This window comes from Zonotrichia leucophrys, chromosome 3, assembly GCF_028769735.1.
Source record: "Zonotrichia leucophrys gambelii isolate GWCS_2022_RI chromosome 3, RI_Zleu_2.0, whole genome shotgun sequence".
Taxonomy (NCBI): domain Eukaryota; kingdom Metazoa; phylum Chordata; class Aves; order Passeriformes; family Passerellidae; genus Zonotrichia; species Zonotrichia leucophrys.
In genome coordinates this window covers 36,638,517-36,760,412 of record NC_088172.1, presented here as the reverse complement: position 1 = coordinate 36,760,412, position 121,896 = coordinate 36,638,517, and the positions used below count along the sequence as shown (strand labels likewise).

At 40.8% G+C, this 121,896-nt stretch overlaps 1 protein-coding gene across 2 annotated transcripts; it reads right to left on the bottom strand.

Annotated features, from left to right (window-relative positions):
* Nucleotides 1–251: 251 nt before the first annotated feature.
* Nucleotides 252–80,545, bottom strand: PTCHD4 (patched domain containing 4). Of its 2 annotated transcripts, none has more exons than XM_064706877.1 (3): nt 79,767–80,545; nt 54,997–55,477; nt 252–1,885 (listed from the first exon to the last, which is right to left on the bottom strand). In XM_064706877.1, exons 1-3 carry the CDS (start codon nt 80,364–80,366, stop codon nt 252–254), a joined length of 2,715 nt encoding a protein of 904 aa, XP_064562947.1. In that variant the 5' UTR covers nt 80,367–80,545. The 2 variants fall into 2 exon arrangements, with proteins under 2 accessions (XP_064562947.1, XP_064562948.1); XM_064706878.1 differs by having other exon boundaries at nt 79,941–80,545.
* Between the last annotated feature and the right edge of the window lie 41,351 nt (nt 80,546–121,896).

Below are 121,896 nucleotides of genomic sequence, written 5' to 3'. Positions count from 1 at the left end.
ACTTAATGGCCAACAGACTCTTCCCTGGTGGAGAATGAGGATTCAAAGGAAACATTTGAGATTATTTCACTTTCATTATTTTTGTTAAAAAAGTTTGCACCTTGAGGTGTCATGAATACCCCTTCTTGATCTTCCTTTGCCTTGTCAGACCTGGCCAGCACAAGCAGCTGAGATCTTTGCTCTATTTTCCCTGCATCTCTGTGCAATGCTTTTTTAAAAAGAGAATATACTATTATATTTTTCTAAGCCTTTCAGACTGCTGTAACATGATCAGGATTCTCCTGAATCTCTATGCATTCGATCTCTTCTCGTTCCTTCCTTTTGGCCCGTTTCTTTTTCTTGTGGTGCTTTTTGGAAGGTGGAAAAAAGGTTAGAAAGACGGGCAAAATAACAAAACAGTGCAGAAGTGTGCAACTGCCGGCAAGCAGCAAGCATTTGAACAGTGTGAAGGTCAAGTTTGAAGGCACAAAGAGGAGGGGGACCAACCCTATAAGAAAGGAAGAAACGTTCTGCAAAATGGCTGTCCCATGCTCTTGGAGGGAGTTCTTTATACACTGAGTTCGGGTGTGCTCAGTAGCTAATACAAATGTATAAAGCAGGGGTGCACAGTGATCTATGGCAAAATTCAAAGTGTAGATAAGGCACAGTATAGAAATGCAATCCATGTCTACATTCCATAAGGTCATCAAGCCAAGGACACCCAGCTCTATTGAGGTGACACTGAGGATTAACCAGAAATTTCCCAGAGGGTGGATAACCAGGAAAAAGGTCAGTATTAACACCAGCAGGATGCCAAAACCAGAAATCAGGACAGGCATAGTTACTGATAAACCATAGTGGTCCATGAAAACAAAAGTAGGGTTGAACACAATGAACTTGATGCTCTGTATAAGAGAAAGGGGCCTCAGCTTCTCCAGCAGTTCCACTGCTTCCCTCTGTGTATTTTCACTAGTCCTGGCCACAAGGTACAGACGAGAAGCAATTATATTGTTCTCATCTCCAGCTTTGGAGAAAATGATGTCATTTTTGAAGTGCTGGAATTCTGGCTTTTTTAAAAAGGAGCTCTGGAGGATGCTGATAAAGTCACTTTTGTTGGTTGCACTGATGTTACCAACTCGAAGGTATTGGTAGTACTGCTCAATCCAGGACACGGTGTTGAACCCCTGGCTGAGTGTTTTTAGATCTTCTTGCACAGTACCATTCCAGTACTCCAGAGGTTCATAGATGTAGAAGCCGATCACGGGGCTGTAGTTGCTGAAATACTTTTGCTGTATGAGGGCATAGGAGACGCTCGGGGACTCACTGGCAAGAAGGTTGATGATGTTGGCTCCATCATTAATCTGTAAGCACCCCATAAAGGAGAAAGAGGCATAGATGAGATACAGTATCACCACAAATGGCTTGACGTAGATGTTGGTAATCCACTCGTTGTAGTGCTCTCGGAGAAAATGCTGGATAAAGTGGTGCTGGTACGGGTTGGTCTCATGGTGGGAAGTGTGCTGATGGCCGTCGTTCATCATGGTCTGGAACCACACAGGTTTCCGGTCCAGGTATTCTGCCGAGGGGATTTTACAGCAGAAGATGCTGTGGTACCGGTTCTGCTCCAGCTGGCCAGCAAAGACCAGGCAGGAGCCAAAGAAAGAGAAGATGTAGAAGTAGTTCAACAGGATGGAGACACACATGTTCTGGCAGAAGACTTTTACAGCTTCGATGTTGGTGAAGGGGCTTGCCCCCATGCCGAAGGCTATGAAGTACAAGGAGCTGGTCATGGTGTAGGAGACCATGACATCTGAGTAGGCGTCTGCTACTCGGTCTTTGAAGGGCAGATTCTCCCTGGTCCGACGCCATCCTGAAAGAAGTTCAAACACTCCTTTGGTTCCATGACCTGAAATGAGAAAACAAAGTTTGTATTTGTGCATAAATATAGGGGGTCCAGTCATCCCCCAGATGTTTCATCCTCCAGCAGTAAAAAAATGTTGTCAGCTAAATTTTGTTATGTTTTCGTCACTGGTTAAACAAATGGAAAACTCTTAAATGTCTGTCTAAAGCTAAAGAACACGTTCACCTGCAGGTGCCTAAATTAACAGTCCTGACATTCTAAGACTCTACATGTTCAGAAAAAAAATGAAGATACTAATTGATTTTAGTGGACATTGAATTACTTTCCAAATGGACTGCAAATACAGGAGAATGTGAAATTTGGTTCGAGTCTGGGGTTCATTTTAAAAATTCCTTTTTTCATCCTATTGCATCTTTCAAGGTTTAAGTGATTCAACTTGAAAAACTTAAAATACAAGTAACATTTTCTTCCAAAGAGTATAAATTAAAGGGATTATTTGAGAAATGAGTGGTTGTGACCAAGAATAGGACACCTTGTTTCTTTGTAAATAATGAAGGAAAAATTATGCTGTAAATACAAATAACCAGAGTAATTTGTATCATGATTCTCTGCCTACTGAGTGAAATTGGAACTCTTAATGATAGCATGCAAATTTGCACACTATGAAAATTGACATGCTGGTGGTGATGATGGAGAGTAGTGTACTGGATAAGTCATTGGTCCACATTCGTTATCTAGAAAATATATGGGTTTATTTTCTGTGATTATATCTGTGTCTCTTTCTGCTATCCAGGGCTCCTCCTGGTGATGAGGAGTTCTCTTACCTCATGCGAGAGAACATTCAGAAAAGTTAGATGTAGTCAGTATTTCATGACAGGTTCTGACTTTGTATTCCATTCATAAGTGTTTTTGGGGTATGATATTTTAATAATCTAAAATTTAATACAGACTTTAATTTTACTCATCATAGTCACAGTCTAGGAAGTCTACAGCTATTAAATTTTGTGACAGAATGATAAAGCTGAAGCTGATCTTATGGAAAATTTTAACAAACAAGTTATATATCATATATACACACTTGTATAATGTATATGTTGAAAAGAATATATACACACATACATATTCTTTTTTCATTTACCATTAGAGAATTTCAACTTGAAGGAAAATAGAAAAGCCAACATTCAAAAAACCCATCCAAAACGGTTTGGCTTTTCAAATAACAATAAATTTGGCTTTCAAATAATAATTAAAACAATTAAAAAAATAATTAAAACCACAAATTTGAATTTGGATTAGAAAGTGAAAAGGTCTCTTCACTTTGGATCTAGCCCTGAGAAAATTCTGGCCAGTGTAAGGAGACACATTATGAGCAGAAAAAGAAGTAGGAGTAGGTTGCAGATGTTTCTGCCTTTGTTTGTGAGCCTTCACTCACTGTAGTAGAAGAATTGCATGAACCAAAGCAGACAGAAAGCAAATTTTCTCAGATCAAACCCAGAAATATGACAACAGAAGATTTGCAAATAACCAAGTGTGTGCAATGAAAGGTCTGTTGAGTTTGTCTTTAGATTTAAATTGTTTGGATACATACAGCTGCTTATGTTGCCCAAAGCAGACTCCTGACAGCCGTTCTAGGCAGGGAAAATTACAGCATAAACTGTCAGGTTCTGTGAATGTTACCTGCTCTACTGCAGATCAGTGTCCCCAGTGAAAGATAAACATACATTGGTACAGAAGTCTTGCAGCTAGCAAAAAGCCTGTGTGGAAATGCTGCTCTCTTATGAGCCAGCATCTCATCTCAGGGGGGACCTTGAATTCCCTGGTAAGTTTAGGGTGAGTTGTTCAAATTCTCAAGGCACAGCTGCCTTGCACACTGTCATTTTTGGGCCATCAAGCAGAAAGGATTGTCTCCTTCAGCTGAATAATTCTGCAGAATCAAGTGACTTGAATGCAATGTTTATATGACTGTAGCAAATGTTTAAGTCTCCTGCAGGTTGTGGACCAGGCTGGTCACCACTTAAGGGCCCATGTCCTGGCATGGCTTCATTTAATGGTACAAAAACCACAGAACCATTGAGGCTGGAAGTGACCTTTAAGATCATCGAGTCCAACCATTAACCCAGCACTGCCAAGCCCTGCACTAAGCCATGGCCCTCAATGACACATCTGCACATCTTCTAAATGCCTTCAGGAACAGTGATTCCACCACTTCCCTGGGCAGTCTGTTCCAATGCTTGACAACCCTTTCAGTGAAGAAAATTTTCCCAGTATTCAACCTAAACCTCCCCTGGAGCAACTCCAGGCCATTTCCCCTGGTTCTATTGGTTATCACTTGAGAGAAGAGACAAACCCCCCACCTGGCTGTCCCCTCCTGTCAGGAGCTGTGCAGAGCCAGAAGGTTCCCCCTGAGCCTCCTTTTCTCCAGGCTGAGCCCCTTTCCCAGCTCCCTCAGCTGCTGCTCCTCAGACCTGTGCTCCAGAGCCTTCCCCAGCTCCTTTCCCTTCCTTGGATGAACTCCAGCACTGGAATGGGTGAAAAAATGCTCTACCAGCTCTATCAACAATTAACAATAATATGGACTTTTCTCTCCTTATTCCAAAATCTCGCTTATCTGCCCTCCTGCAAGTTTGTGTTCGTAGTTGCATTTTTGCCATGTTTTTATTGTTATCAATTTATAAGTGTTAATGTATCACATTCTCAGTGATGAGTACCTGAGTGCATTTAACCTTGGGGTAGCTATACAATAAACAATAGAGAGGGGCTTTATTGTCAAACAGATGTGTGAAGAGCTATGCAAGAGTATGCACTAATGTGTGTAGTCAAACTTGTGATAATGTTTAAAATTAAAACACTCTAATTAAACTCTAGGGTTTTTTTGCAAGTAGAACAAATATTATCTTAAGGAAAAAAAGTACTGATATTTGTAGATTTTTTGAGTATCAAAATTGGCACTGATTTTCTTATGATTCTTATTATACAGAAGTAATTTCATTTATTCCTCTTTTACAAGTATCTTCATTTCTATCACACAAACACAGGTATTGGGGAACACAGAACAGTAATTCCCTTGCTGACACAAGAGAAAATCTTTGCCTGACTGGTTTGCCCATGTCATTAGTCTGATACCAAGTTTTCCAGTCAGCCTCTGTTGCTCTCCCCAGGTAAGCAGGTCTACTCACTTCTCCCAACAAGGATACAAATCCATTTTTCCTGAATGTCTTCTGACAGTTCTCACGGTTCAGACAACATAGTCACTCTATAAAATTCTGTTCCTTCAGCCTCATTCCTAATGCCACAATAACACTGACAGTGGAGTTAAGTTCACTGAGCAGTTCTAGGAAGGTTCAGAGGGTCTTTGGCTCGGGGTCAAAACTGCCAAGTTTCTCTGGTACTAACATGACATGAATGAAGTACAGCAATTTTTTATTTGCTGGACACGCAATGGCCTATGACTACTTTAAAGGAAAGGAGACAAGAAATTTTTAGTCCACTATTTGTGAGGGTAGAAGAACAAGAAAGGGAGGCCACAGAGAAGATGAAAATAAATAATGCATTTTTCTGCCTCAAATTTAAGAGCAAAATATTAATTAAGAGCAGATAAGTTGGAGGAGAATAGGGACAGAAACAAAAAGAGTGAAATGAGAGATTAAAGGCAACTTGGTTGAGTTAAATTCAATCGACCTGGAGAAATGAATCAATTAAAAGTTAAGCCAAAGCAATCTCTGAACAATTAGAAATAATTTCAGGGGATAAATGTAGATGGGATGGTCCAAGAAAAATGGAAAGAAGAAGCAAAGTATCCATCTTCAAAAAGGAGGACTGGAGCACTGTTTTGAAATGGGGCATGTTTTTTTTTTTTACTGAATCATAGAAAGATTTGTCTTGGAAAGGACCTTTAAAATCACCTAGCTCTAGACCTCAGTTGTGGATGGCATTTAAAAAAAAGGTACAAAACAGGCTGAATGTTCTGGAGAATAAAACCAGCAAACAATACCCTGTTATTCGTACATGAAAATCAAAGAGAAACTGATTGAGTTGAAATTTTTCCCCCTCATAGACTGGAATGCTAGTGAGGACTCAACAACATTCAACATAAAAAAAGGTATAATACAGACAACAATCAAATATTTCTCATTTCTACTTGAGAACGAGAAGTCATTGGTATCATTTGGAAAAAAATCCCCCAAAACCATTAAATTAGATATCAGAAAAAACAAAGCTTTCTTGTTTTCTTTAAGCTTCATTAAACTCTGGAACACACAATCTAGGAGGTGATAAAGTCTTCTTCATTGCGAGTCTAAAGGTCAGATTAATAAATGTTAATGTAGGTGCTGGGTACATCCTGTCTGTGCTGGGAGGCAGATTCTGTTCACATTCCTGAGGTCTCTTTCTTTAGTACCATCATACCCATCTCTGCTTAGAATGCTTAGGACTTTTTAAGCATGAAAAACAATGTCTTCAGTGTGTTCTGAACCAAATCATGCCTATTCAGCATTTAGCTGTTCCTTCTGTCACAATCAGTCAGCTTCTTTGGACAGGAGTTTGTCGTGCATTTATCACTCCTCATGGCAGTCTCTGGTACCCCCCCAGTCTGAGGCCATGAGGCTCTGCTGGAAGGAGAGCTGCTGGCTGCTGCCAGCTTTTGTAAACTTTCTAGGAAGGGAGATCAGGATGACTCTGCACTTTTTTTTTTAATCAAGGCATTAGGAAGTTTATTTGCTGCAATTGGAGACACCAGTCAATGTAGTGATAACCTTGGCCTGTACATTATATTTCAAACAAACAAAAAAAGTCTTAGAAGTGCCATAGCACAGATTACTCAGCATTTCTGCACTGAGAAACTCAAGTATTGTACTCAGTTTTCATTAACAGTCACACATATAACTTGTAGTGTATACAAAGGATGAGGAGGCAGCTTTCTTTTAAATCACAGTAGTGGGCAGGAAATATATTTTTACATTATAATTCTTTGCTGTGATCCAATGGAAATAAACTTTACATTATTTTACCTAGGGGGAAAACACCTTTTTTTTTTCTTTCTTTTCCACAGGGGATAGGCAATTAAAGTCCTAGAAAAACTTGTCTAGTTTTATCTAACCAATGCCCCATAATAGCAGGGGCCATGACCATTAGGAGCATATTGAAGTGCAGAATCATTGAATCTTTGAATGACTTGGGTTGAAAAGGACATTAAAGACCATTTAATTCCAAATCTATGCCATGGACAGGGACACCTCCTACTAGACCAGGCTGCTGGCTCTTTGGACTCTCTTATCCAGATTTATTGATTAGAAAATACACCCCATTTTAGAGAGTTTAGGTTCATATCATCACTTTTTTTTATGGAGGAACAACTTTGCATCTCAAAATACTGCAGTGTAGGATGCATTTGTTGTTCTGCTAAATCACTAATAGTAGTATCATTAATATTGGTATCCCCACTTACATTTAAAAACTGAAGCACAGAGATTAAAAAAATTAATCACAGTCACCAAGGACTCTCTGGATCTCAGGGAGGGAAGAAGCAATAGAAAAAAATTATTAAACCACTTCTTTATGAAGAGTCAGTAAATCCTTAGGGATTTTGATGAAGAAGGCAGAGAAAATTTGAACCTTGGTCATACTTTAGGGAGCAGTAGGAAATGCGTACCTTAATCTAGATCCCATTCCATAAAGGTAAATCTCAGAACATTGCATCCAGCTAAGAAGTGGACCCTAACCACAACACTGAGTAAATTCCCAGCCTGATTAAGGAAAAGGAAAAGACAGAGAATATGTTTTCAAACTAATCTAAAATGTAGGTAGGAAAAAAATGGTTTTAATTTTACATCTCTCCAGGTACTTGTAAAGTGATGGTAATTGAGTTGTTCACACAGTTGGGTTGTTGACCATTTCTTCTTTACTTAGTTTTGCCTTGGCTGTTGTGCTGCTTTAGCAGTAACTGGGAGGGTCTGATGAGGCAGCTGAGGAACTAAACTGCTCATGGTTTAGGGGGTAAACTCAGGTTTACCCTTTCTCCAGAATCTCCCACTAGAGGCAAAGTCAGACCTCATCCTGCCAGTAAAATGCCTGGGACGGTTCAGACTTTGGGGATAGAGGGTCTAACTGTGGCAGTGATGCACTGATGAGTAGCATTGTCCAAAGGGAGGAGTCTCCTTGAGCAATAGGAATTTTCAGTATTTACATCTTCTGAATGTCACAGAGCTTACAGCAACTGCAGCAAAAAATGAAGTTCAGTCAAGATCTCCTGCTGAAGTTCCTGCAGAAATTTTGTTTTCACTAAACCTATACTTCTTTATTTCATTTGGTATGTGGCATTTCATGATATTTAAAAGCATTTAAACAGAGAAATTAAATTCCTTCTAGGTCCATTCTCCTGTGAGGTCACTACATGCACAATTTCTTCTCTAACCAGATTGTGTAGAAATGCTGACAGAGGGGTTTTACACCCTGCTGTGCCTTTCTGTCTTGAAGGGTATTCTGGGTAGAATTCTTCTTTTAAGTAACAGATCTCTATCATAATAAATTGTCTCATTTTAAAACTAGGATTTATAGAAAGAATATTTAACCAAGTGCAATAAAACCTCAACCAGAGCCCTCATCCTTAGTGACAGGGACCTCAGGGAAATCTCCAGTGCTGCACAAGAGATTTCATTATTGCTAGATTTTAGCACTTCTGATAAACACAGAAAATGCACTTAAATCCACCACAGATATCAGCAGCAAAGTCAGTTTTATATAATAGATACTTTAATTTCCTTAAAAATATTTCTGCCAGACTATGGCCATTTTGCCATATGCTGGAACTTGTCAATTCTTCCAGCTTCCAAATTTCATGTATCCCCATTACAATATGAACCTCATTTAAAAAGTAGCAGTGCATGATGGGACACTCCTGTTAAATATACAGAGTATTCCTTCATGTGTACTCTGAGTAATTGCATTTATTTCTGCTTGCATGAGCACTTCTGAAAGCTTTTTAAATAATTCTGAGACTTTCCAATGAGACCAAAACATAAAAGCTTTGGTCTCCTGACAGGCATTTTGGGGAAGCCTAGCAGACAGCAACCCCATGATTGTTTGAGGCTGAGGAGCAGTGAGCAGAGAGGCAAACATTTGATTCCGTCTGCAGTTGGCTGTATAATTGCATTTCAGAAAAGATCAGTATCAGCCTAACGCTGCTCCCATGAAATTCTGCCAACTTCTCAGCCACAGCCCAGCTGTAGACACCTGTACAGGAAGGAAATGGTGTAAGGATGTAGCAGTCACACCTGTAGTTTGTCCCTTGCCTTCCAACCACCTAAGATATAAATTAGATTAACACCCTTCTGTTGGAAACACAGATTACAAGTGGTGGTTAATGCTCTTTTAGTCTCCTTTCTGATATGTTCCCTCTTCAGGTAATTCATTCCACAGACCTTGACAGCCCCCTCATTCTACCCTTTCCAATCCAACTTAATAGAAATGTCCTGGACTACACACAGAAGCCCAAACATAAGTATGCAACTATGGGAACTGAGCTAAATCACATGGAGATCATTTACTTACACATCACATCCCTCTGGCACATCCTTGATCTTTCATCAGTTTGTCTCTCATTTTGGAGGCAAACACTGTCATCCCTGTTTACACGGAGACCACCATAGAGGGACCTTGATCTTGATTTAAATTAAGAATAATTAATGCTAACAAGAATTTGGCATCTCTGATTTTGAATCTTATCCAGTTTTGGATCTTTCTTATTCAAAAGACATTTTCAGAGCTTCTCCATAAGCATCCCTGGGTAGATGCCCAGGATGAGCCCTGGAGATAAGCCAAAGAGCTGCTAGTCCAGACACAAACATGTTTCTAACTAAACTGTAATGACACTTTGTATTCAAGGTTGTTGCAGTTCATTTTAAGGTAGAATTTTACAATTTTTCATTCCTAGACTCTTCTTCTTTTTTGAAGGAACAGAAATATTAAATAGCACCCCCTTGCACTGAAATAGAGCTAAACATGGAGAAAGTTTCAATGGATGTGATTAATAGTTGGGAGATTTAACCTCATTAAGGGAGATTTACGCTTGAGCTAATGTATATGGTTTGCAAATTGTACATAAAGTTGGAATCCTGCTTAGTTTTCTGCTGTGCTTAGCAATGAATTAAAATGCTTTTGCTGTTTCTCATTTAAGCCTTTTAATGAACATTGTAAGCAAGAACTGCACATATGGAAACTGCTATTTATTGATGAGAGTTTAAGTGACATATAGAAAACAAGGTAATGAATTTAGATCAAGTCTTAAATGAATTTATTGTGCACTTATTTAGGCTAAAAGCATAGGATGAATTTGTGGCACTGATCGGAACATTTTATCACCTGGATTTGATAATCCAGTAACATCCAAAAGAATAAAGTATCAGTGAGACTCAAGAAAGGAAGATGTTTCAATCAAGTGTAGATTCTGGAATCCAACAAAAATAATCTGCACTTGAATTATTATAGAAACAATGTTTGGTCATTTTCTGCTTTCTGGCAAAGATGGAGCAATAATAGCTTCTTCAAAGAAAAATGCTAAAATAACTGGAGAAGTAAATAGATGTGAAAAAAGATATGTCCAAAAAATAACCTGTGCCTTTGTAAGTTGGAGCAAATGAAGAGAGTGAAGCACTGCTTGAACAGAGTGGGACAAATTCCTGGAGTTTTATCCATGAGGCAAGTGTATAATGTTGTCAGTGGTGGGACCCAGTTGTGAAGGGAGGAAACTTTTACCTTTCAGTGACAAGATCCATTTGTCTGCGCAATCTGAAGTCTCTGAATTGCAAGATCCTGACATAACAAGCAATGAGCAGAAAAAGTTCATTCTTCAACTTTCCCCAGTGAAATTATTCATTGTAACAACCAACATCCCCTTCCTGAAACAGATGGAAAATCACCTGGGAAAAGCTTTGTGGGGATTTATCTCCCTTTGAAAGGGATATAGTCACTCTGATCATGAATATTTTCCATACATCCCCAAAATCTAATTGGGCACCATCTTTTCACTAAGTGCGGAGCTGATGCTGGGGTTAACTTGATTTGAAACTCACTAAAGAGAGTGAGTGCTGCATCTTGGCTGAAGTAGCTCATTTTCAATTGCTACTCCAGGGACAAGTTCCAGCTGAGTAAAGCAGGGCTAGCCTCTACCTTGATAGTTACCAGGTCAAATCCTGCCAAATTCCTGCACTAATGATTCCTACTTGGAAATTACTCTAGCTGCTGACACTGTGGTGCAGAGCACGTCTCTGTTCCTCCCCTGGACACTGAGATTTCCACCTAGACTGCTTATCTTGATGTAGCAGCACACCTTCACTGCAATGAAGAGATCTTCAGACAAAGGGAATGAACCTGTCTGCTGACAGGGTGATATTTTTAACAGTGTTGTTAGTGCAGGATTTGCTGACATTTGTTTACTTCAGAAAAGGGATGGGAAGGCAGAGGGGGAGGTGACATGGGCCTTTTGCTTCTGTTTGCTGGGAGTGAAGGAAATACAGGGACTGACTCAGCAACTTGAAAAATAGGTATTAAATCTCCCCTTCCCTTCCCCAAAAGCCCCATTCCTGCACTGCACAGGAGCATGGGAGAAGGCTGCTCCACTGCCCTTGCCAAGCCTGGGACAGCATTGGGATCACTGCAGCGCCAGGGCTCTGGCTCAGGCTGTCCCACCAGTGGGACTGCTCAGACTGGGAAGCATCCTTACATCCCCATATATCCGCATCCTCACATCCTCACATCTGGCTGCCCCAGATCACAGGCAGCTGCCAAGCAGCTGATGCAGCACCGTGGCTGCTTCCCTGCTGTGTGAAACACAAACTGAGCTGCTCACACAGCAACGCTCTCCCTCTCCCACATTCCCAGTGTGTCCCTATAAATTTAGCCAGGTTGCCAATGGAGGATGTGTAGGTTACATATATATTATTTATCAGACTGCCCTGACAGGCAGTGCTGTAGATGCAAGAATTTATTCAGACAAGCTACCAAATGGTTATAAAGGTGCTCAGCATTCCTCTTCACAGCCAAAAACATTTCCTTGGACCTAAGGGTTTCCTCTCATTAGACAAGGGGTTAAAAGCAAAATGAATCAAAGAGAGAAGAAATGACTTATCTGATGACTGGAATAAAATCATTCTCCTAAAATTTCTTTATGCAGTTTTATTGAAAAATGAAAACTGCAACACACATTGATGCTCCACACATTGTGGAGCCTGCTGCTCCACAGCTTGCAGCTACTCTTGTATCAAATTTGTTCAAAACCCCTGTAACACTAATATGGACCATTCAGCAAGTTAAAAGAACTTGCACACATTCATGGAGGAAAATTGCCCAGAAAGGGTCATTAAAGTCAGAGATAACTTATTTGGACACACAAGTCAATGAGCCAAGAAGCAGCAGGAGCCTTGGGGAGTGTTTTGGGAGAGTATGACTTGATGCTTGATCTGTTGAAATCCCCATTTTTAAAGCACTTGCCATTGGTTGCTATCAGAAATAGGATGCTGTGTTAGACAAACCCTTTGTCTGGAGTCAGTCTGAATGATTTTATGTTCTTTTGTATTCATGGGGCTGACTGCATTACAATCCAAATGCATGAGAAGCATGACTTAAAGTTGTGCAGCTCATCAGGCCCTTAAATCTGGTGTTTAAGTTGTTTACTTTACTAATTTTAGTTTTGTAGCAATACCATTTAGAAACCTAGCTTTGAATTGACACAAATACCTGCCTCTTTCAATGCCTGGTCTCAGGTCCCATTTACCCTTGGCACCTGTGCACAGCAATGATTAAAAATTGATTATTTTGCTGTAGGATGATATAGCAGTGCATGCATTGATTCCCTCATGCGCTATATATATGAATGAATGCCATGACCTCTGTGAGATTGTTGTGGGTATTACACCAATTTTATGGCAGGGAACTTGAGGCAAAAAGAAATCTGGTTTTAATCTATCTAGCTTTAAGCTGTCTAGTTTTGAACCATCAGAAGGATCCAACAGCCAGCACATGGCATTGCTCAGCCTTGCTGTCCTCATGTAGCACAGGATTTTTATTGCTATTTATATGCTTAGAACCTGATATCTATCAATCAATCAATTAATCAATCAATCAATCAATCAATGTATATGTCTTTGGAAATTCATACCTTTGGTGTAGGACCAGGACACAGAAGAAGTAAACCACGTGAACTCATAGACATTTATTAAAATATGTTGCTTTCCCAATTTTTAGATAATTCAACTTCTGCTTTTCCTGTGAGCCCTTGACTCCTTCCCATATTGTTTTTCAGCCTTTCCATGAGTCAGGGCTGTCACCAGTGAAGGACTCCTACTCTACATGGCTCTGATTCATTCCCCAAATTACTGACCAGAGGACTCCATGACAAAATGGAATTAGACCAAAAAGCTCTTTCTCAGTTTTGTAGGGCATGGCCTCACCTTCAAGCTGCTTCTCATAAACTCTGCTGCAATGGTTGTAAATAAAGCACAAGAGGAGCTTTCATTTCATGGCAAAACTCCCATAGCCATCTGATATGCTCAGTGTTGCCATCAAAAACATGAGTGGGTTGGCTTGTGCAGGACTTAAAAAAAAAGCCTCTTCCAGTTAGCAGCATTTAGCAACTCATTAATGTATCTGAAACCTGACCTTTAGCAGTCCATCCCAGAGGGATGATCATTAAGCTTTTCACTTAATTATTATTCTGGCTAAACTCTGAGAATTTAAGGCTATGCTTTAGTCCTGGAACAATATATGAGACACCTTTCTGTTTTGGGGAGAGCTGTTTTTGCTCGGAGTACTAGGAGCAGTGAGTCAGCTGGCCGCCCTCCCTTTTCCCATTATTATTTTGAATATCCATATTTTCAAATGGGAAAAATTTGAACATGAGAATAGTTTGAACACGTGTTCCCCTAGCACATCAAGGAGTCTGAAGAAGTAGTGCTTACATTGATGAATCTTTTGTTGCACATACATCCCTATGGAGGTCATTGGAGATTTCTAATCTGCATCCATTTTAATGAATTATTTCTAGGGTTAATTTTCTGCCACAGAGGCCAGCTGGTGCAATCTAAGCATGTAAACTATGATATGTTACTCCTTTAGCCTTTAGAACAGAGTGACCATGCACAAACCTTAATTTGCACCTGGGAATAATTTGGGAAAGTGCCATGGACAAAGTAAAAGCATGCCAGGGAGCATGCAAAAAATTTAATATTGTATAGAAAGTCCCAGCCCTGGCTCTGTTCTGTTTTCTAGTAAAGGCTGTGGCCAAACGGTGATGCTGTTCTGTCACTGCAAGTGCAAAAAATCACATTGATGTTGAATTTCTGAATTCTGCTGAGGTACCATGTTTATATCTATAAACTTGGGGGGGGGGCATCTATAAACTTAAATTTTAGATTTAACATTGTTATTTCATATGAAATGGTAATGATAAGTATATTTTCATTTGAAATGGGAAGATGAAAGTTTCACATAGCCATGGACATTGCAGAAACACAGTGTGCTCATTCAGTTTATCAGATTTTTATAGCAACAGATTTTTAACAGATTTAACAGATTTTTATAGCAATGGCTTCAGTGGTTGAAAGCACCCTCAGCTGGTTATAGGGCCCGGGGCTGCTTTACTTTATAGGGTGACTGACACAAGGGTGTCCCTACTGCTTTAGGACCAAACCCTCTGCTGTTTTGAGCCCATCACTCCCACTTGCCTTTATTGTGTGCATTCATTAATTTCTCTGACCATTAAAAGTATCATGGCAACAGGAACTGGGGAGATGATCTCTGCCTCTTTCCATCTGATATTTTGCTCCAGTTGTCCTTCCTCTCTAAAAAGTCTGATTACCCCTTGAAGGAAGCTCAACACTCGGAAAGACAAAGGGGGAATGAGGAAACTGCTGGATCAAACTACTTCAAACCCTTACTTTTTAGTGCTTTTGATACATTTTAAAACATTGCATTGTCAGTCATTGCAATGGGAGTAAGGCAGAGATACCCCAAACCCAGACCACAAATCCCATTTAATAGCTTGGTACATGTAACTGAGAGATGTAAAAAATCTGGAAAGAAGCAGCCTCATAAGTCTGCTAACAAAAGAAGGCTTTTCTTGCAAAGCTCAGAAGAAAGAAAATTGTAATCTATGCCAGGAGCAAGGTGCTGGCTGTTCCCAATGAATCACTGATCTTATGGAATGCTTAGTTTTATTAATTTTATGTCAGCAAAGCATTGCGAGAAGAACTTCACTATGTGCTCTCACTACCCTGAATTTACTCAGAAAGCCAAATAACAATAAATATAAAATGAACTATATTTGTAAATCACTGCAATTTAAGTGTGGGAAAGAATGGAAAGTTATGCTTTGTTTTAGAAAGAGATTTTAAGATTGCTTGCCTCCTACAGGAACCTATATATCAGTTTATTTTAGTTGATTGCTTCTGAGAATGTTGCCCATTTATCCTAGTGATGACATAGCAAATTGCTCTTTCCCTTCAGTTTTAAAGAACTAAAAATGATTTTAGATATTGTCATGAGTTATCATTATAAGACTGAGCCAGAAATTTGTACCGTTTCAGTCTATATCTCTCAAGCTGATAAATGGTTCTTATAATGATATTTTCATTCATAAGGTTCCAATTGCACAGTACAGGCTTAAAAGATTGCTAAATACAAACCAGAATACTGTGGCAAAATACAAAAACATTTCAGCAAGGAATAATAAAATTATTTTTCCTAAATCAGTTTTAGCTGTAGTCTGTAAAATATCCCCTGTGTGGAAAGTGGAAGGTGCCCCTGGCTATGGCAGGGGGTTGGAACTAGCTGATCTTTAAGGTCTCTTCCAACCCAAACCATCCTCTGTTTATATGATTTTGAAATGTATTTTTTCAAGAAAAGCAGTAATGAAAACAGAAAATGTTCCCATAAAATGTTCCCACTGAAAAAAATTGCTGCACAATCTGCATGTTTGTAACATAATTTTAGATTTAAAGTTGTTATTTCCTATGAAATGCTAATGATAAGTATATTTTCATTTTAAATAGGAAGATGAAAGCTTCACATAGCCACGGACATGGAGTTCTGCTGTTCTAGCACTAGATCACTGCAGTCCTGTGCTGTTTTCTCAGGCAGAAATGCTGCTGGGTACCTCAGCCTTCTCCTGGCCTGGTGTTACCAGTTTGCCAGCATTTTTTGTCAAGGGGTTATGCCTTATTTGACCTTTTTCTGGCCAACATGTCTGTGGAAGCCCTTCCTGTTAGTCTTTGTGTCACTAGCCAAGCTCAGCTCCAGGTGTCCCTTGGTCTTCCTCATCCCATCCTTACACAACTGAGTGTGTCCTATAATCTTTCCAGGACACCTGGTTCTGCTCCTACTGTCCCACTGCCCATACATTTTCTTCTTGCCTTTTAGTTTGATCCCACTCAGCTATGCTGGTCTCTTGCCTTCCTTCCCTAATTTCTTGCTCCTGGGGATTGCCAGGTCTTGTGCTCTGTGGAAGAAATCCTTAGAGATCCTCTAGCTCTGCTCTGCTCCCTAGGGACAGTTTCCTGTGGGGTTCTATGGATGGGCTTCTTGAAGAGCTGGAAGTTTATTTGCTAAACTTCAGGGGCTTATCTTGTCTCTTTACCTGACCCACATCTCCTCCATCTCTGCTTCCTCCCCTGTGTCTTCTGAACAGCCTTTAGCCACTGATAGCCATGCTCTGGTCATGGGATTCATCCCACCAAGTTTCAGGAATGGCTTCTAGGTCACAGCTTTCTGACAGCATGGTGGCTTCCAATTTCTCCATTTTGTTACTTTTGCTGAATGTAAAGGCATTCATGTAGAGACACTTCAGCTGGGCTTCCTAACACTTCCTAACACTTCCGAACACTTCTGAACACTTCTTAATTCCTTAGAGATATTTCCCTGATATTTTCCTTTTGGCTTCTGTTACCTCAGGAGACTCTGGCTTCTTTCTGTAAGATTTCTGATTTTCTCTAAGTGTTCTTCAGTGTTCTCAGCTTAGAGCAACAACCTGAGGGTCCTGGATAGCACTGAATCCCTCTAATCCTGGTGTACCATCCCACAGCTTCTCATGTGCAGGGCGCATATTATCCCTCTTGTCCTTCAAATCTAGGACAACCTTGGAAATCTTGTCTATCTGGAAATCTACAAGTGTCTGTCTCCTTCCATTGACCCAGAGGAAGCTCAAGGAGATAGAGCTTCAGATGTTGACAACTCATTTATGCAGGTGGGATCAATCCAGGTGTGTGTAAATAAAGTCCACAATTATCTCTGAGGAACTGGCTCCTTTGGTGAGGTAGGGATTTGTACTGGATCCAAGGAAATGGTTGGCAAAGCAGAATTTTCACATCATGAAGTGATCAAGCAGATGGTCACATTTTGGCTGTGGTGTGTTGGGGTCGTCTCCATGGAGTGTTCTGAGACAATATGTGCCCATATAGACAGAAAGATGTTGTGGAATTATTGCTGTTACGAGGTCTCCCTTCTGCATGCCAACAACAGCTACAAGAGATGCCCTTGCACAGTAAAGAGAGCAATATCTGATTAGCAGGGAATAAAACTGTGGCATCAGCAGATCATACAAATGTTATGGTTGCAAACTGCCAAGAAGCCTGCTGTCAATTAATTTTCTCACAAACAGTTCTGCAGAAAATTCTCCTTTGCCTTTATGACTAACAGAACAACGATGATGGCAGATTTTATTACTTCTGGAACAGCAGACTGGGAGGTGCTGTGTCCAGGCAGATTTGTCAGCAGCCCAGATGTAGGCAGGATGGGTTCATATATCTCCTCTGTTTGTTTCTGAGCTCTCAGGTATGAACTAAATAGAACAAGACCCAAAATTCTCATTCTCCTATATTGCCTTTTTTTCTATCTCTTTTTTTTTTTTTTCTTTTAGCATAGTTGGTTGACAGTCCTTTCTCAATTTCTTTTTGCAGATTTGTTTGTTCAGGTGTAATTTTCATCTTCTCCAGGGTCCAATCCCTAGTTGAAGGGTATGACCTGGTGCTTGGTGACTTCCCCTGGTTCTTACAGCTTGTTAGGAAACTTAATCCAGCCTTGCATGTGAATGATCTCACTTCTGTCACCCCTATTTGTCTCCAAGAGGAAAATAATTAATGCCGATTAAGTTAGCCCAGAGCTTGCCTTAAACAGAAGGCAAACTTCTGATGGAAATCACAAGTTTTCATTTAAAGAAAGCAGCACTTTTAAGTTATTGGACCACAAGAATGAAGAATTTATACTAAAAAATGAGGATATAGAAGATACTTAAGTCAAGGTAGCCTATTCTCTCAGGTTACTTAGCCAGGGTCCTTGTTTGCACTTTCACACCACAAACACTATCTCTTGAAAATTAACTTTGGAGAGACTCTAACCTGCACAGGTACAATTTGACTTGAATATTGACTAGGAAAAACAGATAATCAAAATTATATAACTGCAAACCTTTTTATTGTAGCTGTATGCATCAATTTCTATTGCTGGTCTTCATGTCTCCTTCCCACGTACCTCTCTTTTGTATTAAAATTAAAGAATTTCTTTAGCCTTGTTGGTAATTATTCAGCATTAAAAAGAGAGTCTTAGTTCAGAGTAAATATAGAACAATGAAAAATCTTGGTGATTTTTTCTTTATCTTTGTTCTTTCAGGACTGAATTTTTGCCTTTATATCTGACTCTGGAATAACAGAATTGTTGGGGTAGGGAAAGACTTTTCAGATTGTCCAACCATTAAATCAGCACTGCAACGTCTACCATTAAACCATGCCTCTAACACTGCATCCACACATTTCTGTACACTTCTGGGGAGCATGACCCCCTTTGGCAGCCTGTTCCAATGCCTGACAATCCTTTCAGTGAATAGATTTTTCTTAATATCCAATCTAAAATTCCCCTGGTGAAACTTGAAGTTATTTTCTTTTGCCTTATTGCCAACCCCCACTTGGCTCCACCCTCCTGTCTGGGAGTTGTAGAGGGTGAGAAGGTCCCCCCTGAGCCTCCTTTTCCCCAGGCTGAGCCCCTTTCCCAGCTCCCTCAGCTGCTGCTCCTCAGACCTGTGCTCCAGAGCCTTCCTCAGTTCCGTTCCCTTCCCTGGACACGCTCCAGCCCCTCAGTGTCTTTCTTGTCATGAGGAGCCCAGAACTGAACACAGGATTTGAGGTGTGGCCTCACCAGTGCCCAACACAGGGGGCAGTCACTGCCCTGGTCATGCTGGCCATGCCCTCGCTAGTACAAATTACTGTACTGCTCCATAAAGTTTGGTTTGCAGTAAATTTGCAGAGTCCAAATATTTTTTTGCAGAAACACATAACTCTTCCCTTTCATGTTCTTAGGAGTTGGTTTTAAAAGTGCCTTTAAATGTTTAAATCAAGGCAGATGAGCCAAAGTAAGAGAGCAGAGAATGTCTCATTTGAGGACTATGTCACTCATCTGGGACTAAATCCAGTGACATCTCAAATCAATTGCTGATTTAAGGAATATTGCCAGGATAGAATAAAAGTGCCTGGACAGGCACAGCCTCTCCCAGAATGCTTCTGCTGCTTGGTGATGAAGAGACTGTGCTGGACTGTGAACCAAGTGGGCACTAATTCTCTCAGATAGACAGGGAATTAACGCTGGAACTGGATCTAAGCAAGTGTAGGTGCTCTTTCCATTGATCTACTGACAGGAAGGAGATACTTTTCATCATTTGTTATTGTAGAGCTTTCTTTCATTTCCTTTGCTGTTTTCCCCCAAGACTCTAAGAAAGGGATTCAGGCCAAATTGAACATTTTATGTCAAAGCAATTCTTTTTTTTTTTTCTTGTCTTTTTCTGGCAAGAAAGGGATGGAGAGTTGGATGCAAGTTTTTCAAAGTTGAGATGCAGCAACTGCGATGCTCCAACTTGAGCCTGAATTTTACAAATGCATGAAGAACTTCTATAGAAAATCTCTGGGTGATTAAATGTAAGTTGGTAGACTTTTCAAAGAAATATTGAGAGTTTTGAGAAGAACCTAGACATTTCTTTGTAAGAAAACAGCCTCAGTAAACCTTTCCAAATGAATTCTAGGTACTTTAGTACACACACTCCTACTCCAACATCTTACATGCTCATCTTGTTCACTTTCATTTTTCAGTCCATAATTAAGTAAAACAGGAAGGACCCAGCTCAGTGGTCCCTCAGTTTCTACCCCCAGCTGATTTGTCTGCAAGGATGAACATGGTATGTCCTGATATTTGTTCTTTAGTCTTCAAAGGCACTAAGACAAGCTCAGATAGGCACCTGAGCTTCTTCTTTAGACAAAGAAATTATTAATTTGATCTTAAAATAGGTGGGATGGATTCTCTGGGGACACCCACTTCACATCACCAACTGTTGAGGGAGTCTAGAAGTTTAATTTTCAGGCTGATTACTCTAGGTGAGATGACATTTTAGTAACTCTTAACATTAAAGAGGTAATTAAAAATGTATGTAGACATCTGAACCGACGGATAGACATCTAAGTAATTTCTCCTTCTACCTCAAAGACAGTTTTGAAAATTCCACTATGTATGCATGTGTAGACATATTGACATTTGACTATTTTCCCTCAGAAACTTTTGAAAATTTATTACACTCAACTTCATAAATGTCACAGTAACAATTTTCTTGAGAATTTCTTTAAACTAAAACTGCTGAAGAAGCACTGACAGGCTACATGCAGAGAAAGATGAGTGCACCAAGCTAATTTAATATTTAAGCATCTTTTTATCTGCTTTAAAATTTACTGCAAGTCAACCTATAACTTGCTGCAGGTTTCATGTAACAGAATAAGACTAGAAGCCCATACTGAAAAGTCCACCATGATAATTCTGAGGTGGGAAAAAACACTGAATATTGTAGACATTTATCTTATAGTACATTTAACAGAAAAGCACTAAGAGTGAGGCTTTTGGCTTTTACAAATTCTAGTTAATAACTTTCATATTAAATCCTCAGGATTTTGATTCTTCATGAGTCATTTTACTGAATAGTTCTTTTTGCTCTAAATGGGGCTTTCGAATGTTGTGGGGTTTTTCTGTGTAAATCAAGAATTTTTATTTTTTCCTCTGTGCCTCTTTGATATCAGTGTAGTTTAATGATCACAGCATTCTCAATACCAGTCTAGGTATTGGGGAAATCTGGCTGATGACATCAATGATTGACTGCAGCAGTTTTTTACTATTTGAGAGATATTATCCATGATAGACACAGGTGTAGAACTGTCATTCAAAAAGGGGGAATGCCTCAAGGATGTGAGCAATTTCTTATGGTGGCAATACTTCCATCATAAGTTCTGATCTGATTGTCTTGTTTTGTTCTTGCCAAGGTATGGCAATTACTGCAGGTTGTCAATTAAAAATATGACATTTTCCCGGGAAACGTGCCACACATTAAACAGAGGCACTTGACACATGCAAGACATAAAAAAACACATGAAGATGGACTAATGATCTGGCATTCTTTCTTATGGGAAAACGAAAATATATTATATGATATCACATTCTTCATCAGAGAAGGATATCAAATTTATTACATGTGACCTGTTCTTGACAAATTCATATTAACCCTTCCTTATGACTTTATTATCTAGCCAGATTGTTCAACAACCTTCCTCTCTGTCTTTGTGGCTTTCACAGTTAGGCTGGCCAGTCTACAAGTTTCTGGATCCTTCTGATTATGCTGCTATTTAAAGGTAAGTATTATGTTTTCTTAGTCCCATCCTCTGGGGCCTGCCTCCACAAGTTCTAAGGGAATAATTGCTAATGTTTACAAGATTATTTGGGATACTCTCTCAAACCTTTGGAAATTAATTTCAGCAGGCTCTGCTGTTGGAGACATTTTCTTGCTTGGCAACATATGGTTACACAAAATCAGAAGGAACTCCATTCACATGCCCAACAATAGGTGCCCAGGACTGGAGTATTTGAGGTACCCAAACATGACTTTTAGATTTATACTCTTAGAAAATTCATACTCATGGAAAATTGCCCTGAGTCCTGAAAGTGGAATGCATTTGTGGAAAAATGAAATACATTTGATCAACTGAAAAGCTGCGTTTGACTGTGTTTGTTTTTTGTTTGTTTAGTGATGAAATCCAGTGGTGGAAATGCAGATGGTCACTAATACTTTAGATACTTTGATACATGTTTCTTCATGTCCTTTTCTTTTGGCAGCTGAAGGCCAGACAGAATATATCCCAGGGCTTCTTAAACTGCACAAGATATGTGCAATAAACAACTGAATCCCAGCTTTGACCTCTGTTGATACAATGGGAGCCAAGAAAGCCTTACCTTGAATCAAGTTGTTTAAGAAGCTGAATCAAATTCTGTCAATAAGATATATACACATCCAGAGTTCCAGAGTAAAAGTAATTTTTCCCTTTTTTTTTATTTTCAAATGTAATTTCTACTCTAATGCTATTCCTCTATAAAGAAAGCTTATATTTTGCAATAATCCTACTGTATGCTTAAAAATCTTGATGATGTTAGGGAAAGACGGGTGATAACAATCCAAGTCTTGTTTATTTTACCCCAATCTGGATTTTTATCTCCTTGGCACTCTTCTTGAAGTCTATTTTTCCAGATTGATCAAGATATTTAATTCATGTTGTGGTTGGTGACATTCTTATTCCACCTATTCCCAGCGAGGCTGGCCCTGAGTTGTCAGGACACACCCATTGCTAGACTGGACCCTCACCGCTCATCTGCCAATGTGCAATACTGTAGAACTCCAGATTTAACCTCTTCTTGATATAAAAAAGAAACTATAAGTGTAGCTCTGTGTTGTTGTGATTGATTCATGTCTTATATAAAGAGATCAGAAATAAATCATATAGTCATTTTCTGTTCTTCCAGCCTGCTTTGATTTCAGTTTTTTGACAGTGATCACTTTAACGCCCATTTCCCATTGATTGTATCTCCTATATTCATATATTCTTGGGTTATCCAGCACATATTTCCCTTTATCAGCACTAGCTGTCAGTCACTCTCACTATATTATCAGCTTCCTTGTAGCTCCCAACTATCTGCTTATATTTTATTGAAAATGGAGACGAGATAACACAGAGCTGAATCCAACATGCACTGAGGTATTTTTTTGCAACTGTCTCTATTGAAATGTGCTGCAGGTCATTGTAGCCTGGGTTTCCAAAGCTGTGCTGTGCAGTCATTTTCAGAGAGTACCTTTATATCATTGCATTAAAAAATGCCCTGGAATGGACTCCCCAAAACTATTTGCCATATTTCTGATTGGCAGAGAGGTTTCAGCTGGGCCAAGTAACATTCTCATAAATCGTTCCCAGGCATCGTTGAGGATGTATTCTGGGCCAGGAACTGTTCCCAGTAGGAAATTTGGATATGGCCCCTCTCTTTTGAAGGCTAGGAGAATTGAAACATATGGATGTTGTCAGATAATGCCAGCTGGCCTCCAGGATAAAGAATAAACAGTGGCACAGTCTTGCTAACTCCTATGGATGCAGCCATTGCTTCCAGAGATAGAAGATAAATAAAACTAAGAGAATGGGAATACAGCCTACAAATTATTGTTAATTTTTTTTGCTTCCTTGCTACATATAGGTTCTACTTAGGATTGAACTGACACAATTTTCTTCCCTGGAATTTCATGCATTTACAAAACATGTGGAGTGAGGTTATCTAAACACAGATGAACTGTGAACTGTTTAGACACTTTTTATCCACAAAAGAGGAATGCTTTCATTTCAGTGCAGTAAGGCTTCTAAATCAGGACAGATGAATTATGACTCAGCAGTGCATATTTCATCCCATTGACTACAGAGAGAACCTACAATGACCTGCTGAGGGAACCACCTCAGACTGCTGTACTGTATACAGCTCATCCTTTATTTCTTCAGGCTTCTGTGAATTTCAGAATTTCAATTTTGCCTTCTAGTTTTTTTATAGAAAGCTTTTGCTGCTCAGCAAGAGTTAGTTGGCATCATAGTACTGAAACTAAGAGACAAAACCAGAATAAAACAAGCTCAGTATAAATCTGCCGTCTTTCAGGTTTTCTGTGATAATAAATTATTTATGCCATGTAATTATTTTTTAATCTTCATTAAAAAAAAATTCCTTTATCCAGTTACCTTATTTCTTTTCTGTTTTTTCTAGTTTATACCTTTTATAGGAATTGTGATCAATGTACATCTTATCTATTTGCCCTCAGGATCTTCCCACTAACTTTTTACTATCGTAAGGTTTTCATGTTTCAGAGCCTGTGTAACAATTCTAAGGCCTTCCCAAATTATTCTTTTCTGTAGATGAGAACCAAATAGCTGTAACATAAACTTCTCCTTGGAGTAGTAAATTCAACCATGTATTAATAAACAGTCACTCTCAATTCACTCTTTGCCTTTAAACTCTGGAATATTTCTCCCCTATTAGTCAACAGAGACACCCAAGCTATCTCAATTCAATTGCCTGTTCAGACTGTCAGAACAAATAATTAATGCAGTTCAGTGGTCCTGTGCTTTTTCCTCCCTGTAACTGATTGGTAGAGATGTCTTATGAATATAAAAGGCTCCAATTTTTTCCTGAATCTTCTAAGGTACAGAGAAACTTAACCCTCACCTATCAGTGGGTTAAGATATCCAAATACATTTGAAGTTCTGTGTTTTTGTTATGTCCAATGATCTTTCCTTGGCTGAGAATCATTTTCTCTCTGGCTTGAAGGTCTAGAGAAGATGTTTGTTTTATTCATGGGTTTTGCTTTCATGTTGCTGGATGGGCAAGCCATAAACATCTTTGCTAATACACTACCCCTTTGCAGAATTTAAAAAAAGACAAAATGAGTTCTTCTGCATTGAGGCTGCAATATCCTGCAATGAATGGAGTTGCCTGTTATCCTTTAAAATAGAGGGGAGGGATGCAATTCTCCTTTAATACCACATTTTCTCTCTTCTGGTTCATTAATCTGATTTTCTCACCTTTTTCTCCTTCCTTGTCAGTCATGATTCCCTTTCCTTGATTACAAATGGACTCTGTCAATTGTTTCATACAGACATCATGCTCTGGCAATGATGTCCTGTGCAACTCTTGCATGGGGTGCCAGACAACCCCACAGGCCCTCTCCAGTTCCCCATCATCAGGTACTCTTCTGGAGCAGAAGCCCCATGTGGAGTTCTCTCCCTGCCAGGTGAAATTTCCAACTTACACTCATGCATTCCAACAATCAGCTTGGCGTTAAGAATCCTGGAATGTTTTCATTCCCAGGCCTGGCACCAGGCTGAATTGTTTCAAATTGATGAACTGTTTGAATTGTTCAACCATTGGAAACCATTCACAGAAATAAAAGCTTTCTTCTTGGAAGAGCCAACTTGGAGTTTGAGCTTCCTTGTCAGGGCTACCATGACAGACTTGCCATAGCAGAGGGACTCAGGTGCTCTCCATGTGTAGATTTACTACTCAGGAAGAGGAAAATATGCAAAATGAATATTTGACAATGACTAGGGAAAGCAGGAGCTGAAGCAGATAAAGTAGATAAGAAGTTAATATTGGCAGCAGCAGTTGTCAAGTAGGAAATACAAGTGTGGTTGGGTTTTTCGTCGTGTCAGGATTTTTTTTATACAACATTTGAAATTTGTGGAGGCAAGAACTGGATCTTCTGTTCCAGGTGTCTGGAATATCCAAAGGCCCACTGGTTTGTGGCACTATGTGAACATGTTTGGAAATCACTCTTAGCAGTATTAGAAGTCAGCAGGTGCCAGAAGTGATGTTTCTTTAGTCTACTCACTTACGGGTGATGTTCCCCCCTGCTGCCTGCCTCTCTCCACTACTGCAGTTCAGAGAAAATGAACACATTCAGCCTGTTTCCTCAAAAGGCAAGAAGATTCTCCTCCTCTTTCCTCTGGCATCTTGCATGTCACATTGCCTAATTAATGTCCTTACTGCAACTCATTCTTAGGAAGAACAAGTTGTCATCACAACAGAAAGTTCTTGGTTCAAGATGACACTGTCCCAAGGTGAATTTTTTTTCTAAAGTAGAGTATGCCTTATAATAAAAGAAGACTCCATCTTAACTAAAGCGTCTGGAAGTCAAGTTTTCAATCAGTATTCAGCAAAGCATTTCTGTCAGGTCAGCAAACTTTGGCAGAATCTCGTATATATCAAGAAGAACAAAAAAAGTAAATATAAATTGAAAAGTTTAATTCAGAAAACTCAGACTTTGCTTGATTTGTAGCTGTGGAAAAGAGGAGATCAAAGAATGGGTTTTTTTTATCTCCTTTCAGTCTTTCCAAAGATGAGGCAGACATGTGAATTATTTTTCATATTTTCTGCAAGCCTTTACTTTGATCTAAACCTGAATTTCATCTTGGAGACGAATTTACAGCATCTTAGAGTGGTTGTGTGTTTAAGATGAGTTCAAATCATAAAAGGTTGTACATTTACCTGAGGGGTTGGCATCTGAGAGAAGCAGAGGTGACAAAGGGCGTGCTGCCAATACCAAATCCTATATGCCTCTTTGGGGCGTCTCTTGTGCTTTTCCCTTTTCCCACTCTCTTGGATCAGATTGTCTGTATTTGTTTATAAAAGAGGAGACCCCAAAGCTTTTCTCTTTCAGATATAATGCCAGTAAAACACAATGCAAGTTTTAATAAAAATGGATTTGGGAAACACTCAGATTTAATCAACATTTGTTTCACTGTATGATTCTCCTGCAAACCAGATCAAGCTGTATTGGGCAAGAAGATGGAAAATGGAAACTAAAGCAGGATACCATTCACAGCAATTCATTTTTCTTTTTGATGAGGTTATATTCTTGCATGGCGAAGTGTCCTAAATTCAGAAAGAACTCAAATTACCATGAAATACCATTTTTAACAACGGACAATTACCTTTGAAAAGCCATTTGGCAGTAAATATATTTTACTGAAATATTGTCCCAAGACATCTGTCAGGATTAGAGATACATTAGCATAGGTTCTTTATAGCTCAAAGACTATAATATGTGTTTTCTGAAGAGAATCAAACGCGGGGGAAGGAGGAAATTCTCTTCTCTGATGTTAAGCTAAACAAAAATCTAATTTGCAAAAATAGCCAGGAGTATTCAGCTGCAGTGTTGTGGTAGTGGCACCAGCAGTGCCATCAATTTGGAAATGTGAGGGTGTAGAAGAGCCTGAAGCATGAAGAAATATCATCCCACTTTCTTTTCTTACGCAACTTATCTCTGAACTCGTGTAGGTGAACACAGTAGATGTGTTTCCACAAAATCAGCTGCACACCCACAGCAAATCTCATTCAGAATAAAACTGCACAGTATTTCTAAAAGCTGTGCTTAAAAATAACAGCTCTGATTATCAGGGTCAGTGGGAGAAAAAAGGTTATTTTCCATCAGAAAATTCATATTTTGGTTTAAGCTTTTCAAAGGAAACCTTAATTCTTTTATGGTTTCCAGTCTCAGGTAGTTGGAACTTTAAACTAATTTCAGATTGTTTAAGATTTCAGATGTCTAGCAATCAAAATGGGGGTTTTGATTTTTTGTTTGTTTGTCTAAAATCAAGTGTTTGCTGAAAAGCAGAGGAAATTGTTCTCTTTAGTTTTTGTCAAAGCATTACCCTTGGGGGGAAAAGCCTGTGCTGTCATGTAGAAATTCTTTAGCTGGGAATGTCTTGAACAAATTATTTTCTGACCAGTGAGGATTTGAAAGAAAAAAGTGAGGGAACATAAATGCAAATTCCCCAAACTGCCTTGCATAAGTGCTATAATGAAGCCTGACTTCATGTCACACTTTCTCAGCTGGAAATGGAGATGCCTCTACTGCAGTAATGGATCAGTCCATCGCAAAGGTAACATCAGAGGTTTTGGGTCATCTTCCCTATCTTCAGTCAAGAAAAGAGGAAATCTATTTCCAAATTATCACTTCTGCTCTCCCTTTGGGCACTGGAGAAAAAAGGAGACCCTCCAGATTGTGGATATAAGGACACCTTTTTATTGAGAAATATTTGAAAGTGATTTTATAATTATTATGGCTTTGTTACTTCAAAATAATATTCAAAGCCTTAATCATGCTAGACAGTACACAGGGTATAGATTATTTTTTGATATTGTCTTCCCTGTAGTGGGTGATCTTAAAGAGTTTAATCTCTTAAAAGAGTTTTTGTGGAGACTGATGTGTAGGCAAGATCTGAAATCTAAAAGTATCACAAATCTTGTGGTTCAGAGTCTGAGAAAAAAAAATTGACATAGTGTGCATTTTAAGAGAGACCTTTGTAAATGCTTGGATGTGGAACAAAAGTTGAGGCTAACCTCAAGAGGTAACACTTTGGACTAGAAAAGGTATTCCAGCAGAGCTTTGAAATTCCATGCACATTGTTTGCCATGCAGCACCATTTGGGTTGTATGGGATCTTTAAGAGTTGTTTAATCTACCTGCCTGCCGTGAGCAGGGACATCTTCAACTGCATCAAGATGTTCAGAGCCCTGCCCAACCTGACCTTGAATGTTTGCAGGAATGGAGCACCCACCATCTCCCCGTGCAACCAATTCTACTGTTTTACCTCCCTCACTGTGGAAACATCTTCATTATATCTAATCTAAATCTGCCCTCTTTCTGTTCAGAACTATTACTCCTTGTCCAATCATAAGATATCTGCCCCCATATATTTTATAGTCTCTGATTTTCCTCACCATCTTTCATGGTGCTGTTCAGATCTAAGAGTTCAAAACCCAATGCTGAAGTAATTGAAGCTGTCTGAGAGAAAATAAGGAATTTGAATTATATTTATAGTAGAAAAGTTAAAATTGTCTCAATCACAGAGACACAAGTTGAGTCTGCATAATAAACAGAAAGGTTGTTCTAAAATGTCACTAACCAGTTTAAGTTTCCCATTCTGAATGCCTCTGAAGTGTGACATTACTTAAATATATGGCACACCATAAACTGTGAACATTGCTTCAGAGTCTAGGATGGGATTCAAGAAAGAATCCTGGAGGGAAATATTTAAGCATGTGTTTAAGTGATTGGATTTTAATGCATGTTTAAAGCTAAGCATGAACAGAGATGGAGTTATGTCTGTGCTTAAATACTTTTCTGAATTGTCATTTCAATTATACTGTCTTAAACCCAAGTACATCTGCTACAATTTCTTAAATTACTTTGGATTCGCTCCTGTGCAAAAGACCTCCATTGGTTCAGCTTCATTTTATTCAAAGTTGGTCTCCAGTCATAGAAGAAGCTCTATGAAGGATAAGTCTGTCCTGATGGGAATTAGGGAAGTGGTGATTTTCTTCTGCCATATCCCTTAGACAATATAAATACTCTGCCATTTTTAGTAACCTGTAAAAGACTCTTTGACTATGTCTATGGTGGAAACCAGAGGTAAAAACATTGATGAAAAACAACATAGAAGGAGAACAAAAAAGATTTTCAAGCACATTTAAAATGGTTGGGATTTGTTTTGTTTTAAAAACCTCAGAGAATAAAAGCATTTAATATATAGGTTGGCTACTGGAAAAAGTTTTCCTCTGTTTTTAAGAATATTGAATTTATCTTCCTTATGAAATGTTTGCTATGTTCTCAGTTCTTCTTTTGAGCCCATGGGGATTTTTCAACCTTGTTAAAATGTGCCACCTGCCAGAGACATCCGTTATAAAATTACAACAGCATAAATTTATGTGCCTGCTTCATTCTTAGGAGAAACATCAACACCTTGAAGTTAAAAGAAAGTAGCAGGATTTTACAGACCAGCTTTCTTAAATTAGGTTTCCTCAATTAGCACAATACAATCAAATGAGGCAAGTTCTCACTAGCACTAAATAGAGAGAAGATAATTTCCCTTGTGAGGCCAGCTAAGGTTATGTGATTACTCCCATCGCAATTTTCAGCTCAACAAAAGTAAAATTTTTGCCTGGCCCCTCAAAGTATGGAATAATTAAATAAAAATTAAAAAAAAAAAAAGAGAAAAAAAGTTGGATATAAAAATATTACCAGCTACATAAAGGATTGTACCAGTATTGTGCTAGTGTTGTTACTTGACTGTATGGCAGTCAAATAACAGTTGCTTTGCAAGACCACAGGTGTCTTGAGATATTTTTTAGTCCATTGTATTTACACATTATTCCATGAGAGATAAAGAGCACCAGGTCCCTCACATGGTGTTTGAGAACTGAACCCTACAGTTAACTAGAAGTATTCCTATTTAAGCCAGTCAAATAAATAACCCACAGATATTTTTTTCCTTTTGGCAAAAACTGTCAACAAAGAAATAGATTAAAATGATAAATTGTGGAATATTCCTGGGTAGTGGTGAATGATACTGAGTGTAATTATCACAGAATTCTACAGAAAAGCTCAGATGAGACTTTTCTCTCATATTTTAGTCTTGTGGGTTCCAGCTTCATTGCTCAGAGTTGTACACAATTCAAAAGTAGAGGAAAAAGCATTTTAGAGAGACTAAAGAATAAGAAACGACCGACAGTTTGCCAGGAGTGGTAGGGACTCTGTCTCACTGTGAAAGATATCATCTCTTTTCTGCCTATTTTCTCCTAGCCTGATCTGACTGTCTGAAAAATGCCACCAGCAAATCTCAATAGAATAATTTTCATTGAAAAAAGAAGTCACAGTGGAAATAGTTATGAAAATAGCAATCCAGTAGCAAAAAGGAAGGCAGGATCCAGACACTTGTGTGACTAGTGATGTAGTAACAAGGGATGGTTCATGCTGAAAGAGACCAGATCCAACAGGCGATTGTTGTGCTCCATGGTTTCAAAGCAAGGCTCATCCAGTTTAGCACCAGCCCAGAGATGGGGAGGGGACAGTATCTCTACAACCTCTGTATTCAGTTTACAGGCTGCTTCCTGGCTTTACTCCACACCATTTTAGGCAATTAAGAGGCACCTATATTAGTACTTTTTTGCACTGGTTCTTCCTTGTAATCACTGGGAAGAGTGGTTACTGAGATCAGGAACACCTGCTGGGTATCCCGCTTTGCTTTTGGCTTTAGGGAGCCTTGAGCAAGCAGAAATCTCAGATGAGAGTCTGAAAGTAGGAGAGAGCAGGTGGAGCCTCAGGGTGCACCAGAGGAAGGTGTTGAATACATATGATCCATTTCCATCTCATGGAAACCATCCATGAGCTGAAAAAAGAGGCCTGACTTGGAGGCTGTTCCTGCTGAGTTTCTGTCTTCACAGCCCAGTGAAGGTGGAAGTTTCTGTATCATGCTCTGAGGAAAATAGAAAATGAGGCAAAGGTAATGCAATATCAAATATCAGAAGAGTATTTGCATGTGTACTTGGTCACACCAACTTTATCTTCTTTTTTTTCCCATGTGCAGGGATGGAGTACCTAAGAGTTGCCTTTCTGTTTGAGTAAGGACTGTGCAATCATTAGAGGAATGGGGTATAATGCTGTGCAAGTAGGAATGAATGGAAATGACCTCAGAGCAGAAAGAAGAAATGCATTTCCCAGCAATGACAGGGATGTCCTGCAGCCTCAGCCAAGCCCTGCAGTCCAAGGTTTGCAGAGGGGTTGGTTGTACCAACAGGTGCTGGAAGTGGAGAAACATCCAAGCAGTGATGACAACAGTGGGATTCAGGTTTTCAGCATGTGTCTGCTGATTGTCAGTGTTACAGGCTCCGAGGTGGTGAGAAGCATGGAATGTGTTTTCCTCATTGCCATCACCTCCACCTCTATCTCTTCAAGTATCATAGCCTGCTCTTAAATAAACTCTTCCTTTCCCTTTGGCTTAGTGCTTCTTGTCTCTATGCAAGTTCCTTCTCTATTTTGTTTTGCTTTACATTTTTTTCCCCTCTTTGCAAGAGCCAAGTTTCCTTTGGAGTGTCATTTCTGACAAACTCACAGGAACTCAACCTGCTGCCGGGCTTCTCTTTGCTCCCATCCCCTCCTCAAGAGTGTGCTTATTCTTCATGGTCACATTTCTTCCCCCAATATCTGCCTGTTTTCTGTTTTCCTTCTCTTGGACCCAATTCAGTGTCCTTGGGGAATAATAAGATTGCAGTCTATATTTTCAAATGTTTTCACTTATTGTTGGGTATCATCTTGAAAAAAAATCTTTGTCTGTGCTTTTGGAAAGGGCTGTGAATTGAGGGTTCACACCAAATGCAATGGACTTAAGGCAAGAAATGGCACAAAGAAGATGAGAAAATTTTGTCTTTCATTATTTCCTGCTTTATTCACTTGGGTCCAGAAAAGCAAGAATTTGTCTGTCCTTGTAGGGAGGTCACATCAGAAAAACACAGTGGTGCTTTTGGTATTCTGCCCAACAAAGAGTTTTGCCTGAAAATTGCCACTGTCAGCTGCTTTTCCTCATGGAGGAAGGATCTCTCAGCACACAACAATTCAATGTGGCATTAAAAACCTTCACAAAAACACCCAGCCTCCAGCAAACCTGAAATAATACTCTTCCACCTCTTGGGAGTGGAGTAAGCACCATTACTGCATCAGGAGACCTTCAGCCCCACTCTGCCAATGCTGTGAAATTAGCTGGATTTAATCAGCACAGAGAGCATGTTCCTACTTTGTCAGAGCTCAGATTCAGCTGCAGAAAAAAAAATGCAAAGCTCTCACAAATGAAACAAAACTCCTTAATTCTGTCCTCAGAAATGTAAACATGTATTTGGATAGTTAGTTCTATTTTAAGATTGTTTTTTCCATCTCATTGGATTAGTAACTAAATTCCAGTCTGAGTAGGGAATTTAAAATTTTGACATCTAGTTCCACTAAGGGTGCTGCCCATGGCAATTAAAGATGAATCCCATTGTTTGGCTCTGGATCAGAGCTTAAGCTCTGGAATGCCTGGGCTGTTATTCCTAGAGGTGATTTTTACAGTGATTTCTAAGATAACAGAGAAAGATGTTTGGGAAAAAATATGAGAGAGGAGAGGAGAGGAGAGGAGAGGAGAGGAGAGGAGAGGAGAGGAGAGGAGAGGAGAGAGAGGAGAGGAGAGGAGAGGAGAGGAGAGGAGAGGAGAGGAGAGGAGAGGAGAGGAGAGGAGAGGAGAGGAGAGGAGAGGAGAGGAGAGGTTTAAGGGATTTATTTCTGTTCTTATGTATCTGTTTCCTGAAAGTAAGTTTCTTAAATCACCAGCTGATTCCTTATTAAATTCTAGAACAGTTTCTCTATGACCTGTTTTTTTCAGTGTAATTTTCCAGCATTGTGGTTAGAAAACTGAGCCCACCATACTTGGTAGTCTGCTATCCTGGTGCATATATGGACACAGTGCTGATATAAGTGATCAGATCCATGAGCTTGTGCTTTGTGAGGCAATGGGCTCCATCAGAACATCACCAGGGCTGAAAATAATGCTCAGGGAAAAATACTTGGGTAAGACAGCAGAGATGAGTTCATGGTAATTTTGTCAAACCAAGAGTGATTGATGTTAACTCCTCCCCACATTTCTGTGCTACTTTGAGCTGGAAATTCCAGCCCAATAGAGCTGGAAATTCTTATGTTGCTCCTCAAGTGCATTGGAATTTAAAATAAGAAGGACAGTAGGGAAGCATTACTGCAGAATTTTATCTCTCTATGTTGTGTTATTCATTCTATGTTATTATAATTGTAGTTAAGCTGATAGTGAAATCCTTTGGATTACATTTTCTTTTTTGTTGTGATCTAGCCCTGCTTCATTGTCTGTCTGGCAGCTAGGAAATTTGGATCAAAATATCAAAAGTGCCCACAGGCAATAATTGGACTAAGCTCAGGAAGGCATTTAGAAAATAGAGAAAGTTTGCAATTACTCTTAGAATTGAGTTGAGACTTTTACCATCTTGTATTCTTTCTTTGTTGTCAGCTGGCAAAGTGCAAGGGAGCTGGCAAAGTGCAAGGGAGACCAAGGCTGGCAGAACATTTTTCTATGCAGCCAAGATCTATTTAAAGCCTGTATTTGGAAGTATCTTTATCTCTTAAAATGTTTACATGGCATGGTATGAGAGGAGGGTATCATGAGCATGAAAGCTACATAGATCTCACATTATTCTCAGAGAAGTTCCAGAACAACAATCTGGTACAAACCAGGTTATTCAGGCCACACACTGCTGGAGGTAAAACCCAGAAAAATGCTCAGGTAAAAATACTGGGGGAGGATCTCTCCATCCAAACAGAAAAGTGAGGCCAGATGTTTATGATAGGGATGTTGGCACAGACGTTTGCTGGTGAGGGTGGCACTCTGTCCTCTCAGGAACCCCTGGGTGAGATGTCCAAGCTGAGGACAGCCTTGTCCTTTGCAGCAAAGGAGCAGCAGATGCTCTGTATCCTCTGGAGGCCATAAAGGGATGATTGGCCTTTGTAGCTGTGTTCTTCTCCCCACTGACTGTAAAAGCAAGTCTCCATGGAGGCATTTCAGGCATATGCTTGGTCTGTTAAATGAGCTCTTGATGAAAATGGTTACTTCATTGTTCTCCTGTCCTCTAGTGTTGTCCAAAACACCTTAATTCAGCACAACCATTAAATGTGTGCTGCGCCCATTCCTCTTCAGGAGACTTTTGTCGTATTTAACATGAGTATTAAAGACTTTCATTAAGGGAGGCATTTCACTGAACTACGGGTATCCTGATGTAAATACTAATTGAAGTTAATAGGTTTTCTGCTTGCTTCCACTGGTATTAAACAACACCATTTGCAAGATTTTTCAAGCAGGTGTTATCTCTAAATGACATTTGTGTTTAATATCAACAAGCTAGAAATGTCAATGTCTTGCCAACCTGTGATTTCATAATTCTTCCTCTACAATATTTCAAACAAATCACCCTTCCCTTTCCCCCCTCAGCTTTGAATGGAGTTCTTTAGAATATTGGAGTGAAAATATATTATTTCAGTTCTAAACACAATGCAGTTTTTAATTAAGGAGCATGTGGAAATGTATCTACTCTATCAGTCTAGGTAGGAATAATTTCACTGATTTTAGAGATCTGAAAGTTGTGCATCTGGTCTCGATCAGTCTGCAGAGTCTAACTACAGTCAGTTGAGAGACAAGCATCTCACCATAACACTAGATAGGTAAAATACATAGGATCTATCACTTTCTAGGGCAACTGATTGTCACTAGCAATTATGAAAAGAGTTAAGACAATTAATTGGTCTAAAAAACTAAGTTTTCAATAGCTAAGATTAACTTTTATGAAGGCATTTACCAGTCTACACTGGATCTACAATCATTCTGTCCTGAATAATAAGGCGCTCAAATTGCTCTTTGACCTTCAATCCTCATGTTAGTTGTTAAAATTCATCTTAGACACAAAGGTAAAAAAATCTGACTAAAACTCCAAAAGTATTTTTTAAATTATGGATTAAAATCAAGCAAAATTGCATTGATTCAATCAAAAGCCAATGTAGTTTTATCTTATTCCCAATGATGGCTTTAAAACCAGAAAACGCAGACTTCACCAGGTTTTTTTTTAATAGTAAAAACTTCTTTTTCCTAAGCAGTCTTAGTGACTCTTCACTCAAATTACCATATTTTGATATATGACCCAGTGTAATTAGGACAATATTTTTTTTAGCTGGTTGTAACTTTTATGCCGTAGCTGAGTCTCCAGAACGAGCACATTATCTCACAGAGCATGGGAGAATATTTCAGAAGCCCCGAGGACAAAATGAATCTCTCTCAACTTTAGCCATGCAGAGTTTAGTTTGTGCACAAAACTTGTTGTCCTTAACTCCCTCTCTTGTCCAAAACACGGACAAGAGAACATCAATGGGGACTCAAAATTATTTCCAGCTCTCACCTGGGTGTGGGAAGAAGCCCCCACTCCCTGGGGGTACTGCTCTGCCTGGCCATGGCAGGCTCAGCCTGGACAACAAGCTGGTTTAGAACCAAATGTTCTGCTTTTAAATAGTTAATGTCAGAGAGGATGCATTCTTGTACAAATCTGCTTTGCATGGCAAATCAGACCCTCTGCTGCACAGGGCTTGGGAAGGCCTCAGGGAAAATTGTGTAAGTCTCTTTTTCCTGGAAGCAGCAGCTCCTGTCAGACACATGGATGCAGCAACAGCAAGCACATGATCGTGATGGGACAGACAGGTTGAAAAAGAGTAGGGACAGACAAAGAGTGGGGAGAAACACCCCAGAGCATGAAGTTGGGATGTAAAAAGGGTGCAAAAGCAACAGCAGACCTGCCACTTTCTACCTTGATTTGAGTGATTCTGGCTGGCAGTTTCAGGGTCCTGCCCTGCCTCAGAGTAATGGGGCAGAGGAGCAGGCAGGGACAGGAATCTATAAGCTGCAATATTCTACTCACTCAAGGCCATGGGACAAGAGTGTGGGACATCAAACAGGCTCCTGAGATTCACAGATCCAGGGTAGTAACAGGATCTGTGACCTGGAGGAGGAAAGGTCTTGCGTTCTCAGCTCACAAGCTCATTTGATGTGTACCTTGATCACAAATTCTCAGTCCAGCAAAAGGAAACCAGACAGCGATTGGATCTGCAGTGTCAGCCCAGCCAACTTCATTAGCTTATTAAAAATGGATTGATGCAAAACCTCTCCCCAGTGCTCATCCCAGCATATATGTAGATACAAAATATCATGCAAATTAGGTAATTAACTGAGTTTTGCTTCATTAATAGATAAATCAGAGCAATAAGAGTCTTCCTAAATACTAGCTATGCATTTTTCCTAAAATAGGACATCTAACGCAATTATTTATATTAGATGTTTTGTATGAGATCACAGAGCATAAAAAGAAATTAGAATTCCATGTTTATTGTTATTAAAGGATCCCTCTATCCTCTTTATTTAATTTGGCTTAAAATAGACAGCAATGTTTCTATTGTAATTCATTAATTATCAGACTCACATTTTAAATCATAAGTCAAAGATTCCTTCTTTCAGCTTGTTCCTTTTTATACTGGAGTTAAGGGCATGTTGGAAGGACAGAAAGCTAAAGCTGAAATTATAATAAACCCTCAGATGAGCAAAGCAGAAAGATGCCGTAAAATAATCTATATTTTTGAATATTTTATTTAGAATAAATAGGAATGAATGAATTGCAGCTTTTGAGCACAGACCATGGAGCTGAAATTCCTTCAGAAGGAAGACCCACTAATACTTAAGATACCTAGCTTTGGTTTCCCATCAGATCTGCCAGTATATGTGACCACTTCATAACCATGATTACTTCAAAAGTTTCTAAATATGCGTTCATGGTTGTACACTTCATTATATAAAACTGCTTGTAGAGGGTAATAGCATTTCAGTTATGTTGTAATTTTTAAGCTGTTTCCATATACTCCTATTTTAGACTAAAATGCTTTTGTTACTTCTTCTATGCCACAAACTGGGCTTATTAATCAAGAAATAAATAATAAAAAATGTGATAATTCCATCATGTAGGTGAACTGCCAGTTATGTGAAAAATGGACATGAAAATTGTCTTAAAGTTAACTGCAATGTTATTGTCTCATCATAACTACAGTGTCATCATAGAAGCTGCTTCTGAGAATATATCTTCACCCATTCAAGGACACAATTTCAACTAAAATATTTTTCAGCTCAATTTCTTCCAATTAGGTAGATGCTTCATTTTCATGCAAGGAGGTTTTACTGGCAGAGGAGCATAAAGAACCTTATAGTTTCTTGTCCTATGTCTCAGGCTCAGTTCTCAGATCAAAAAACCCAGAAGTTTTAACCTCCTTATCTACTCAAAAAAAACATGCTTAAAGGATCAAATCTGGATTTAATCCATATTAAAGTGGTAACTTTGGAGGTTTTTCTTGCTTAAATGCTGGAGGATGAAACAGGATAAAGCCTTATCAATAGTCTTGCAATGAAGGCTGCTGTTTGTCTGTCCCAGATGTGCTGGCAGCCACTAAGCCAAAAAATGAGAGTCTCTTCATAAAATCACTCCATGAGGCAGGAACAGCTGTGCAAATCTGCCTGCTGGTGTTTCCTGGGGGAGCAGTGCCTTGCCTGGTGTGAAGGCACATGGCAGTGGAACCGTGTGTTTTAAGGTAAAATACAACAAATCTCTGGTACCTGGATAGACAGAGTTCCATAGTATGCTACTCCCTTGGGGACCTCATCCCACTGGTGACTCTGGATGCACTTTGCACTTATCCCTGAGATGAAAAAGAGAGTTCTCTTACAAAGGTTCAGCCTTTTTAACTCACCTGGAGCATATTCCATTCCTATAAATGCTCACTTATCGGTGAAATGCCATATGTCAACTTTCTAGTAAGAAATCAATGTGATTTTTCTGCCCACATATGTGACAGTAAATATTCCTTCAGTGCAAGTCTCTTCAGGACATTGCTGATCTTATAACCCAGCCAAGGTCAATTATTCTGTGACTCCAGTTAGAGACATGAGTAGAAGGATGCTGATATCAGCTAGGGATTTTTAAACTATCTGCAGTTGCTGTTGATGCTTTTCTGGTGAAGCTGGTCCCTGTAGCAGTTCTGCTGGCACCAGGGCTATCTCCTGCTTATTTATATATTTTCATTGAGTAAAAGAATTGTCCTCTACTCCCCTTTATCAGCCAATGTTTAGTGTGTCTGAGGTATTTCCAACAGGACTGACCTTCCCAATATCATTTTGGCTCTCCAAAGTGAATATGGTTATTCTTTCTTGCTTGTAGCTCTTTGGGTGAGTGTGCCTGGGTGTAGATGAGCAGATGAGCCAGCTGCTACCCTTCGTTATCCTCTTTAAATGTTAATCTGCCCTTGAATGGAGGTCCCAGAGTGCATAGTATAGACATATATAGCATTAGAGCAGCTGTCTCAGTCTTCCTGACAGAGTTTTGGTGGTGGCTCACAGCCAGGCATGAAGGAAACAGCTCTACCTCAGTGGTGCAATGCACCTCCACCTCTGCAGCAACACCCTCCTCAGCCAAGTAACCCATGGCCTCAGTACAGCCTAATTCAGCTGCATCTATTGCAAATAAACACTGTGTAGTGAGAGAAAATATTTCAACCCTCAAATAAATCAAATTAGGAAGTAGTTTTAGTGGCTTCTTCTCTCATTTTATGCAGTGGTGGCAGGCCCTGGGCACCCTCCCAAGCAGGCATCTGGCCTCCTCCATGGCTGCTCCCACCTGGGCTCTGCAACACTTGGGTGGTGTGGTCCCAATCCAGACCATGCAAGGGAGCCACAAGGGACACATTAAATTTCTAAAGCCTGGTTCCTCTGTGGCATTGATGAAATATTTCTGTTTTCCTTTCTCTCAGTCTCTGGAATGATTTTATGTTGCAGGGTCCTCAGAGCCTGGAAAGGATCTCACACAATAGGGCTGTGCTACAAGCACAACATTTATAAAAGCAGAAGCTAACAGCACATCTGTTGCAAGACATCCCAGACAAATTAATTTCTGAGGCAATTCCACTGATTTTGATGGACTTATCCTGTAAACTCAACCATAACAATGAGAAGCCAGAGCAAAAATGGCATGATTTCTGCCATTTCCACACTGATTTATTGAGCAGAGTTTTGGGAAGGTGGAAGATTGATGAAGAGTGAAGTAGAGGAGCCCCTTCTCAAGAACACTATATACATATTTTGCCTGACTACAAAGCCAGCAATATATATTTTTTTTCTAACACAAAAAATACAGATACGTTTTAATCAAGTATTTTGAAGTCTCTTGTACAAGGAGCTCTCCTATTCCATGATGTTCCCATTTCTCTGCTCTTACAAGATCAAACTAGCAAGCCTTTTCTGACACAGGCATTGTGGAGTTCTTCCGAGCCAGCAGAGTACCTTCCTTTAGACATTTATTTACCTGTGGTCAGAGGAGATGGGGGTCTGAAAGACAGTTAAAACCTTCTAGCTGGACTTTGCCTGCAGGAGCAGGAACAGACTCCACTTGGACAAACAGGAACACAACTACTGCAGCCCATGGCAGGTTTTCACCCCTCAAGGCCCAAAAATGAAAGTGCAGTGAAAGGCACAGCCAGGCTCATTTTACCAACTAGATCTTCCCAAGAGCAACAAGGAAATTTCAAATGATGTAAGAAAGAGAGTCAGGAAGTTGAGAGGTACCTTCTGGCCAGTCAGATCCTTCAGTGCTCCTCAATGGTCCTACTCCCACTTCTCATATGAAACTGAGTTTTCCCAGACCCTGGGAGCTGGTGTGGGCAGACACCACAAGCCAGCCCCTGGGTGAGCAAGCAGCACATATCCCAGGATTGCTGGGATGGGGCTAGAAGCAAATTCCCCTTCCAGCCTTACTGACTGCTAGGATCCTCTGCTGCTCCACACAGATAAGCTGAGGCCTTAGTTGTCACTTGGAAGATTATTGTGTTTGACTATTAAAAGAACAGTGTTTGCAAATAGGAAGAGGCAACAAGGAGACTGTGGATTATGGTTTGACAATGTCACCTCGTGGGGGGATTACCAATGCAGGCAGCAGGCATCTGGCACAGAGGGATTTACAGGGATGCTGCCTGTAAGAACAAGTGGGGGAACACTGTTATCCTGAATTCCTTAGGAACCAAAGAAGAGATTTGCAGAATAGTTTGAGGAGGCTCGTGGTCACATGCCATACACTTGATGCAAACAGGAATCAAATGCTGTAACTGAAAACAGAGAAAAAAGAAAGACCACAGTTTCATTCTGAAGAGCCAAGGGCATTTAAGGTTGTGGGAAGAAAGGATAAAAGAAGAATATTTTATGAACTACATTGATCAGGGGAACCCTGGAGGACAAAAGGCAAAAATAAAGAGTGGAAAAAAGGTCTGACTAGAGGAATCTGTGGAAGGAGGAAAATAATGTGACTATTTCTAGGAGGTGATCAGCAGCAAGTAAAATTGCCATAACAGGGATAAAAAGTAAAAAAATCCAAAAAGCAATGTCACTGCTTTATTTCTATTTCCCTTTAAAACTGCTCCCTGCTGCTAGTAGTTCTAAAGATAGACTGAACTACGAAGCAGTTTCTGATTTTCCAGAAAGTACTAGGTTCCCAAATGGCTTGGATATTGACTTAATCTGTTATCCTGTAAATCCAGTACCCAGCACTGATCTGAGGAATGCAAGCTACCAAAAGAAAGCCATAAAGGTAGAGCTGTGATGAGGGAAAACTTTCAGCAGCCTATTCCTGCCCTGTGTTAGAATCCGAGCCTCTGTATACAGGCTCAAATCTGTTGTGAAATCCAGGTTGTGATGACCATAAAACCAGCAAGTGTGTTAGGAAGCAAGTGCCACAATTCCCATGAAGAAGAGTTTGAGTTTGAACTCTTACTGAGACTTATTCCTTTGCTGTGTTTCATAAATCCAAAATACTCAGCATTCTCAGGTACCATACCAGTGTGAAGGGAATATTGTAACCAGCTTCACTGAATCACTGCCAGTTTGTACTGGAAAGACATTAAAAGGATGTCAAAGAACAGGAGATGTGAAGAGCTAATCCTGCTGCTGACCCTAAGAGATAAAGTGCAGCAATTACTAACTGCAAAAACCAGCTTTCATGTCTAGGAAAAAGCAAATATTGTGGTATTAAAAAGCAATATCATTAGCAAGGTACCAGTTAAGGGAAGAAGCTGAAATTAATCTCTGTGTTGAGAGGCAACACATGGTTTATTATACACATGAGCACTCATTAGCTCTCTGTTGGGACAGCCACAAGGCAGAAACACTGGAAGGGTTTATGGAAGAGCAAAGGTTTAAGTTCAGTGTGTAGCATGAAAACAGAAACCAATAGAAGAGATGGAGTATGCCTTCATTAGAGAAAATCCTTGTGATACAGCCTCTCATGAAGTCCTACTGTTGTATGAGTTCGGGCAAAATGTGATCAAAAGTCAGAGAGCGTATGAACAATAACAGCTTTCCAGTATTTTCTGCACATGTTGAATTCATATGAGCAAAAAACCTGTAGGCCTGGAAGAGTTTGTTGTGTGAGTCACAGCTCCTCTGAAGAGCCTAAAAGCTAGAAATTTTTGAGAACAAATGAAGCAAAACACCAAACATTTTTGTATATTGAGTGGCCAGATGATCTTGTGCACATATCAAAACTTTCTAAGAAGAAAGGTTTTGGAAGTTATTTTGGATTTTGGTTGTAATGTAACAGTCTTAAAAAATACCATTAAATAGCAGAGTGGTTTTTATTACCGGTTTTGCAGAATAATGCATATGCAACAGAGATATGAGCATAAGATTATTCTGAAAGAATATTTATAGGAGTCTGGTGACTAAAGACAACTATCCAAAGTTCCCTAAAGGCGGGCATAAAATGGGAATAGTGTGATAAAGTTGAGAAGCTGAAAATTTAGGTTGAGCATTAGCAAATCTGATTTGTTACAAAGACAGAAGACAAAATTTATGTTCTTCTGTAACAGAAACTTCATGCATTTTGAGCCTAGGGGAAACTGTTTCCATGACATGCCAAATCACTGCAAAAATTCATTTCTGCACAAAAATCACAGTCCTGAGGTCTAACCTGTACACTACAAAATGAAGTCTTAGTCTTAATTCTTTTTAATCATAGGGTCCATCAAACTCTGGAAAACTGGCCCAGTGATGAAATGCTTTCCGTGTGAAATAATTGTGTCTTTAATCTCATATCAAGTGGTTTTCCTGCAGATTCCAGATATAGGGGATCCTGTTATGCCATCTCCACATGCCCTGAACCGTCGTTGAGTGGTACATGAACATCCCATTCCTCCCAGAGGACTCCAGTTTTCTAGTCTGGTTTGAAATGTGCACTAGGAACTAGGCAGCAGTGCCACAGAGATGCTGCATACCTGAAAGACATCTGCATTTTATTGGGTGAGTCCCCCCAGTAAGCCACCCAACATCTTCCTGAAGTCGTTCTGCTCACTGATGTCACCTTCCCATTCTTTCCCTAACAGACTTTTCCCATTTCTTCCTCCCATGTTAACAGCAGCAGCACACTGGGAATTCATATTCATTGCATTATCTACTGTGATCTCATTGTTTTTTGTTCTGGGGATGCAATTGCTCATCTTGCAAATGTGAATACAGTCTTTGTTTCTAGATGCATAATCCAGCACTTAACTGTGATGGAGCACATGTTGACAAAATGAGCTGCTTAACGATGTGCTTGGGCTGCGTTTTCATTATTTTTTATCTGCCAAACCTTGCATTATCCAAGAAGCTTACTACTATTGATTTCTTTTTCATTCCAGAACATGAGGAAAGATGTTGAGTACCATAGAATATTTTTTTCCAGTTATTTATGTCTTTCCAGCAGGAAGAGTGTGCATTTACAATTGAATATTTCATTATTATATTTAATATAAGCTATGATGATTTAATGTAGTACAAATACGTGCATGTATCAAAATGTTGTGCAAGAGTGAGTCAAATTGCCATTATTTAAATAGACTATACCAGCATGGTTTCTTTTCTCCTGTAAGCATGGAGATTAATTTTTAAAAATCAGGTTTATCTAATCGGATGTATTTTCCATAATATCATGCACATTTAAAAATCATTTTATGGCATAAAATGCACTGATTTTTTTGAGATAGATGCCTGATTTATGGAGTTAAAACATCTGTTACCAACATATTTTACATTAAGTTTTTTGAAAATAAAGTTGTTGGAATTTTTGTTCTTAAATCTTTTATCTAACAAAATGTTTTTTTCCTTTGTTTTTACAATTTAAAAAGTGAAAGAAATTACTGGATGTTTCCCTTTATTTATTTCCTGGCGCCCTCATTTTTTTTTGCCATTTTTTCTGTTTGTTTGTTTGTTTTTTTTTTTTTTTTCCCTCAGAGGAAAAGTTAAATGAGATTTTAGATTGGAAAGCAAATAATTTGAAAATCATGAAAATTAGAAAGTTATCACTTTTTTTCCTCAGGAAATAAAAGGTTTCCTGCTCATGACCTACTGACATGATCCTTGACCATTTCTTTTCAATTGAATTTGTGTGAAATAACTGTCTAATTTTGCTGGAACTTGGTGATCTTTGAATTGAAAACTTTAAGGTACTTGAATTAATTCAGAGGAGATGGTGGAAAAAGCTCATGGAAAAGCTGGAAGGCACCTTTTTTGAGGAGTACCTGGGGCTGAGGACTTGCCAATAAGAGCAGCGTACTCCATTTGCCTGTTTAAGCTAATAGGGGAACAGTTCACTGTGGAGGGAAAAGTGAAAGAACCTGATCTGCAGGTTAAAATCAGTCTCTATTTTTCAACAATTTCCATAATGCTTTCACTTTTCCTTACTCATGTCAGGTAAAACAATCCCCTCTGGGAATTAAAAACCTTGCAATGTGCTCCAGGAAAAGACAATGAAATTGACATTTGTGTCACTGATTGAAGAAATTAAAAGTACGTTTGTCTTTTCAAATAAACTTTGAGTGAAGTCCATAGAGACTTTCTCAATAGCTAAAATATAAGATTTCCTAAGGAATGCATTATTTGCTTTGCATTTGGCAATACAGTGGCAGGTCCTAGGAAGTGGAATGCAAAGTAGACAGGGTCAGGTAGAGGAGATCTCAAAAGACAAGAAAAGGTCTCCTGGATCACTGAAAATGTTCTAGAAATTTAAGAGCTGACAAGTGTCTTTTTCAGCTTGTGAACAAAACTCCCAACTGGTTATCAATTTCATTGCTATAAAACTGAACCACATATACAGTTTTTTACTTTAAAAAATATTAAATAAATTAATTAGCATTTTTGCCTTGTTTTGCTCAGTTTATGCATTTGTTCTTGTTTTTCTATCCTTGACCACCAATTACTTTAACACCTTCTGACCAATTTTAAAATCATCATAAATTTCTACAACTTTTTTTTTTTTAATAGTCCATAAAGGGATTCTATTACTTTCCCTTCAGGGAAAGAATCAGTATATTAGAGGTCAAAATCCATGTAAGAGAGATCTTTTGAAACTTGCTTCATTAACTGTGTTGTCTGACTCCAAATAACCTAAGAAAGCTTTAGAACATCTCCATCTATGATTATTAAAGCCTGCCCTGCTTCAGTATCCTACCAAGGTTATTCAGTTAAACTGCACAATAAAGTTCTTGCTGTTTCTCAGCTCTGATGGAAGAGACATTGAAAGTCCAAACAAAGGAAAACAAAAGGCACTGAGCTGCTCAGAGAGGGACTTTGACAAGGGCATGTAGTGACAGGACAAGGGGCAATGGCTTTAAACTGGAACGGGGTGGGGTTAGTTTAGGTGGTAAAAAGAAATTCTTCCTTGTGAGGGTGGTGAGGGCCTGGAACAGGGCCCAAGTTGCCCAGAGAAGCTGGGGATGCCCCATCCCTGCAAGAGTTAAGGCTGGGTTGAACAGGGCTTGAAGAAGCCTGGTCTAGTGGATGGTGCCCCTTCAGAGGAATTTGAACTGGATAATGCTTAAGATTCCTTCCTATCCAAGCCGTTCTGTGATTCTATGACTGTACTTTTGCAGAAGATGAGGTGAGCCCAGCAGTTACCACTCCAAAAAATGGCATCTTGAAATTGACGGGGAGTGTGATGGGAGGGATATTTGCACTGGTGGATTGTTTTCCAAAATGCTCAGCTTTTATACAGCTCCAACTGTACTTTCTGGTAATGCTTTCAACAGAGCAGCCAGCATCTCTCCTTTGGAGCCTCCTCTTTCAGCTGCTCCCATAAGAAGATCAGGCTTTAGATGGGTTTGGGTTTTGCACTTTGCAGTTTCCTTTTCCAGGGATATCTACTCTAAGCACAGACAGGCTTTTTGTTCCCAAGTCTCCTGGCCTAGTTTTAGAAGGTTTAAATTGCATTAGCAGAGAGCTTTATGTTAAACAATTTCCAGTTATGGTAGAAGGACAGAAAAGTTTCATTGCCCTCAGTATGCAGAGCGCCTCCCCACACAGCTTCTTGCAATGCTATGTCTTCCCTGCAGGATAATTTCTCAAGAGTAACAGCAAAAATACTAGCTCGAAGCTTTAGGAAATACAGAATTTTTCACCCACTAGGTCATCACCAGGTGCATTAATCTGCCATTAGGTTCCCCACTAAAAAACAATGCAAGTGCTCCCTCTAGTAGATTGTGCCTGTGGTGTCTGAGTTTCTGCAAAGTTTGGAAAATGCTGTAGTACTGAATGGTTTTGTGGTAATGCTAGCACAATAGTTTTCTTTAAAAGCAGGATATCAACAGCAATGGAGTTCATAAACCAGGAAAAGCTATGACATTTAACATTTCCAGGGGAAAATTGCATTTGAATATAGATTGAGATATGTGAGTAGGGCAGGTCAGTGTTGTATCAGGCTGTAGAGGAATGCATTTCTTCCTTGGACTTTAGAAATATAGAGTATGAGCAAAAAATTTCCTAGTGCTGAAATGCCAGGGATGACTGCAGGAAAATGCAAGGACAACATGCTGAGGCACAGTTATGTGTTCTCAGGGAACTCAAAATGATTTTAGAGACTGCTGAGCCACGTAATGTGGCCATTGCATTCACCAGAGAAATTCAGCCATGTCTGGGTAAAAACCAGCATCTGCTTCCCAGAGCAGCACCTGCACAGTGCTTGGAGCCAGGCTGGGCTCTCCAGCTCTGCATCTGACCTGCACAGCAGCAGGAATCAGAGGAAGAGGCAAATACAATTATCCTTACTGAAAACCAGCCAAGACAGTGAGGACAGCGTGCTCACTCTTGCAGAACAAAAACTGAAGAGCATTTTTAGTGATCCACAGCTGCAAAGGCCTGAGGTTTTCACCCTGTTCAGCCCTGTGCCTGCATCTTCAGCTGCTGCAGCTCTCCCTGCCACTTTGGGCATCCAAAAAAACCTCTCCTTCCTCATCTCACCATCAGATGAGTGTGGATGGAACATGACCTGTTTGTACACATCCAGCAGGACTAACACATGGAAAGTCAGCTGTTACACCTGGGAATACCTTTCTCTGAAGGCCAGGAGCACAGGCACATGATGGTGGCATGAGTAACATGGGCTGCTGCCTCATTTGTTGCAGCTCATGGAGCAGTGAGCCCTGAGCCAGTGTGGGTCCTGCATGCTGGATGTGACTGCAGGCAGTTATCCCACCAGAGAGGAGAAGTCACTTCATGGGAAGGAAATGGAGTGAAAAAGACTCAGGAATGGAAAGATAAAACTGAATTATTAAAAGCTCAACTAGCTAGCGGCTGCACAAAGGACATATAAATGATACAATACTGAATAAAGTCTTTTTAGTTTGTTTGGTATTTGCAATAGACTCCTTAAGCCTTTGATTCTATGCAAAGTTTTTAATATTGCAGATGAATATAGCAGATAAATATTGATTTAGAACATTTGGCAAGTGGTCTATTGAATATCCTTTTTCGAACTCTTCAGGAGAAAATCATCAGGCTAAAAGAAGGCAGCTATGGGAAAATTTCTTCACAAGTGAAATTTCTTTGTACCAATTTTTGAACCAGGTTTTTAGCATGGTCATTAATTTTTATGCATCTTCCTTATGGTTATGGTTTAATGTTGCAATATTATTCAAAATAATGAAGATGTTTTATCTAGCTGTGTAAAAAATTCAACCTTCATTCCAACCTTGAATTCATACTGAATTTTGAGCTACAACCATATGTCACAACAGTGAATTCCAGGGATGATTTGCACAGTAAATGTGTTACAGGAGAAAAACAAATACATTTGCTGGCTTTAGTTTTTGCTTAAAACCCAGAGGCACAAATTTGGATTTCCCTGCAGAGGATCACGGTATTAGCTAAGGCAAGTAGACAGCCTGTTTGATGGAGCCTAGAACATTCACTCTGTGCTGCCTTGAGTAACAGAGCCCACCTTTCCTTCCCAGATCAAAAGAAGGAGCAAGGCAAAGCTGAATATTTCCACAACACACCAAAGAACACAGGACACCTCCTCAGCCTACCCCACATCTGCTCTCTCCTGCAAATTCACCGTTCTCCTGCAGAGACCAGAAGTCATCATCAATCTTCCTGTGTGTATGGAGCTCACAGGAAGGTATGAACTAATAGTAAAATATCTGTGAGGAAAAGATCTGGCAGGAGATTATATCCAAATTGAAATAAGCACAGCCCTACATCTAAAATATCATAAAGGTATTTGCATATACATAGTTACTGTGAAAATTACACTTCACAGTTGAGCCAGACAAACCATGGAGTTTATAGGTGCAAACAGCAGCAGTGGAAATCTTAAGAAATACCTTTATAAATGTATCGCTTTTGAGCCCTGGAACAAGCTGTTGAGGCAGGCTGTAGAATTGCTATTGGTGCTATTTGAAGCTGGATTTGTCAGTGCTCCAATAAGGATGATATACATGGAGCTAAATAGTTTTTGCCATGAGGCAGCTCCTTTCCAGCACAAATTAGCCAAAGGTAAATGTGATGTGCATCGATACATACTAAGCACAAGGAATGAAACTCCTGCATTAATGAGATCAACACATAGAAAATGTGCATCCAATAAAGAACCTTAAATAAACCAGTCACAAGAATGAGCATTGCCATGAAAAGGTAGAAAAATGAAAGAAAGAACTGTTCAGACAAATGTGTGAAGCATCTGAAGAGGAAATATATTTTTCTCTCAGAACTGGTGTATTGATTGAGCAGTAATCATATATTTGAAGTGCAAAAGTAAATAACTCTTTTCAGCCTTTGACTTTTTTAGCTTAAATCATGGTCTCTTCTTTTATCAATTGACTTTTTACAAAGGATTTTAGAAATGCTTGCAGCAAGATAGAAGCTGTTCAAATGACAGCTACCTGCCTGTCAACTGCAGATGGAGAGCTGAGGAAGATGTTTTAATAATATTAACAACAATAACAGACAACATTTTTTGGAGACTTCTCTTGAGTTCGAGATAGAGACAGAAGAAGCCAGACTTTACCTGCCTTTTCTCAAAAAAACCAAACACAGAAAATGTATTTTGCATTTGCTCTGTCATTACAGATCTGGCAGTGATGGTCTGTGCTTGGGCTGTGGTCCACAAGTGAATGCTTCAACCTGTGCTGAGCCTCAGAACCACTGACCTGCAGCCCTGCAGCCCCAGCATCCCTGAAGGATGACCTTTGGGTTGATAAGAGACCTTTTGAAGAGTCTCTACAGGACAAGAAGGGCTAGAATTCCATCTCTAAGGGATTCAAGGCAGTCTGTGCATATCTGCTGTATCCATGTGTCTATGTCTTAGAACTTATGTATATCACAGAATCACAGAATCATGGAATAACAGAATCAATTAGGTTGGAAAAGACCTCTGAGATTACTGGGTCCAGCCTGTGATTCAACACCACCATGTTGAGTAGACCTGAGTGGCTCATCCAGTTATTCCTTAAACACTTCCAGGATGGTGACTCTACCAACTCCTTGTCCAGCCTGTTCCAATGTTTCATCACCCTTTCTGTGAAGAAATTTGTTCTCGTGTCCAAACCAAATGTCCAACCTAAATGAGATCAACACACAGAAAAAGTGGATCCAATGAAGAACTTTAAATGACCCAGTCTAGGAATGAGCCTATTTTACCATCCCAAAACCACAAAACCTGAGGTGCTGAAGCCTAAGAAATCACCCTTTTTCAGAGATGGATAAAACCTTCCAGAGATTAATACAGCTCCTCCCAAACATCTACTAAGCAATTTTCCAAATAGCTCTGGGCTTTCCTATTTCTCTTTATTGACTGCAAAGGAAATTGAGATTAAGGGGGAAATATTTGAGACACTTGGATTGGGTGCTACAAACCCTGCAGCTGGGACTGAGGCTGGCTGGGCTGCTTTGTTCATCCTTTCTGCTGGCTGTGAGAAGGCCCAAAGGACTGGCTCAGAGATAATCTCCCCTCATGTGTTTGGGGAAAAGATAGTCCCAGTCCAGTTGCCCCTCCCTAACATCACCACTGAAGGACGCAGTTGCAGGAAAAGGCATGGTGAAAGTGCAGCAGATTATCCCAGAAGGGCTTTAGTCTTCTACTCAAATTGCAGGAAAGATTGTTCTTGGATGAAATTTCTTTCCCATAGAAATGAAACAATCCCACCTACTGCAACAGGAAATATACCATGTTAAGGGGGAAATCAACTTTACAAATATACAAATATGGCAAATTTCGAAATTTTTTTTTGTTTTTATTCCCATTTTTCTCTGTAAAAGTCAGAACCAGAAATTTTATAATTAAGGACAAAGTACTTCCAAGACCTTAAAGATCTGGTTAACGAGAGGAGACATGAACTGCTGTTACATCTAAACAGCAGATTTACTGAATTTCTAAGGAATGAAGGGGTGGGGATTTATGTCAGGAGGTCCCTTTTCTCTAAAGGGTTGTTCTTTTGCTCCTCATCCAGAGAGGAGGTGATGGTGCAACATGAGATTCATATGGGATTTACTTTACTTTAGTGCTGCATCAAAATGACAAACCCATAGTCTGAGTCACTCTTGAAATGTTTCTGTCACATTTGTAATCAGAAAGTTCATTGCTTGAAGCAAAGGTTAGAATACTGTGATACCTCATGTTCAGGTAAACTAGTGACAGCCTGTACTTTGGCTCTCACATTTGTCTTCTGAGGTTTGAAAAAAATAATTTGTCATCTGAACTAGGACTTTTTTTTGCAATTTTCCATGACTCTGCTGCTAATATAATACTGTGACATCTCAAATTTACTGAAAGATGATCACCAGTCATTATTTCAACAACTGCCATCTGAAAGAGGTTAGATGGCTTCTATCTGAAATGCTAATAACCGCCTGGAGTCTTGTCTGCTATGGCCTTGATTCCTCCTTCCATTTTAACAACTCTGGGGAAGGAATAATGGGAAATTTTAACAGAATTCTGCACTGAAAGTACAATCACTACCATCCATCTTGAGCTCATAAAACAGGCATGGGGCTACTGCTGGACACAGGCAGCCTATTGGTTCCCAAAGCTTTTGTATCTCTTTGCTACATCTCTACCAGCAGTGTGGTTACTGGCAGGAGTGGCAGCAATACTGCAATGTGTGGTAGGGCACTCAGTGAGATTAATGTTCTCTAAAGTGTCAGCCACAATCAGCTGTTCCCACAAATATCTTATGGACTCCATTGTCTGGCCTTACAAATCACAGGGAATATTTCTCACATCCACTGTGAACCCAGATTTCTAGAAACACTCACACTTTACAGTACAAAAAGAATAATTACACTATAATTATATTGTAGGTGGCTTTTTATCATAAGATTTCCACTAATCTATATAATGAAGTACTTCATGGACTGGCCAAAAATAATTGCAATGTAAAATGATGTAATTGGTACACCTGCACTTAAAAATACACAGTCAGGACCTCAGCTGAGTTAAATCATTATCTCCCTGATGATATCAGTCTGGTTCCTGTGCATTAAAAAGCAGATCATGGGAGCAATAATATCTCAATTATGTAGTTAACCTTCTGGTTATATTAATTAGTGATGATTAGGCATGGGAAACCATAATTATGTCACATACATAACACCCCTTTGAAATTGCATATGAATCTAAACACAAAAGGCAGATGTGAACATCTAACCAGGGCTAGAACAAATCTGAAACTTAATTTTATGACCCTCTCTTTGTGTCTGAAACACAGCCAGTCATGACAGCTCTGCTGATGTTAAATTTGTAGAAGAAACTGCAAGTTTTATCTGTCCCAGAAGAGAAATACAAAGCAGAACAGTCTCATATTCTGATTTCACATGCAAGTTATTAAATTCTGACTAAAAAAAAGAGAAAAAAACCATTTAGGCCCAATTCAGTTAACAAACAAGGAAGCTCTGAATCTAAAGAAGCACCTTTGCATTAACTCATGACATTTATCCATTTACCTGGGGTATGAACAGCTGAAAATCAGTCTCCCTTGCTCCTGTTTGCAGGAGATCCTGGCAGCCAGAGAATTATTTGCAGGAGAACTTCCCAAAGATTTTCTCCTGAATGACTGCACAAATACAATGAGAGACTGAGAAAACTTCCAAGGCTGTCTGATGAAACTGTGGTTGGGAAGAGGGAGTCAGAGAAAACAGGATTTTCCACAACTGTCCTCATGTCTAACTTTAGACTGAAATTTTTCACCTTCAAGGATACAGAAAAGCCAATCTGAGCTAACACTCTTCCCCCAATAGAGCAGAGATGTGCTTTATCCCAGCAGACCATTCCCTCACAGCAGGACTACAGTAAATAATTATGGTGGAGGTCACTCAGTCTAAATTTAGAAAATATTAAACATTCCAGTTTTCTATAGGCTTCTGTCACCTAGTGAAACCTACAGAAACTCTGCACTGCAAGAGGAATTGTGGATCTAAACATCCAGGCTTATTCAGATGGCAGCATCTTGCCACCCTTGCAGGGAAAAGGACAAGCCCAGAATATCACAAAATTTCCATTAAAATTAATCCTTTGAAAAGTGAATGCTAGAAGAAACTGCATATTTTTGACCAAACAAATGTGCTTCAAATGGATGGTTTGCAAATGTCAGGTTGAAGTATTCCAAAGTAGGGAGCTGCCAGAATTAATGCTGCCTGTGTACTCTGCATTGTACTTGCAGGGTCTTTGCCACTGTTATTCCCTGGCTTTTTATTTTTTTAATCTAAGTAACTTGACTTTGAAAGTTTGACTTGCAAATCTGGCATTTGCAGTTCAGGGAAACCCCACCTTGCGCACCTTTTGTTCTATGTTCACTCAATTACTATTGGATGTGCTGTTTGCTTTCTGCAGTGCCAGCAGCAAGGGACACTGGCACAGTGTGGGCCAGGGTGAGTTATTGACCCACAGAACCAACACTCTTGGGGGCTTCGCTGTTTCTGCTCTGGGATGTCAGATCAGCCCATGACAGCCAGTAGAGCAGAAAACCCTGCCCTGTAAGGGCCCAGGTGAGTGAGGTCCTGGGTGTATTCTGGGCAGAGCAAGGTCTCATTAGGTGGCAGTGTCCCTTAAGGGACTAAAGGCACATGGTACTTTGCAGATTGTAACCCAGTTAGACTTTGGTAAGACATTCTGCCTGTCTTTTCCAACACTAAACTGTAAAAGTGTTGTCTAATATTTATAACCAGCAGTTCTCAAGCATTGCAAGCTGTTCTGTAATGATATTTTCAATTCAGTCTGAGACTCCTGAATGAAATTTCTGAAGAAGTTACATAAATGCTTTCTTTTTCAACCTGAATTGCATTCAATATAATATTATAGAAAAAATCCTTGCAAACATCTCACTTCAAGAGAGGTTATTTTTTCTTTTCCTTTTGCTCTTGGCAGTGGCTGTGACAAGAATGACAGAGCAAAACACAACAGAAAGTTATAAATGTTACTTTTCCTAAGACAGCAAACAAAGTCATGGACTACCGAGGTGGGAAACTGAGGCACTCTGCTTTCAGACACTCTGACCTGTGTCTCACCCTGGGGCTGCAGAGAAGGTATAAATTGAGGAGCTCCCTTGGGAGTGACAAGTCTGGGGCCTGTCAAGCAAAGAGAATGTGCTACCTATCTTTCCAGCCATCTAAAAAGAGACACTGACAGAGGAATGCACAATTTGGGAAGATGCTTTTCATCACTTCAGGGTTTTTTCACCTTTACTTCAAATTGCTGCACAAGCAAGGCAGTGCCTTTTGGTTCCTCCTTCGATATGCACCTCCTGACACACAAGGAAAAAGTTGCCAAAATCTGATAACAAGCATGATCCCCCTTCACTTCATCCCTTTCTCCATTCTTTGTTTCCTAAACCCACCCCCCTGGCCCAGGTCAGGATCCATCTGTCACAACCTGGCATGTTCTCTGCTGGCTTTCTTCCCTTTCCCCATCTCAGCACTTTCTTTCCATCAACTCCTCTGGCACCACAGAGCCATGCACAACATCTGAAGAGCTGGCACAGGGCAGTCCATGTCAGGGGCCATTGTCACAGTGCAGATGACTGAGTTAGAGGCTTTGGCACCGCCTTGTTTATCACTATTAATGAGGCTGAACCAAAGGTGCAATTCCTTGGTGTCTTTTGCCTCACTCCTCTCTTTCCCTTCTGGAATCTTGACCAATCCCTCCATTCCACTCTTTCCCACCTCAAGCAGCTGCTCCAGAGAGTCTGAGAGCAGGACTGATGAGGCCACAGCTCTGCCCTTTTGTTTAGTGACACAGATGCATTATTAGGGGCTAGATTAAATAGGAGGTTGGGGTTGGGGATGCATACACCCATGCAAGTTTTCTTAGGGGAAGATAAGAAAATATGGTCTTTTGGGAGATTGAGGTTTTAAGGAAAGTATACGACTCTTTTTCAAACCTTGACTCTGGCTTGTGACTTTGCATATTTAGTTGACTCTTACCATAACACAGTACTTGGTTTGAGGACTAGAAGCATGAACAGCACTTAAGAAATTAGCTGTCTCTGGTCACAGGGAAGACTCTCTGCCATCTGAAATTGAGCATGTAAATATTTAGTTCTGGGCTGCCACCACTGAGATTTTGCACAGCGTCATCACTGGGGTTCAGACTCATGGTATGGCAAAGCTCTGACAAACTTGGATGTGAGGGCACCAAACAACACTGTCTCCATAGCTGAGCTGGGCACATTTCCCTCTGCCTTTCCAATGCAACTTCCCAGCGAGCTCATCAACCACATGGATGCACTGGAAGTGCTTGGAACCAAACAGTACCAAAAAGCAATTTACTGAAAGCAATTCTTCTGCCTAAAGAGCTGGGTATTACATTTGTTCTTCTTGCACACCTTCCCCTGTCGGGGTGCCACGCAGAGGAAATCTGTGCAGCTGATCTGGGATTTCACAAACCAAGGGATTATGTGCCACAGATCCTGACAGGCTCCTGTGCTCACAGCCTGGCAAACACCACAACTGTAATCTCCTCTCTGAGATAAAGTCCATCAATCTTATTCTTACACCAAACTCTCCCACTCTGCCCTTCAGGCAGAGCTCGAAGAAAAGCCCTTCTTGGGAAGGATGTTAAAATCTGCCCTTCCTTGGTACCCTCCTGTTTAACTTACTCTTTTGGCTGGCCTCCCATCAAAGTTGAGTCAACACATATGCATTTTGTCTGCTGAGCTGACTAGTTTTCAATAACAATTTCTCCTTCATTCTGTAACAGAGATCAATAGAACTGCCCCTCTCTCATGTTGGCTGAGATTCCAGGAATGTAATTTGCTTTTTATTGTTGCTACTGCTTTGTTTTGTTTCCATTTTTCTTTCTTTTTTTTTTCCTATTTTTTTCTTTTTTTTTTTTTTTTTTTTTTGTCAAGGCACAGATCAATTTCGAAAGATGAAAATGACTTAGACTTTCACTCAATGTAAAATCTGCACTTCATAACCCAGGATGTAATTTACAATTCTGTCATTAAACTCTGTTAATCCTATTATTATGAAGATAAATAATTACCCATAGCGAAGAAAGGGATTCCCAACAGAGTAGAATTATATTTTCCATCAGTAATGAAAAATATCCCTGCCGCAGTGACACTGGAAATACAGATAGTGAGCACTCCCAGGAGTCCCAGGAAAGGTTTGCTACGCAGGCAGTCCTTCATGGAGCTCGAGAGGGTTGCAGTCAGGAGAATCAGCATCAGGCTCACCAAAATCTTGCCCCTGGCCAAGAGACTGGTCTGGTGGAAGTCCTTCCAGAGGCTAAAGGATGCTAAAGAGTAGAGCTGCAGATCCTGGTGATCCAGCTGCATCTTGTGCATCAGTTTACAGAATTCGCTCTCCCACTTCTCCCCAATGAGGTCCTGGGTGACAGAGCCATACGTTTGGAGGTAGTAAGTGATTTGGATGGCTCTGGCTGATTTGACTCTCTGGTCCTTGCTGTTTGGCACTTCCATTACCCCTCCAAGCTGGTGGCCAATGAAACTGCTCCTTCCATCCTGGGAGAGAAAGCAGAAAAGATGAGCGTGTGGTTATCGTGCTTGTGACGTGGTGCAGAGATAAATTCTGTCTTCTCTCACAGACATGCCAAGAGCTCTGCTCAGACACCACTGCGCTCAACAGGAGCCTTGCCATTCACCTCACTGGGCTTTGGGATCTGTCCCTGCTCCCTGCCACAACTCTGTCTTACTCATTACAGGCTCATTTGCATTTCTGTGCTGCAGTTCAGCGGCTGCTCAGATATTCATTGTAGTCTCAGGGATTCCCAGATACCCAGGACCAAAATGTTGCATGCAAGATCCTCGCCCCATGGGAGAGGATGAGCTTCCACGTTTAACTGCTGGACAATGACAAATCTCCAATTAATACAAAAAGTTTGAGATAAAGAATATTTTCTGGATAATTTGTGATTTCTTGACACTTCAGAAATTATTTTTAAAAGTTGGAAATGTACTGAAAATTAATCCTGATTCCTCAGGATACAGACATCCAAAGAGTTTAATAGCTATTCTGTCTCCAGAAAAATATAATTAAAATTAGACTTTTTGAATTGTTAATTTGAGATTTTATGGATTTATATCAGTGGTACAGAGAAAATAATCTACCTTAAACCTAAATTTAACCAGGATTTGGGGTTTTTTATATATTTCAAGAGTATAAACCTTACTCTGGTCTCACTTATTTTAGTAAATGCTAGGACATATAAAACTCCATGACAATCAGTAAAGTCCACTCAGTCCACAACATCAAGTCCACTCAGCCTCTGCCTGTTAACCAGACCAGGCCTTTTTTTCTGTAAAGTTATCTGTTTCCATTTAATATTTGGCCTGGGTTTTTTCTTTTATTGTTGGAAGGAGTTAATAAGAAATGTCCTGTAAGAAAGGTCCTCTCTCTGTAGCCACTGGTTGTTGGATAATTGTATGCGCCCCTTCCAAGACAGGGGAAGCCTGTGTTGGTCTAGAAGATCAAATCCTGTTGTAAACTGAGGAGTAAGACTCAATGATAAAATTATCCCAGCACAAGTAATCTCTTTTATCAAAAATTTTAAATCCAGAGATTGTCTTTTGTACACCAAATACTATTTTGCTTTCTCCCCAGCATAAATTATAAGTTTTCAGATTTATTCCTCTTGTATTTAATAAAAACATAAAATGATCAAGGCATTGATGTCTAAACTACCTTGAAGCAGTGTTATCTCATATGAGATAACATCCTTTGCCTAGGCACACTACTGGAATGAGCTAAAAGCTTGAATTTGGGAGAGGCTCTGCCCTCGACACACACACATGGAAGCAGTCATCTGCAAAAGGCCAGAACCATTTGGGGGAGACACTTTAACATGTATTGCACCCAGCATTACCCATTTGTAGAAGCACCTGTGCTGCATGCAGGTCATTATCTGAAATTGCCAGACCTGCTCATAGCAGTGACCCCCATCCTAAGGAAAAATTGGTGAAATGAGGTTTTATAAAATTTAGATGTCTTCCAGCATGTTGACTCATAGAGCAAATAAATTTCAGAAACTGGGAGACTGTTTAAAATGTTTTATGTACTCTCCTTGCCTTCAATCAAGTATGTAAAGGAGGCAATCCTCCCACTGAGAAATTTCTCCCTATGCCTACTTTCATGGCAGGAGCTTGCACTGTTCCCAGCTTTGCCTGCCAGAGCCCAGGGAACGTGACAAAGTGCTTTTCAGAAGTTCATTTTTTTCCCTATTCCCAGTTGTTATTCCCACCACAATAGTGGCTTCTGGCAAGGGTATCCTGGCATGAGCTGACACAAAAGGTGAACTGCAGTCTAGTGCCAGCTTCCCAAGTCACCTGGAGCCTCATTGCAAATGTCACATAAGCAGAGACAGCTATCACAGAGGGGCAGCTGCTGCTGTTCAGACTCCAAAAAATCCTCATCCCCAGCATTTATTGCTTGAATCCTGTTTGGATTTTTTATTTCTACTGTCTCTAAGGAGAGGTCACACCTAACACTGAAACACCCACAAAAATGCATTTCCAAGCTGGTAATTAAAGCTTGAGCAATGCAGTCCTGGCTCACACTGGATGCAACTTTTCAACTAAAAATCCCCACTTGGCACCGTGTTGAAATTTTGGAGAGAAATTTCCCATTTCCTCAGTGTCTGGGCAGAGCTGACATTCAGAGGCTTGCAGGAGCTGCAGGACTTTGTAGCAGCACAGCTCCCAGCCCAGGCAGAGCACTGTAATTCAGGTTTCATTGATTCACTATGCAGCAGGCACGGCAAGGTTATGGGAAATTTTGTGATGACCATCTGCCCTCCCCTGCAAAGGGTGCAGTGAGCGATGGCCACATTTCAAAGGAGGCAGCAGAGCAGGCACAAATAAGTCATGTTCTGCTGTATCTCCTGTGAAACAGCAGATAACAGCTATTTTTTACACTGATGTACAATAGGGTGCCCAGCTCATATGTCAGCAAAACAGAGAGTAAGCTTTCAGATGGAATTGAGGAAATCACAGGCGCCAGATTGCTGTGAGGACATTTTGCCTGTTCCCTTCTTTCTGGAGGCAAATTGTTTCCTATCTAAGCAAGGGGTTTTGCCTTTGCTGCAGTTAAACATGAATGTGGCACCACAGCACTTGGGAAAATGGGGCTTTTCTCAGATACGGTAGCAGAATCAAAGAACAGCTTGGATTGGAAGGGACCTTAAAAATCATGTCTTTCCAAGCCGCCTGCCATGGGCAGGGACACCTTCCACTAGTCCAGATTGCTACAGATCCTGTCCAACTTGTACTTGAACAGCTTCAGAGGTGGGGCAGCCACAGCTTCTCTGCAGTGGTTACAAACTTAGCGAGGAAGGCAGAAGAAATATGGGGGACAACAGTATTTTGTTCACCCCATTTTATGGATGACAACTGATGTGTGGGAAAATGGAGATCCAGTGCTGCTAACATGAATTTCAGCACCTCCCAGAGTCCAAGACAGGGACCTACCTGTTCTTGGAATCTCATGGGAGCTTCAGAGGAGTTATTCACTGCCCCAAGTTCTCTGTTGTCCTCCAGGACCAACTGAGTGAAAGAACAAGGCATGAAGGGCTAAATTCCCGAACTAAGCCTAAGCTCTGGGAAACAAAATGTGCCCACAATGACTTGTGTAAGGGATGCCTGTAGAGCCAGGCAGGTTTTGCATAAGACTTCACATAGTTCATCAAAAATGGTGCTTTCTGCTAGTTAGTGCGTCCTTCCTGGCATATGCCTGCATGCTGCTATTTTTAATTTCATAACACATTTTGATGTTCCTGACTACAGACCCCTCACACTTTCACCTACATCTGCTGCTACTCTTTGATACTACATAAAGAAAAACAAACCTCCAAAATAAGTAATAATAATAATTATTGGTCACACATGATTTTATACCCACGTATCTACAACAGAAGATGCTAATTGACTTTAGCAAGGTCACTTGCATGGTTGGAGTCTTGTTTCAAATTCCCAGGCTGTGTCTATGTGTCCTTCTCTGTTTCAATTTAAAAAGAAAAATCCAATGAAGTCTTAACAGTGTCCGTTCTCCCAGATTCTGAGATTCTGATGGCAGGTAATCCTCTCCAGACTTGAGACTTTTTAAAGATGCAATGAAATATAGATCACCTGCTGGGGCATGTGATATTTCATCTAAAACAGGGGGTAAGCAAAATTCTTTGCTTCAATGGACATTATTAAATTGTTTTTGTGTTCTCCCTCCTCTTTTTCTAGTTGCCTCAAAGGCATTTGATATATTAAGGCTCTGAAAGGGAGGAGAATGAGAACTAAGATGACAGGCATGAACAGCTTCACCTTCCTTTCCCCCAGCATGATGGACTTAGCCACCTGTGTCCATGCAGACCTGACCTTGTTTGTGGTTGAAAATCCAAACTCCTTGATTTTTCAGCAGCAAGATTCACTAATTGTGAATGAATGTGTAGAGAATAAACTCCTGCTATGTTTCAGGATGGAAACTCATCTGTAAATGGTGCTTGGACCCTTAATTTCCTAAGAAGATAAGTAAGTGGCATGGGAAGTTTGACTTGCTCCAGAGCTGAGGGCCTCTCAGGTTAAGGGAAACCAGCTGCTCCTACTGAGCTAAATATCTTCTGCTAGTGATAATAGTAGTAGGCACAGATCCTCTCAGCACGCAGCCCAGAGGGACACTAGAAATACTCCCTCACTACTAAAATTACCTGTGGCCTTTTTTGTTTTGTTTCCTTAATATTTTCAGTGCAGGTGTTGCAGGCCCAGCTCTCGCTGGGGGTTCTGTGTGGTCACTGCAGCACCAGCCCTCGGCAGGGCCTTGCCCTCTGCCGGGGGGTTTTCTTTGTCCAAAATCTCTCTAAGTCAGGAAGAAAAGGGCTGTAGTCAGTGCAGAGAATGGCAGGGAGGGCCAGCTGTGGGTGTTGGCACTGAGGGATGGGGATTAGTGGTGGGCCTGGCAGTGGCAACTCAATGGTTGGACTTGGTGGTCTTAGAGGTCTTTTTGAATATAAATTATTCCATCATTCATCTCTGCTCTGAATGGCATCAGCCTCCTCTGGCTTTCCTCCCACAGGAAAGAGGGTTTGAGGTATTTTTGAGAGGACATGGCTTCTACCTCCTTGGCACCTTGCTCAGCAGAAGTTGGGCTGGTGAGGGTTTTAAAACGCTTTTCAGATCCCTGGCAACAAGGAAAGGAGCCCTTGTTCCCTACTGCTTGATCACTCTCATTCAAGTACACCTACAGGACCTTAGCCAGCAAAGTTATCTCTATTTTTATTTTTCTTTAACTGCTTCCTTTCATCAGCTGGAGTGATAGATCATTATCAAGCTACATTATAGAAATGTTAGGATAAAGCATGCCATCCTGTTTGCATGCTATTTTATCTTAAAAGCTTAAAGTGTTTGACAGAGGGCAACCAGGAATGTCTGCTGAAATACATTGTGTGATAAACATCCTAATGAAATCAATGCAGTTGTTTCTCCCTCTGATAAGGACATTTCTACTCTACTGTAGGTCACAGAAAATATTATGCTAAAAAACACAGAAGTTAGGATGAAGCAAGTTGCTTTACAGCCAGCTGCCAGTTTTCAAGTTAAAAAAAGTAATAAAAAATTTAAATCCCCTTTCATTTAGGGTTTAACATATTGGGCTGTTCATGTTCCTTTCAGCCTCACTGTAAAACTTCAGAGGAAGATTTTTTTTTCTCTTCAATCAGACTGATTTTTCTGTCCCTATCTCTAGTACAGTTATGCATGGAGACCTTGTACCAGTCGATCCCTGTTGCACAGCCACCAATTACCAAAAATTCTTGCAGCATTCCTTTCCAGAGCAGAGCACATAATGCTGATTCATGTCAGCATTTTCCCACATGTTTTTATATAGCAGTTCTCCTGCCCTTGCAGCTGTGTAGGTGCTCCTGCACTGTTTGCTGCGCAGCTGTTCTGTAGGGATGAAGGATGGAGGAAGCATCCAGAATAGGTGAACACTGAGGGCAGCACATTTGAGGTACAGCTGCACCTTGTCTGGCTGGGAACAGGGACAGAGCATGGCCTAGAGATCTGTTCACACACCAAAAATGAATTGCATGAAAGTGGCCATGAGAAGTTATCCAGGAAATAATTGTCTAACTCTCTGCTGCAATAAAGAATTCATTTATTTCTGGCTACCCAGCAATGATGAGGCTCAGCTCACCAGCTGGCCAAGAAAATTTGGTTTATAGTCATTGTGAAGAGTCAGGCACATCTAAAGCATGATCTGCTCCATCCTGAGGTACAGGTCAGAAGCAGATTTGTTCTCTGCAGTTGCCTGGCTCTCTCCCCTTAAAGCAGAGGCATGAGATTACTTAAGACTTGACCCCAGATTTTATTATGCTAAAAAATCCCTGACCTGCCTTGTCATTCCTGGCTCATGCCGGCCCCTTCACAGACGTGTCCTGCTGGTTAACAAACCCACAGCCCTTCAGCCCCTTCCCAGGGAAATCATGGGCTTCTAGGGTGATTTTTAAGTGAAAGAGAGAAGTACACAGAGCATCCAAAAGGGAGTCAGCAACATCTGACACCTCTTCCTAATGACTCTGGGCCTGTACCCCTACTCTTAACAGCTTTTGATTTCTAGTTTTTGATAAAAGAAGCAAGAACAGATTAAATGTGTTTCAAGAGACATATATTGTAGTGTTAATAACAGAGAATAAGAGAATGGCCCTAGAAGTAAATCAAATTATGGAAGAATTCATAAGGGTGCAATAGCAAAGTGTGACTGCTGTTGGAGAGCTTTTCTCTTTGGAGGAGCTTCTGGCAGTGCACAGGCTGTTTCTGAGTGGTGCTCCTCTCTTTGTTGCTTCAGAGTCATCCTGTCAGGATTTCTGAGAATCATAGTGTGGTCAGGTGGAAGGGACCTTTGAAGGTCACCTGGTCCAACCCCCTGCAATGAGCAGGAGCATCTTCATCTAGATCAGGTTGCTCAGCCACGTCCAACCCGGACATGAATGTTCCCAGGGATGGGGAATCCACCACCTCTTTGGACAAGCTGTACCTGTGCCCCGTCACCCTCAATAGGCATCTCTGTCAAGGCAAGGGAAGGACAGAAGGGAAGGAAAAAAGGCTCTAACTTCACTTTCTGCTTCCCTTGCACGTCCCTCTGGGAAGAAAATACAAGATAAGCTCTCTCTCCCTCCTACACCAGCTTTACTTCACTTCCCTCCTAGACTATATTTCATCTTTACATCTTTTGCAACCCCCCTTCATTCTTTGTCCTGTCTTCACGCTCTTTGTTACTCAACTAATCCCTTCACTCACAAGGTCAGATTCCCATTCAGTCCATCTCAGATCCCATCCCAGTTCCTTTTGGAAAAGAGGAATAGATTAAGTGCCCAGCAGAGCTTAGTCCCTGGCTGTCCTGAACAGCACCCGTGCCCCCAAGGACACGGTGGTGTCCTTGAAGCTGATGAGCAATACCCACGTGGGCTGTGATCTTTCATCTCCCTAGGTGGGAAGGGTGCTGGAAGATGGGGGGGTCACAGACAGCACAAAGAGAACTGCAAGCACTGGGGGATAATTTTGGGCTACAGCTGGTGTCTCTGCCTTTTTATTCTCTGCCCTCCATCAGGAGCAGGACACAGGCACAGCAGTGAAACAGCTTTGGCACAGACTGTTCAGGCAGGTGAGCTGGTGTCACACCCCAGCCCCATGAGATGGGTGCAGGGGTGAAGGGCACAGTTTTCTTTGGATGTCCAGCAGCCTGAGGATGCTGGGATGGCTCACTCAGGAGGAAGGTGGGCGACTCAGAAAGGTTTGTAGGTGACACAAGTTCACCTTTCACAGGAGATCCATGTCAGCAGGACCTCTGAAGTCGTAGGTTACCCTGGGTGTGTAAATCCACCAGGGTCAGGTACTAAAACATGACTGTCCTCTTGTTTCCAGCAGGCACAGAGCTCCTGCTCCCTCCTCACCATTCACTGACCTTGGAGTTTCTGCTCTGCCCTGTCCAGGATCACAAGCCCTCAAGGCAGAGTCTGGGGACCAGCCTCTGCTTTTCACAGCCTGTTCCTTACCAGAGCAAAGGTATGGCTGCATCTGGCCCCTAAATCCTTCAGGATGAAATATGATGATGAAAGTAGCCAGTGCAGATCAGAACTTTTGCAAGGAGATGCCAGGTGGGGGAAATCCAAGCTCCTGCATTGCTTGCTAGAGCTGTGACTCTCCACCTATGCAAATTGAGAAAACATTCAAGCCACTGCCAGTTGCTAAGCTATGAAAATTGCTCAGATACAATTAAAAAAAGAAAAAGGTGCTGGTCTCTGTGGTCTTGCCCACAGCTACTCTTCATCCCAAAAGATTTTGTTTGTGCCAAGAAGAAACACAGGAATGAATCACTGACAGCAATGCCTCGAGGGAATTGCATAAAGCACCAATATTTGGATATACACAGTTAGCGCTGTATATAAACAGTCTCACTGACATATGCAGGAATGAGTCTGGAGAATGCATTTACTGTCTCTCATGCTTGGCAGTCTCTATGAATCTATATCATGAGTACTTTTAATCAATGAATACTCTATATTAATTCCAGTTTCCTCCACAGCTTAAGTGCAATATTAAAAATGTTCAAAGGAAAGGAAGAAAATTGCAAAAAAATAAGAAGTGTTTTTTCAGTGCAGACCAGTGGTCCATCTAGCCCAATTTTCACTCTCTGTCCATTTCTAAACTATGGTGCACCAAGACAGTGTCTTCCACGACACAGATGGAAGATGCCTTTGGGAGTCTCAGTGTATTGTTGATTTTCCAGCTTTTCAACAAAAAAGGAAATGAAATGACCTGCTTGGAAGGAGGAGGAAGAATAGAACAGTTCAATTCTTAAATAGATAAATTCTTTTCATAAATGCAGTGATTTGAATTATATTAGCAACAAAAAGTAAGCAAATGAACTAATAAATTAAAGCTATCTTTATATCCCAGTGAAATTTAACAGCTTTGTTATCTCAAGAGGGTCTTGTATTTCTCCAAATGGAGTAAATAGGACCACCCAAATTCTTTCTATCTCTTGGGAATATTTAATCTTTAGATTTCTGGAGATCCATGGAGATATAGGTTAAACAAGACCCTAATTACTAAATAAAAAAAGACAGCAGAATACACCAGAAATATAGAAAGCTTCTTTCTTGTCTTCTTTCCATATCAACAAGAACAAAAGACAAAACCTGCTTGAAAAACTTCATCCCATTCTCCATAAACCCAAGCTAAAGAGATTTGGAGGGATGAGAATGGGATCCAGTGACTGTCCCTAACAGGAGATTCTAAAGAGAGGATACAGATTTTCACTGACATATTCATGGGCCCTCTTGCTTTGTGAGCATCCCACTGTGTGCCTCTTCTAATTGCTTTCCTTACACCACTTGAAGTCCAATACACAGAAGAAATAGGAAGGAAATCTGACAGAAAGTGAAAGGGATTGGATTTGCCTGGTTTTATTACTTCATTTAAAGGAAATGTTAAAAAACAAACAGCAGAGAATAAAAAAGTGAGCAGTAAAGCAGATCCACAGGAATCATTTAAGCTTTTACAATCTGAAGTTTCAATAATGACACAGAAAAAGGTGCTTTTTTCTTTTTAAATTATGTTTTATGTTGGCAAACATCTCTTTAATTTTATCTGTCTCTGCTCATCCTCTTTTCTCCAGGGACCAGCAGCCAAAGTACTGAAACACTGCAAAAATGTTCTATCAAAGGCAGGAAGAAAAGAAGTAACTGAGAATCAGACAGAGCCAAGTGTGATGTGGCAAGATTTTGAGGCTAGAATGGTTTTGAGGTTAATTTACAGGTAGCTGGATTAGCTAAGCCTAGCCTTTGAATACAAGATGCTGCTGTGCTCTTATCCAAGTCCTAGCAGGGACGTCTACTCTCACTATCCTCAGTAAGATATAACAAGGCACTGCACAAAGCAGATACAGTTGAGGACACTTAACACTTCTAGCTGAAAATTCCTCTTTTCTAAGAGATAATTAATCAGTTTCCCCTCTTTTTTTATTACTCTCGAATTTGGCATTGTGCAGCAATTTCTCTACCGTGAAGCGTCCCTCCCTTCTCTCCAGCACACACTGGGTTTTAATGAGTTTGGCCATTTGTTAGCTGGAGAGAGCCAAAAAAATGTCTACTTTCAGATGCTTTCCTTTTTTATTCTTTTTTTCCTTTTTTTCATGGTGCTGGACGAGGATCTGGGAAGGGGAAGTGGGAATGAGGTATTTAAGTAGGTCTGTGTTTGTGCATTAAAATCTAACTAAAGCTGGGGTTCTGCTAACTCCCACCCAGGGTACTTTTGAATTCAGTACATTCATAGAGATTTTTGACACCCACATTTGAACATCAGCAGGTAGCTTTTATATTTTTAAATTCTATCTCAAGATCACCTTGGAATGTGTTCCCTTCCTGGTAAAATCTTGTGTTCTTAGTAGCCCATAGAGATGAAGGTGTTGTCATGTGCAATCCTCTAACAGATCTTTTTAAATTTTATCCCATTTAAAAAAGGAAAGCCCATGGCATCATGGCATGTAATACCACATCATGCCATGGCATCAATGTGGAATTGTTCAAAAACACGCAGATGTGGAGTCTGGGGACATGTAGTGGTGGACTTGGCAGTGTTGGGTTAATTGTTGGACTTGATGTTCTTTCCAACCTAAATAATTCTAGGATTCTCCACTTTGGGCTTCCCATTGGCTCTCCTTACTGCAGAGCTCTTACACTGGAAGCTCACTGACATGAGGAGGGTTGGATTTCTGTATTTTCTCAGTCATTCTCTGTGGGAGAGGGTGTCTTGCACTCAGCACAGGGCGCATCACAGTGATATACCAATGTTACTCAACAGCGTGAGACAATCAGGAAATTTTACATCATCCCAAACCCTTCACCTAGAGATTGCAGGGGGTGCCACTGAACAAGGTCTGCATGCCTAGAAAATTATCTCAATGCAGCCTCTGTGCTGTGGAGGGCTGTCATGACACAAAGTCCAGCAGATGCTGAGGTCTCGGTTCAGACCATAATCATTGGTCACCAGTGAGGTTCTGGCAAGGCCCAGGACCCTGCTGTGCAAACACACAGCTGGAGAAGCTGCTCCACAAATCCTTCCATTCTGGTGCTGGACTTTCTTTAGTAGCTGCATTTCTCAGTGTGAGATGGTGATGCTGCCAAAGGAGAGGTCCCTTTCCTCTCTGTCCTAAGCTTGCATCTCCTCCCTGCCAAGCATGGGAGCAGCTGTTCATGTGGTGTGTGGTGAAATGGATTGGAGAAATAATCCAGGTTTATGCAAACAGAACAGGAAGGGAAAAAGAAAAAAAACCCAAACAAGTAAAAAATGGAAAAATGAAGATTTAATCCCCTCATCCCCTCCTTGCTGCCATCTGGCAGAAGTTTTCGTTAATTTTCTTTGCTCAGACCCCCCCAGTCTGGTGGTGATATCAGCTGTGCCATACCTGGAGGTGGCTGTATTTCACAGCTGAGTATTTGTCCTTACTCTGAATACACAATCCTTATTAAGTTCAAGGAGAGTTTCTGATTTGGATGTGCCTCTGCAGCCAGAACAAAGCATGAGAAGCCCCAATTGAGGCTCTAAGATCCTGAGCCAGGCGGTCTAACCAAGCACCAGGTTGGGAATGTCAGGACTACTGTGAAAATGTCAGGACTACTTCACTGGCTGCTACTGTAAAACAGGGCACCTCTGGAGGGCAATTTTTATCTTAAATGGACTGATTCTTATTCTTAGGGATTTTAGTCCTCCTAAAGCCTACAATGCCCCAAAGCCAAGTTTATGTACCTTCATAAAATGCTTGAAGTTAGGTTATGTGTGTTCCTAGATGTATAAATTAATGTAGTGCTGCTGTTAAGAATGAGCTCAAGATACAGAGTGAGATTAATATTTAATTACTGTGTAAAGCACTTCTGGAGAAATGCAGAAATTCTCTGTAAATAATATTAGTATTAACAACCATCTTTTCAACTTATTTCAGATGTTTCCTTACAATACATCAAAGCTTTTCTCGGCAAATATATATTTTACAATTACTGTAATGCCATAGGTGTTAAAAAACAAAAAATGTTTTTCATAATCACCTGCTGTGCAAGGTGATTTTTCAATTTTATATTAGGATAGTCTATTTGGAAAGGTTTTGGTTCTGGCAGAACAGGAAGGATTGGACTTTTAATTCTAAAACAAAAATGTTGCAGATGGTGGGACCTTGTGTTATCTAGCCAGCTTTGGATTTCAAGCAAATATTTAGGGAAAAATTCTGATTGTGTAAGCCAAAGAGTAATCAGATGGTAAAGCACTTCCAGATGATGGAATTTCAGCATTTGTCTTCTGAGCACTCTGCAAAATCTCTGTCTCCCTGCTGCAATAAACTGCCAATATCTGGCAATCTATTTTGGATGAGGATGGCATTTAATTCCAGTTCCTTCAGTGGGAGCTAATTCCTTATTCAGATTAATGTATTTTAGTTCTTTTGCAACTGTCTAATAATAATTTCCAAAAAGAGTTTTTCAAAGCCCTGTCAGAGATTTGGAGTGAGAAAAAGTTGCAATGGACTTGAGAAGGGGCCTGGATTTTCCCTGTAGAATTATTCTGGTAGGTTTCTTCTCATGTCAGTGCAAACACAGATTATTCCCTAGGATTTTTGGAAAACCTTCATCTGAGAGAGCCTCTACTGTTAAGATCTCTAGATGTAGCATATCCTCATACTTACAGAAATTTCATGGAACTCTTTTTTTTGGGTGATTTGAAATGAAAGTATAGTGGCATTCATTCACCTCACCTAATTTTCACCATCTGAAAGGTTAATGCATAATATGAATATTATTTCTCTGGTCCATAATGTCTTTGAATGGTGAGTTTCTCCTGTCCTAATGTAGATGTTTAGAAAAACTGAAATTAATTACTCCTGCAGATTCACCCTTCTATCCTCTGGTTGCACACTGGGCTCACTTTAGATTAGATGCTGAATAGGAAAGGGCTCATATGAGAGGAAAGAGATGTGCTTGCTATCGTGACTCTCTGCATGAGCACCCGCAAATTGCTCCACCACAGACCCTCATTGGAAGGGTCCCAGCCTGACTCTGAAGACCACACCAGGTCCCACCCACTGCAGCAAAGGCTCTGATGTTGTGGTCAAAAAAAGGAGAAGAAATGGCCTGACCCCACAATTTTTTTCACAAATGTCACCAGCCATTTCCTAGACAATTGTTCTGCAATCATGCTCAAGTTGGACAAGAAATAGGATATGATCCAGCTGAATATTTCATAACTATCCTGTTCAACTAAGTTTTAGGACTGTCTGCTACCACAATTTTCCCCTGGCGCAACCAAAATACAATTAAGAAATGACAAAATTCAACAGGGACAAAATGGAGCCAATTTGTGACATTAGGGGTATGAGGATTTTCAAATTTGAAGTGCTAGGGAACAATCAAACAATGCACAACATGGCAAAAGGACTTTTACAAATCATCCAAGTCCAAATCAAATCACCCATCAAAAATCCACAGTCAGCACAAAACTCCAGAAGAGGACTTGTTTCCTTCTAGAAAGGAACAAAACAAAAGGAACAAAGAGAAGCAAAATTCCATCAAGGCTTCCCTGACAATTTCACACATCCTCTGCAGCCTCCAAAGAATTGTTCAAGCTGTACACAGAGAGCTGTGTGTGTCCTGCTGAGCTTGATCTGCAAGAAGGTGAAGGAGGAAGGAGAACATCGAGTACTGAAATGTCCCTACTTGCAAAGCAGTGTCAGAGTCAGAGGTAAAAGTGCGTGCATTTTCTCTGGGGGCTGCAAAACTCCAGCTTCAAGATCAACTTTGTCTTTGACCTTGGTCATGTCATTTAAGTGCTGCACCTTCACTTTGAGATTGGCAGAACTCAGCTAACATGAATCAGTTCCAAGGGAGAGCCCTATGTTGCACTTTAGGCACCAGAATGCAAACAGGGCTCTTCAGAAAATTGTATTATTTTCTGCTCAGTTTTCTAACTGCTCTGGATCTGTCTGTGTAAATTCTGTGACTCAGCTGCTGCTGACATGTCCTTCTTGCTTAATATTATCTGTGAACTTCACTCCTGTGCAATTCAATTCTATTTCCTGATAATTAATAGAGATGTTAGATGAGACCAGACCTAACACAAATTCTCCAGATACCCTGCAAGATACCTTCCATAAACTTGTTACATTATCATTTATCATGATTCCTCGTTTACAATCTTTCAGCCAGTTTCCAACCCACATAACTGATTTCCCATCCAAGCCAATCTGAATTAATTTCTCTATTAGGGTTTCGTCATAATCCTGCACAGGCCACGGAATGGGTTAGACTGACCTTATAAACCTTTTATGAGTTTGACCTCTTGATGTTACATGGAAGAGTCTCATAAAACTCCAACAGCTCTGAATTTCTCAAGCAGCACCAGAGCCCTCCTTTATGATGGGAAAAATCAATGTAAAGGAGAAGTCACAGCAGAATATGAATTCTTGAATGCATAGCCCTGCACCAAAACCACCATCCAACACCCCAAACTGCTCCTTTACCAAACATCTGGAATGTTGTCCTTTGTGTTTGCTGTATCCTCATGGAAGAGGCTGTGAGAAAAGCCAATTCAAATTGTTTAGGCATGAACCTGCGTTTTTTGAGCTTCATCCTGGGCTATTCCCTATCCTGTTTATCTTTTCTTTAGCTGCTCTAAAGGAAATGAAAACACATTCCATTCTGCCTTAATTTTCCCTGATATTTTTACTATTTTAAAACGTAATCGGGTTTTCCACAATGGAAGTATCAGAATAGTTCCTAAAGGAGCTTTGTTCAGATCTGTTAAGTAGTGACAAATGATCTGTTTTAACTTGCCTTTTGAGGTGAATGTTGTGATGAAAAAAACATGGATCATATGCAATTACAGCATTTGACATTTATATGAGACAAATTTCCCTTCAAGGATGTCCTCCTTCTCCCGCTTCCAAAATCCGATAATTAAGGCAAGAAGATGGTAAAAGTTGTAAGGATACAGGCTTTATTATTTTAGGAGTATATATTAAAAAAGGTCACCCTTTTCTTTAAAATTGAATTCTCAAAGCCAAAAATGAAATGCTTTATGAGACCAGGGGAGCTCTTAAGCTTGTCAAGCTTGTGAAATTTATTTTAGGGTATATACCTAAAGCCTAATGCTTGTGCTAATCTTGAAGCCTGGGGATAGAAAAGAGTGGAGAGACATTTGTAAATCTTCAGAAATGTTCGCATTTCTCTATGGGTGTCCCAAATTTCTATGTCATTTACAATGACAAATCTGTTGTGCACCAACTGGGTGACCAGTGTTTTCTACATGCAGTTGGGAAATTAGTTATGGACAGGAAAATTTAAGGTTAGTTAACAAAGAAACACCACTGTAAGAATATTTATTACCACATATTCCAGGCATTCCTGAATTGAAGTGGGTTTGTCATCTGGATGCAAAAGTCTACATGGTGAAATCTCTTTTGAGGGATGTTTTGTGCTTATCTGTGAATAAAACCTCACTTAAAGAGTCAAGAACATGAACAAACTGAACTGTGAATTTTAGGGGAAAAATGCACATGAATATTTCCATGTTGCATCTACTTGGCGCTGAATTTATTAATGTATTTATTTAATGTATTAAAATCTGCACTAAGAAATCATCCTGGAAAATGATTAGGAAAAAAGTGATTTATATTGAAGTCACAGATTCTGCCAAAGAGATGGAATTGCATAATGAAATACTGCTAACAACATCTTTCTTCTTAATGAACCGCACAATTTTTTACAAACTAGACTGTCTTGGAAAACTGGAAGCCAGAATCACTTGTCCCATCAATACAGTTCCTTGGTCTTCAGTGTAAAACTGCATTAACAAGAGCCAGAGCACCCTCCTGGTGGGTAAATTCATGTGCAGGGGCACTGGGCTGTGTCCTCACCCAGCTGGGTGACTTTATTTTGCTGTCGTTTTCCCTCCCTAAAGTTTGAATACAAGAAAAAAATTTCCTCTTAAAGTGACAATTTTTTTTCCTCCTTTATTTTCTAATCTAAAGTATAATGTGAGTTTTGCAATAATTTTGAAAGACTACCTAGAATGACCCTTTTTAATACAAAAAACCAGGAACATTTTGTTAGGGGCATGTCAAAATGAAACTGTGGGAACCTGTCCTTATCCTTCCATCCTTCAAAATGAAATTAGGAACAGAATGGACATTGTTTCAAAAATACTTTTGTTTTCAAGAGTACTGTAACTTCAGATAGAAAAAGATGCAGCTGAAGATTTTTGGGCATCTCAAAAAATGGGGTTATGCAAAATTTAGTCCAGGTAATTCAACATTTAGAACAGAAGCACCAAAACCCTCCATGGCCACTGCTGAATCATATCACCCTTTAGGTGATGTTGGCACGTGTGTAAAAATGCACCATGCATGTGGCAAGAATAACACCTGCCCATCAGGCTGACAACACTCGTGTGGCACTGGTAGAAACAATTACACAAAGTGTAAGAGAAGCTTTTCTTTCTTGTTTCAGTGCCAAACTTGGGCACGACAGCTCTGTGCCCCAGAACCAGCCCTATAGGTGGTGTTTATCCTTACATGTTGTGAGAGATACATGTCAGGTGTTTGGGCCACCCTGTAGAACTGGGTGTCCCGAGGCTTCCCATCATTAGCACAAGGAAATAACTGTGGCAGGCTGGAGATGGGTCTTTAATCCTCTTTGCTTACACTGCACTGCACTAGGAGTCTCAGTGGTGTCTGTTGCCTTCAAAGGTGTGGGGCAGGAAGGCAGGACTGCCCTTTACCTTCTAAGATGCCCTCAGCACAGGCAAGCAGGCTTTAGGGTTTGAATAATTTTTAAAAAAGAATTGGTCTGCAAGACACCAAAATATTTGCCATCGTATGTACTCAGGAAATGTTACACAGATGTAGTGCTCACTAATTTTTTAGCTATAGATCATTATCAGACCAAAACTTTCTGCAAATTAGCCAGCTAGTGACATGCCAGTCTCACAACTCATGCTCACCCAGCAGCTCCCTGTCTGTCATGCCAGTTTGCTGGCAAGAGTGGACTGGAGGAGGGATTGTTTGATGGCAAAACATAAAACCAGGGAGAAAAGCTGATCTGGCCAGCTCACAGCTGTGAAGGCTGTCTGGTGCCTTGCAGAGCTGCTGCTGGCATGCAGGAATGTTGTTGTGTAGGAATTGCCCACCAATGTATGAGTAGTGCTAAGGAGAAGAAAAAGAACTTCAGCAAAATTTCATACCAGGGCTGCCACCAAAAAAAATGATTGCCAGTTTACCCTTGAGCTGATCCCACAGTAAATCGTTTTAGATGGAAATCTTCCTGCTGCCACCAGCTCACCCTTGGCAGTGTCATCAGAGATCCCCAGCACTTCACCTTAAGCTCTTGCTCTTGAGTGGCCTGACCAGTGTAAAAGTGAGGCCAATTCTCACCCAGTGAGCCCAGGGCTAGGGCAGTGACACGTTCAAACACTTTCCACTGCATGTGATCATCTCTGCAATGCTCAGGAGCTTGGTCACTGCTCTCTCCCTTTGTAGGATGCTTCACAGCCTCACTTCCAAAACTTCCTTTACTGACTATTCCCCACATGAGCACCTCGCCCCTTGGCAGGTAGGAAAACAGAGAACAGGACAAATACAGTGAGAAAAAGAGGTGTAAAAGACTTCATAGCTTGCTCCTTCGGCCTCTCGTTGTCTTCCCCTCTCCTTTCCATCACTCAGAGTATCTGCTTTCCTACATTGTTGAAGATTCTCATTTGTGTTTAAAGCTGTTTCACAGCTCAAGTCCCAGCCACATCTCACTGTTTGCACTGTGAAGGGGCAGTGGATGTGGGGCCTGCATAAATTAAAAGCTTTCAATACAAATGCGAGATCACGGTTTCCCCAACTCAATTCAATTCTCTTGGAAAACCAGTAGGTGGGTTCTTTTGTAATAACCACTGCATAGAGGTTTTTTATCTCAATGTCTTAGGACATTTAATATGGGTTTTGCTCTTAGATTGCTGTTTTACAAACACCTATCCCAGCCTTACCTACATCATTTTTTTGCCCACTAAGATATGCCTGTAAATACGTACCCACATGGATGCTAATACTGTAAGAACTGCTTTTTGTCTGTATTTATCAGTCTAATTTCATCCTCTCACTTCTACCTTATATGAGGGTCTCCTCTCCTCTCCTCTCCTCTCCTCTCCTCTCCTCTCCTCTCCTCTCCTCTCCTCTCCTCTCCTCTCCTCTCCTCTCCTCTCCTCTCCTCTCCTCTCCTCTCCTCTCCTCTCCTCTCCTCTCCTCTCTCTCCCCTCCTCTCCTCTCCTCTCCTCTCCTCTCCTCTCCTCTCCTCTCCTCTCCTCTCCTCTCCTCTCCTCTCCTCTCCTCTCTCCTCCTCTCCTCTCTCTCTTTCCCCTCCTCTCCTCTCCTCTCCTCTCCTCTCCTCTCCTCTCCTCTCCTCTCCTCTCCTCTCCTCTCCCCTCCCTTTCTCTGGGAATATGCTATGCCTTCTGTACTAATGCGAATAAATTTTATTCTTTTGCCTTGCTGGGTGGTACCTGAATTTGTATTAATTCTTGTTACAGATACCAAGAATACCCATCTGTTGTAAAACTGAAGACAGAAGTTCAGAGCCCTGCAAGAGCTCACACAGCCAGTACAGTAGGGGGCTACAAAGACCTTTTGGGAAAACATAGAGATGACTGTTATAGGAAGACACCACGTCAGTGTAGAAACATTGGCAAGCCTTAACAAAATAGTTAGTAAAGGGAATAAATGTTTTTTTATGTCCACAGAGGACTGTCTTTTTAGAAAAACGGCAAAGTTCTGCAGGGCTTTCTCCCTTTGGCAAGCAGATGACATCCATTCTAGATCTCCAGGGATGAGCCATTATCACTAGCAGAAGGGGTTTATAATTGCATCTTGCTCTTCTCTCCTCCTAAACAACCTTCAAATTGCTTCTTTATAATTATTCACATCAAGGCCTGGCACTGCACAAAAGGCCATGTCCCCCTGCAAGTGCTGACAAAAGTAAAAGTGGAATAGCTGGGAGGGAAAGGCAGGAAGCAGACAACCAAGGTCATCCAAAAGGTCAATGGTGAACACTTTCTTTGCAGTCTTCTACATGGCCAGAGCTCTCAGCTATTGGATGGGAAGGAATGAGCCCCACACCCAAGGAACTTGGTCTCTACACCCCTGGTCAGCTGAAGGTGGAATGTCCCTCAGAGATTGACAAGGAACTAAGTTCTGAACTGAAGAACAACAATTGAAAAAGAACATCCAAACACTCGTTCTTGCTTTGCTTGGTCTCTGCTGCCTTTCTGCTGCTTGTTTACATTGGAGTGGCTTTTCCTGGTACATGTTAACCCAGTTTCATGTTCCCAGTGTAGTCAGGGCTCATAATCTGGCTTTGCTTTATGGGAGAAGAGTGTTATCTTAATGCTTGGTCTATCAGAGCCGAGGCAGAGACCTTTCCTAATGTAGTAAGCAGAGGGAGGAGTGGAGAATTCCCCTAAAATGCAAGGAAACACTCATTTTCTTGCCCAAACTGAGCAGACAGGATACCTGATCACATCCTCAAAAGCTGATATCTGCAGAGCCATCTCCCAGCAAAGGCACAGCTCTACCAGCCCATCCAGGTGAGGAGGGTCAGGAACCCTCCCAGTGCTGCTGGACAGTATGGAAACACAGTTGGAAGGGTAAAAGTGTCCTTTTTTCCCCAAATTAATTTCCCAATCTGTGAGCCAGAAGATGCTCCTAGGCTTCAAACATTTTCCACTTGCTTTCATGCTACTGAGCAGCTATTCTGAGCTCAGCCTGCCCCATCCTGTCTTCATCTGCAAGGCTGAGATGAAAACTATCTGCAGCCTCCAGTCTCCCTCTCTGATCTTCTTCCTGCACGTTTTATTATTTTGCTTTGACTTGGTAGCTTTTTCCAGCCACAGAACACTTCACAAAATCCTGAACCACATGCTTGGACTGGGACAGGTGGTATCACAAATGGGTGCAGAGCCACACTGCTTCTGAGGAAGCATCTGCTCATTGGAGTTAGGGCAATCATACACTCTAAGTGGTTTTACTGGAGGGATAATCAGTTTGTGGATATTATTGGTGCATAGATGCCTGCTCTGACGGAGGTGGGCTCTGGTTTCATATCTTCTCTGTCCCACAGAGGTGTCCCACTCAGGGACATATAAGGAGGGATTAATCTTAGAGCAGTCAGAAAGACTCCACAAATGCAAATGGAGCGAGACTCATTTAAAAGTACAGCTGTTAATGTGAGAAAAATTGAGAATCTGGCCAGTAGCAAAACTGCAATTAGAGATTTCAAGATGTTAAATGAATGCAAGTAATGCTTCAGCTTAAGCAAGAGCAGACTCAATATCCAGCTGATGTGTTCATCACAAATGTGGTAATGGAGATTTCTGGTTTATTGGCTGCTATTTCGCCTAGTGTTCATAAATGACTGATACTTAATTAATTGAAGGCAATATTACAGGAACCAATCTGCTGACAAAGGTTTCTTTAAACCAGAAGTTGTCATATTTATTTTGATCTCAGACAGGCAAATTCTCAGTTATTATCTTTTCTCAGACAAAGTAGCAAATAAACAAGAAAAGCAACAAGGAAACAATAAAGATGAAATACCTGAAAAATGTTTTTATGCCTTTCCCTTTTCCCCTTCTATATAAAAACTGTGTTCAGAAATAACTTCCATTATTTTTGTTTGAAGGTTTTTTTGGCTTTTTCTGGAATCGGGCAGCAAATTTTCTGTGGTTATAGGCAAATCAGGGTCAAAAAGCAATCTCTTCCCTCATATTTCATGGTACACAAGAAGTAATCCTCAGGTAATCAATAATTCTGTTTATACCAACAAATAAACTGTGCCTCAGACCACATTCTGGCCCTGGAGGCAGGGGCACAATGTGCTCACTTCTAAGAACACCACACACTGTTATCAGCAGGATGAAGCGGATTTACCAAGCCAGAGTGGACTCTTTTCCATGCTGTCTCCCAAGTCATGCCCAGTCACTGTTCTGGAAGTCTCAACTGACAAAAACAAAGCTGATATTTGCCAAAACTTGAGATTTAACAGTTTGATGACTGATGCTGAGTGCTCAGTCTGTGCAAGTTAGGGCATAGTCCGGACTCCAAGCACAGTAACATCTTTTTTATGTCCTGAACTGAGGAAAGCATGAGCAATGTCCTTCAGGAAGTGTCTCAAAAATCTTCATCGAGACTTCATATATCCAGCTTTGTTTTCCTGCTCTGCCACGGTCTATCTGCATGACCTTGGGCAAGTCACTCTCCGGCTGGGCTGCAGACTGCAGTGGACAGGCTACTGTGTCCCCAAAGCAACTAGAGCTGGCATTTTCCTTTGGCCTGGTTCACCTGCACTTGCCTACAATGACCCCTAAGTAGACAGAGTGGATTTTAAACTCACCTCAGGCATTTGAAACCACCCTGCAGTCTGTGCTCTGAATGTGAATGCTGTGTCTCTGCTCCTTGTGAGTGGAGAGACCAAGTTCCTGCCTTACAGAGGGATAGGTAAAGTACAAGTATTTAGGTCTGTAAGTTCTTCCAACACTACAGCAAGTAATGGTTAAACAATTGTCCTTCACATCCAAATTTCCTCAGGAAAAACCGAGCAGTTTCATCAGGTTTTGCAGCCCAATAACAGCTGCTTCAAAACTGGAGCAGTTTGCCGAAATCTGCTTGAGTGGTTCCCAGAAAGTCCTGTGGGAAACCTGCCAAGAACTCACCCCCTGTCAGCCTTCAGCCAGCCTCACCTGAGAGGTTTGAACTGATTTGGCCTCCATCAGGAGATGAGAAGAGAGGCTTGAGGGAAATAAAAAACTACAAGATGTTTTTGCAGCTCCCAGATGGAGGAGTGGAACAGCTCAACACTGTCATTGTGTCCCAGAGCAGCACAGTTTGACACTTGACCCATGTCAAGTAAAATAAACTGTGCTGTAAACTAAACACATATGGGGCACCTTCATGGTTTGTAAATCCCCATATTGTTTTTAGAAGAATTTTGTTTAATTTGAGGCTGTTATTAAAAGAGCAAAACCTACCGGTATTAACCAAGCAACATGACCTTTGAGAAAGCGAGGCAACCTAGAAGATCCTACAGGGTCCTAATGGTGCAGGAAAGTTTAGCTGAGAAGAATCCCAAGGGCATGGACCAGTGAATGAGATGAACACTGGCCCACACTGAATAAGAGCAGGCAGATTTGGGTCTCTTGTTTGCAGTTCCATGAGGTTTAACCACAACTTTTCCATGTTGTCACAATTCAAGTGTGAAGAAATACAAAACCTCACAGATACAGCCACAGGGGTTCTGTGTCTTTGTTGAACATCCAGAAACTCATGTACCCAAATGGGTGCAGCATCTGAGATGTTTCTGTTTAAACATAATGAGACACCTCAAAACAAGAAATATAGGCCTGAGTTTCCACAGCCTTTGCTCAGAGGTACAAATAGAGGGAAGTCAGTAAACAGACTGAGAGCCGGGATTAAACCAAGATCTTGCCCATGGTTTGAAGGAGTTCACAAGATGTTGCCCACAACTTCCTAACCCTTGGTAGATGGGACAGCAAAGATGACAGACATAAACAAGTGAATTATTTCATACAAAACAGTAATTTAATCCCAGCAGCTGGAGCCAAAGAGACCAGAGAAGGTGTGTCTCTGCAGACACACCATTGTTGAAGACCAGCCCAGGTTCAGGGCTGACCACAGATCCATAATAGAGTCCTTAATATATAAGAAGAAGCAAAATAGTGGCAAAGTGTGTTTCTCTTTCTCAGTAAAAGCAGGACTCACATAAATGAGTTGTGATTGCTGGCTTTTATCTGAAGTGAAGTCACAGCCTTTGGTGGCTTTACCTTCTCTCACTGGCAAGAGGACAAAAAGCTCCCCACCCTGCTCTGTCCAGATTTAAACTGAGTTACTTAAGGGTGTTTATTCCCTCACCCAGAAGATGAAACACAACAAGTCTTTGGGAGATTGAAGGTGCTGGGATGGGGTTTGGCAATGCTCAGAGTTAAACTTCTATGTTTTGGGAAAACCTTTCTCTGTATGTGAATTATCTGGCAATCCAATATGTAGCTAATCCAGACCACATAATCTTTTCCTTTGCTTTTATCTTTAAAAAAAGGAGGAGCTGTAGGCAATCTTCTAATGAAAAAAACCACAGTGCAAGTGACTGCATCCTAGTTTTGATAAGATCAGTTAGGGTTTGTCTAGAGAAGAAAATTAACCTGGATTTAGAGGATAGGATGACTATTTCTGTATAAAGCTGCTTTATAACACTTAGATTATCAGTGTTCTCCACTGAACTACCTTAATTTTAATTCTAAAAATAAGCAAAATGTAAAGGATTCGCTTTAATTCTGCAGTAATAGCATGAAGATAAAATTTGTTCAGGGATATTTAATCCAGAATAACTTGTTTTTCTGGGCACTCTTTGCACTCAAGGCTTTCCAGCAGTAGCAAGGACACCTTTTCATTTTCACACACTCCACTCAGGCAGCCACAACTCTGTACAAAGCAATTACTGTAACATCTACAGCTACGGGACCAAATCCAAGCTGTTCCACCTGGCACTTTTATTGAAGGAAAAAGACAATCAAATAAAATCAATCTATGTCTCTGCTTCAGGTTTCGGAACAGGCACTGACTTTATGGGATCTTTTTCTGGTAAATGTACAGTAAGAAAAAAATTATAACTTTAGGATCTTAGTGCTGGTACTTGCAAGAGCATGTCCCTTAACCCCAAGGAACTCTTTGAAAAAGGGGGAGAGGTAGCCCCAGAGATCTCTGGTTTACAAGGAGGAGCATGTCTTCTCCCCCATGACCTGGGCCATGAGTAAATAGTGTCCTAGGGAGTTTGTTACCCTCTGTTAAATAAATCCTGCCTCTGGTGCAATGTCCAGGGGAGCATGCAGATGTACTGTAATCCACAAAAACTTTGATGAGCTACCTGCAAACTTTGTACCTTATTTACTCACAGCAGGTTAGTCCTGGTGAGCAGAATTGCTCCAGATGGGAGGGAAAGCAGATGGGTGCTTGTGTGCAAGGGAAATAGTCCTGAGATAATTTGTGCCAAATTGCTTATTCTTTTAATTGGGAGGACTGAAACTTCTTTCACCTTTCACCTTGTTTCAACTTTGCTGGAAGCCTCTAACTGGTGAGATCCATCCCAAAACTCCAGCCCATCCATCAGCGACAGAGTTAAGAATTTTTACACTGAGAGAGAGAAAAAAAAAATCCCACTTCCCTTCACCTTCTTTGCATGCAGGTAAAGAAGGCAGGACACCTGAAATTGCTTCTGGCCCAAACCTCCTGCTGCTCTAACAGCACTGGCAGGGGACCTCACTGTGCCTTTGAGGAAAGCTTTTCCTGGCCACATTAAAGACAAATTATTCCACCGCAGCAATGAGGCTGGAAAAGGTGATAGTGCAAACCAGCTCTCCACCCCCCACAGACCTCCTGTCCCATGCCCCCCATGAATGGAACCTTCAAGGCATTGCAAGGTCTGCCGGTGCTCAGGCTCTTCTCCACTCCCTTCTTCTCCTGCTCCGGCAGCAGCGTCCGGTTCCCCACCCTCCCTCCTCGCCCAGAGCAAAGCAAGGCACCAAATTCAGCTGCTTCACGAGGAAAGCCCAGATCACACACATTTCCACAGAGAGAGAGAGATATGATTATATTTCTCTTTGCTGCTTAGGACAAGAAATGAAGTGCTGCCTCTTTAATTGGCGAAAGCATGCAGTAAGAGCATACCTTTAATTTAGTGTTGGGATAGCTCACTTGCACACTGGCTGTTGTCTTATTGGAGAGGGCAGCCTGCCTCAGATCCTTTAGCACTGAAATAATATCATCCAGCACGCATTTCTTATCCTGATTTCTCAACACACACAGATGGGAAAAAGTATAATTATAGCCTTTGTAGTTCACCTTCATTTCCAGCACGGCTCGGTGGATCTGCAGGATCACATCAGCCTGATGCAAAATATTGCCTCCGGGTTTGGAGAGGAGAATCACCCTGCCATACCTCCCCGGGGTGTGCAAGTCCGAATACAGCTGGCTTTTGGATTGATCGAGGGAGAAAAGGCTGCTGGCTAAGCTCCTCTCGATCTTGGCCAGGCTGTGGCTGGGGGCTACCAGGCTCTCCAGGTCAGTGTCAGGCTGGAAGCGGTTGAGCAGGCTGAAGCCGAAGATGATGGTCAGGACTGCGGGCACAGTGAGGAAAAACACCGGATGCCTGCTCACGAATAAGCCCAGCTTGTAGAAAAACGACTGGAGCCCTCTGTGTATCACCTGCCGCAGCATCCTCCACCAGATCCAGCCTGCAGATGCTCCTGGCCGTCTTAGAAAGCACATGTGACATGTGTAGCTCCTTACCCCTTCCTGCCAGTTTCCCTTTCTCTCTCCCTCTCTCTCTACTACTCCTTTAAAAGACTGCAGCAAGTTGCAGCAAGACAGCCAAATATTGATCAATGGGGTGTGTGTGTGCGTGCGTGTGTGTGTGTGTGTGTGCCGGAGATGGAAGGGACCGGGCAGGGGAGGGAGGGAAGGGGGGGTGGGGGTTCCTTGCCTTTTTTTCCCTCTTTCTCTCCTTTTTTTTCCCCCCGCTCTCCTCCCTCCCCCAAGCCAGGCAGCATCGCCGCCCCCCTTCCCCTTCCTCCCTCCCTCCGTCCCGCCCGGTGCCCCCCTTTCTCCGGCGAGGCTCGGGCGCTGCACCGGGAGCGCTGCCGGCTCCGCAGTGCCCGCTCCGCTCCGCGCCCCGCGCAGCCCTGCTCCGCGCCCGGCCCCGCTGCTCCGGGAGCTGCGGGCAGCGCTGCCGCTCCCCTCCGCCCCTTCGCGCACACACACACACACACACACACGGAATTCGCCGGGGCCGGAGGATGATGCTGCATTTTAACGTCCCCCGACCCCTCCGTGCCCCTCCCTCGCTCCCCCTCCCCATCCCCGCCGGTTGCCGGAGGAGGGAGAGCTCGGCCCGGAGACTTGGCGATCCTCTTCCACAGCAGCAGCGGCAGCAGCAGCAGCAGCAGCCGCCGCCGCGCTCCACTCTCGTCCCACGGTCCCGCGGCTGCAGCATCTCCCGGCCGCGCTCCGCTCTCATCCCGCTATCCCACTGCATCCCTCCGCTGCACTCCGCCCTCATCCCGCTGTCCCACCGCATCCCCCCACCGCGCCCTGCTCTCATCCCACTATCCCACCACATCCCCCTGCTGCACTCCGCTCTCATCCCGCTGTCCCACCGCATCCCCCTGCTGCACTCGGCTCTGCCCCATCCGTGCTGTGGCTCTCGGGGGAGGGAGTACACACTGTACACACTGCTCCAGGCAAAGCACTGCTCCAGTACACACTGGGAGGCAAAGCTCCCAGCCCAAATTTCCCCTTTTCCCCATTTGCTGCCCGGCATCGCCCAGATGGAGATGCCCCATGCTCCTGAGAGGAACAGGAAGACCCCAGGAAATGCTGGACACAAGGGGAGGAAGGGGAGAGGAGCTGCTCCTTTCTGCTGCCCTACACCCTGGCACATCTCCCTCGGCCAGCTGCTCTCTCAGCAGTGACCCAAGAGAGGTAGGACACAGCTCCTGACACTCTCCAGCTGAAAAAGAGGTTTTCCAAGCAAAGACACAAGCAGACCATTACATAAGAGGAGGAGAATTCCGCAGCTCCTTTGGACCAAAGGAGAGCAGCAGAGAAATGCATTTGCAGCAGGCGAGCTGCCCGCCAACTCTCCAGACAGAAATCTCTGCTCCTCTGGGAGCCTAAGCCAGGACTGGCTGGGACAGCAGGTCCAGCCCCAGCAGAGCTGATAGCCCCTTGCAGGAAAGGCAGGAGGAAAGGCAGGCTGGCTTTGCAGGAGCTTTGTACTTAACTTGTAATTCTAAATCACAGAAGTGTAATTAAAAAGAAAAACCCAAAACCCGCAGCTCTCTGCTTGGTGTCTCCCCTTTCCCCAAATTTCTGCTACCTTTTAGTGAGTTTTGTCAAGCAGAAACTATTTATCTTGGGATGGGACCAAGGACGCCTCAAAGTCTGAGAGAACAAGTCTTTTCCATAATAAACCCCTACAGAAACAAGAGGGTGAGTGGAAACTGGGGAGCTCAAAAAACATCAGTTAGCAGCCCCTGTCTCATTCAGTACTAGACAAAAAGCAGGCTGCACTCAGTTTGAAGTACTTATCAGTGTTTTGGAGAAGAAACAGCATATTCAGCAATCCCTTTTGTGCTTCTACACCCCTTCTACACATGCTTCTATTGCTACTCGCAGTTGGACTTGATAACCTTTGAGGTCTTTTCCAACTTAATCATCCTATGGCTCTATGGCTGTGTGTGGATGAACAGGACTGGTGGAGAAGGAGCCAAACTGAGATAGTATTAGGTTGCAGAGGCAGTGATCCAGTTTGGGACCTAGAAGCCTTTCAGAAGTGTGGAAACAACTGCACTGGTAAAGCTGGCTTAATGTTTAGGTATTTGATTGGGTGCTGCAAGCACATCATAGCTTTCAAATTCAGGCTGTTTTTATTTAGTGGCCTAGATATAGTTGATCTGCGAATGTGGATTGGAGTTCTTACAGGCAACAAGGAGAGGTCTAAGGTGGGAAGTTCTGCAGAAAACACCCTGTCAGCCATCTATCTGCACATCTTAAGGTACTGCCTTCCTCCATAACCCCAGGAAATGCTAAGCTCCATTGGTACATATTACAGCTCTTTGTCTATTTTATGATGTACTTATGCCAGTGGTTGAGTGCTCCCAGAGAATAAAGTCTAAATGCAAAGGCTTTACTGAGCCTTTGTACTTAAAAAAAGAAGGAAGACCTTGAGTGGGAAGCCAGAGCCTCATTCCTAATTTTTGCACATGCAGGCCTGTAACAGCCCTTGACAAAGCATGGCGACCCTGCCTAAGCTGTGGATGGCAGAGATATCTGAGTGCTGTGGGCCTGGAGCCTTTGGATCCTTGGCACTTATTGCTCCTGTGACTGAGATGGTGTTGGGAGCTGGTCTGGCAGGGAGAAACCTGGAATCACTTCCATTGGTTGCTGTGGACTTGTCCAGTGGGTCCTTCACAGAGCTGAGGAGTTCAGGAGCTTGGCCAGATCATAAAATGACAGAATAGTTTGGGTTCTAAAAGACCTTAAAGAACATCCAGTTCCAACCCCTTGCCATGGGCAGGGACCTTCCTCTAGATCAGATTGCTCAAAGTCCCACCCAACCTGGCCTTGAACTTCCAGGGATGGGGATCCACAATGTCTCTGAACAACTCGATCCAGTGACTCATCACCCCACAGTAAAGAATTCCTTCCTAATATCTAATCCAAAGCGTCACCTTTACCTTTTTAAACTTAAAGCCATTCCCATTGACCTGTTAGGTTGCAGAGTGTAGTTGAGATGATTCATTACAGGCAGTGATCTCAGGAACAGTTCAGGAACACAGCACTAATTGACTGGACCACCCTGGGACAGGCATGTCCCTCTAGTGCCTGAATAAGATATGGCAAAGGATGATTTTTTACTGCAGCTTCTTGAGGTCTTGGACCACATCAGGACAATAATGGCCAGGATGCTGCAGTGGAGCATTCCAGCATGGCATGGCTGAAACACAGAGCAGACAAAGAGGGGGCAAAGAAAGCTGTGCAGTGGCAGGTGGGACTGTGCTGCTTCCTTCCTGAGCAGCAAGGTAAAGAATAAAGGGCGCTGCCAGCTGGTCCTGCCTGTCCCTGGGAGTACACAGTAACAACGTGTAATCCAACATCAATGCCAGTAAAACTGGCTTAATTTTTAGATACTTGAATGGGTGCTGCAAGCACATTGTGCCTTTCAAATTCAGGCTGATTTTAAGCCCAGATACTGCTGATCTGAAGATACCTGCAAGTGTTAACCCGCAGGGAACATGGATGATAAAGTGAGCAGTGCATTATATTGGTCATCCCAAATGGCAAAATCCATGGAGGATCCAAAAAGTCAGTTTGAAGTACATCTCAGAAACAAGCAGGGCATCAGCACCTTTTCTGAGAACAGTGCTGGTATATGCTGATATTTATATCCTCCCTGGTGTCATCCAATGAATCCTCTTTAAAGTGGAATAACAGACATTTCAGGGATGTTAGCTGGGGGAGCTGAGTGATGGTTCACAGAGACTGGAGCTCAGAGAAATAGCAAACCACAGAGAGAAACTAAAAACACTCCAAAATATTTGAGACTATTCAGCTTGGAAAAAATGCACATCTGTCTGAGGAAAATTATTGAAGTTGCCTATTTCCAGATAGGAGACAACTTTGGAAACAAATGATTCATCACAAAGAAAATAATGGGATTACAGCACAAGGAAAAGTAGACATGGTTTTGGAAAAAGCTTTGGAAAAGAGCAGAAAGTCAAAGCAAACCAAATTTACTTGCAGGGTAACCTAAAGCAAGGAGGACTGGAACAATCCCTCTGATTCTCTGATGGGGCTGCACTGGTGGACTGTGTTCAGATCAAAGAGCTACTGAAACACAATAGTTTAAATAAGAATTATGAACAGGCTTGAGGGGTTGGAATAAGTGCACTGATTAGGTACTGAAAAAAGGTATATTGGGTGCCCAGGAGCCAGATTGCCATATGGAGATTCAAAAACGAATAAAGGCACAAAGGTCCTATTGACATAGTGATTTTAAGTTGTTAAGGTTTAATAGCTGGGTGGATATAGTAAAAATTAATGGTACAAAAAGTCATTAAATAGTGAAAAAATAATGCAGAGGGATAATTCAGAATAGCAACAGAGGCTGTGAACATTAAAGCAAGTAAAACAAACTTCGGACCAAATAGTTCATGTTCATACACTTTTATGATTTTCTACCTCAAACTGGGAAAGAAAAACTCTTATGTGCTATAGAGTTTAGTTTTAGAAATATGGATTATAAGAAAAAATCCCTTAGGAATCCTTGTTTCAGTTCTGAACCTCATTGAACAGCAGGCCCAGCACTGCTCAGGGAGAGCAGGGATGGGAAGGGGGAGACAGAGGAGGTTTGTTTATCCTACTGGGGTTGAGAGCAGGGGAGAAAGGAGCAAGAACAGGGGTGACCCTTCAGGGAAAATAATCCGAAGCAAAACCTGTGGTTGAATTGGCTCTTTTGTTTCTGTGCTATGTAGTTGTCTTGAAAATAACTGAGAAAACCCTTCCAGCTGAAGAAAGGGAGAGACTGAAACACTGAGGTGCCTTTCAGGGAGAACATCAGGCCCTGCAGGAGCAGAAACCTGCACCCATTGGCCCTGGAGATGTTATACAGAAACACAGACACTGCTGAAAAGTCTGAACAGCCAGGCTGTCAGAAGAGGCACAGGAGGCTGCAGTGGTAATAGGTAAGAGCAAAAGCTAAAAAGCCTTTGAATCTCTGGTATGGGAGGAAACAAGTATTGGATTATGTATTGATATATTTTCAAGTATTTAGATTTATTGTGGAAGTTTTATTCCTGCAGTTGGGTTTTATTTCCTTAAGGAGCTGCAGAGTGATTGGGGAAGTTGCTAAAATACTGCTCACATAAGTAAAGAATGCCAAGATGGGGTTTCAAAGGGTTAATATTTGTTGAATAAATGTGGCCAATTCTTTCACATATGAAATGCAGATTTTGAAAAGTATTGTGTGCAAACACAGTGCTTTATTGTACATTGAGAGGACTGTTTTGTCCCTCCTACAAATTTAGTTTTTAAATGAAAAACCTGGCAATCCAGCTTTTGGGAGCATGCTTTGAGTAATTTCCCCCTCCTGATTAATTCTGAAAATCTTATTAAATTTGAGGGTTTTAATGACAAATTAGATCTCTTGAACAGTTATTAGAAAGATATAAACTGATTTTTTCTTCTGTTTAGATTTTTTTAGTTGCAAATCTATCCTTGCCATTTTCTAAGCTTTTACAGCTAATTCACCCTGCAACCTGATAGAAGCTCCCAGTGTTAGAAAAGAACTGCAAGATCTGTGACAAGTAAAAGCATCATAAAATGCATAATGTTAATGTTATGATATTTCTTGAGAGGACTGAAAAATTAAAATGCTGCAGGAACACAGCTTGTGAAGATAGCTGGGAGCAGCAGGCAGTTAAGTAATATGTTCTGTGTGGGTGGGAGGTTAAGTTGTGGTTTTGTTTTCTTTTGTTAGAGAGAAAATATTGATTCATCTGGAGAAAATGGAAATGACTGAGGAAGCTCCCTCATAGGAGTGAAAAAAATCAAATAAATGCATTCCCACGTGTGTTCCTTATCACTTCTGCAACAATTAAACCCCATCTTTTCAGCTCTTGCTGCTGTGCTTCCTACTATCATAAAAGGCAAACAATGAATATTCATTTCTTCTGTCACTGTATGACTTGATTCTCATGTCTCTGCCTATTTGGAAAAGTACTCTGAAGACAAAGGCGTCTGCTACAACCCATCCCTAGATGGAGATCTGCGGCACTGTCAATTACTCCTGCTCCCCACGTCCTCTGTCAGGGCTCTACACAGACGCCAAATCTGTGCTGTGAGTTGTCAAACGGGCTGGGGAAAGTACCGCAATGTATTTTTAATGTTCCAGCTCCAGAGGAAGGTGGAAATCCTCTCCTAAGTACAGGAATCCCAGTAAGAAAATAGATGGATTTAATCCTTCGTCTGACAACATCTTGGATGCTTGCCTTGTGCTATTTCACCTCCTTATGGAAGATGGAGGGCAGTGTTGTCCTTAGCCCAGATCAGAGGGTGATGCCCTGATCACAGCAGTGTTATTTTCTGTTTATAATGGTGGGTTCAGGATTGAAAGGCAATACCACAGATCTTGTAGAAGAGACCACCTTCATAAAACATCCTTCTAAGAGGCTTCTTGCTAATTCTGTCCCCCTCAGTCTGCTGTTTTGGAGGTGGCCTGAGGTGGCCTTTGCTGTAAATCCTGCGAGGACAGAGATGAGTGTGGTGAGAGAAACTGATGGGGAGGAGCAAAGAGCACCCAGATCCAGGACTTTACTCCTTTAGACTGTCATGAAGAGATATGCAATAACTCTCCTTGTTGTCACAGCATCTTTTATGAAAAATCCTTTCCTTAGGATTTTTCCTCCTGAGAAGCTGAGAGGCCTCAGGAACAAAAGGTAAACAATGGTTATCTGCTGCTGTGGAATGCAACAGGTGGATCTGTGATTGGCCCATGTTGGTTGTTTCTAATTAATGGCCAATCACAGTGAGCTGGCTCGGACAGAGAGTCTGAGCAACAAGCCTTTGTTATCATTCTTTCTTTTTCTATTCTAAGCTAGCCTTGTGATGAAATCCTTTCTTCTATTCTTTTAGTATAGTTTTAATATTATATATATCATAAAATAATAAGTCAAGCCTTCTGGAACATGGAGTCAGATCCTCGTCTCTTCCCTCATCCTAAGACCCCTGTGAACATGGTCACACCTTAGACATCATGAGGGCATGGTGGTTTCAATAAAACGTAAAAAAGAATATGAAAACTAATTTATTACCTAGGAAAGGAGGCTGAAGTTAAAGTACTTTATCACTCCTAAAAGCTGCATTGCTTTAAGATATTTATAACAGAGAGCCAGAGAAATTGTTTCATGAACAGCAAACCTACATGGTCATGAGTCCATGCAAAATGTATCAGCACAGCTTCTTTCTTTCTGTCTTTTACAGAGTAATGCAACATTTGGAAAAAGTCCGGATCAACAAACTCATACCAAAACAAAAAATGCAAAACCACACCAAAACTAGCAAAAACAAACAAATTAACAATCTGAAAGCAACAACAACAAACAAAACCCCAGGAAAACGAACAGGAAAAAAAATCAAAAAAACAGACCAAACCCAGCATAACTGTGGTTGCAGGAGTGTGAAGCATTTGAAAGCTGCCTGCAGGGAATATGGCCTTGTTCCTGCCTTTGCCACATTGTTCCTATGGAGTGGTACTGAAAAGGCTCTGATCCATTAGGGCACTAAATGTTCTGTCAGCTTTGGACATCAGGACACATTTTTGTGAATCACTGAATGTTCCCAGTCACAGTTGTGATGGGTGTTGAGCTGTGGGCACGACTGCCCTGGTAAACCAAGCAGTGCCAGGGTCCAGTTTCTGACTCTGGGTCCAGCTGGCACAGCCTGTCAGTGTCTATAGCCATGAAATATCCCTGTCTCTGGAATAGGGTAACTGCATCCAAACCAACCACTTGGAGTGGTCCCTGGCTGGTGCTGGATCCTGAGCCACTCTCAGGAATCCATTGGGGGAAAGTGTTGGTTGTTTCAGGCCAGAATAATTCCAGGCACCATTCTAAAACTGAAGAACATACATGATTTCATTCCAGTGCTTGGAAATGTTCCCTGGCAGTGTTTAATCTACTGACAGAGGTAATTATAGGAAGGGATTTGCCTAATCAAATGTAGATGCCAACATCTGGGACAGTAGTCTGGGTCTGCCCCAGACAATGTGCAGTCAGTGACAAGAAGCACTTGGCCATAATTCGTCTCATCATATGAGACCTACTTGTCACTAAGTGAATGTCTAACCACAGTCACAAGGATTGCTTCGTAAAAGCTGCATGAGATTACACCAGTATAGACAAGACAGTCATAATATTCCAAAAGCAGGTATTGAGGACAATGCTAGGAGCAAAAATCTGTGACAAAATAGTGATTCAGTCTGGAACCCATAAACAATCCCTGAACGACCTTTTCCCATATTTTATTAAACTTCTATCCTCTTATGCTTCCTCAGCTTGTATCTTCTGAGGCTTTCACAGATGTGACTAAGCCTGTGTATATCTGAATATATGGGGACCTGATTCTGTTTGCAGGTCCCTTGGCAGCAATGTAACAGCAAATGTAACAATTTGCATTTATACACTTCCTTCCACCTGATAGCCTCAAAGTGCTTTACAAATACTGATTGGTTATATTTCATATTATTCCTTTGGGATGGCTATAAAATAGAAAAATAGAAGAGCGGATTATGAATGACTGGAGCTAAGACATAGGCAAAGAGAAAAGAAAAACAGAGTGTTAGAAAAATGAATGTCTGTTATTTCTTCATAAAACCAGGAACTTGGTGACTTTGTCTCCACTTACATCAGCTTGAAATTCAATTTTCATGCCCTAAATTCCTGGCAAAGCAAGAATTTAATTCAGGTCATATTTTGTCCTTAATGAAAACTCTGGATGCTCTTAACTCTTGACACAGCCCATGCACTACAGAGAGTAAAGGTGATTCCCATGCATGGTGTCAAGTTTTTGTTGCACGGGACTAATATAATGAATTTAAAAGCAAGAGAGGCTGAGTGAATGATACAGATTTCCCTATCAGTTGGGACTGTAAATTTATATAGGCCAACTGATCCAAGGGGATGTGATCCAGTTTATCTGACTCGGTGTCAAGCTCCTCCCAAAAGAAGAGCTGAAATTCCCAACAGGGTCAGTGGAGACAGACAGGGTGCTCTGCAGGCCTCCAAGGAGAAACCTTGCCTGCCTAAATTCAATTACCTAAATTAGATAAAGTGGATTGTTACAAGGGTTTCAAGTCACCTGTCATCACTTCTTGCCTGGGAACCTGGGTGCTTACTGTAGGACTGCTCTGACAGGAGCCAAAAATACAGCTGTTGGTTAGAGGGACAACCCAGGAAAACTGGATCCCTCCTAAGGAAAAGATATGTAAGAACAATCAGAGAATCATTAAGACTGAAAAACCACTAAGATCATTGAGTCCAACCAATGGCAATTGCAACCAGCCTTCCAGAAATACAGGACAGATCAGACCAAGCAAGAGCCTGTGCAGAACCCTACTAAGAGCATCTTCTCTCCATCAGTTTCGCATCTTGAGAAATCCTCTTGCAGGTTTCTGCATTACCCTCTTAATCTCCTTCCTATGATTTGCCTTTTAAATATGATGTGGAGCCAATTTTTTAATCTAAATGTTATGCAGCAAAAAGTCAAACATCAGACTGAACTCTAAATAGATTATAGCTTTGTTATTACCTTAATTAGCTACCCTTGGAAAATCATCAAAAATTTAAATAGCATTTGTTTTATGAGATGTTTTCTGTAAAATATTGGTGACTAGTATTAATTAATTACATTCCCTCTTACTTATTTAGACTTCATTAATTTTGCCTTCCTCCCCCTCCCATCCCCCATCAGTTCAGTTATTGATGCTGCTGTGGCTTTCCCAGGAGATATAATTTGTTGTTTATTATTGACATATATTATTGACAAGGCTTCCCACCCTTTGGAACATCCCATGGATTCTGGTGTTTTTGGAAAACATTCCTCTAGAAACTCTTGGGCACTCAAGATACTTTGGCTTGTATGTAAATTTTCCTGTGTTTTACAAAGCATCTCTTTTTTGTGATTGTGTTCAGTAACTGTGTCAGAGGTGTATTTTCAGACAGCTTTGATGGGAGGAATGGGAGGAATACAGAGGAAAGGAGAGAGGTAGCAACTGCAGAATAAAAAAGCCCCACTCCCAAATGAACCTGTTAATCTTGAAATGTCAGAATTAGTACAGAACAGGGAGATCAACAGGCAGTTCTGACCTGACACAAACCTCATTTATTCCTTGAAAGTTTGACACTGTCACTACAGCCTCCCCCATAACACAAATGCATCCCCCTCTGCTTTCCCCCCTTCTTCTCCATTTGCATTTAGTGATTCTCTAAAATGGTCTCCATTAAGCAATTTCCTCTGCCTTTGATGGATCCTAATCCCCACCAAAGACCTGAGGTGTGTGATGGTTTAGATCATTCCATGAGGGAATGAACACTGTAGTACATCACATTAATTAACATTTTTTTAGACTGGATCCTCTTGACTCTTCATCAGGGTATTATAAATATTTGATAACATTTTTGCTTCTATTTTCAACTAGAGGTTGAGGTGTGATCAAATCACATGGCTAAAAAAGTGATGCCAGAAGCAGAGGAATGCAAATTAAAGCAGAACAAAAGTAGAAGAGCTTCTGAGAACACTTTGATGAATTTAAATTGGATTCCCAGATAACAAATCAAAAATATCTTGGAATTTTTGTCTGATGTCTGTGAACTCCAAGATGTCAGGTAGGTCACATAAGATAGGATAAAGCAAATAAAGTAGAGGTTTTTAAAAAGAAAAAGGAGGAATAGTAAGCCAAAGGCCACTGACCAGTCAACCAGAGGTAATGAAACAATAACTATCTGAAAGCTCACAGAAGGAAATGAGCATAAATGTGGTTTTGTAAAGAAAAAAAGTGTCAGTTGCTTCTGTAGCAGGCTTCAGAATAGCTAAAAGCAGTTGCTAACTATTAGGCTGTAGGGTCTCTGCTAATATTGTCTAAAGCCATTTTTTTACAAATAACAAACTGGAGAAAGATGGTCATGCTAATTCTAAAGTAAGATGGATGGAAAACTGGTTAGAAAATGACTGTCTGAAAGTAATTATCATGCATGGGTTCATTTTCCAAATGGATGTACTGTGGCAGATTAGTCAAGACTCTTTCTTTGGTCTAGTGTCACCAAGTAGTTTGAATTATGATTATGATCAAATAGGGAGAAGAGTTTTCACTTCATCACAACCTAAGCACAGTTCAAAAAAACCCAGGGTATTTTCCAAAACAGTCCAACATCATATGGAATGTGTCTCCAAGTCATGTCACTTAATCCTGCTGCTTACACCTTAAGGCCTGATTTGGTTTAACATCAATGCTGCAGGAAATTATAAAGAGATGAACTAGAAACAGACTTGATTTGGGTCTGTCTGTGAAGTGTGGTCTAGAGTTGAAATTTTAATTCTGAGTGACTAGCTCAAGGATAAGTTGCTGTTTGAAAGATCCTGCCTCAATGCTGTGTTATAGTGTACTCTAAACTTTGATTTCTATTTTTGTACTGAAAAGGTCACCTCTGCTTCATTTGCTGAAGCACCATTTCCATTGCTTCTTCATGAGAAGCCATAGGGAGACAAGATAAATCAGGGCTGGTATAACAGGACTGTCATCTTCTACTCCCATCCCAAAGGGGCCATAAAACATCACAGGCTCTGCACTTTCCCTGAGCTGTAGAGAACTCTGTCACTGCAGTCCTCTATCCCCCTTGCAAAATCATATCTGCATGACAGCAAGTTTCAGGAATCAATGCCTACTTCCCTCATGCCATTTATCCACGAAACAGCCTCAAAATACATCAGAGAGACTTCACAACAAGCAGGTTCTGTCATGAAATGTCGTACCTCAACAAGACATGAATTGATGCCTCAGTAAATAATTTTCCTCTGATGTTCTTTGCTGAGTTTAATTATTGGACTTGACTTCAATATTCTTTTATCATCACCATGAAAACAATTGTCTGAGCAACTTGTTGCAGCAGAAACCTCATGATTTGCTATCAATGGCCTTTAATTAAATTGCAATAAAAGATAAACAAAACCAAACTTTTCAATAGCAAATTTACTTCTGTTCAAATATTTCTGTTTCTATCTCCCATAAAGTTAAGTTGCCCTGCTGAATTGGTCATGAAAGCCATGAAGAACCTCTTTTATCTTTGCTAAGCTGATTTCAGTGACACATTCTCCCATGGGGAGGGATTATGAAGTAGAATTTCAGAAAGCTAATTGCACAGAGCTCTGCTATAAGTCAACCTGATTGCCCTGTCTTTTTTGTGAATGGCTCTGTCTTGCCAAGAGGAGATGAATTAATTTGTCTTTGAGGAATGCCATGCCAAGATCATGAAGCACTTTGCATATTAGGACCAAGTTATTGAATATGATGTGATACTCTGAGAATCACAGAATCATCACAGAACCATGAAAGGTTTAGGTTGGAAGTGACTTTAAAGATCATCCAGTTCCACCTTCCTGCCATGGTCAGGGACACTTTCCACTATCCCAGGCTGCTTCAAGCCCTGTTCAGCCTGGCCTTGAATACCCCAGGGATGAGGCATCCCCAGCTTCCCTGGGCAACCTGTGCAGTGTCTCACCACCAATATGACACTCCTTCCCCTTCCCAAGTGTTTATGAGACTTGTCCCTAATCCAAAACCATCTCCCCTCTGCAAACTTTACAGTTCTTCATGCTTTACTCATTTTCTATCTTCTTGGGACAGCACTGGTCCCTCTGAGGATATTCCTTGCAGAATGTGCATGCAAAGGCAAAGAACAAAGGGCACACAATGGTCTTTTTCAAATTTATGGAAAGCAGATACAAAGGAAGAAAGAATTAGTGTGTTTTGCATGACCGTGGTGGCTGGGATAACAGGAAACTTCTTTAGCAGGTTGTTGCACTAAGACCTTCTAACACAGAGCAGCCAAGTGCTGGCACCAACCATGTGGAGAAGGGGCCCAACCTCCATCTTCAGAAGGTTTTAGGAGCCTGCTATGACTTTCCTAATATTCCTTGTCTTGAACTGTGGATGCAAAACTCATCAACTTTGAGCAGATGATACTTCTCCAAACTTACCCTCCTGAGAGATGAAAAAAAGGGAAAACACGGATGGTGAGGGTTTCTTCCCTAAAGCACAAAGAGAAGGGAATAAATACTTTTAACATATCTATCTATCCTTATGTTCACCTTCAGTATATGGCAGAATCTGGGACATACTTTTGCAAATATTGGATTTTTTTTATCTGTATGCATTTAAATAAAAAAAATATACAGAATAACACAGAATATCCTTATTTGGGCTCTCTGGGGTTTTTTGCATCTGTTTTGCTGAAAAAAGTGTGAATGATAAATTTCTTATTTTCTGAAGATGTAATTAACTTCCCCTCCCCCTACATCATAGGTGCCAATTGACTTACACATGGACCCAGGAATTTAATTAAAGTACAGAAACTAAGTGTTTTAAAAATCATTTTTATTAGTTAAATAAAATTTTCTTATATGCCCTAGATGCATAAGCAGGGTTGGAGAGCTTTTAATGACACGATTTGCATCTGTGATGAAGCTAAACTTTAATATGTACAAATAAATTGAACAGATAATTTTAGAACTCCATAAGATTTTATCACAGCATCACCATAGCAAATGTCATCCTTCCAGACAGAAATAAAGAATTTCCCACCTTTTTGATTCCCAAATTCCTACTTCCTGCTACTTGCTCAGTGCTTTTCACAGTTTAAATGATTTCACATTTTTATAACTTTGGTAAGAACCCTAAACTTCTTGAAATTAGCTTAAATTATTTATATAAATGGAAGTCATATCTCAGTCCCAACTTATTTTAAGTAGATTAACAGAGGTGTCAGAATTTAAAATTAAATATTAAGGACTGTTAATATTGAAATAAAAACATAATTGAAAATCCCATCATTTCATCTGATATAATTAACTTTCATAATTTTATCAACTATTCATTTTTCCTCTGATTTCAGTTTGCAGAGTGTATTTTGTATTGCAATACTGAAATAATATGCAATAGGAAGTCATGAAATTAATTTATGGGATGGGCTACATCTCACATAACTTTGGCTGTTAAAATATGTGCCTAGTCTTATCAGTTTAGGTAGGTCCCTTAATAATCATCAAAAAAACATCTTCACCAGAGGGTTCATCTTAGACTTTTAACACTTTTTAGATGGGGATGAAGCAGCCTTTGGATGTGATCGTCTGCCCCCAGGTATTGTTGTTGGCTCCTTGATGGTTTGTTCAGAGCAGACCCCTGACCTTCAGATCTGAGAATCACAGAGTGTTTTGGGCTGGAAAAGACCTTAGAGCTCATCTCATTCCACCCCCTGCCATGGGCAGGGACGCCTTCCACTATCCCAGGTTGCTCCAAGCCCCATCCAACCTGGCCTTGGACACTTCCAGGGATCCAGGGGCTGCCACAGCTTCTCTGGGCAGCCTGTGTGAGGGCCTTGCCATCCTCTACAGTAAAAGATTTTTTCTAAAATCTAATCTAAACCTGCCCTCTTACTTTAAAGCTGTTTCCTCTTGTCCTGTCAATACCTGCCTGTGTAAAGGTGGCTGAACCAGGTGAGATGACCTCACTCTTAAGAGAGTGTGTCACCTGTGCTGTGAGGTGCCATCATTCATCCCGGTTGTTTACCAAAGACATCACTCCCTACAACTGGGAAGAAAAACCCAGTCAGAAAGGGCATGGAAGGATCCCTATGGGCAGAAATTGTGGAATGTTTCAGTAAATCTGTTCCCTTTCTGCATCAATATTAATTAACATGGCTCTGTGGACAGATGCAATTAAGAGTCACAGCAAGCACAAAGAACTGCATCCATCTACTATGAGATAATCCTGAAGCAGCCTTATCACGACCCTCCTGCCTTTCCCTTGGTGCTCAGATCCATCTTCCCCCTGGAAATGCTGTTTTCAAATGCTGGTCCTTGGATGTTCAGTCATTCCTAGGCACTACATGTGCTGAAGTCCAGACTGCTGTCCATGGAATATTAGGGTTTATGTCCAGATCACTCCTCTGTGGAGGGGTTTTGTCTTGGATGTTTTTCCTTCAGCCGTAAAGAAAGAAGGACAGTAAAAAAATCTTAATGCAGTGCCCTTCCCCCAAGGGAAGGTGGAGCAATCTCAGGAAAACCAGTGAAGGAAGAGAAAGGGACAAGAGTGAAGCCTGAAGGTTAATATTGTGCCCTTGGCATTCTCTGCACAGGAAAACTGCCAAGAGTTCCCTTAGTCATGCTGTTGTTTTTTTCTTTTTCTCAAGGCCTTTTGACTTTACTTAGATGGTGAATGGAAAGCTGCACACAAAATAAATAATGCTTGTGAGATCAAATGTCACCACAGCATTCTTCCCGCATGATGGTCTTTACTTCAGTGTATTTTCCAGTGGAAACACCCTTTTCACCCCATTTCAGGTACTCCTGCTTGCTTCCCTTTATATCCACTCTCCAGACCCACACTGCCACAGCTTGTTCATGACACCCTGCCCACTACAGCAGCTCTGAGTTTTGTTATATGCAGCAGCAAATAAAAGCACAACCAGCTCCTCTTCTACTTCCTTTTTTTGTTCAGCAAGAGACTATGCCATCTTTTGGGGCACAGATTGTTTTTACCAGTTCCATATTTATTGATTAATACTAATAAAAATTAATAGTAATGTACTGATTATTTAATTGGTAAACACCAACATAAAATATTAATATATAGATAATTAAGAATTAATAAATACCGTCACCACCAATAAAAACAACAACAAAAAAAGAAGTAAACAGTGCAAAATGCTCATCTGAAGGAACATATATAAAAAAAATCGTTACTATGACTGTGGTGAGGCACTGGCACAGGTTGCCCAGAGTTGTGGGTGCCCCTACCCTAGAAGTGTCCAAGGCCAGGTTGGATGGGGCTTGGAGCAACCTGGTCCAGTGGAAGGTGTCCTTGCCTCCAGGGGATTTGGAACTTTAAGGTCTCTTCTAACTCACACCATTCTGTGATTTCTGTGATTCTATGATAAAAGATGACTTTGGGTTTACTCAACACACATCTATTTGCAATATGGACATAATGGAGGCAGCCATTATTCACTTCTAGAAGCTCAGGGGGATCATACCCACATCAACACATCCTGTTTGACTCTGCCCACAACCCTCATCTACCCCCTCTAAAGACCATTTAATGCTCATCTCTGCTAAGCTGATTCAGATGCTAGCAGTGTGACACAGGAACAAATGTTTTCTCCTTTTTTCCCCTCTATGTGCCTATTGTATTTACATTTTCCCCAGACAGAGGAAGGAATGATGAATTTGACTCCATGTTCTTAGAAGGATAATTTATTATTTTATGATACTATGTTATATTAAAGGATACTAAATTATACTGTACTAAAGAATACAGAAAAGATATTTACAGAAGGCTAAAAAGATAATAATGAGAACTCGTGACTCTTTCCAGAGTCTCAACACAGCTTGGCACTGTTTGGCCAAAGAGTAAAAACAACTCACACCACAAACCAATGAAACAATCACCTGTTGCATAAACAATCTCCAAACACATTCCACATGAGTAAAACAGATGAGAAGAAAAAGAGATAATTATTGTTTTCATATTCCTTTGAGGCATCTCAGCTTCCCAGGAGAAAAATCCTGGGTGAAGGGATTTTTCCAGAAAATGTGCATGCCACATGTACCCCCCTTCGGAATGAAAATTAACAGGACTGAAAGTTTAAACAGCATTGAGAGATGGAAGACTGGAACACAAACACCCCTGGAAGAGACGGGGGGATTCCTGTCCAAGTGAAGCTTATGTGACAGCGAACCAGAGCAAGGCAGCTGCTCAAAAAAATGTAAGTTGAAGTAAACTCATGCCTTACTGGAGCCTTCAGGCTGAACCGGCTTGTGATTGGCCTGCAGGACACCTCGTTCTTTACTTTTCTTTATTCATTTACTTTAACAGAAATAAAGAAATTGAAACAGGAGGGTCTGACAGGATAATAGGCTTGTGATGTTCTGAAAATAAACATCTACCTCTGTTTGACATTTATTATCCATAAACTGCTTGGCTTCTTTTTGGCAGTTTTATTGTGCCAGGAGACCATTATCCTGTCACAGCACTGTATTGCACTGACATTATCCCTTAGGCAAATTTTGGTACTGAATTTACAGTTCTGTGGGTATTCCCAGCTTCACACCAATGAAGGCTTTGAGCGAAGCAGGGCAGGTCTTAGAGCACACAGGTGATGGGGCTGAATCAAGGCTCATGGATGGATCAGAGTGGTTAAAGAAGTGGGGAAAGTACTGGCAGCTGGATGGACAGGGGACGTATTTCCTTCTTTACTCTGGAGCTACATGCATGAAGGGCATGGAGCAAGATGTCACTGCAGAATTACAGCCTCTCTGTGGATGCTAATAATTCATCTGCTGTGCCTGGAAACAAATAAGAGAGCAACCTGGTAGCACCAGGTATCTTATGGGGAATTATCACCCTAACCACGTGCCCAGTAATGAAATTTTAAAATAGAATGGAAACAGAAACAGAACGTGTTGTTAATTTGCATCAATTTACTTCTGCATGAAGATACAAGATTCTGACATCGGCCAGATATGGTCCCTGACAAAACCGACCCAGTGCAACAGGCAAATTATGCTCATTCTTGCCATAATGATTTGTAGTGTTTCCAATTAAAAAAAAAAAAAAACAAAACAACAAAAACCCCCCCAAAAACCACAACCAAAAAACATCAACACCAACAAACCCCCCCCCCCCAAAAAAAAACAAAAAACCCAAAACCAAACCTCTTTAGCATACGTTTCTTAAATTGTGGATCTAGTGAAAAGTCACTATCTCTCATTTGTTAATGACTCAAGAAATATGTGCTCCCTGGAAGAAACTATGGAGATTTTCCAGTATTTTAAGGGAGTACAGTTTTAGAAGAATTGATAATTTCTCTATCCAGAGACCCTTGAAGACCATCCTTCTCATTAGCCTTAGTGATGATTTCTCCTGTTGTAATAAACAGGAATCCATGAAAAGCAGAGACCACAGCCATTTGTAGCCAATTAATAACATTCACAGACTCAGTTCCCAGGGTAGAAAGCTGATAAATTTTTGGGTGCTGAGAGTCTGTAGCAGCATTTTGACCATCTAGCTCAATTTCATTTATAAAATGCATGGTCATGTCTATACAGAAATTCCTCCTTCATCACCTGACATCAACCTTTGCAAAGCAGCTCCTTCTCCAGTTTGACAACTTGCATTTATGTTTTGCCTTCAGCCTAAGTTTCCTGCTTCTGTAACCCCTCAGAGAGGCTTCCTGTGAGCCTCCACCCAGAGAACATAAGCTCTACTCTTAGGATTTTGATGCTCATTAGAAGCAGAGGCAATATTTTTGGTTTTGACAAGGCTTCCCTTCCCACTGAGGGACTGAATTTCTAGTGAGATGTGCAGCCCTGGTAAGAAGGCTGTGGATATTAATTTGGCAGCTTTACAGTCTCTTCTCTTTAGGGTTTCATGCTGCTCCTGCTTGCAGAGATGCTGATCTTGCCATGTTGACTCCATAATGTCTACTTTCCAGTCCCTCAGGAAAGTAGAGGGTATTTGACAACTTCCAAATTGCTTAACTGTACCTTCAGAAGGGGAAAGTTTGGCACGAAGGGCATTGTGGTCCTGCCTGACTCTGGCCAGTGTGCACAGCTCCTGATACATATCAGATAATACTTATGTATAGCCACCAAAAGGGACATAAATATCTGTCCTGTTTTCAATGGCAAGGTAAGCATTTATCTAATTTACATTTTTTCCTTATCTCCAATTCTAAATGCATAGCTTTTTTACACTACATCCCTGTCATTTTCTAGTTTGTGAAAGCTAGACTCCTGGAATTGCCTTTCTCACAGTAGCCTTTACTTATAAAAATACTGCTTTTTTCAAGCTGTAGCATCCTATTTTTAATAGCTTTCCTATTTTTAAAACAGCAATGATTCTATTTTCAGCCACCTTCCCTTCTGAAGCACACTAAGGATTCATGCCTAAGTAGGAGTCAGATGTCCAAAAAAAAGCCTCATGCCAAGAGGGGTAAATTCTGCCCCTTATTTTTATTTAAATGCTCCCCTTTATTTTTATTTTAAAATAAACATATTTTTATGCAGAAGTTACATGATGATGTTGCTGCTCAAGGCTGGTATAAACATTCACATGCTTTTTCCTCCACAGAAATTTCAAGCACCATATTGATCCCAAAGTTTCACTGCCACTTGTTTTCTGACTTTTTTTTTTCCTAGCCAGAAATCTTTCCTTGGGCTATTATCCCATCACCATCCTCTGTCAGCCAAGAAGCTCCTGGAGTAAAGGAGATGTCTGTAACGATTAGGGATCAATTTGATTGACATGCCAGCCTGCCACAAACATTTGCAAAAGCCCTTCTGTTACAAGATTCTTTTATTTGAAAGAAAATTTGGAGATCTAAGCTCAATTATTTTCAATTTCTGGGCTCCCTCTGTAGTCAATGAGGAGACAAACGGCCTGTAGGGGAGCACAGTCCATCTTGTCTGAAAATCAGTGGGATAAATTTCTGTCCAGAGGAGCAGCTTTCCTCCCTGAGTGACTGGGAACAGAATCATGACACTGAGTGTAGCATGAGTCAAGTTGCTTTGCAGGTTGCTTGACCAGCTTCCCTCTGATCCTATTAGCAATTTAAACACTTTCAGGAATTCATGCCAGCATGAAACTGGAGATGAATCTCAGCCTCAACAACCTCAGAGAAGAGGCTTCAATTAGCAGAACAAATTTTGGGTGAGTCTAACTTTGTTCTTTACAGTGAACCCTGCCTGACTTGATATTTGCAATCTTTCAGGATAAGACTGTTTTCTTCAGTGGGCTGCTGAACATTGTGACATCCCACATCATTTAATTGATTGTTCCTTGTCCAATCAGATCATCTGCAATTACTTCCACCAGCCAAAATCTTCCATATCAGAGAGTTTACAACAAATACTTTTGTCTCATTGAAACAAGCTGGAGTTTTGCCAGGGATTTCAATGAAGTCCAGATTTCACTCCTAAATTGTTTAGTGTTTTTTAATATGCTAAGGCAGTTTAAGTTTTTTTCTTTTTTTTTTTTTTTTCTGGTAAAGAGCTCTCTTTAAAGGAGGTTTCTGAAAACTTCAGTGTTTCTTTTTTCACTCAGACCTGCCAAAGAAATTTTGGCTGGAATCCAACATTGAAACACATTCCCTTTTCTTCCTTCCTAACTTTCCAGTGACATTAAAGAGTATGTGCATTAAATAAAAGCCCAGTACATTTTACAAGATATATCTGATGGAGGCGGTTGTGGATGAAAACAATTCAGCTTTCAGTCACCAGTCTCTGTTTTCTTTTAAGTTTTTTGGCATGATTGCATTAACACCAAGTTTCACAGACCAGTACATATCAAAAAACATCAGATGTAAAATTTTGTGGGTGTTTTAGCCAAAAATGTAAACATGATATGTTCTCATAACTTTGTTCTGAGCATAACTGTAACCAATCCCATGAGTTTGTCTTGTGACAGCAAGTGAAGAGCAGAAAGATGTAAGACAGAAAGAAAACCGAGGGAAGGGAATATGGCTGCTTGAAATAAATGTTGGAGAAAGGCTTAAAGAGTGTAAAATGTAATTTTTCTTTACATCTTCTAAAAAATTATCTTATTAAGTTACCACTAAAATGGAAGGGAACTAAAGCAAGAAGTAAATAGCTATGGGGTTTTCTAGGGGGGAGGTGCTTGTTTGGGATATTTTAATAAATAAACTGCAACATGTGTTGATATTCTTGGAGGTCACAACTGCTCTTCCTAGACCCAGTGTGATTGAGTGGTAGGAAGAATGAACAATTGGACCTGAAAGCTGTACAGAAATTAAAAGTAAGATGGATTTTCTTTGGAATATGTGGCTTTGTAAAAATAATGTATGATCAAACGGAACTAGTCTTAATGCAGATTTTCCCAGGAATTCATTTCTTTGAAGAAAAGAATTCTTTATTGAAAATAGCAGGGCTTCAAAATTGCTGGAGAAACCACAAGCTTCCTCTATAGGAGATAGGAGAAAACTTAGTTCAAAGTTTACCATCTTTATAGAGTCTACATTTATCTCTATATAAGGAAGATAGAATCTATGGAGTCTGTAAATTCTACAGCAGCAGCTCATGAGAGAAATGGCTGAGTATAAACCCTCTGCAGTCCTCTCAGATAAAAGCTGATAAGGGTTTGTCAAGAGCATTAATTAAGAGTTTCAATCTCATTGAAAAATCTCCTTGAGATGACAAGAAAAGCATAGTTGCACATATTTACTCTTCATGATTAGGATGCTACCAGAAAACTGCGTTCCAAGGTTTGATTGTAATGATCAGAATTAATTCCATTACTGGTTCACAAAGAAATGGGAGAATGGGTTTCATGGGAGAAACTCTTGTCAGTGTTACAAGGCACATGGATCATGGACACAGGTTATTGCAGGAAGAAGCAAGAAATACTGGGGAGCTGGAGATCTGTTTCAGGCATTCACTGAATGTGGAAAGACCTTGAGCCAAGTGAGAATATTTTCTCTTTTCTGCAATGGAAGACACAGTCTTTGCCATAATTCGTACATAATATTTGTGGAATAGGAAATGAGAGATTCGGTCCTGAGGGAAGCACTGAGATTTGCACAATTGGAAAAAAATTTCCAAAATATTTCCATTCTAAACTAGAATTAAAATTTCAACAAATATATCACATAACTCAAAACTTTTTCAACTTGGAATTGTCATTTCATAGTGAAATGTTAAACCTTAATTATTATTATTTTTTTTTAATTTAACTTCTCTGAACTGTAAATTTCATTTCCTTTTCCATGGCAGTGAACCATGTACACCTCTGTCTTCACAGTTTTTAAAATTTTATTTTAATGTTATTAACAATACCTTCTTCTGGCAGGCATGAGGGAAAGCTTGAATCCTGTGTGAATGCATTATGCAGGCAAATGTCATCCAGCAGAGACTCATTTCCCATATAGAGCCATCTTAATATGTTTTCACGATGAAATATTAAGAAATAATGGTAATATATCTATGCTAATGTATTCAAATAAAGTTCATATTAAATCTTGTTTTAATGAGGGATAAGCAAGGGCACAGTTCCTGAGCATCTTGAGTCCATCTAATGTGCTAATCCTAATGTGCTGTGCCTGCATAAGGAGCTCCAACAGCAAAGGTTTTGTGCTTCTAACAGGGCCAAGGTTCTGATCTATTCACAAATTCATGGAATATTCTGAATTGGAAGGGACACGCAAGGATCACCATGTCCAACTCTGAAGTAAATGGCCCTATGGGGATTAAAGCCACAGCTTTGGTGTTTTTAGCACCAGGCTGTGGCCAGCTGAGCCAACCCCAGGGTCTGTGTGCACACCTGAGCTCCTCCAGTGTCCACACTCCGAGATGAGGAGAAGCTGCAGAGTCATGACTGGTGAAAAGCCAGCTCTGATGCTGCACAGGGAAAAAGGATTTCATAATTCAAAGTCAGTGTCATGCTGCCATTATTAATAGCTTCTAGCCTTGCAGATTGTGGGTTGAGTGAACCCATACCAGGCTGCAAAAGGCCATGAAATCAGCAGATTAAAAGTGGATTAATCAGGGGTATCTCCAATCCAATGTATTTAAAGTAAAGCTCCTAACAACTCCAGTGATATTTGGATTAATCCCTAAAGAATGTTTCACTTTGCTAACAATGGTTACTGATAATATTTCAGATGCAGCTTAGAACCTAATATTTGGAATATCATGGACTATTTAAGGTAGATGAGCCCTGACATATTAAGATGTGAGTTCTGTTCTGATACAAAAAGTCTCGATAAGCCTGACAAATCCAGATATCATCATTTAATTGTCCTCTGCCTGCTTTCCCCTGAAGCACAGATCTCTTTGGGGCTGGTGATTTGAACAGTATTTTGTGCTTCAGAAACGTGCCTGAAACCCAAACTTTGTGGTCAGAACTTAATCCAAAGGCAAGGAAAGTCATCAGGAAAGTTTGAATTTTGTCCTCTGGACTGAGCAAAGGAGCCAGATAATACATTGGTTTAATTTTTTTAAGTTTTCTTTTTTCACCTCCTTTAGAGAGTAATTAAGCTTTGTGGCAGAAATTCTACCTGGAAGAAAAAAAAAAAAAGAAGGAAATAGAAAATATTTCTAATAATTTAAATATTTCCAAATTTACAAACCTGGAAGCATAAAAATTCACTTAAGAAGTTCTTCTAAGAGACTGTGGAGGATCCATCTGACTAACTGTAGCTACCTAAGGGGTATAACAAGTCCATTCTGTGTAACAGTGGCATTACTCCAGCATAGGATTAAAAAGTCTGGAGTCAGGATCAGTTTTGCATAACCAAAATTGTACCAAGAAGCCATTTAGTTATTAACAGTGATCAGTATCATGTATCTACAGATAAAAAACCCCAAAGCACTGCTGCCCTTTAACATTGATTTGTTTGATCGGAAAACTCAAATGTGGGGACATCAACTAATAAGAAATCACCTTCTGTGAAATTATGAAACAGGTATTAAGATCAAGGTTGTGTTTGAGAAACAACTGTCCTGGGAAGAAACACAAATTTTGTGAATGACACCAATTGAAACAAAGCAAAAATGAGTAAGACTTGAGTGCTATGACCCATAAATACACAGAATATTTCCTGAAACTCCCAAGAGTTGCCAAACTTGCTCTATTTATTATTCCCCATGAAAAGTGAGAAACAACCTCCTTTTACCAAAAGCCCTCCAAAACACCCTTAAATGGCCTCATCAAATGTTTCTCCCACTAGGCACCTTGAAATCTCCTCTCAGGTCCTTTTACTCACTCCAACTCTTTGGAACCTCATAAAGTCCTCTGAAGTCCTCTAAGTCCTCAGCATGAGACCTCACGAACCCTTACTGGCCACCTCCAGCCCACCCTGCTGGCCCTGGGACTGCCCTACCACTGCCAAGATCAGAGTTAGCCAGTTTGAATTGTTCTCCAAAAAGCCTTGTAACTGCCTCATCCACCCACAATTTATTTTGTTTTAATTTTTGTGTGTATCCTGAAACTGGGTTCATTTGCCCTCAAGGAAAGGAACAAAGGTTGTCATTGCTGTGTGAGGACTGCAGGGTGCTGCAGGACTCAGGGGCAGAGGAAGGGAGACAAGAAAAGGACAGAGAGAACGTCTGGGGAGAAGATTGGTTCAGTAACCTTAAAGAGAAGTCAGGACTATTACAGGGAATATACAAAAAATATGAACCTGCTTGCAGGGAATTAATTATTGAAAAATGCAAAGCAATGACTGTACGAATGAATTCTCCAGTGAAATTAATTATACAATGAGGCAGTTATTACAGCAAAAATATCCAGTGATCAAGAAAGGTTAAGAGTCTCAGCAAAGGCAGCTGGCAAACAAAGTATTTTCAGGGCAGGGTGGACTTCATGGCCTTGACATGAAAGTGTTAGTTTGGGTTCTTTTTCCCCCTTTCATTACCTTCAGATAATTTTATAAGGAGTTGTTCAGCCTGGAGAGGAGAAGGTTCTAGAGAAACTTTACCATGGGCTTTTTGGCTTTTAGGGGACCTAAAAGAATGATTTTATCAGGGTCTGTTGCCATAGAACAAGGGGTAGTGGTTTTAAACTGAAAGATATTTGATTTAGATTCGACATAAAATAGGATTTTTAGACAATGAGGGTGGTAAAACATTGGAACAGGTGTCCAGAGAGGTGGTGGATGTCCCATCCCTGGAAACATTCAAAGGGGTCTGAGCAATGTCCAGACTGGTCCAGGTGAAGACGACCCTGCTCATTGCAGGGGGATTGAGCTGGATGACCTTTAAGGGACTCTTCCAACAGAAATTATTCTGTAATTCTGTGATAAGACCAGGTGATGTGGGCCCATTTTTTTTATTGGTGGAGGGAGTGAATATTTCAGTTTGAAAAGAAACACTTTCGAATAAATGCCAATATCTGTAGTCAGAAGCTGTTCTCCAACTTTCAAACTGCTCTGGAGCCTTTGTGCAATGAGTCTACAAATCAGTGAAAAATTGCACCCAGTTCTTCCACAGCACAAATGTGTGATGCTGAGAAGGCAATGAATCATTGGTAAAAGGGGTAAGGAACAATTAAGGTCAGGTTGGACAGGGCACTGGGCAACCCCATGTAGCTGAAGATGTCCCTGCTCATGACCAGAGGACCTTAAAAGGTCCCTTCCAACCCAGACCTCTGTGTGATTCACTAAATAGGGAAATGGTGCACAGAGGGCTCTGGCACAGTGTGGTGACAGCTACAGCCCTGAAACAACCATTGTGAAAGATGCAGCTGAAAATCTCTTCTGGTCACTGAAATATTTTGCCACGTCACTTTTTATAAGCAGAAGAGGGAAGAAGATCTATTCAGTGCCAGTGATCCAAGTCCCTTGTCCTGAACATCTCTCACAGTGGTCAGATTCAGGTGTTTCAGTGCTCCAAGGCTCCCTCTGGATCTCATCCAGAAACATCTCCTGTCAAAGACCCTGCCCATTGCCTGGAAGTACCCACTGCCCTGAACATGTGTGAACTTAAATCTGGTCTGCAGTGTCTATGCAATCCCTAATGATATCAGTAGAGCAGAATTTGGATCAGGAAACTGGGCTAATTGGAAATGGAATGTGGCTAATTACCTTTGCCATTTCTATCCAGAATGTGAAAGAATAATGGGGGGAAAAAAACCAGAACAAAACACCTCTGAGTTTGTCTTCACTGCAGGGTATTTTTTCAAATTTTATTTCAGATTTATTCTTTTGACTTAATGAAAAAAAAAGAAGAAAACTCCAGTGAAAGTATGCATCTGGCACATGGATATAGGCTGAGAAACTGCAACTGCTTCCCTGAAAAAAATCACTAACCCAGTGAAGAAAATCATCAATATTTAATCCCTTGCCTTCCATCTGATACATAGCTCTAATTGGAAAGCAACATTCAAGCTTTTGAATGTGACCTTGTATGTTGATTAGGTTACTCCCTCAGCAGTTGAATCTCATCATTTATCCCAGCCCTTTACAGAGAACAGTCTGCATAATGTGGAACATCCAGGTGTTTAAGGGAATGCAGCTGCCTGAGGGATCACTGGGAGAAATAGAGACATTGCAATCCTGCTCCTTGTGGAAGCAGTATCTGAGAATCTCAAATAGGATGTTTCCTGTATTATCCAGAGAGAAAATCATAACCAAAAAGCAAACCCTGGGGAAGGGGACTGCTGCACACTGCAGTGCAGGCCATCCACCTTGTGGAGATTACACCCACATCCACATGGTTGTCCCTCCAGGAACAGAGCACACAGGAAGTGTGTAGGTAAGTTGATAAAAAGCTGGTGGAGACATTATTTGCATTTCATTAGATACACAGCAAGACCTGATTTAGTACTTACCTATTCATGAAAGAGCATAAGGTATGATTTTCATTTATATACATTTATATTTATACTCTTTATTGCGCAGATAAAATCATACATGTAATACAGCTATATTATACATCTATAATTATACACTATAGCACATTTAATTGATATGTAATGTTATATTTATATAATTATAACTAAATTACAGCTGTAATTATATCTATAACCTGGGCACTGAGGCACAGGAGGGTCTGCCACCTTGATTGCTGATGTTTGTGTGGATCCCCTTCACTTCGTGGAGGAGGGGCTTTGGTAGGTTTTATATGCAGCACAGTGGCCATGATAAGCACTAGGGAGTGTTACTCCTGATTTAAACTCAGGGGTGTGATAAACTGTGTAATGAAATCTCAGCTCTGCGTGTTGAATGTGATCTCTCAGCTAAAATAACTTGGAACAGATACTTTAAATGCAAGGCAAATTAAAGAGAGTCTGTTGATGGGTTAGTTATTTTTATCTTCTCTGCTCTTTGAGACTTGTGGCCAACCTAGACCCTGCCCCAGGCACATTTCATGTATGAGCTGAAGCTAGAGCTCAAAAAACTCACAGTCATGGTGATTTTGTCCATAAGTAAGAAGTGACACTGTGCAATCTATAGATATGAGGGAATCATTTGCTAAAACCTCACCAAGTCAAAATCTTAGGATGATGTAAGCTCTGAATGGCTGCAAACATCCTCCCAGTGGCCAGCTGAGACCAGCTCAGCATCCAAAGTGGCACCTTGCATCCAGGGTGGCTCCAGCTCAGGCAGCCATAAGGAATTGCTCTCAGGCATCAGTCCCAACAACCTGCTCATCTGGTTTAAAACACTTCTTCTTCTACTACCTCTCCTCAAATTTTGCTCTTCTCTGCTCTCCTAACTACCTCAGTTAATATTAGAAGTAGCTTGGGGTACGGTAGAACTTGGTCCAAGCTTCAATGCGATATCCACTCCATGGCTGACTACCCTTGACAATTGTTCCAGTGTTTAACAACTCAGAATTAAATTGGAAAAAAAAATTATTATGAAAAGTTATGATGTAATTTTTCCCCAGTCCCATGATCCTCACTTCAATCAATGCTACTAATTAAGCCAATTTAAACCTGAGCAATAAGGCTGAATGCAGGTGTAGGGGTGTTGCACTGGATGTTGGGAATGTGGAAGGTAACCAAGAAAAAGGACTTTCTTCCCTTCATAAGGCTGGAATCCTTCACCATGCCAGCCTGTGCACTTTGGAAATATGCCAAAGGAAACCTTATTCCCGTGACTCTATCCATATTCCTATGAACCATGTCCTGGAAGCACTCTGGGATCTGGGGGATGTGCCACCTCTCCTATACTGGCTACAGCAGCAAACAGGCAAACTGAAAATAAAGAAACAAAAAGCTGGGGAGAGTTGGCTGTCCTTAGTAAGAACATTTTCCTCTGGAGTGAGTTTAACTGCCTTCCTGGAGCTTGGGTTTGTTTCAGCTGCCAATTCCTGCCACCTCTTGCTGGGCTCATTCCGGTATTTTTCTCATCCTCGAATTCTGCACATGTAGATTCAGAAATAAAGTCCTTAAGGTTGATTTTTCACCTTTTCAGTCTGTCAGGACTGGGTTGTGAGGTGACTCTAATTTCTTTTCAACCTCAGCCCCAGTTCTTTTCAACCTCAGCCCAAGTACATGGCAACAATGAGAATTAAATACAGGAATACTATGTTGGGGTTTGGCACATACAGAGATGTTTCTAAAACACAACCTCAGACAATTCAGATTGATCTGTACCAACCCTTAGGAGCCATTTTTGCAGCTTCTGTGACAGGGTCATGTGTTTTCAGTGCTGATGAACCACCCTCTTAATCCATGTTCTCTGTCAGAAGACAGATTTACATTAAGTAAAGCTTAAAGCTCATCCTGAGCTCCAATTCCTTGTTATTTCCTTTTCTTTTTCATTTTGGGACTGGAATCATTTCCACACACTTTGTAAGTCTAATGTTATGACATTTTTTGAGCCTGGCCAATTGGATGAAATAATCTTCAGGGCATATTCAGGGATGATTTAAATCTCTGTGTCTTAAACTGAGCTGATTGACTTTCAGGGGATGTCCCTCTCCCCTCTGTCTGTCAGTCTGTCTGCTAACACAGACATCTCAGATGGTATTTAAGTCTCGATTCACAGCTATGGCAGGCATCTTCAGGAAGGTTTATGCATGACCCAGGGACTCATCACAACTCTCACACCAGATTTTAATCCTTTGGAGATGCACCACAACATCTGAAATTCCCTCCTGGCCCTGGCAGAGGTGACACGGATCCTGTGGGACACCCGTGCCTTCCTGCACCTCCCTCCAGGAGCTCCCCAGAAGTCCCCAGTCAGTTGTACCCGTGTGAATGGCACTGGCCAGGATCCCAGTGACACAGCCCAGGAGAGCAGGGAGGCTGCAGGGCTTTACACTGGCACAGCTATGTTCTGCTCACAGCTGAATCACAGCTGATACAGCTGGCCACTAGGCTGCAGCTGGAACTAAAATCACAGAGAAAATTGCATTTGCTTGAGCAACCTGTGCAGATTCTCACTGCTAGCAAGATGTGGCCTTTAAACTATGCACTTGCAATTCAGCAAGTAATGATAAATACTGCAGTGACAGGCACCATTACTTTACTTATTAATTTATGTAAAATTCATGTAAACATGTCCAAGTAGCACAGTATTCTGTGCCAGACATTATTAGAAGGTATTAGCTTCATTTTGTAGAATAACCAAGCTGGAATAAAGTAAATTATCAATTCAGTAAAGACGAGAGGTAAACACTGATCCTATTTAAATGTGTGCCTTGGAGTCATATAGAGAAGGATAGCTTCAAATGTTTTCAGATTTACCTTTATTTCAGGTCATTATTTTCAATAAAGATGGGCATGACTCTTACAAGATGACTCAGATATTTGGCCAGAATTGAGCTAGCTGTTTCAATGTATTTTTTAAAAGCCATTCACTTTTAGAAATGGTTTCAATAATTTTATTTAAAGGTAATAGCCATCTTTTTTTTTAATCTTACAGAAGTTTCTACAGCTACTGTACATCGATAAAAGAAAAAGTGATTCCTTCAAAACTCTTTAAGCAGGTAATTTCTAATAGATAAGTAAAATAGCAGCTGTAAAGAAACTGAGGATGTTACAGGGAGTAGTTTGCAAAACCCACCTAATCTGAATGTTATCTAGTTTTTATGGACATTGCAGAAGAGATGAGAAAAGGAAATGGGAAGGACTATGTTTATTGAAGCTTGAGACATCAGGCGGTAAGAGCTGGGATACAATTTAACTCCTTACATGGATTAGAATACTTGCAGCTTTTTGTCAGGAAATGTCAGTGAGATTTAGAAACAGCTTGATGCAGCGGAGAGAAATCCATCTGTGTAAATATCATGCCCAAATGATAAGCTTGACTGATGAGTGTGATAGTGTTATTTTTCAGAATGACTGAAATGGAGAGAAGAATGCAACTTCAGGGAAGGGGTGGAGATTAGGAATGCTGTTTTACCAATGTCAAGTTTGAACGGAGACATAAGTCAAGCAAGACATGTATTGACATCTTAATTGGGCATGGGAGATGGATTAGGGCTCATTTATAGAGGAGTGTTTCATTTTTCTTCGCTTTGCATGAATGGAATTCCTTCTCTCCTAAATGCCACAAACTTCCAAAGTTGCCTCTGATTTTCAGGCTTGCAAAAAAACCCAAAAAACAACAAACCAACCTATCATGAGAAAAGGAAGTTACATGATTTGACTGTGAATTGTCAAGAATGGCTCTAAGGGGATTTTCCTTCATTTTTGGTAACTTAATTACTTTGAAAATTAGGCCCTCAAAACTACCAGCTTCCTTTAGGGATGTAGACCATAACATTCTTCCACTGGGACAGTTTTTTGTAGAACTAGTAATAGATACTAAGTAATAGATGTGAATTATTCACTCATAGGTTGGTTTTCCTATGGCAGCTTTCATGTAAAAGATCTCCTCACCCTGCTGGGAAACAGGAGACAAATACATGCATTAAAGGCTAAACTTCTGGAGAGAGAAATCTGCAATTCTGGTTTTTGATTTAGATTTTTCCATCACAGAACTTCTTCACTTCCACACACATGAACAGAGCAGTAAACAATTCTTAGTGTTGATTTTAGATTTTCGGGGTCAACATCAGCCACCCTTTTATTTAAATGCCTCATTTTAGGGAGTGCAAGAGAAATCCTTCTGCCAGCCCTCTCAGAAAACTGCCATCTGCTGCAAGACCTGGAATCACTGTCATAAGTTCCAGCATCCACTAAAAAAATGATGAAGATCAGGGAAAAAAAAAAAAAAAATGCTTCTGGCTAAGGTTGTTATATAAAAGGAAAGAATTTGAAGAGATCTCAATAGCCAGCAAAGGAGGACACAAGGTAAACACTGACTTAGAATATTTTATTCATTTACCCCTATCACTTGCTGTAAATTCTGACAAAATACAGTGCCCATCTTTCCCCTCTATCTAATCAGAGAAGAGGCACTCTATTTTTCAGGTAATGTAATAGAACACAGTGTAGCCACCAGACAATAAAAGAAGACACTATAATGGCTCCACTTTTAAGAGCACTTTTTTGTCGTTGTCAGACACCCCTCGTATGGGAACAAATTAAATAGAACTGAAGGTAATACATAATACTGAAGAATCACCCAGCAGGCAGCACAAAAGGACACCAGCTTTGGGAAATGTTGGAAAATCATGGTTGTATCAGCCCTACAGCTCCAATCCACTCTAATTCAATACAAAGGTTTAATCAAGATACTTCTTTAGATTAATCCCCAGACTTTTTCCTCTGGGCATTCCTAAATGTGATATTAAACAGTGAAATAAGCTTGCCTTTTCCAAATAATTTAACATCAGCATTACCAGCATTGAACAGCTAGCACATATGAAATGTGGCCAACTCCTCCATGAAAATGGGTGTAGGGATAAAAACACAGGAAACATGGACTGTAGAGACTGTCCTGATACTGCATTTCATGCAAAGGGAACAGGAATTACTCCTTCAGACAAAATGTGCCTAATTTTCAAAATAGCTGATCACTCAGAGATCTGACTGAAGGTGCTGACATCTACAAGTGGCCAACACTTAGCAGCCAACCACTTACTTCAAGTCAGACAGGATTTCCTGGAAATTGCTGCTGATGGATGGATGAATCTCTAAGGTAAAACAAAAACTAATTATTGCACAAAATAAATTATTTTCTAATCAACCTGTTCTTAGAATGGACAGGATTTAAGTAACCAGAGTCTTGTTCACAAATATTTGCTAAGCTATATAGAAACAAATGACATGGTCCTTTCAGTTAGGACTAAGTAATCAAGAAATAATAAATGGCAATATTTTGGTCTCAGGGACTATGTCTATGTCCTCCAAGAGGCCAGCACAGTGGTCTTAATTTCCTGTCCTGCTTCCACACTTTCAGGTCAGCCCACAGCCTTTCCTTGTAAGGACAGAGATATGGGGGGATTCAGCTGACCAAATATGAAGGTGGGATTCAGCTTGAGCTGAAGACAAATACATCCAACAGTTCATATTTAGGGGCTCAGCGCATTAAGAGATCAGCACATTTCTCAGTACATAAGTGCTTCGTGGTCTATGAGATGCAACAGAACACCTAAAACACTGACAAAGGGCTGAAGTTAATTTTAGGGTATTTTTTTTCCACTCAGAAGACTTTCCTAACTTCATCAGATGGATCTTTCCACTGATATGTGAAATACCAACTTGCAGAGCACTCAGCACAGCAGATAAGGGAGGGAGGATGGATCCTGCACTTAATGGTTCATCTTTCTAGATAGCCTTGTCAGCATTTTGTAGAAGTGAGGCTTCAATTTTTGCTTAAAATATGGATCCAGTAACGCTGCCAGTGCACATTTGTCTCTGTCATTGAGCTTGTTGGCCACAGCAGGAGAGGACACGATTCAACAGCTACTTCTCTTCTCTGGTGTTCAAACTACAGATCCCTTTATTTTAACACAGGATTGCTGTTTATTCCAGCAAATGGCAACAGTTAGACTCAGTGGTTGGACTCAATGATCTAATGTGTCTTTTTTAACCCAAATGGTTTTATGATGAAAGCCATAATAGCAAAATTTGAGGAGAGATATTTCACAGAGTGAAATAGTTCTGTGAATTTCCTGATGTGCAGTTTCCTATCTGTTAAGTATTAGTATCCATTTAGAGGGATTTCTTATTAATGGCCCTGCAAAAGGGTCCTGTAAAGGACTTATACCTAATACTGTCCTGACTGTTCATCACCAAGGAAGAGAAATTACTCAGGTCTACAAGGAAAAAGATTTAGCTCTTAAGAGAGGAGTAAATGATCTTGGTCTACACAGTGTAATAAAACAAACTGCAAAAAGGGACACAGAGAATCCACCAGTGAAAAAATAAACCTGGGAAGCAAGAACAGCTAATAAATATAAAGGCCCTGATAGTCACAAAAATATTTTTTAAAATCAGCTGTGGAAAATGTAAATGACAGGGACTGGAGGAGGTTTTCTTTTGGGTGATGCTTTGTTGTGGTGGCAGGGGTACCCTACAGCTCAGGCTGCATCCCCTTAGGGCTGGCAGAAGTCACTGCTTGGCCACATATAGAGTTCCAGGGTCAAAAATTGCTTGTGGTCCCTGTAGGTCCAGGGATAAACTGTGTGTGCAGCTTTCAAGGTCACACAGAGTCACCTGCCGCTCCTGAGAGCACAGAGGCCAAAACCCAGGGTGTACCTGGCATGGGGTGTGGCCTGGTGCAAACCACAAAACCTTGCCCAGGAAGGATGAGAGGGAAAGGGAAAGGGGAAAGGAAAACAGAGGATGGAAACAAGGCCTTGAGCCTAACAATTCTATTTGTGTTCGAGATGTAATTTGTATTGTTGCGAGAGTTTCTGTTCTTCACATTCAGTGAAGAGAAATAGGCATTCCAGGTTTGATTCACCTGAACCAGTTTCTGGCACTAATATTGGGGTAAGAAACTGAAAACAAGAGAAGTACACAGTGTCAGTGAAATCTTCTTCAGGAAGTTTTTAAGGAAATCAGGTACAACATGTTTCTTCCTGGGACAGGGAGTGGGAGGGTGTAGATTTTATTTTATTAATATTAGGCACAAGTTCATAGATATGAAAGCCTAGCTGAGATTAAGGGAAGATGATGATATATATCTAATGAAGCAAGCAGTTTTGGAGAATATTTCTGGAAGGCATGAGGTAGCTAGTAAATTTTGCTTTCACTGAGAAATAGTTAGGGTTTTTTATATAAATATGGGCTTGTTTCAAGGTTGGTGGGTACAAGTAATTATATTTTATGGAGATAACAGATTAAACTTTCAACACCCATATCCAGTCAGCTGCAATGTAAGAGCTAATAATAAATGTCCTTGGGAAGATTCAAAGTAACATCCAGAAAAATCAGAAAAGGCCAGCACTGACATTCCTGAAATAGCCAAGAAAAAATAATTGCTATGAATAAACAAACAAAAAGAAAGAATATCTTTGTATTCCAGAAAGAGAATAAGTCCAGAAAGTATAAGTCCAATTAAAAAAAAAAAAATCCTTTGTAGGTCACCTTAGAAAGGAAAAGCTCACAGGCACCAAAAATAAAATAAGAAGTGCAGTAAGAAGGAAAAAAGTTTGGGAGGAAACAAGTTTGGAAGGAAAACACTGTGAACTACAGACAAAAGCTGCCAAGTTAGAAAAAGAGCAATAATTGCTTTGCATGAGCTTCCAGGCTTTAATATCCAAAAGAGGGAAATAACGATGGCAGAAATTGATAGGAAAAGACAGATTGCTTGAATATGTTTGAAGATGAAGATCTGAAGTGATAGAGAAGTTTCTGGCATAGGAATTAGACAAAGAAATAAATGACATTGACAATGCACTGCTGAGGATGGCACTTATTTAGAGGTAAAGATCTTGGCAAGGAAGCACAGAATGTTTTTGACTGATTACTTCATACTTTTTCTTAAATAAACATTTTTAAATGTGCCCAGAAACTAGTACTAGCTGGTGTCTGGGACAGGTCAGGCACTTAACATGCTCAAATTCATGGATTTTTCATCTCAGGATAACTTGCAAAACTTTACTCAGCCTCACAGGTCTCTCACTTGAACAAAACCTGTCATAGACTCAAGGAATGCTTTGAGTTAGAGGAGGTCTTATAGATCATCTCATTCCACCCCCTGACATGGGTAGGGACACTTTTCACTCGACCAGGTCACTCAGAGCCCCATCCAACCTGGCCTGGAACACTTCCTGAGACGGGGCAGACACAGCTTCTCTGGACAACCTGGGCCGGGGTCTCACCACACTCTGAGTAAATAATTTCTTCCTTATATCCAATCTAAATTATTCCACTTTTAGTTCAATGCCATTGCCCCTTGTCCTATCCCTATCTACCTGTATAGAAAATTTCTCTCTTTTTCACATGCTCTCTTTAAGAACTGGAAAGCTGCAATGAGATGTCCCCAGAGCTTTCTCTTCTGGCTCAATTAGCCAAAGCTCAGCCTGTCTTTGTAGGAGAGATGCTTCAGCCCCCTGATCATCTTTGGGACCTCCTCTGGACTTTAAAGAAATTAATCATGTAACATCTGTCTTAAAATGCATTTCAGCTTAGAAGAATCTAATCCTTTATCCATTATTATAGAGGGAATTTGGACAGCTCTGCTGCATATTAAAATCATCAATATCTGATGATTGTCAGCTATACTTGTCTTAATATCCCTCAAGGGGCCTGACCACAAGATTGTACAGATTACCTTATCTGAGTGCAAGAAACTGAATGTTCTCACCCTCATGCACAAAGGCAAATTTAAAAATACTATGTCCATGGGATCCTGAGATCCCAAAGCTTCAAGTAGGGAAGATCCCAACAACTTCAAGCTGTTGCCTCCTATGTTATGTCTGGGGCAAGCACATCAAGGAGAGCTTGACAGCTCTGAGGTGCCTGCAAATTTAGGCAAAATTGCTGTTTGCATCCAGCATCACCTCAGGATGGGAGATTAGCACTTCACTCCATGCTGACACCTTGTTTGCTCTTTGTGTTAGCACTTAGATTTGTTTCAGGGCTCTAGCATGGTGGTCTACCAGTAATTAAGATTGAGGCACATTCTTTGTTGACAATTCTCTGATGAATTAACTTGTCTCTACATTCAGCCCCAGATTTAGAATTTGCTTTATTCCTTGGTTGGGACAGAATCCTTGTTATGATTTATTGCAATCCTTATTATGATTAATAGAGATCCACATTGTTCATCCCCCAAGCAATGAAAGCAGGATGCATATTCAGCCCAGGGAGGACCACATGGTCTTCCATCAACCAGGCCCTTACATAAAGTATTTTTGAAACCTTGTTTCACTGACAGTGAAGAGCTGACTAGTTTTGTGCTTTAGGTTTCTGTTTTTAAAATGCACTTAACTACACACTACAACTAAATTTTGCAATGCATCTGCAGTGTATCAGGCCTATCATTTAAACATTTTTGTCTAGTATAATTCAATATTTCAGCTGCATAACATCTAATAAAACAGTATGAAAACTGCTTGATAAAATGTCAAGGAAGAGCTGCTACTTATTAGGAAATAAAGAGCATGAGAAAATGTGGGAAGAATATTAAAAAATAAGTAAAGGGTTGGGTCCTTTCCCACACGGATCAGAAAGTCAGCTTGAATGAGATGCACTTGCTTTAACTGTTTAGAAAGCCAATGTCTGCAGTTTTATATGAATTAAAATTATTTAATACAAAAATCACCTGAAACTTGTACAGAGAAGTACTTGTACAGAAGATTGTGTACTAGGTGACACACTAATAATAGAAGGTTTCTGTGCTGGGTTGCCATTCCCTGGTACTGAGCTTGTGATTAGGCTGAGGCTCCTATTCCCAGGTATCCTGAAAGCTCCCTAAATTCACCTCTGAACACAGGTACACTAGCTAAGATTTTTTCCCAGTGCATTAATTGCCTGCTCAGGTAAACATGGAATTGTGAATGTAAACTGTCTAAAACTAATTGTCCCTGTGAATACTGCTTAAAATATGACATATGACTAGCAATGAATGCCTACTCATACTGTAATGTATCCTATTTAAACACAGGTAATATCCATTTGTATTTCTCACCAGCAATATTTCCTGGCTTCCTTCATTTCTTGCTCATATCTGGAAGTCACCATGCACAGCCTAAAAAGCTCCACTAATTTTATTGAAGCTGCATTAAATATAAATAATTAATATTTGCCTATGCAAATGCTAACTGTGATGAAATTGCCCTGTAAGGGACAGCTGGCAGCAGTAATTGTTATTTCCTGAGGTACATCTCTCAGATGGCTCTGTGTGAGCAGTAAATGAGGTGACTGTCGTCACTTACCCCCTTCAGCCTCAAGAGCAGTTTCCTACCCTGGGCTGAAAAATGGTTCTTAATTGACTTGAGTGAGACATGGACTGAAAAGACGGAGAGGTTTTCTTCATGAAACCTCTTTCACTTTGCACTGGCATGGATTTAGGACTGCTTTAATGATCACTTATCATTTCTCAGCTAGAATAGGTAGCAGAGAGCTTGGGGTTCAGTGACCTCTTTAACTATTCTTAGATCCACAAAAGAATGACAGATTTCACACCAAAATCTGCCTTTCAGAGTGGGTATCAGTGCATTGATGTGACCTGAGGACCCTGCAGAGGGGTCTCAGGATGACCATGGTGCTCTGGTGGCAGGGGCTCTGGATCCATGCTTCCAATGCCATCAGTGGTTCTTTAAACAGTTATTCAGTGAGTCTGCCAAGAGGAAAAAAACCTAATTACAGAGCAGTCCTTTGAATGGAGTTGTGGCTCACATTTCTTGATGTGATTCCTTTTTATCTGCACTGCTGGCACCTTTAGAATGCAATATCTAAGTTTAAAAGGGTCTAGTTTAAGGAGTATTTTGTTCCTGTTTATCTTCTTCCTTCATCACATCATTTTTTTCATGTTCTTTTTATAGTTTTGGTAAATACTGCCACTATCCTAATATAATATCCAAAACTTGATGCCAAAGTGTAATGAAAAGGAATTTTATTTTAAGACTTCAGCGGAAGCAGAAGAGATCTGCAAAACACAGGGGAGCACCGTAGCATCAGCATTTTTGTGTCTCTTGAGAGACAGAGCCAAATGTCTGGAGCATCACAGAGACCTCAAGAAATGGAACGAACAGAGGACAAGCCAAGGGAAAGTAACAAAGGTCAACATAGACTAAACGAATAATGAAAAACCTCTCTTGAACTCTCAAAGATATTTGGATGTCTAGAATATCTTGAAACTAATCATGGCTCCTGGATTTCCCTGGGCGCTTAGGTACCATTGACACTTAATACTTCAGACCCTAACTGTCACTGTCCAGGCATTACTAGCCCATAAATGGTGGGATGCAGAGCAGCCACCTCCCTCAGAGATGGAATGGAAATCTTCAAGGTCAAACAAGAAAATTCATAAATGGGCCTGGCAGTGGGAGCATGGCTCCAGGGAATCCTCTGTGGAAATTGCTGGCAGACATAGACACAGTTATTGAAAACCATGCCTGAGATGGTTTCACCCAAGGACATTTTGGGGGTGGCACTGAAGCTTGCAAGAGTTACTGTGGTAAGTTTTAGGTGTTTGGGAAGATGGGGAGATGCACTCCTGTGGGTGAGGCTGGTTTTTTTGACTGCATCTCTTGGCTCATTAGTGCTAGAGAAGGGTGTTTGTTTGATTACTGTTCAACAGGGATTAGGCCAAGTTTTGGCAGATCAGTTGCCCAAACCTGAAGCAAAAAACAGCCCCTGCTCACTGCACAACACAGATCTCCTGAAGGCATGAGAATGAAATAAATTTTTGAGCTAATGCACCAATGACCACAAAAGAGTGTGAAGCCTCAAATTCAGAGCACCCTGCAGAACAACACCCACTAATTTCTTCAGAAAACAGCCCAGGCCTTTTGCCAAAGGTCATCCTGCCCTAAAAATTGTGCCTTTGGCTCTTAAAAAAGTTCCCAGATCAACAAAAACTCTCAAATGATCTTATGTTGAAAACCAGAAACCTGTCCCTTCCAAACATCCAATTTTAAGTGTTAGTTTAGTTTGGTCATGCTGTCCAAAGTATAATAGAAAATATATTTTAATTGGACAAATCTTCACCCAAAGAGTTCAATGAGAGAAATAAATCTTTTTCTGGCTCTACTGTGTTTGACATAGGCTCAATTCTAATCTCATTTACAGAAGTCTGACCACGACTGGCTGGATTGAAATCGACTGCATTTTCTAGGGTGAAAATAGGATCAGGCCCCATAGCTACAATTATGAATAAAAATCATTCTATAAAATAAGGGTTTAGGTTCAAAGGAATCCTACTGACAGACTTAGACACAAAGATCTTTTTCTGTGAGGGTAAGAAAAAGGCACATTTTTCTAAAATACAGATAAGGAATAAATGTCTAGCAAACTTCTGTCCTTGGCCTATGGATGTAACCATCTTTAAGCTTCATAACACAGCTGGGAGAATGGAATTTGATGTCTCTGCAGATCCCTTCATTTGAATTATTTTCATGCCACACTGAGAAGTTATGACCAAAGCATTAATTCAATTTAAATACTTACACTAATAGATGTGTGGATACAGGAGGATATAGCTTTGTTTATCCATGAATGGAATTTACGGGGTTTTATTTTTTTCTTTTTTCCCCAATTTCTTGCTTTTAACTCTGATTAGGTGCCTTGGAGGTGTGGGATCATCTGGCTTCTGAAAGCAAAGAGAAGGAAGCAAACATCTTTTGCACTTTGTACCATGTTCAAGTTACAATGGTTCGCTCACAGCTCTTTTCCCTGCACCCTCTCTTCTGAACCCAGCCCACTACATGAAACACTGAGTTTTTTTCCCTTCCCCTTCTCCTCCTCCTCTTCATTCTTCTCCTCCCCAGCCCTGCTTACCCACTGCCACTGGTTCCATCATCTTCCATCTCATTGATCAACCACAACACCTGGCCACTGGAAGTAACTCCAGCCTCCTCCCATTTCAAACCACCTGGGTCTTGATATTTCTTACCTTGTCAGATCTCTTTTCCAGAAATATCTGAGAAATTTATGCTGATTTTTTTTTTTTTTTACCAAGACTGGATTGCCCATTAAAGCTATTTTTCCCATAAAAGGGTTTTTTTTAAAGATAAGTTTGCAAAGTTGAAAACCCGAATGCCCTGGAACTCAATGATTTTACTTTTATAGTGTCCCATGGGAATATTGGGTCAGTAGCCTCCTGTTCCTCTTCCCAACTCAGCTACATGGCTGGCTTACAATTCCTTGGGGGTATAGCTTGTGCAAGAAGGAACATTGTGGTAGGTCATGGGATGAAGCTTCAACAAGAGTTCTAGCTACAAAGGAGAGAAGGATTTAAATCGGTCACATTACTACTTCTGTGAGGAAGCATAATATTAGCACTCACACAGAAGACTTAACTTTGAGGCAAACATCTGGTGGTATTAGAATTTGTGCTAAAACTTATTTTTTATGGAAAGTATAAAACAAGGTATTCTTGCATCAAAACCATTGTAAGAACGATACTCCAAATAATTCAAATCTTTTAATTTCAGCCATGCCCAATGAGGTCTGTTCTAGCCACAATTTTTTTGTAGACCTGCAGCTTTCTGATAGACTTCTCCCACATCTCCCAGCCTCTTCAGGGCACAATTTCTCTGTTCATTCTTCTGAGAGGCTTTTTCACCATACACACATCCTGTCTTCTCTTCCTGCATCAAACCACGTCTCAGTCCTCCCTGGCTGTTTACTGGTTTATTCTGTCCTGATGACTCTCACATGGCCTTCTTTCCTCTCTAGCTGCCAAATTCAGCTGCTAATTTTCCCACTCTTTTGACATGCCTTTGTACCTTCTTCTATTCAGAGCAGTCACATACATTAAACAATCTCCATAATTCGTGGCATTTAATTTTTTCATTGGCAAAATGTTCTCAGCAGCAGAATGAACTCTTCTGATAAATGCAGTCTTCAGCTTTTTCTCCTCTCTTTGGTTGTGAGAATGATCCATTTTATCTCTGCTCCTTCTATAATGTTGGAATTTCCATAATTCATTAACAATTCAAGCAAAGTCCCTTTGCTTGTTTCGCATGCTCTTTGAATCTTGCTGATGCTACAGGATACTGCTGTTCCTCTTTCACCAGCAACACAGAGCAGGCTGTTGTTAACTGAGCTGTCTTTAAGCAGACAAGTTTGGGTGCTGAATTAAATCACTGGGTGGTACTGGCCCAGGTATCCATGAGGCCTCCTGAGTTTTTCATCTTGCTCTGTGAAACTGCAGCATGGTGTCATCGACTTTCATAAGTCACTTGGAGCACTTCATGAGCTGAGCTCTGGTCCTAATTAATTTGTGCCTAAGTTTGCAAAGCTGTGTGAGTACTCACTGAAGTTAGTGGAATCATGCAAATATGGAAAAACATAGAGACGTATGCAAAGTTATTTGCAGACTCATCCAAATGAATTTTTTTTCTAAGTGCTCAGGTTCAAATTGAAATCACAGGGAGGTGGCAGGAAATCAGGTCATCAGAGCTGTCAAAAACAATGTGTGAAAAGAAAGTTTAAAATCTGAATCTTACAGCTTTCTCATTTTTCATAAATTTGTGAGGTGGTGATCCCAAAAACATGGAAAATACTAAATGAGTGAAGAGCCCATAGCAACTCATTTATTCATATAGATTTTCCAACCTGTATTTACCAATAAAAGGGAGCATGCATTTTGTGTTTTCTGTGACACTGGTTGTCAGGTGAAGGAATTGTGAGTGGCATTGCATCACACCATCCAGCCCACCTCCAACCTTCTCATTTCATCATGCCTCAAAAGCAAAATCAATTTCCTCCTTGAGAATATTTGACAGATGATCATCCCAAAGCACACAAGCCTGTTCCATGTCTTTTTATTATGCAAGAGAGTGGAAAATAAAGAGCTTTGTCCAAGCCAGAAAGAAAACTATGGCCTTGTGGTGCATCATAATCCTGTGCCACTGCTCCCACACCTTAACTTAAGCAAATTCCTATATTATGTCAAAGCCATTTGGGCTTTTTTCTTCTGAAGTATTCAGCAAC

What these genes read in the sequence shown, in the direction of transcription:
- PTCHD4 (XM_064706877.1), bottom strand. Translation starts at nt 80,366, where the DNA reads ATGTGCTTTCTAAGACGGCCAGGAGCATCTGCAGGCTGGATCTGGTGG. An exon ending in ATCCCAACACTAAATTAAAG is followed by an intron (nt 55,478 to 79,766) that starts GTATGCTCTTAC and finishes TTTCTCTCCCAG; the next exon opens with GATGGAAGGAGCAGTTTCAT. An exon ending in AATCCCTTTCTTCGCTATGG is followed by an intron (nt 1,886 to 54,996) that starts GTAATTATTTAT and finishes TTCTCATTTCAG; the next exon opens with GTCATGGAACCAAAGGAGTG.